The sequence below is a fragment of the Antennarius striatus genome, chromosome 5 (assembly GCF_040054535.1).
Source record: "Antennarius striatus isolate MH-2024 chromosome 5, ASM4005453v1, whole genome shotgun sequence".
Lineage (NCBI taxonomy): Eukaryota > Metazoa > Chordata > Actinopteri > Lophiiformes > Antennariidae > Antennarius > Antennarius striatus.
Genome location: NC_090780.1, coordinates 14305704 through 14442311, shown reverse-complemented (window position 1 = coordinate 14442311; position 136608 = coordinate 14305704). Strand labels below are relative to the sequence as shown.

At 39.6% G+C, this 136608-nt stretch overlaps 15 protein-coding genes, 1 long non-coding RNA gene and 2 other non-coding genes across 33 annotated transcripts; 11 read left to right on the top strand and 7 right to left on the bottom strand.

The window, feature by feature from the left end:
* Nucleotides 1–7317: 7317 nt before the first annotated feature.
* LOC137594877 (activin receptor type-1B-like) lies at nucleotides 7318–16269 on the top strand. The gene is made up of 9 exons (XM_068314469.1): nucleotides 7318–7499; nucleotides 9490–9735; nucleotides 10857–11123; nucleotides 11231–11461; nucleotides 11601–11768; nucleotides 12339–12495; nucleotides 12614–12738; nucleotides 12832–12962; nucleotides 13880–16269. The coding sequence occupies exons 1-9, from the start codon at nucleotides 7433–7435 to the stop codon at nucleotides 14003–14005; spliced, it is 1518 nt and encodes a 505-aa protein (XP_068170570.1). The 5' UTR covers nucleotides 7318–7432; the 3' UTR covers nucleotides 14006–16269.
* Nucleotides 16270–16439: 170 nt separating this feature from the next.
* Nucleotides 16440–21919, bottom strand: prkag1 (protein kinase, AMP-activated, gamma 1 non-catalytic subunit). 2 transcript variants are annotated; one of them, XM_068314470.1, is made up of 13 exons: nucleotides 21809–21919; nucleotides 20800–20851; nucleotides 20597–20697; nucleotides 20429–20510; nucleotides 20281–20339; nucleotides 20094–20139; nucleotides 19946–20000; nucleotides 19518–19644; nucleotides 19134–19299; nucleotides 18993–19030; nucleotides 18560–18706; nucleotides 18276–18389; nucleotides 16440–18152 (listed from the first exon to the last, which is right to left on the bottom strand). In XM_068314470.1, exons 1-13 carry the CDS (start codon nucleotides 21815–21817, stop codon nucleotides 18138–18140), a joined length of 1011 nt encoding a protein of 336 aa, XP_068170571.1. In that variant the 5' UTR covers nucleotides 21818–21919; the 3' UTR covers nucleotides 16440–18137. The 2 variants fall into 2 exon arrangements, with proteins under 2 accessions (XP_068170571.1, XP_068170572.1); XM_068314471.1 differs by having other exon boundaries at nucleotides 18290–18389.
* Nucleotides 21920–24531: 2612 nt separating this feature from the next.
* Nucleotides 24532–30687, bottom strand: LOC137595210 (GTP-binding protein Rheb-like). Its single transcript, XM_068315136.1, has 8 exons — nucleotides 30376–30687; nucleotides 29045–29116; nucleotides 28858–28925; nucleotides 28564–28646; nucleotides 27729–27785; nucleotides 27584–27631; nucleotides 26184–26265; nucleotides 24532–26095 (listed from the first exon to the last, which is right to left on the bottom strand). The coding sequence occupies exons 1-8, from the start codon at nucleotides 30425–30427 to the stop codon at nucleotides 26003–26005; spliced, it is 555 nt and encodes a 184-aa protein (XP_068171237.1). The 5' UTR covers nucleotides 30428–30687; the 3' UTR covers nucleotides 24532–26002.
* Nucleotides 30688–31741: 1054 nt separating this feature from the next.
* On the top strand, nucleotides 31742–40846 carry LOC137595262 (zinc finger protein Eos-like). Of its 5 annotated transcripts, none has more exons than XM_068315231.1 (8): nucleotides 31742–31764; nucleotides 32888–32945; nucleotides 33034–33138; nucleotides 33873–34127; nucleotides 35876–36043; nucleotides 36130–36279; nucleotides 36530–36661; nucleotides 37008–40846. In XM_068315231.1, exons 2-8 carry the CDS (start codon nucleotides 32906–32908, stop codon nucleotides 37889–37891), a joined length of 1734 nt encoding a protein of 577 aa, XP_068171332.1. In that variant the 5' UTR covers nucleotides 31742–31764; nucleotides 32888–32905; the 3' UTR covers nucleotides 37892–40846. The 5 variants fall into 5 exon arrangements, with proteins under 5 accessions (XP_068171332.1, XP_068171331.1, XP_068171334.1 ...); XM_068315230.1 differs by lacking the exon at nucleotides 31742–31764 and adding an exon at nucleotides 31775–31891; XM_068315232.1 differs by lacking the exon at nucleotides 31742–31764 and adding an exon at nucleotides 31945–32375.
* Nucleotides 40847–41000: 154 nt separating this feature from the next.
* LOC137595263 (small ribosomal subunit protein eS26) lies at nucleotides 41001–42779 on the bottom strand. The gene is made up of 4 exons (XM_068315234.1): nucleotides 42714–42779; nucleotides 41546–41723; nucleotides 41306–41436; nucleotides 41001–41093 (listed from the first exon to the last, which is right to left on the bottom strand). Exons 1-4 carry the CDS (start codon nucleotides 42714–42716, stop codon nucleotides 41058–41060), a joined length of 348 nt encoding a protein of 115 aa, XP_068171335.1. The 5' UTR covers nucleotides 42717–42779; the 3' UTR covers nucleotides 41001–41057.
* Nucleotides 42780–44361: 1582 nt separating this feature from the next.
* Nucleotides 44362–48212, bottom strand: fkbp11 (FKBP prolyl isomerase 11). The gene is made up of 6 exons (XM_068315443.1): nucleotides 47822–48212; nucleotides 47661–47723; nucleotides 45676–45763; nucleotides 45559–45592; nucleotides 45322–45392; nucleotides 44362–44612 (listed from the first exon to the last, which is right to left on the bottom strand). The coding sequence occupies exons 1-6, from the start codon at nucleotides 47945–47947 to the stop codon at nucleotides 44404–44406; spliced, it is 591 nt and encodes a 196-aa protein (XP_068171544.1). The 5' UTR covers nucleotides 47948–48212; the 3' UTR covers nucleotides 44362–44403.
* A 313-nt stretch (nucleotides 48213–48525) lies between these two features.
* Nucleotides 48526–48597, bottom strand: trnaq-cug (transfer RNA glutamine (anticodon CUG)). The gene has a single exon. It is a non-coding gene; the product is annotated as a tRNA-Gln (tRNA).
* Nucleotides 48598–53378: 4781 nt separating this feature from the next.
* LOC137595379 (ADP-ribosylation factor 3) lies at nucleotides 53379–59950 on the top strand. Of its 10 annotated transcripts, none has more exons than XR_011035425.1 (8): nucleotides 53379–53442; nucleotides 55247–55499; nucleotides 55590–55700; nucleotides 55796–55920; nucleotides 57141–58377; nucleotides 59372–59497; nucleotides 59656–59735; nucleotides 59817–59950. XR_011035425.1 is itself a non-coding variant. In XM_068315445.1 (7 exons), the coding sequence occupies exons 2-5, from the start codon at nucleotides 55352–55354 to the stop codon at nucleotides 57300–57302; spliced, it is 546 nt and encodes a 181-aa protein (XP_068171546.1). In that variant the 5' UTR covers nucleotides 53379–53442; nucleotides 55247–55351; the 3' UTR covers nucleotides 57303–57310; nucleotides 59457–59497; nucleotides 59796–59950. The 10 variants fall into 10 exon arrangements, 2 of the variants coding, with proteins under 2 accessions (XP_068171546.1, XP_068171545.1); XR_011035424.1 differs by having other exon boundaries at nucleotides 59628–59735; XR_011035426.1 differs by lacking the exon at nucleotides 59656–59735 and having other exon boundaries at nucleotides 59796–59950.
* Nucleotides 59951–64563: 4613 nt separating this feature from the next.
* Nucleotides 64564–82150, top strand: erbb3a (erb-b2 receptor tyrosine kinase 3a). Its single transcript, XM_068315384.1, has 29 exons — nucleotides 64564–64921; nucleotides 71820–71977; nucleotides 72344–72530; nucleotides 72887–73012; nucleotides 73111–73176; nucleotides 73569–73687; nucleotides 73979–74120; nucleotides 74334–74447; nucleotides 74774–74891; nucleotides 75000–75073; nucleotides 75157–75247; nucleotides 75795–75812; nucleotides 76302–76519; nucleotides 76607–76739; nucleotides 76899–76992; nucleotides 77141–77295; nucleotides 77384–77437; nucleotides 77545–77686; nucleotides 77797–77916; nucleotides 78002–78100; nucleotides 78321–78506; nucleotides 78609–78764; nucleotides 78978–79053; nucleotides 79136–79282; nucleotides 79854–79951; nucleotides 80072–80263; nucleotides 80371–80433; nucleotides 80520–80781; nucleotides 81003–82150. Exons 1-29 carry the CDS (start codon nucleotides 64834–64836, stop codon nucleotides 81782–81784), a joined length of 4278 nt encoding a protein of 1425 aa, XP_068171485.1. The 5' UTR covers nucleotides 64564–64833; the 3' UTR covers nucleotides 81785–82150.
* Nucleotides 82151–82697: 547 nt separating this feature from the next.
* On the top strand, nucleotides 82698–89018 carry pa2g4a (proliferation-associated 2G4, a). Its single transcript, XM_068314891.1, has 13 exons — nucleotides 82698–82918; nucleotides 84568–84696; nucleotides 84950–85055; nucleotides 85431–85500; nucleotides 85591–85683; nucleotides 86025–86088; nucleotides 86313–86391; nucleotides 86696–86774; nucleotides 86891–87024; nucleotides 87116–87210; nucleotides 87304–87431; nucleotides 87539–87592; nucleotides 87720–89018. Exons 1-13 carry the CDS (start codon nucleotides 82837–82839, stop codon nucleotides 87780–87782), a joined length of 1176 nt encoding a protein of 391 aa, XP_068170992.1. The 5' UTR covers nucleotides 82698–82836; the 3' UTR covers nucleotides 87783–89018.
* Nucleotides 89019–90490: 1472 nt separating this feature from the next.
* LOC137595492 (uncharacterized) lies at nucleotides 90491–91910 on the top strand. Its single transcript, XR_011035444.1, has 4 exons — nucleotides 90491–90545; nucleotides 90649–90675; nucleotides 91019–91041; nucleotides 91629–91910. It is a non-coding gene; the product is annotated as an uncharacterized lncRNA (long non-coding RNA).
* Nucleotides 91911–92981: 1071 nt separating this feature from the next.
* Nucleotides 92982–104776, top strand: crbn (cereblon). 2 transcript variants are annotated; one of them, XM_068315590.1, is made up of 11 exons: nucleotides 92982–93092; nucleotides 93362–93474; nucleotides 93774–93976; nucleotides 95015–95164; nucleotides 96392–96554; nucleotides 97549–97611; nucleotides 97713–97797; nucleotides 97935–98050; nucleotides 99599–99663; nucleotides 100842–100960; nucleotides 101809–104776. In XM_068315590.1, the coding sequence occupies exons 1-11, from the start codon at nucleotides 93020–93022 to the stop codon at nucleotides 101910–101912; spliced, it is 1254 nt and encodes a 417-aa protein (XP_068171691.1). In that variant the 5' UTR covers nucleotides 92982–93019; the 3' UTR covers nucleotides 101913–104776. The 2 variants fall into 2 exon arrangements, with proteins under 2 accessions (XP_068171691.1, XP_068171690.1); XM_068315589.1 differs by having other exon boundaries at nucleotides 100842–100973.
* A 1229-nt stretch (nucleotides 104777–106005) lies between these two features.
* On the bottom strand, nucleotides 106006–107325 carry LOC137595459 (vasopressin V2 receptor-like). The gene is made up of 2 exons (XM_068315591.1): nucleotides 106485–107325; nucleotides 106006–106271 (listed from the first exon to the last, which is right to left on the bottom strand). The coding sequence occupies exons 1-2, from the start codon at nucleotides 107323–107325 to the stop codon at nucleotides 106069–106071; spliced, it is 1044 nt and encodes a 347-aa protein (XP_068171692.1). The 3' UTR covers nucleotides 106006–106068.
* Nucleotides 107326–109941: 2616 nt separating this feature from the next.
* On the top strand, nucleotides 109942–110013 carry trnaq-cug (transfer RNA glutamine (anticodon CUG)). Its single transcript has one exon. It is a non-coding gene; the product is annotated as a tRNA-Gln (tRNA).
* Nucleotides 110014–117047: 7034 nt separating this feature from the next.
* Nucleotides 117048–119068, top strand: vhl (von Hippel-Lindau tumor suppressor). Its single transcript, XM_068315694.1, has 3 exons — nucleotides 117048–117290; nucleotides 117889–118011; nucleotides 118295–119068. The coding sequence occupies exons 1-3, from the start codon at nucleotides 117104–117106 to the stop codon at nucleotides 118486–118488; spliced, it is 504 nt and encodes a 167-aa protein (XP_068171795.1). The 5' UTR covers nucleotides 117048–117103; the 3' UTR covers nucleotides 118489–119068.
* Nucleotides 119069–119644: 576 nt separating this feature from the next.
* Nucleotides 119645–126664, top strand: tatdn2 (TatD DNase domain containing 2). The gene is made up of 10 exons (XM_068314753.1): nucleotides 119645–119684; nucleotides 119796–119874; nucleotides 119995–120043; nucleotides 120656–120733; nucleotides 120818–120937; nucleotides 121165–121214; nucleotides 123253–124236; nucleotides 124941–125068; nucleotides 125471–125654; nucleotides 126457–126664. The coding sequence occupies exons 2-10, from the start codon at nucleotides 119827–119829 to the stop codon at nucleotides 126595–126597; spliced, it is 1782 nt and encodes a 593-aa protein (XP_068170854.1). The 5' UTR covers nucleotides 119645–119684; nucleotides 119796–119826; the 3' UTR covers nucleotides 126598–126664.
* A 916-nt stretch (nucleotides 126665–127580) lies between these two features.
* On the bottom strand, nucleotides 127581–129068 carry ghrl (ghrelin/obestatin prepropeptide). Its single transcript, XM_068315980.1, has 4 exons — nucleotides 128855–129068; nucleotides 128404–128463; nucleotides 128220–128331; nucleotides 127581–128114 (listed from the first exon to the last, which is right to left on the bottom strand). Exons 1-4 carry the CDS (start codon nucleotides 128966–128968, stop codon nucleotides 128095–128097), a joined length of 306 nt encoding a protein of 101 aa, XP_068172081.1. The 5' UTR covers nucleotides 128969–129068; the 3' UTR covers nucleotides 127581–128094.
* Nucleotides 129069–131255: 2187 nt separating this feature from the next.
* Nucleotides 131256–135610, top strand: ccdc174 (coiled-coil domain containing 174). Its single transcript, XM_068315761.1, has 11 exons — nucleotides 131256–131380; nucleotides 131531–131638; nucleotides 131715–131815; nucleotides 131898–131956; nucleotides 132044–132188; nucleotides 133290–133385; nucleotides 133500–133636; nucleotides 133744–133838; nucleotides 133974–134121; nucleotides 134226–134378; nucleotides 134706–135610. Exons 1-11 carry the CDS (start codon nucleotides 131339–131341, stop codon nucleotides 135500–135502), a joined length of 1881 nt encoding a protein of 626 aa, XP_068171862.1. The 5' UTR covers nucleotides 131256–131338; the 3' UTR covers nucleotides 135503–135610.
* The last annotated feature ends 998 nt before the right edge of the window (nucleotides 135611–136608 follow it).

Sequence of the window (136608 nt, the reverse complement as noted above, 5' to 3'; positions counted from 1 at the left end):
TCTAACTACAAACAGCAGCAGGCAACTGTTCTCTTATGAGCCAGATATTTTTCTCGTTTAAATGAAACCAGAGATGATAAAAGAAAGTGGATGTTTGGCCTCTACAATGAAGATGTGAATGAATGCTGACGGTCCTATGTCTTTACTCAGTGTGTGAATAGATAATGTTGGTTTTAGGGGTTCACCGCAAGACTTCAAGATACTTCTCAATACAGCTTCTTGGTCTATGACGGATGTTCACACTGACTTTCTGGCTCACTTAAAAAACTCAACATGTTTTCAATAGCACTGGCCATTCTAGCAAGTATAAGTTTCTGCTCAGTCCTCATATCTTTTTTGTAGAGGTGGGTTAGACTAACAAAGGAGTCGTCTTGGGATTAACTTGATAAAGTTATTGGACCTATTTATATAAGGTTTGTGTTTTCAGACTCAAGACCACTCAAAGAAAAATCAGCACTCTGACTAAATCTTGGGTGTTGAGAATAATCATGAAACCTGCCTTGCATATACAACCTAGTTCAGCTAAATTTTTATTTAAAAAAAGAGAGTTTTCTTCAACTGGGTGAACTGGGTGAATGAACGGTGCATTCTTAAATCCATCAAGTGATTTATCAATAAAATTGTCTATTTTCTCTTTTCTTGAGGTGAAAAGAGAAAAAAGCAAAAAAAAAAAAAATTACATTAGAATGTATTTTTCCAGTCTTATAAATTTGGAGATTACCTCAGAGCAAGACCCTGTTGACAAGAGGCCTCTTGTAACAAAACTTCTTTGTGATCATATACAGAAGTCTGTTTTAGACCTTTTGGTGGAAATCAAGCCCCACAAAATTGAGAATGGTAATGTTTATAATAAATAGCATATCATTAAAACACGACATGCTCTTTATTTGTTTCCACAATACAAGGTCCTTCTCAAAAAATTAGCATATTGTGATAAAGTTCATTATTTTCTGTAATGTACTGATAAACATTAGACATTCATATATTTTAGATTCATTACACACAACTGAAGTAGTTCAAGCCGTTTATTGTTTTAATATTGATGATTTCGGCAAAAAAATAAAGAAAACCCAAAATTCCTATCTCAAAAAATTTGCATATCTTGAAAAGGTACCTTAAATGAGCTATTAATGTACTCATATGAATCAACGAATCAACTCTAAACACCTGCAAAAGATTCTTGAGGCTTTTAAAAACTCCCAGCCTGGTTCATTGCTCAAAACTGCAATCATGGGTAAGACTGCCGACCTGACTGCTGTCCAGAAGGTCATCATTGACACCCTCAAGCAAGAGGGTAAGACACAAAGAAATTTCAGAGCGAATAGGCTGTTCCCAGGGTGCTGTATCAAGGCACCTCAGTGGGAAGTCTGTGGGAAGGAAGAAGTGTGTCAGAAAACACTGCACAACCAGAAGAGGTGACCGGACCCTGAGAAAGATTGTACAGGAGGGCCGAATCCAGACCTTGGGGGACCTGCGGAAGCAGTGGACTGAGTCTGGAGTAGAAACATCCACAGCCACTGTGCACAGGCGTGTGCAGGAAATGGGCTACAGGTGCCGCATGCCCCAGGTCAAACCACTTTTGAACCAGAAACAGCAGCAGAAGCACCTGACCTGGGCTACAGAGAAGCAGCACTGGACTGTTGCTCAGTGGTGCAAAGTACTTTTTTCGGATGAAAGCAAATTTTGCGTGTCATTCGTAATTTTTTGAGATAGGGATTTTCGTTTATTTATTTTTTTGCCAAAATCATCAGTATTAAAACCGTAAAAGGCTTGAACTACTTCAGTTGTGTGTCATGAATCTAAAATATATGAAAGTTGAATGTTTATCAGTACATTACAGAAAATAATGAACTTTATCACAATATACTAATTTTTTGAGAAGGACCTGTAGAAGAGGAGAGAGAAGAGTGTCTAGGAGATGATAGAGAGCAGACCAGTGTAGAAGATGAAGAGACAAAGATCAGCATTCAGGCCACCAAACCAGAGCTGCAGGATCTGAAGATGCTTCTTCTGAATGATAGAAGAAAGAAACCGGTCCTTACTAGTAGGGGTGTCTCAGTAGCCACAAGATCAACTTGGTTCACAGTAATGAGATTTCCAACCAAAACTGTTATTAGGGTAAAAAATCTCAGGAGGACTCTGAGAAAATGGTACTCAGTATGTTTTTTTGAAGATAGAAGCACTCGGATCCCGGCAGGAATGAAAATCAGGCTGTCAGAATATTATCCTAGAGAATTACTAAACAGACTGATGACTTCAAATTCATTTATTTATTTTTACATAATGAACTCAACTTATTAATATTGTATTGCATTAATTGATGCATGTATACCAGTCTGTTGTGGAACTACTTTGACTAACCCAGTCGAGCGTGAGGCAGGGTACACGCCAGTGTAAAATATAAATTTGAAATATGAATAGCATCAAATAGTAATAACACAGAGACCGTATATTTATTGTTTAATATTGCCGTGTCTATTTTAAAGCCATGTTGTGGTATTTAGTCTTCCAACCCACGGACACAAACATGTTGACTACTCATTCCTATTCACTCGTCAGTGGTTTTCGCCTCCTTTGATGAAATGGATCATGTTCTGGCTGATTTAAGCAGCTTTTGAAGACAGGGATCTAATATTCAGGAGACCACATTTTATTTTCTTATACTCTGGAGCTGTTGGAGTCTTGGTTTTGATTTTTATTAAGATTTGATGCCCATTTGCTTTCCTCTGGACATTAAATAAATTAAGCTTACATGAGTTAACTTTAAACAGTCGGGGGACGGACACAGTCTCTACAGTATGTACAGTAGGTTGGAGTTCTAGGAGTGCAGAGACATGTGTAAGATTGTGACTCCGTATACTGGCCTCAACTGTAGGTCAGGGTTTTGGGTTGAAAATAAATGTCAAGATTTTTGAACAGGAGAGCAGCGCCATTCCAAGTGGGATGTATGCCGTGTCTCCTAATGAGACCAGGCTTTCCCCAAAACTCTGCCAATTATCAACAACCTATGTCATGAACAGGAAACCAACTAGACAGCCAGTTCAGTCACGTGATCAGTCACGTGATCTCCCTCTGTGTTTACATCCCTCCATCGGCCAATGCAGCCACTGCATGTGAGAAGATCAGCAGTGTTGTTGCACGGCTGCCAACCAAACATCCTGAAGTCTTCATGATTATTTCTGGAGACTTTAATCATGTCACCCTGGACACTGGCCTGGCTGCTTTCCACCAGGTTGTTAACTGCCACACAAGGAAGAACAGAACGATTGACCTACTGTACACCAACGTTAAAGAGGCGTACAGAGTCACCGCCCTGCCTCCGCTGGGCAAGTCAGACCACAACCTGGTGTACGTCCAGACCCAGTACACCCCCCTGGTTCAAAGGCAGGCAGTCTCTACACGGGTCATTCTCATGAAATTAGTGAATCACCATGGCGGCCACAATTTCAGTTATAAAACATGCAATTTAGTCACTGAACAAAATATAATAATAAAGCTGATAATGACCTCTACCTGGAACAACAACTGATTTTATGATAAAAATTAATTATTAATTAATAAATTAATTATTTTGTTTTCTGCCAAAATTCTCATTACCGCAACGCGTCCAGGTCTGTTTGAATGTACTTTATGTTGTTATTTTCACAATTTAAAATACAAAGAAGCCAAAAAAAACTCATGGATGCTGTAGTAGATGATTTTAAGTGTCTGAAAAACAAATCATTAAATATTCATATTTATTAATGTTGAAGACATAGAGGGGAAATTAAGTGTCCGTGATCCACATTCTCATCCTCCACAACATTATTGAAGGACTGTTTACACATGTCAAGAGAACGTTAAATAAAGTTATATTTTGTATAAAGCAACACATAGAGCAGTGCTTTCAAGATGGCTACCAGGTGAAAAGAACGTTTTTACTCTCAATTTAAAAGTTAGATTTTCTCCTGCCAGACTGCTTACACGACAGTTGTGCTTATCATTACCGAAACAGCATTTTTTCTTTATTTAAAAAACAATTTTTACTAAAATTTTTTTAATGAAAATAGGTGATATTAATGCCCATTTCTGTGCATGAAGTAAGACTTTACTTAGTCATCATGGCTTCTCTGTTGCGAGCTAAAAATGCTAATTTTCCTCATCCTCCGCAACACATTTCTCTCCTACCTCAGCACTTGAAGGCCAGTTGCGGTGGAGAGAACTTCTGTTTCGGTAATGAGAAGTTTAGCTATTACAATGCATGTATCATCACAGCAACATGTGTGCATTTAGCATTATTTTAATGAATAAAAAAAAGTAGCTTGTTTTTAAACACTTGCACGATATACATATTAACTTCTTTAAATTTATCCAAATCATTTCGAAAATATGTCACTTGTCAATAAAATATGAAAACTATTAGGTTGTAGTCTGTAAAAGGTGTTGCGGTAATGAGAGAAAAAGGTCAAAATCATACAAAAATATAACTAAAATTTTTTTATCATAGCATAATTATCAAGTAGTTGTGCATGACTGTTAAAAATCAACTTTTAAAATTTTGAAAAATAATTGGCTTTATGGTATTGATGTTTTCAGTCCGTTGTGGTAATGAGATTTTTAAGGACATGCTTTAGAAAATATGTTCAAAAAGGTCTTAAATTGTTAAATATTTTTTAATTAACAATCATAAATACTTAAGACTTTGTTATTGATGCCTTGAAAAGAAATTTGTTGATGCAGATATTTTTAAAAATTCCACTCTTGAAATCGTTGAAACCCAGATTTCGTGAGAATGACCCACACACACCATCAGGAGAGGGACTCCTGAAGCAGAGGGGACTCTCAGAGACTGCTACAACACCACAGACTGGGACGTACTGCTGGGTGGACATGGCGAGGACATCGATGGGATGACCCACTGTCTCACGAACTACTGTATTTCAACTTCTGTGTAGATGTGGTCGCCCCCACCAAGACAGTTCAGTGCTATCCAAAGAACAAACCGTGGATAACACAGGACATCAAGGATGTCCTCAACTGGAAAAAGAAGGCTTTCAGGACGAAGGATGAGAAGGAGTTTAGAGAAGCACAGAGGGGGGGTCAGATGCTGCATAAGGCCAGAGACAGGAAGAAGGTGGAGCAGCAGCTAAGCACCAACAGCCTGAGGGCTGTTGGTGACACTGTCTCTAGACTGTGGTCTCACCACAGTTTTGTACACCTTTCCTTTCATTTTAGCTGAAACTCTTCTATCACATATCACACCTGACACTTTCCTCCACCCATTCCATCCTGCCTGTACACGCTTCTTCACCTCTTTTCCACACTCTCCATTGCTCTGGACTGTTGACCCTAAGTACTTAAAATCCTCCACCTTCTTGATCTCTTCTCCCTCTAACCTCACTCTTCCACTTGGGTCCCTCTCATTCACACACATGTATTCTGTCTTACTGCGGCTAATCTTCATTCCTCTCTTTTCCAGGACTCACCTCCACCTCTCTAGCTTCTCCTCCACCTGTTCACTGCTCTCACTACAGATCACAATGTCATCTGCAAACATCATAGTCCATGGGGATTCCTGTCTAACCTCGTCTGTCAGTCTGTCCATCACCATAGCGAACAAGAAGGGGCTCAGAGCTGATCCCTGATGCAGTCCCACCTCCACCTTGAACTCCTCTGTCACACCTACAGCACACCTCACCACTGTCTTACAGTCCTCATACATGTCCTGCACCGCTCTAACATACTTCTCTGCCACTCCAGACTTCCTCATACAATACCACAGTTCCTCTCTGGGCACCCTGTCATAAGCTTTCTCTAGATCTACAAAAACACAATGCAGCTCCCTCTGGCCTTCTCTGTACTTCTCTATCAACATCCTCAGAGCAAATACTGCATCTGTAGTACTATTTTTTGGCATGAAACCATACTGCTGCTCACAAATGCTCACTTCTGCCCTTAGTCTAGCTTCCACTACTCTTTCCCATAACTTCATTGTATGGCTCATCAGCTTTATTCCCCTGTAGTTGTCACAACTCTGCACATCTCCCTTGTTCTTAAAAATGGGCACCAGACACTTCTCCATTCCTCAGGCATCTTCTCACTATCTAAGATCCTGTTGAACAACCCACTTCCACTTCCAAACCTCTACAAATATATCATCAGGACCGACTGCCTTTCCACTCTTCATCCTCTTCAATTCCTTCCTCACTTCATCCTAACTAATCCAGAGCCACCCAGAGCCTGTTTTAACTCCTTCCTAAAAGTCATGCAACACTCTTCCTTTTTCAGCTTCCACCATTTTGTCCTCTGCTCTGCCTTTGCCCTCTTCATCTTCCTCACCATCATCCTACACACCACCATCCTATGCTGTTTGGCTACACTCTCACCTACCACTACCTTGCAGTCACTGATCTCCTTCAGATTACACCGTCTACACAAGATGTAGTCTACCTGTGTGCTCCTACCACCACTCTTGTAGGCCACACTATGTTCCTGCCTGTTCTGGAAGAAAGTATTCACTACAGCCATTTCCATCCTTTTTGCAAAGTCAACTACCATCTGTCCTTCTGCATTCCTCTTCTGGATACCAAACGTGCCCATCACCTCCTCATCACCTCTGTTTCCTGCACCAACATGTCCATTGAAGTCTGCACCAATGACAACTCTCTCACTTCTAGGTATGCTCTGCATCACTTCATCAAAGTCCTCCTTCTCCTCCAGCTCACATCCTACCTGTGGAGCATACCCACTAACAACGTTGAACATCACACCTTCGATTTGTAGCTTCAGACTCATCACTCTATCTGACACTCTTTTTACCTCCAGGACATTCCTAACAAACTCCTCCTTCAAGATAACTCCTACTCCATTTCTCTTCCTATCTACACCATGATAGAACAACTTGAACCCTGCTCCTAAACTTCTACCCTTGCTACCTTTCCACCTGGTCTCCTGGACACACAGTATGTCTACCTTCCTCCTCTGCATCATGTCAACCAACTCTCTACCTTTTCCTGTCATAGTTCCAACATTCAACGTCCCCACTCTCAGTCCTATACTCCTGGAGCTCCTCTTCTCTCTACACACAGCACAACACTCACTATGCTGTGTGCGACGGAGAAATTAATTCCCCTTATGGAACCTCCTTAAGGGATAAATAAAGCTATACTCCTTACTCTATGTTTTATGTGCTATAGTTCTTTTCTACCTCTTGCAACCATGGCAACAACAAACATCTTTGGGCTGAGCCCCCCTGCACTTCTGACCGTATCTCCGCCCCTGAAACACGGTCCATTTGACAGCCCGACACGCTTCGTGCTCTCCGGGATGACAGCCTCCACTCTCCTCCTGCCTGCCGGCCAGAGCTGCTGCTAAACCCCGACGGTCCGGTCCGCTTGTCTGCGCCTCCAGCTGACGAAACGCGTTGATGCGATGACCCGAGAATTTATCGATCATGGCTAACTTCCGGATCCCGGTAGCCGTGGCGGCCGTGGCGGGGGTTCTGTTCGGGACCAGTGGAGGTAAGTAACTCCGTGTTTCGGTCCATCGTGCTAACGCTAGCCGGGTGAGCTAGCCCCGCCGGACGGCAGACCGATGGGACCCACGGTTGGGTAACCAGGCTAGTCTGTTCGGTTTATCTCTACCAGGACTAGTTAACAACAGTTTGGTGTCACTGATCACTGTCAACCAGTCTGACCAGTAGAACCTGCGGCGGTAGGACTGGTGGATTAGCATGAGCTGTCTGCCCGGAGATCGGGCTCCCTGTAAACAAGAGCTGTGAAGACGCGCACTTCATTTCAGCGGTGGACGTGAAATGTAATGAGGTCTAGAAATGGGTCAGAAAATATATCATTTCCATTGGATTTGTCATCCATTCATATTCACCCATAGATTCACATTTGTAAATATCTCCACATTTACACACTGGAAAATGTTGATATGGTTTTGTAGATGTGTGCGTGTGTGTGTGTGTGTGTGTGTGTGTGTGTGTGTGTGTGTGTGTGTGTGTGTGTGTGTGTGTGTGTGTGTGTGTGTGTGTGTGTGTGTGTGTGAGAGAGAGAGAGAGGTTGTGATGATCTAGAGCGCAGTAATGTCCTATGTTCCGTTATTATGGTGCAAGATTATTTATCCTTTCTGTAGTTAATAGTACATGGGACGGTGTAGGAGTGAATGATTGGTAGAACAGTCGTATTTATCATTTATTATATTCCTGGATTTCAATTTCAACATATTTCCAAGTAAAATAAGCTTTAGAGAACATCAACAAATAGTCTATCATACTGCTGCATAAATATAGTAAATCCAGATCTGCCAGTATTCAGTGAATTCAGGGCTGCAATTATCATTTGTATTTAAATCACCAGTTGCATTCTTGATTCATTTATTCATTGTATTTCTTCTTTAAATTTACAGAAAATTGCTGTTAAATTGTCAGTGTTCTTCCAAAATCCATATTTTTAGCAAAGCTTTGCGTTGATTGAAATATTAATTAAATGTTAACTTAATTTCATTGTGCAGACTGTGATTTCCCTTTATTTTTTCTGAAGTATAGCATGTTCAATTGTTGCGTGGAGAGCAACACGTCATAAAACACGGCATCTTCATCATGTTCTGGTTGAGAAGAACTGGAGAAAAAATATGACTCAGTGCTTCAACAGCTGATCAACAATACTTGCCTTCACTGTTGTGTGCTTTGCAGAGAGATGTGTTTTTAAATTGTGATATATTTTAACATGTGAGGTACTGATGTAAAAGAGTTAAAATATCAAAAATCCTTTTTTGCGTTTTAAACCCAGCCTAACTGTAAGGTTCAGTATAATGCCTGTATTTTTGAATAAGATAAATTTATTCTTCATTAATTTGTGATACTAAAGACAAACAGCCAATGAGAAATGGACTGTCAGAAATGTCAGTCTCATTTCCTGTTTACCCAGCTCCTTTCTTTAGTGTTTCTTGTTTGTTTTTGTTTTTTTAATTGATTATGAACATCTGCCAAATAGATTTTGACACTGTATGAGTCAGTTACACACAGATGTTTCATGCTGACTCTAAATTTCGCTGTAGGTGAGGATAACACTAACCTATCCAGCGTTAAGTATCTAATGGGATTTCACGATTACTTGATTCACACTATGTTTATATTTTAATGACATTATGCAGCATGACAGAGGAATCATGTCTTTTCTAAATCAAATAACAGCTGATCAGTTTAACTCTATTCCCACATGCTATCACATTCTCCACCAATTTTCCCAGAACACACCCAGTCAAAAAAAATTAAGCTCTGAAGCTCATGATGCTCCCTGTTGCCACTGACAATATCCTGGGAACTCCCTTTCTGCTTGCTCATATATTTCGTTAATTATTGATGTAGCAAACAAATAAAGTCAGACCCTGCACAAAATGTCTTTTTTCTTCTTTGCAGCTCTTGCAGATCAAGTCGGTGTTTTTAATTCCATAAACTTTACATTTTACAAATTGTTGCTTCTTCTGCTCCGTCTGTTTCTGCAGCACTAAGGTGTAACTGCACCACGGCCCCATGTGAAAGAACCGGCTCCCAGTGTGAGACCGATGGAGCCTGCATGGCCTCCACCTCCTTCATCAACGGTCAAGAGCAGCACATCCGAATCTGCATCTCACAGGACAAACTTGAACCCCCTGGACAACCATTTTACTGCCGCAGTGCAGAGGGCCTGCTCAACATCCATTGCTGTTATACCGACTACTGCAACAGCATTGACCTTCAAGTACCCTCAGGTGAGAACTGGCGTCTTCCACTGCTTATCAAGTACAATCCAATCAAGTGCTCGTCGCAAATATTTGCTAAAATTTTAAATGTTAAATTTCATCATGTAAACAAGGTGTTTATCTCTTGAATGACTTTGAGCAGTAGCATCATCCAGGAAAGTAAAATTTAGATAAGAATGTCCAACAGCTTGTGCAGTCGGTCAGTTGCTAGGGCCAGAAGAGCAGCTTCACCTGACTGACTTTCACTGGAAAATTAATGATGCCTTACTGCATCATCTATGATGTTATCTTCAGTGCCTCAGTGACTGCGATAACTTTCTTTCACACTTTAGTGACTCATGGTAGTTCAGAACTGTTTCCTCAGGTGTTTTTTTAGAACACGAGGAGAGAACAGCACCAGGAAATGGTGGACACGATCCACCCCCACCATGAACAAAGAGCAGTTCTTATGAAGTTTTAATCGAAAAGCAGCACTTTAGAAGCCTGGTCTGTACAGAGTGACTCATATTTTGACAGAGAATGGCTTTGCTTCGGTCTCTGACTCACACACTCGAGTTGAGCGAGTACAGATTTCCTCATCTGCACTTTGATCTGTTCAGCACTTTGAAAAAAAATGTGTGAAAGACTGTTTACCCTACATACTGTAAGTATGCTGGTTTGGAGATCTTGGAATGTAGTAGATAACTGATACAGCACTGTGCCAGTCATGATTTTCAAACTCAAAAATGTAAATGCCTCAAAAACTACAGTAATTAATTTCTCTGAATCAATGGTGGAGAAACTGAAAACCCAGAAAGAGTTGCAAAGATAAAGTAGTACTGCAAAGTCAGAGATTGTAGAGACAGAATAAGGAGACCTTTCACAGCTTTGATATGCTGTAAATGTAATTTCTACACTTCTGCATTTTGTCCTACAGTAAAAACCTTTCATATGAGACCATTGAGCATTTCTCTGCTTAACAACTGGAAAAAATCAATAGACGTTTTTGAAAGATTCAAACTTAGGCTCAGTTTTCTTAATTTTCTGCTCATTTGGCATCAGTGACACAAACCAGTTCATATCAGGAACACAGTCGATCCTTTGATCGTGCTGAATGCCACATGTTTTAATCCTTTATGCTTCTTTTTTAGTTACAACTCAGTCAGGACTTCAGGGAGGCTATGGTCCTGGTGGGACATGGGGACTGGTGGAACTTGCAGCTGTGATTGCAGGGCCTCTGGTGCTGCTGTGCACGCTGCTGCTGGTGGCTGTGTTCCTGTATCAGTTCCACCAGAGGGCTTACAGCCACAGGCAAAGGCTGGAAGTGGAGGACCCCTCCTGTGACAACCTCTGCCTCGCAAAAGACAAGAGCTTGCGTGACCTCATATATGATCTGTCCACATCTGGGTCAGGTTCTGGTCAGTGTCTAACATGATGCAGTTTACTCTGGTTTTGGTTTTTTTGATCAAAATGGTATTTTAAAAAATGCTGGTGATCCTTTTCTGTTCTCATCTCTTGTGAGCAGGTCTCCCTCTGTTTGTCCAGCGGACCGTGGCCCGAACAATCGTTCTCCAAGAAATCATTGGCAAGGGGCGCTTCGGGGAAGTATGGAGAGGTCGTTGGAGAGGTGGGGATGTGGCAGTAAAGATCTTCTCATCCAGAGAGGAGCGCTCCTGGTTCCGTGAGGCTGAAATATATCAGACCATCATGCTACGCCATGAAAACATCTTAGGATTTATAGCTGCTGACAATAAAGGTGCAAACTCATGATAACACAAAAATATCTCGAGGTTTTTGCTTTCATGATGGCCCGCCGCGATGCTGGAAATGGATGGATGATCTTATGATTTCAAGTAAACCCATCATTCTTTGGTGTCTCTGTATGTCTCCCTCAGACAATGGCACTTGGACCCAGCTGTGGTTGGTATCAGACTACCATGAGCACGGCTCTCTGTTCGATTACCTGAACCGCTACTCTGTCACCACTGAGGGAATGATTAAGCTAGCATTGTCAGCTGCCAGCGGACTTGCACATTTGCACATGGAGATTCTTGGAACGCAAGGTAGTTCATGTATAAATTTACCTTTACACATAAGCTTATATTTGATCATACTTATTCAAGGCTTCACCCCATTAATAAATATGATGTACAAATAATGAGGCTTCCACCTAGAGCAGTAAACACCCTGTACACTACATTTGTCAGTTTAATCAGTGGTTTCATTGTTCAGCCAGCCTCACAGTAATGTGTCCTCAAATACCTCCAGGCTTCTGTAAGTCATGTGATTCCAACATTACTCTCTCTCATCATTGCAATAAATAGTACTGAAATACTTTCCTAAAACACTGTGTGGAATTTTACTGTGTATTATCAACAAAATGCTTAATACAAATTTTTGAATGTATGATATGAAACATCGGAAGATAAATTTAATCTACCATCTGTAGTCTGTTTTTGACAGCAGTTGTCAGTTATTTGTTTAAAACCCAGTGAGGCCGAATAGAACTTTTTTTTCATTTTTATCAACCAAATCATTTACCCTGTAGGTTTTACATAAGAGAGTACAGATGCTGAAAACTAATTTATGGATAGTGATTCAGTGGCGTCTGTCTTGTGCATTCATTTTGGTAGGAAAGCCAGGCATCGCCCACAGAGACCTAAAGTCTAAGAACATCCTTGTGAAGAAGAACTGCACCTGTGCCATTGCTGACCTGGGCTTGGCTGTCCGTCATGATTCTGCCACAGACACTATTGACATTGCACCCAATCAAAGAGTTGGCACCAAGAGGTGGGTGTTATATCCCTGCAGCTGCCAGCCTGTTCTTGCACGTGTCTTTCACACCTCTTTCAGGATATCCTTCAATCCTTTGCATCAACATCAACTTGAATTGTTTTCACATTTACAGGTACATGGCTCCAGAGGTTCTGGATGAGACTATTAACATGAGACACTTTGATTCATTCAAATGTGCTGACATCTATGCTCTGGGGCTTGTCTACTGGGAGATTGCACGCCGCTGTAATAGTGGAGGTTAGACTCTGGTTGTCATGTTGTGTGCTTTTCTTTAACTGTAGGTGAGACTTGCAGTAGTGATTTGATCTTGTTGTTGCCCTGTGTTTTAAGGGATTCTTGAAGAGTACCAACTGCCCTACTATGAGTTAGTACCGTCTGATCCTTCAATAGAGGAGATGCGAAAGTTGGTGTGTGACCAGAAGCTACGTCCCAACATACCAAATTGGTGGCAGAGCTACGAGGTATAAAAATGACATTTCCACATATAGCCGGATCTTTTTGAAACCGCGACTTTTTTTGCCCATATAGAAAAAAATTTGCGTCCACACGACAGCGCTTTCGAGAAAATCTCCGTCCACACGTAACCGCATAAGTGCGTTGATCAACACGTTTATAAGCAGAACAATTCCAAGAACAATGGGAGAGAGGATCGGGACGTGTGGAAATTCACACCGTTCCTCCTGGAGGAAGACCTCCATCAGAGTTCTCCCACCAGCAGACAGTGCATCCCGGTCTGACCCAGAACTGGTGTTGGTGTCTTTGGCGAGGAACATGAATGAATGAATGAATAAATAAATATGTAAACTTTATGACTCATAAAGAAAAAAACAGATGAACAAATATTCAAGTATCAAGCACATTTATCAACGCGTCTTCGCGTGTGCATGTTCTGCGTGTATACTGTATGTAGACACAGATCACACACACTGACATCACAGCGGTTTTCGTCGCAGGGAGACGCCCCTCGGATAGGAAAAGTTTTGGTTACAGCGTCCACATGACAACGCAGACCCGGCGTTTTCAAAAAACTTCACTTTAGCCAGCATTTTCAAAAAGTTGTGTTTTCTTTCCAGATATCTGCGTTGTCGTGTGGACGGAAGGCATAACCGGAAGAAAAAAAGTTGCGTTTTCAAAAAGATCCGGCTGCGTGTGGACAGGGCCTAAATCTAAACTGTCATTACTTTGTATGTTCTGCCATGGTAGTTTATATTTGTTACTTAATGGATCTTACATTTGAAGCTTTTTCATCAAATGTATCAGAACCATAACTGAACCATAAGTGTCTTTCTGAACAAAAAATTGCAGGTATATCATTAACATGCTGATTCATACTCTTGTAAACAAATAACTCCTTATTTTTTCCCCACTTCTGTTCCAGGCTTTGCGGGTTATGGGCAAAATCATGAGGGAATGTTGGTACGCTAACGAAGCTGCCCGCTTGACAGCTCTGCGGATTAAAAAGACCCTGTCCCAGCTCAGCGTTCAAGAGGACATAAAAGTCTAAGTGGTGTCAGAAGAGCACTGACTGGTGTTGAGCAGAACCACACTAAAGACTAAAGGATGTGGAGAAGAAAGAGTTTGATTGTTCTGCAGAGAATACAGAGTAAAAGAAGATCACAAGTCACACTTTGTAAATTATTACTGCATAGACACTCCTGCCACCTTTGAAGCCACTTGATTTCTTAACAAACCCTACCTCGCTCAGCCAGCCAAACTACCGGGAAGAATTTCCTCCTGTACTCAGCAACTGCTGCCCGACACAAACCTTTCTGTTCCTTTTTCCAGTCCCAACTAACAAGGGTCCTGGATTTCCTCTGTTAATTGTATGCAGTTCAAAATAGAACATGCAATTAACTAAATAACAAATTGAATTTCAGTTTCTGATATTTCTGAAGTGTTTTTGATCATACTTTACTATTTGAAAAGCAACTTTCACATCTTTTGTCCCTAAAAGTGGGCACGCTGGCAGGGTTAGGAGTTTCTTATTTTCATTTAAATTACTTGGTCTTGTTGTCAACATATTAGTGATGGTGAAGCTATTTCTTGGTGCCACATACAGCACACAGGTACATCACAACCTGCTCTGAAATCATAAGAGATAAATCCACTTGCATCTTTTACAACTGTGTGCTTTAGGTGTCTGCTGTTTACCATTTAAGAATGCACAAAACTGTTGAGACACATTGCGTAAATTCAGCCGTTGTTGTTCAGCAAGTTGTTTTGAGACTTTCGTGTCACTACATCGTTAGGATGACTTACCAAACATGATTAAGGCTTTGGACCACAAAACCACGTAGCTGTTACAAACCTCAGGTTTTCCTTAAGCTTGTCAGTCACTGGAATGTTTTGTCAAATGTAGTTGTAGAGCAATAGATACCAGAGACACTTGCTGGCTTCACACATTAATACTCCAGACTTCAATCTGTAAGCAGCTGCTGTTTGCTGATGATCCCACCACCCGGGAGGGGACACATTGCTCCAGTCCCTCAGATAAACCGGTTTCAATCCAAATAAAACATTTTCTTTTGCAGCAGCTAGTGCTGTTTAGCTGTACCACAAATAATTCTCATTTTTAATTCCTTTAAGAAACATCAGGAATATTTGTTTTCATGTTCTGTTTTTGTAATGTCGACGCAGTGTTTGTTTCCCCTCAGGGCACTTTCTGCCTAGTCTACTACGGCACATAAATTAGCTTGTAAGATGAAGCTTGTGTGTGTTTACGGCCCGTGAATTATAATTTATGTTGATATTTTGATGTTTTAGGTATTTTTAATCTTTTTGTTAGCTGTAAGAAAATCTATGACTTCTGTACGAATCTACTTTTGAGCTCTGATCTAACCCCAATCATTATGTGTCACACGTGCTGCTTATGTTATCTTCCTCATATTGTCCTATAATCTGTCCCCTCATTGTTCCATTCTTGACCATACAACACCGACTCAGTGGGCAAATTGTAAAAGGTTTGTTCCCTTTTCTAAATTATTGTCACAATTCACTGTATGCATTTTTCTTGTCTGGAAATGGGTGCACTATTTTGCTACAGGTACTATTTGTGTGGAATCTTTCCTGTCTTATTTATACGCCGTGAGTTCATATGAACGCCTGAAAGGCCACATGTGCACTACTACTGACCTCACAGCATGAAAACCAAATGTTCTCAGAATTATCTCTGGTCACAGCTAGAAATGTATATTTAAGATCCCACCACTGGAAATGAGAATTAATGAAATGAAATGTGTTTATTGAAACTGTCAGGCAGGTGTTGTACACACTGGAAGAGAAGCTGATTATCTTTAGGGTAAAGAAGTGTTGAAACAAAATACTACTGAAGTGTCTCAATGCTGTCTCACTGTGTGTAACCAATACTTTTGTACAATCATTTCACTCACTGCACTGTATTGTTTTAGTCTCCAACTTCACATTATGCTGTTGTTTTTGGCTGGGAAAATTGTGGCGATCTACTGTTCGATAGTGTCAAAAAGGATTTATACATGTCAGGGTTGTTTCTTAGATTTCAAGATTTTAAATTGAGTCCAAAATGAAAATTCCATCTATCAGGCAAGATTGTCAAATTTATCTGCCTCTGCAACACATAATAAATGTATTAAAGGTTATACACCTTGCTCCAGGTTTTCCTTTGGATGGGTCTGTTACCTAGAAGTACTGTCCAGTCATGACAAAGGAAGAACTGTATCCATGTAAAGGCCCCTTCAGGCATTCAGTCATGTACCTACATAAAGTAATAAATGCAGTTGTTTTGCTATGTGGTGTCTATTTATTGTACAATACCTCATTTAAAAAACTGGGATGCTACAAAATGTCAAATACCTGTATCTGAAAACTGTTACCTCCAGTTAAACCTCAAAGCTCTCCTGAGCCCACATAGTGATGTTATACGATGTTCATTCCATCTGTACATGAGGAAAGGTGAGCCTGTCATGGCTTCCTGTCTCCCACCTCCATTCTTGTGACCTCTGAACCCACCTTATGAGATGCAAGATAAAGAATAAGCTTATTGAAGTCATATACGCCAGGCAAAAATGTTGTGTATCTCCCCATTTATCTGAAGATTGACAATCACGTTTGTCCTTCTATTCATAAGGCAACCTGAAAAGCTGCTACATATAGAGGTTAAATTTCTAAGGTTTATCCTGCAGAAGAAAAACAAAGGGCCTTTATTGCTCATCCTTTAAATTATAACCACAAAGCAGATTACTATGAAATTGTGAATTTACATACAAGTGTACACATTCATTTACATATATACCAACCAAAACTAAGTGTTGTGTGTTCCTGACCTATCATAAACATGGGTGGAAGTTTTGTGTGATTTTAATAGACTTGAAACACACTGAACAAAACTCTTTAAGACATGATGCTCTCAACTGTCATCACTCACTGTAAAAGACAACTCAATAAAACATCAAGACAGCCTTCAAAACATGAGTATACAGAAATATTGAAGTTGGAATTGTTAATTTTACCATTCAGACCACCTTTATTAAAAATATATTTAGTATTTTGTGCAATAAGCACATCCCTTTAATGTTAAGATGCAAAATGTGGAAGACATAAGTAGACAAAGGTGTCTTGCAAATAAAGTTAACAATCCATTAAATATTTTTGTTAAACATAACAGATAAATGGCAAACAAACTATACATTTCCAGACCAAGTGCATTCAGGAAAAAAACAAACTCATTCATCAATGCTGTTCTTCACCAGTGAGGCTGCCATGGGTCCCAATGTGCTCTTCCTGGTCTGTTTCACTTTGCTGAATGGCTGCATCACAAATTAAAACTTGAAGCCTATAGTGACCTCACTATAGGAACTTGGTTTTAATTGTTGGTAAACTTAGCTCCGAAAAGTTCTTACTTCAAAATATGCTGATGTTATTTCAAAGTATAAGTGACCAGTACACATTGATGACCATCTATATGGTCTAATGTATGAATGATAAATTAAAGTCAATAATTATTCATCTTCAAAGCCATCATATGACAACTTCTTATATCCTGTATGTATGATACATACATACAGTAATATACTTCGTAACCATTTGCCTATCACCTTTGCAAATAAGAACTTTGTTAATCAAGGTCAAAATCAAAACAAAAAAGATTCAAAGAATTCAACCCTCCACCTCCAATGAAATTATCAAGCTAGCTGAATGGTGAATATGTTTAAGCTGTTTTTTTGTCGTTCTAATTACAAACTCAAACATGGCTCAGTCAAAGGTAATGGGCAGAACAACAACACACGCGCACAAAAGGCTTGATTAATAATAATGGAAATGCATGTGTAATTCACGCCATGTTTAAAAGTCCTCATCAACATAGAAACAGCCAGAGAGGTGAGAATGGTGTCTAATTATCCCCAGAAGGCTTTCTATTCAGAGGACTCTTGTGCTTTTGACTTACTCTGCAGCTTGGAATTTGGCTCAATTTACATCAGTTTGTCTTGTGACAATTTCAGATTTCTGGGTTGTGAAATGACCACATTAAAAACAAGAAAAAGAAGTTGGTTAAATCTTCATGCATGAGTATTGCGAAACTGGTAAGAAAGATGCTGATGGTAAAGTCATTCCCTGTATGCTCTTCTTTGACGTCCTCCTTACATTGTCCTTATTTTAATTAGTTACTCATGCAGTGCCTGCAAACAGAAAAAAATCACTTAAAGTCTCAGTAAAATGTAAGTTGGGCAAATATGTTGACAATTACTCTACTTGATCTACAGTATAATAAAGTGTTTCAGTGAATTCCACAGAATACGCACCTCACTGTACTTACCCTCTTCTCTATCAGTAAGCACTAACGCCTGGAGGATATCTGAAAGGGAGACAATTCCCTTCACTACATCCTGTTCATCCACCACGACCAGCCTGTGCACCTACAAAAAAAAATAACACCCAAACACCAACGTTACTGTTATTACGGTCAAACAAAGCTTTTATCGTGGTCACAGATGACAAGACAGTGACGAAGCAGAGTAGTTATCCAATGTGATGACACACAAAAGTTGTTTTTTCATTCTGTGACACATGAAGAGGTGACTCTCACCTCTGCCTCCACCAGTCTGTTGATGATGGCCTCCAGGGTCTCGTGTCTGTTGCAGGTCAGCACTCCTTCAAAGTACTGAGAGCGGTGCTGCAAAGCTTTGGTCACCGTCACATCCAGGTTATTGTACGTCTTCTCTGCTGCCAGATTCTGTGTCAACACAGACCTTTGACTTATATTATGTCAAAAACATGTAAATTTGGTAATATTATCTACCAAATTACACATCTCACAATTAAATCTGAGTATAAAAAAAATTAAGGAATAATGTTGTCATGCTGTGCCATTTGAGTACATCAACTTACATTAAGTTATACCATCTACAGTTTATGGACTTGATAAAAAGAAACTCAAAAAAGCAAGTATTTCAGTCATAATTTTCTAATTACATAATTTGCTAGAAAAAGTGTGGTATAAACTGATGACAACGACTTACTATAACATCGAATTTGGAGTATATATCCACCACTCGACCTGCAAGATAGAGGTAGCATGTATCAACATGCAAACAAACAAAATACAAGTGTGGTCATGAATGAAGAGTCAATTAAGACAAAATTTTAACCAGTTATTATACCTTTTTCATCCACAACAGGGAGTGCCGACACTCTCTGCTCAACAAAGATTCCCAGTGCTGTGTACAGCGGTGTGTCTGCATGGACAACTGCTATGTTTTGGAATGTTCCAATGCCCAGTTCCTCTAAAGTTTGATTCAAGAAGGAAGGTTTTGGCATTTCTGATATCTGTAAACAGTAACATGAGACTAAATGAGATAGTTTTACAGATTTTGTTTTTTTAGTTTAGTTATTCTTTACTAGACATCAGCCATGTTGTTCCAAGATTCAAACACGAAAAGCAATTGTTAACAGAGTATTGCGCTTTGACATGTCTGCTGATGTGATTAAGCGCTATACAAATAAATGTTGATTGATTCTTGTGGATAGAAGGTAAAGGAACTCACAAAAAGCTTCAGGAATTTGAGAATTCTCTTGTGCGTGAGAATGTACAGTGTGTTCCCAGTCAGGGGGTCGATCACAGGCAGTCTGTGGATCTTATTCTTCAGCAGAGATGATACTGCATCATACAAACTGTGATAATAGGAGAAGTTGGGGTTAACCAAGCACATGAAGTTATTTTGAAAGTAGTTTCTTGTGAGAAATGACAAGTGGATAAGGAATAAAAATTTAGAGATGCTTTTAGTTTGTCAGCTGTTGGTATATTGGAAAGAAACATGGTAAGTTTAGCATTTATAACATACATATGGGTAAACGCAACTGGAAATGCTGCTGGTCACCATGCTAATGCTCGGGTGATTGTGTGAATTTTGCTGACAAAAACAGAGATAATTTGAATTACCGCTGCAAATCCAGCATCAATGTAAAAACTCACCTTGCACTGGGAGATATGCTAACCAATGGCTTGAAAGAGTCCTGAAGGTAATTCTCTAATATAAACAAGACAAGAAAATATTTTTCAAGCCTCTTAAGACTACAGAGTAAAGAACAAGCAATAAAGAAGGTTTAATGAACATTCTCACCTCTCCACGTTTCAATTTTGTGCTCTTCCAACTCATATATCTGAACCTGAAAGATTACAGGGGGCAAATGGATTGACATCTTTAGGACGAAAAAAAGGTAAAAGATACCATCTCAACTTTAAGATTTGAATGTCACATCTCATCTTACAAATGAAGGAATAAAGCTCTTTGGTGTCCACCAACTTACCAATGGAGATTTGTAGTAGCGATGAAGAATGTTAATAAAGTCTGTAATGGTTAGCATACCTGTGGAGAAGAATAAGTAGCACAAACTCAGTGTGTTACTTAACTGTCTGTGGCAGAGTGGAAATGAGTGAGCTGAAATTTACCCTTACCAACAAAGCACTGCTTGTTACTGTCCCACAGCGGTGCTGCTCTCACCCCATTTGAAACAAGAGCAAAGAATGCTTTCTTGACCTGTTAAATTAATCACACCATGCTTTTACGTCTACATTATTCAATGAGAAATAAACTGCATTTTGGGATTTCAACCTTTGCCTTACCTGAAGTGATGTATCAAATACAACCAATTTGGAGCTGGTGGGTACAAGATCATAACACCGGTGAGACTTCATAAATCTGGTGTAGACATTGTTCTCCGAGTCTGGTGGAATGAGAGAAAGGTGCTTTTTAGGAAAATGATCAGCTTTTTATAAATGTAATTGTTTATTGTTCTGGTCACATTTGATTCATTAAAGTTCTTTACCCTCTTGGATTGGGTCCTTTTTGGCCTCAAAATCGTCAATAGTTACTGGTATCTGAAATCAAAAAATCAACGAGATTAATTTAGTCCAAATGATTTTCCTGAATAATGAGTTTGAGTATTACTGTAAATATTAATATTGTAGAATATTGTACATGGATGTGCACTGGTTTATTCACAAGTCTTGATTTTCACATTTGCTGGTCCTGGTTTGTTTCAGCTGTGCTGCAGCAGCAGGCAGAAAAGGTCCAGCAAAGATATTTTATTTTACACATTTTATTAATGCAGCAGGTTTTCAGGGAAACTTCAGACTCCACTGAAGGGGGTTTGTACCCCAAGAGGTTTTTAGTCTAGCTATGGCCTTGATACTAATAAAAAGTTATCTGCAACATTAAGGTAAATATAATGTTTGAATTTATCCTCTATTTGCCAGGATGTCCCTGTGAGATATGTCTTCTTCCAGACAGTACTAGTCAGGATTAGTTTATATGAAAATTTAGCGAACACAGGTTGAGAGGTTTCTTCTTCTAAATTCGCAAAAGAATGCATAGATGACATACACATGTTTTTTTGTCTCGTTGATCATCACTTCAGAACGAACTATCGCGCAGCTTGTTCTTGTTCCTTCAGTCAAGCAGGTAAATAAACTTAAATCAACAAGCCTGGTAAAGCGTTAGCAAAGAGTTAGCATTAAGCTAATGCGGACATTAAAGTCAGTATGGGCCATTGTTACTTCAGCTTTTACCCCATTTAAAGTGCAAAAACGTAGTCCATTTTATCCATTCAAACAATAAGCCACAGTTAGAGGTAAAGACGTGTCCTTCATTACTCTCGTTACAGTAACTAACGTTGGTCAGTCACCTTTGCTGCTCTTCTGAGAGTTAACCTAGCCTGTTGTCCGCTAGCTGCTACAGTTAACACGCTTCGGAAAGTCACGTTTGTTCACTTACACGTGGAGTGTTTGTTCGAAAACGAACCAGTTACATAAGTTAAAGTCAGCTGGGTAACTTACACACTCCATATTGCTCTCGCTGTGTCGGCTTCGCTTTGCCAGATCCGTTCACAACTGGCAGGATATTAGAAAACTAGTCTTCCGCCGTGAATTACAGGAGCGACTAGCCGCTACCGTAGTACATGTAGTGCAGCGCACCACAATCCGGTTCGAAGGAGCGCTCAGGACCAATCGGATTTCACCGCAGTAATCTGATACTGCAAGGGAGGCGACATTGTAACACACTGATTCTTTAGAGTTAGGACAAAACATTCTGAAAAACTTTTTTTTTTTAACTTAACACAATATATTAATTAGAGTCATTTATTCATTTAGAAAAGGATTTGTGTTATTTAACCATGTAGAGGTGCAGGCTGGAGGTTAAGGAACATGTTGAACATATTCACGTATTACTTAAAAACTAGATTTGTGTAAACTCCGTCGGGCACACTAAAAGCATAGATTATATACACTAATTACAATAGCCCAACAAGAATCTTAAGTTTTGATGTATGTTGTATTGTTTTTAGTTACTCTTATATGGAATAAAATATGTTTAAACTAAAGGCTTAATTTTACACCATTATGAGCACACATACAATTTCTAAAAAAAAAATGCATTTTCAAATTTATCTTTTATTTTGCAAATAAAGCAAAGATAACCCTTACGTGAACAACACACAAGATGATTTATTGCTGATAATCCTTTATTGGTTTAACAACAAGACTGAAAATTGTTTGGTTTTTTTGTTAAAAAAAATCACAAAAACATGCATCTGACAGGGCTGATGAAGATCTGACGGTGTTGACAAAATTGTATTTGCATGTCTGATTAAGGAACAAATGCTTTTTGAAATATGACTGCAGTCACAGAAGGCACTTGCAGTACGCCTTGAGCAGCAGGTTTCGGACATGCACACACTCTATGATGTCTATAACATCAGGAGCAATACTGCATACTGTAGTATCTTGAGATACTAGTCAAGTTCCTGAGAAGAAAATCAATATAGGGATTGATCATGGAGTCTGTCAGTGTCATTCTTGAGCTTGGTTCTGGTGATTGAGTCAGTCTTACCAGTTGTCAATCGTTCAAAGTTCAGGAAGAAACTCAGAACAGTCTGCATGATACCCTGTGGGGATGTTGGCTTTTTGGGTGGCTGTTCCTTTCCTCTCATTAGCTTGTAGGTTAGCCCAAACTGCTGGATTTGGTTCTTTTTTAGGGTCTTGTCTGATGACACACTTTGTGCTGGTTTCTGGCACCATGGCCCAAGAGATTGTTTGTTTTTCTTCAGCTTTCTTCTGATGTTGTTGAGGAATAGAAGACCTTTTTTGATACTGTATTTGGATTTCTTATGTTGCTTCCTGATAGCATGTTTTTTTGTTTCTGTGCCTGGAGAATCCAGTGATGTTTTATTTGTAGCTTTTTTTCTTGGGTTTTATTTTTCTCAGTTTGTTCCATTGCTTTTTTTTTTACATTCAATTTTTTTTTCTCTTGAATGTCTTTTTCATGTTACTTCTTTCTCTTTCCCGTCTTCAAGACTCTCTGGCATTGTATTGTACAATATCTTGCTCTTGTGGACTATCTGGGGGGTGGTTGATCTACCTCCTGCACTGCACCTTCACCAAACGTGTTCAGTCTGAACCTTTTCTGCACCTATATCCAATACTCTCTCTTAGTCCTCTGTGCCCTTCTCCCATCTTGTCTCTCTGTAATACTTTTTTGTCGTCAACTCTCCTCTTCCACTTCAGTCTTTCCTCCGCTTGAATGGCATATTTCTCCTCTGGGTCACTGATATGACATTTCTCTGCTCTTTTGTTGGTACTCCCAATTTCTTTTTCTTTGCTCCTCAGCTGACAGCTTTCTCTCTTGCCCTAGGTTCCTTTAATGAAAAGGTCATGAAAAATGTATTTGAATATTACAATGGAATCAGATGTCCATTTACTTAGCATGATTGATTGATTGATTGATCGTTTGATTGTAAAATCTTAAAAGAGCAGTGTGTGTTCCTACTTTTTTTGATTAATGTTAGCTGTCTCCATCATCTCAATAATTACTTTCATTTGATCCACTGTGGTTCAACAGATTGTATCATAATGGGAGAGTTGGTGTTGACATGCCCCAGCCGTGACCATCAGAAAATTTATGTTGTTCATCTTAAATATCAAAAAATGTCAAACATACCAGACCATACATTGACAGCCAGGACAGTGAAAAGGGTCCTCAGGAATATAGGTGGCCATGCTATTGCCTGATATGAGGCTTATTAAAATGTCTGATGAAAACAGAGGACAAATATTTGATAGAGAAATTTCAATAGAAAACATGTTTAGATGTTCATTAACACATCCATTGTTTTAAACCTTTATAACTATTGTAGAGGGTTGGGTTTTTTAAAAAGTTTTTTGGGGCTGGTGAATATTGTGACCTCTTGCTGAGGACTAGAAAAATAACATGGGCCGTCTAACCAGTGGCCATACATTTAAACAAATATCCTCAAAAAAGAGTTTATCTACGATCAAATACTGTATAACGTCAGTATTCACAATCCCTTTCAACTGTGTAGGTCAATTATTATTAATTTCTTCATTTTTTGATATAAGTATATAAGTAGGACTTGTCTATGTGAGACGTTTTGTCCCGACTCAGAATAAATTACCATCGGATATCATCCTGCATATGCACTACAACGCCAGTATGCACTGCAGTGTACTTATTTTCCCCGAAAAACCACAAAAAGCAGCAGTTAAAACAGCACAACACCTGACATGAGTAACAGATTTATTTATATACAAAACTGTTTACAGCAAGATTTCTGAATTAACATTGACCCACAGGGGAAGATGTTGTTTAGGTGCACAACACCACCTCCATTATCATAATCAACTTTGTATCAATTTAAAAAAAAAAAAACTTTTAAGAGCATCTTGAATCTTGAAAGTAAGCAGATGAGGGGGGTCCTGGGGAACTGTAAGGCACAAGACACAGTATCAGCAGCTTCACTTGGACCACCATTTATCACCCATCAATCAACTACTTCCTCATCAAAGAACTTGATAAGAAGTTACTCACTCCCCGGGACATCAGGGTTAAGGGAAAAAAAATCTTATTGTGATGCCATTGTAAGGCTAATTGATCAAAGGAAAACAAGTCTCACAATCTCAAGCATGTGACAGTGATCAAGCAAGTCAACAATATGAATTAAAAGGACTGTATTCATTCCTGGCTTGTTTTTATGCAGCCTGCATGACTTATCAAAGCCATCAGCTCCCAAATATTAATTCTATGACCCCAGCATTTTAAATTCTCTCAGTTTCAAAACAATGTAATTATAATTCAATTGTACTAATGTATTCTAGGATTATGCAGGGAGAGCACACACAATATAGAACCAAAAGTATCAAACCAATTCCTAAGATTCTATTTACATTATATAAAAATGCCATAAATGGTAAATACCAAAGATATATTCATTACTAAATTTCTCTGAGAGTTGTCCCTAGGAATATCTTTGTTACAGTAAATAAGGAAAAATAGAGTTATAGAAACAATGGAAGAGGACTAATATGCTTTACAGAAGATCTTATAAATCTAAGCTGTTAAATATACATGTACATTCCTCCATCATGATGACACAGTTTTAATGGGTACCTGAAAAAGAGTTGATAAAAAATTACAGCAAGAACTGGAACCACAGTGGTATTTATAATGTGAATCAAGGAGCTACAATATTTGTGGGAGAATACTGACATTTTACCACACATTTAAAGCAATGTGTAAAGACAGTCCAGCATTGTAAAAAAAAGTTGAATACCAGTCCTTATAAAATTACTAACAAGCTCTCACTGTGCATTTGCACAACTACACAAACAACTGAGACAGAAGACAATGTCTGCCACATCAGCTTTACAAGTAGCTATTACAGCAATACTTCATGAAAAAAATTCATTGGGACCAATATCTCTGGAAATATTTTGTATCAGAGTGTATTGTTGTTGAACTTCAATGTTACAAACTTCTCCTTGTGGGTACAATTTGTGGAATAGTTTGTGAACTGCCATGGCAGTTACATTGCTATGTAAATCAATCCAATACCACAATGGAGCAGAGCAGTCCCATTGTAGTGTTTTGGTGTTGGTGAGGTCAGGATTGGCATGCTGGTGAAGTTGAGCCTCCAGCCTTCAGCAAATAAATGTACTGATGTCCTGGATACATTTTTACATCACGGCACACTTTTTCTCCTCTGGGGGTGCGTTTCCATCAGCTTTCTCCATCTCCAAAATCATCCGATTGAAAACTTCCACAGCAGTCTACAATATTATCATTAAAATATGATTGTGGGTCAGAACTGATCTTGTGGACTGAAATGATGAACTGGTACTCAAAAGTCCTCATTACCTCGTTCTCTTTGGCTGAGGACTCCATAAATGCAGCACCCCAAGAATCAGCAAGTTTCTTTCCATCTTCTGGTTTAATAACCCTGGGAAAAAAATTGAAAGTTCAATGAATGAAAACAGAAAATTTATCCTTTAATGCATGGAAACACTCTTTCTCAGGATGTGTTTCCAGGATGGTGACAAAACATAGAAACAACAACAACTTTATGGTACTTTTTTAAAAGTGTCCATCCATCCATTTTCTTCCGCTTTATCCGCCGCAGTGGGTCACAGGGAGCTGGAGCCTGTCCCAGCTGGCATAGGGCGTGAGGCGGGGGACTCTCCGGGCACAACGTCTGTGCGCCGCGGAGCCACACACAAAGACAGACAACCACGCACACACACACTCATTCCTAAGGGCATTTTGGGACTGGCCAGTTAACCTGAAGCGCTTGTTTTTGGAGGTGGGAGGAAGCCGGAGAACCCAGACAGAAATCACACAGATACGGGGAGAACATGCAAACTGCGCACAGAGCAGGACTCGAACCCGGATCTGCCGTGTTGTGTAAGACTGGTAATTTTCAAGGTTTCTGCCATTAACAAACTCATCAAGACAATCAAAACCAACATGTGTTAGTCCCATGAATCCTTCAGCGCACTACTCCGTATGTATGGCCGTGCAGCACCGCAAACAGGATATAAATGCAGTCCAGTGCTCTTGTCCAACATGTGACTTTTGTGAATAAATCTGTTTCTAATTAAAACTTTTGAAGAACAATGGTAGTCGAAATCACATCTTCAGCAACACAGTTTAATGATTGTTAGGTGGAAAATTTCACAAGGGTTTTCTGGTTTTCACAGGATTTTCCGACTTTAACAGTTAGTCATCTGGAGATGACACATATCTACATGACATTCCCAAAAGTCCTCATCAGTATGACATGTGTGCTCTCTACTTAGGGCACCTGTTGTAGAATATTTTGTATTAGATTCAATGGTTTGGCTTCAGAATCACCTACAAAATACGTTTTAATAAAAAAAATTCAAAGGAACAGTTGGAAAAATAAATAAATAAATACAAAGACACAATTGCTTTTGATGGTCAAATCGTGTAAAGTGCAATGTTAAGTCTTCAAGATATGAAAAAAGGCCACACTTCACCAAAAACAAATATTTCTATGAAAACCACTGAATATCAAAATATTGATAAAGATATTATTACAGAAAAATCATCTGCCCCTTCCTCATCTCGGGATACAAACAGTTATCACCAGTCTTCTTCCCAAACTAACAAAAGAGCAAACATTCACCTCAAAAACATTAGGAGTTAGATTGTGTGTTTACAGATCATAATAACAGCAGTTTTTCGTTGTTATATTTCATTTATCTTTATATATCTTATAAAGATGTAGTCTTGATTACCTTTCCATGCGGAGATCCTTTTTGTTACCGACAAGAACAGTGGGGACCCTAAAAAAAACATATCCATGTTACAAAAACGAAATCACATGAAGAAACAAAAAAGTCATTTGTGAAAAACTCATTTCAGAGGTTCAATAAAACTTACTGAATCTTGCCAACCATGTCTAGCAGCTTGTCATGTAGAGCCTGCACAACTTCAAAACTGAATACAGAAAAACATGAAAGAACATTCACACACATACAGTGTATGAGACCATATCTAACCTCTACCATCGGTTATTATCAACTTATTACACTGCCAGTCTAGCGAACTCTATCCTACAGGTTGTGATTAACTATTTAATACAAAGTGAAAAAAAAAAAAAAGCTGTGTCCTGAAGTCTTGATGTACCAAAGGCCTCCAAGACCTTGCTAGGGACACTTTTAACTCTTGTATATACCGCAGTATTCAGTGAAAGTAGCATTTTATTTTTATTTTATAAATTGTTATGATGCCCGAAGGAAAATTGGTAGCACACACTAGTAGTCAATTGCATTCATATATATTAGTGCGCACAGGCCCTGAACACACACATACAAGGGGCCTGTAGGCATGCAGTGGCAGGTAGAGTGCCGGGCAGCTCCTTCTTGGTGTGCCTTAATGAGCAACTTGTAAAGGGGGATGGTGCCTTCCTCAAGGGCGCCTCGCTCAAGGGTGCCTTGACAGTGCTCGGGAGGTGAGCTGACACCTCCCACATTCAGCTCACACTCCGGGTGTCTGGGCGGGAACGGGAATCGAACCGCCGATCATGTGATCATTGGACGACCCGCTCCACCACCGCTCCACTGCCGCCCCTTCTTTGAGAATACTTTGTCTATTTACACTGTTCTCATAATTGGTGTGAATATTTTTTTTCTTACAATATTCAAATACATAGAAATTAATTGTGAGAAACTTTGCTATTGAATATAGCAGACTTGCTGTGTATGAATATACTCACCTTTTCAGCGAAGTCACTGAATAGACAAGAACATAACCATGGATGTCCATCGAGTGGGACTGGTGAAAAATTGAGTACTCATCCTGAAAACAGAAGGGGGTATTATAAATATAATGGGGATGAATATTAATGAACAGACTACATTGTCAAATTAGAACAGACATAGAGTACTGGACTAGAGTTTTTAGAAAAAAATTTGTGCCAAGTGCCAGGACTTCACACAACAGAAGTATTGAATTAAATTGACAGTTCCATGGTTGTGGTTTCAGATATAGAAGTTGATGAAAGACTTACTTGACCAGCTGTATCAACCAGCTGCAGATTGTAGTCTTGACAATTCAAACAGACCATTTTGTTAAAAGCTGAGAAATGGGAAAGAGAAACCTGTTTGATAAAATATTTCCTGAAACTAAAAAAACCCAAAACTATTCTGACCATTTTTGCTGAAATACTCAAAAAACATTTTAATACTAAGACTTACTGTTTTCAATGGTGGGGTCATAGGAGTCAACAAACTGTCCTTCCACAAACTGTATTGTAAGAGATGACTTTCCTGCAAAGAAAAAAGAATTCTAACATTTAATTTCAATATATTTTCTTTATAAAATTGGTCTAAATGTTCATCCACTTTGAGTCATAAAATGTTTATTCCATTGTATTTAGATTAGGTCAGAAACTGGAGACCTGTCTGTCTCTCCAGAGACATAGTTGTCCTATCAAAGTTGCCCTAATTTGTGACCTCCATGTGTATATGTTTTTTCTTTAAAGCTGTTATTTTATTAACATTTATTTAACCAGGAAATATCCAATTGAAATTTAAAATGTCTTTTACAAGGCCTAAATTGACAGCAGCAAATACAACACACAGTTACAAGATAACACAGTCAAGATACATAGAACAGACAACAAACAATTGGAAAAATAAATTAAATTTTACAATGATATTAAGAAAAGTGAGTGCAGGTTATGAAGTCAGCCTCAAGAACTCAGGTTGGACTGAAAAAAACCTCAAATTAACGTTGTTAGCTTCCAGTCTTTCAGTAGCTGATTCCACATATGAGGTGCAAAGCAAACAAAAGCCCTTTGACTCATTTCTGTTTTGGGAAAATGGAAAAGAAAGCAATAATAGATCATTTGTATGGAGAGAGTAAGTATCGGAAATTCTCATCTCAAATAATGTACAAATACAAACAGGCTGAGCCCAAGCTTCGCCTGTTCATAATTTAACCATTTTTAATGCTTCAAAGGCATTAGTTTTGCATCGGCTGCTGGCGGAATAAATGATACGAGAGTAGTATAATGTATGCCAAATTACCATATATCTACATGTTTGTTTTTGATGGAGCTGAACAAAAATTCGGTCATAGAATTTGTTGCAACATCGGCTACAGCAGGTTATTTTATTTTAATATAATCGACAAGTATTAACTCGGTAGACATTCAAATAGTTACATCCTGGTTTATTTTGACTATTTACGTCAAGGCTGTATTTTTGACATGTTTGAGCTACTAGAGAAAAAGTTTTGACAACCTAAACTTGGCACTAAACAAGAATGTGGCCGGATGCGGTAATTTCATTGTTGGTGAGCACATTAACTTCTAATAACAGATGGCTTTAGCTATGAGCATTACGGCGCTGAGTTTTGTACGTTTTGAAAGGTAAACAGATAGGAAAACGCATGTAATACACAATACACGGACGACGGTAATTTAGCGTTACTCGTGGAAGTCGGGTACAACCAAGAGGAAAACAAAGCCAGGACGTTAGCATGCTAGCATGTTAGCTCCGGACAGCCCGTGTGCTTCACTCACCTACAGACCTGTAGCCTATGACAGCAATCTTTCGATGTTTTGGTCTAGGCATTGTGGTGAAAATGGCGTTCAATATATTTTGACAGTGTAGTACGACACCTGGATCCACTATCTGAGCAAACTTTTTATCGCCACATTCGTCTCACGTCACGTGACAACAACAAACTTTTCGGAACTGAAGCTCGAGCCGTTTCCTAGGCCTAGAGTTGAAAGTTCAGAGTTGAAGAACAAGTACAGCATGTACTTATCGAAACAGCAGTCCTTTTTATGTTTCCGGTATACTAATCTGTATCGATGTAGGGTTTGAAGCGATGGAACTGTTGCGTCAAAAGAAATTGCTAATTAAGAAAACACTTCTTTGACGATATTACGATTCGAAAATCAGATAGACGGAAACGGTCCTTATATGGGCAAAGCGTCGTAAACTCAGTGAACACGTCACGGCCAACATGGACGGGCTTTCTGGTTAATGTGCACAGCAGAGGTCACTCTTTGTTGTCCCAGCATGTTTCTGACCGCCATCCTTTTTGGACTTTTCCAGATTCGCCTTCAGGACACAATCACCTTACACTTTTTCAAAGGGGTGTTTCCATTGTCTCAACATAGAATAGTATTGACAGATGTTTTCAAATCTATGACTGTTAAGTGTTAATTGTAAACATTGTAATGGTCACGACCTTAAATGAACTGATTTTTAAAAAAAATCCCGGACAGTGTACCTGGAAAATTGTTTGTGTATACTGAGCATCTGATGTTGGTCATGGTAATAGAACAACTTCAATAAAAATTAATAAAGCATAACATTACTTGCAGAATTAGAATGAACCATATGCTCATGCATGATGTACATTGCAATACATAATATCCACATGTCTAATGAAGTTCAAATTTAGGCAGTCTGAGGTCTGTTGTGTATCCTAATGGTTACTGAAATAAAAAAAACTGGCTATGTAAGTGGCTATAAAGTTTATAAGTGGCTAAATGTTCATTGCGTCCTCTCCATATATTCCTTTCCCTCTGCCCTTCTTTATTTCAACACTGATCATTCTAACTCCACCATTAAATATTAATGATGGTTGGAAGTGAATGGGTCTATGATTTAATGTTTGATTGATGGTTCCTTATCACAGCGTGTCACTCGAATGATGATTTGGAGCATGTGGTTCTCTAAAATTGATTTAAAGATACTTTAAAAGTTATTGTTCCCTTTTTTTCCTTCATGTAAGCAGACTTGCATTCTCATCATATGTCATGTAAATATGTTTCAATCTAAACGGTAATAAATGGGTAAATCGATTGGGATCTGACAGTGTGTCCTGGTTCATGTGCGCTTACTTGCAGCAGGTCGGTGGAGAGCCGGATGCGACCGGAAGCTGTTTGGGGCAGGAGGTAAACGCTACCGGGAGATGTTTACCGTTGTAAACAGTCAGATGAAAATATTAAATAACTTCACTGGAGCGGCCCTGACACGGACAGCTAATGCCAGTGTTATGCAGAGCATCGGACAGCTTTAAAAGTACTTTTATAGATGAGTGTCTCCGCTGCATTGTTTTGTAAAAGTCAGCTTCAATGAAAGCTAGTTAGCTATCTAGCCGCTAGGTGGCTAGCTAGCTAGCATTTGGGAGGCGGTGGGTGCCTAGCAACCGTTTATGAAACATTGACCGTGGAGGCTAACAGGCTAACATAGTTTAAGCTAAGGTTTTGTTTTGCTAGCGCTAAAGAAGACGCCGTCGCGACTTAAACGTTCAAATTAGCATTAGTCAGCAAAATGTCACAAGTTAAGGTTGTCGACCGCGCTTCATCGCCCTTACAACTTAACTTGATAATGTTCCATGTTGTTTTGTACGCTGTCGAAGATGAAAAAGTGTAATGTTGCAGTGTTGATTTAAGCTAACCTGGCTAACTGATTTCCTATATGTACCGAAAGCTAACGCTAGCGACCGAGGCCGATCCGGAAACTTCACACGGTTAACCCAACGCTACCGTTATGTCGATCTACGGTGAACTGAACACATTCGTTCGTTATCACAGTTTTTGTCCGACTAGCTTTTTCTCGGACAGGGCCTGATACTAGACATTTTAACATCGATAGCTTTAACGCTAACATTAAATTATTCATTTCTAATGGGTCCGCTTAATGTTAACGTTTAAAGTCAATCAGCTGATCAGTGACAGCTAGTGCTAATGTTGATGTTGGGGCTAAACTAGCTGCATGTTAACTACTGTCAGGTACGTTTAATTAACCTGTATTATTCAGTTAATGTAAAGATATCACCACCAATCCTAATGTTATTGATCAGCGGTAAGACTAAATGGGCTAACATAACTCGCTCATGCGAGTAAATTAACGAAATGCACGTTTGCCCTTTCCCGATATAGAATGGTGTCATAGCTCGTAAGTGCGGACTTCTGCTTGAATTGTGTTGATTTTCAGGTGAACTAGTGCTTGAATGATGATTGACAGATAGATAATTTACTGCCATCCTAACCATTGGCATAACTGTCATTTTAGCCTTCAGCTTGAGCTAGAATGGATGTTGATGACTGCAATGGCAGATCTTACATATCAGGTAGGAGTCTTATTTACTCTCGTTATTGCCTTCAAAGGTTGGCATGGTGCTTAAATCTGAAGGGTTGCTTTTAATTTTTTGGTTGCAGCCAGTGGAGACTCCTCCATGGAAAGAGAGTTTTCTGTGGCTCTGGGAGGTCCAACAGTGAGCACCCCAAACAGCAAGGACACCTCTCCTAGTCGGTCACTCAGTGGTCAGTAAGAAATTCTCATGAAAATAAAGGCTAATAAAATCTAAATACAGTATCTTAAGTATCCCACAGTTCATCTCTGCCTAAAATCCCACTTTTATGGAAAATACTGTATTTCAAATGTTATTACATCCCGCTTCAAAGCAGTGATGTATTCCGATTGTCTGTGTTCGTTCGTTCGTTCATTAGTTCGTTTATTTGTTCGTTCGCTCGCTCATCTGTTCACCTAATATCTTCTCAACCATTGCAGATAGAAAGATGAAACAAAAAGTGTATTACTCAGGCGGCAAAGGGGATGAAAATGAGATGATGACCTTGACCTTGTGACTAGGTCACAGTCAAATTTCAACTTTTGTATATTCAGGAACCGGATAGGATTGAAAGACAAGGGAGAAGGTCAGTGTGAGTAAAACCATGGATCAAAGCCAGTGCTTTGATCTACGTATGTACTAGATTTGATCTATGGTCTTACACTGGCCTTCTCTGTATGCACTAGTCTATGCACTGGTTGAACCCTGGGTCTTTTAATAAATGACCCTGACCTATGAAAGTAGGTCAGGGTAAAAATTTAAATTCAGGGATGTTGTGGTCTGTGACTGCCTATTTCCTAGTTTAAGCCTTGCAAGCAGTTGATAATTCAGATTCGATATAAAATTATAACGTTATGGAGGAAGCTCGGTTATCATCACGTAAGGGATGACATTCAACCTATCATCATTCTATTTTTCTTTCTTTAGCCAACTCCATTAAAGTGGAGCTGTACAGTGATGAAGACCCAGGTCGCAGCACTGAAGATGAAAGAGGGGAGCGGGTAGAGGAAGGAAGTCTAGAGCAGGGATCCGAAACTGTCAGAGGCTACAGGGAACCCGCAAACCCTGACGTTATACCAAGTGAAACGACGAGAATGCCAAATGGAAAGCTCAAGTGTGACATCTGCGGAATGATCTGCATTGGCCCTAATGTCCTCATGGTGCACAAACGCAGTCATACAGGTGACTAAACATTTCAGTTAATTTAAATGTTTCCCTGTGAGAAAACGTGCAATTAGGTTCAAATAAATCATGTCTATGTAACAAACTTTAAAAAATTGGGATTATTTTCATGCTCGTCCTCTCCGCACATAAGTATTGTAGACAGTGGGCAGCATTTTGAATGAAAAAAAGCAGCTGAGCATTATCTGGTCGTCAAGCCATAGTGAATTTGACAAAAAAATTATTGTAAGTGTTTGGGGTTTTTTATCCCCTTTGGATAAAGTTGGGCTTTCTGTGTGTGATATTTGAAGATATTTGAACAAGTGGGAGCAGATGAAGTCATCATGCAACAATAAGAGTCATTGAAACCCAGTTTTACAGACTTCACCTATGAGTTGTAATCCCAACCTTCAGGAGGTCAGCGTCATCTGATAGTTGTTGGGGTTGGTTTTTTCTTTAGCTCTCTGCGGACATGCAAATAAGATTAGAGCTTCTCGGGGAGAGAACCCAGAACTGCATTGTACATGGCGGACGACTGATTGAGAAGGCATCATCATCTATTGAGGTGTAGTCATTTAGGCTTGACATAATGGTTTCTTTAATCCCTCTCTCCAGCCATCTGTCCTCCATAGCAACGATGTATACATTGTTATCTTTGAACGAATGGCCCTTGTCCTTCAGGTACAGATGGATTGCTGAGTCTTTCCCTGACACATGTAATCTCCTGCATCCTGTCATCCGCTTGTGGAGTGGTTGTTTTGTCTCTGCAAAGTACATATCAGGGCAGACCTCACTGCACTGAACTGCATGAACTACATTACTCAGCTTATGCCTCAGTATCTTGTCCTTAGTTTGAAACAAGCCTGGTGTTGATCCGGTTCAGTTTCTGATGCACCCAAAACATATGGGACGATGTCAACTTTCCCTTTGCTTTCCCGCTCTTTGTGGTCCATTTTAAGTTTTCTGGTTGCTTAAAGAAAGGGTCAGTTTGGGTAATCAAAAGTTTGGAGTGTGGCCTATATGTGTTTGTTCTCCTTCTTTGTCCCTTCTGCAACTGAGGCTACATTGTAGGCCCAATGGTGTAGGGTCTTTATGACTCCTAGTTTGTGTTGCAGACTGTGATTAGAGTTGAATTGTATAAATTGGTCCGTATGGGTGGGTTTCCTCTTCCCTGAGAGTCTCATTCTTACAAGTCTGCAATGCGGATTCCTTGAAAGCGAAGCTGTTGTCCCTGATGTGTTCCCTAGTGAAGTGGATGTTGCTGTCCACTGTGTAGACGTGCTCTGTGAATGCTTCTACTTTCTAGATTTAGATTTTTTCTGAATGACATAGTGTCATCTATGTACCTTCAGTTCCACTGTACAAGGTTAGGGCTTCATTCTACAACTTCCATGTGGAGGTCGGCCACTGTTGCTGACACTGAAGATTCCAGGGCACAGCCATGTTTCTGCTTGTAGAAATTCTGTTTTTACTATAAACAGGCCGTACCCAGACAGAGGTCCAACAGGGGGTGCAGATGTGGTTCTGATGGACGGGTGTGTCTTCCATGAGCAGTTTTCAAGCAGTCCTTATTGCAATGGCAATGTTGGCAGTAGATACATGGTGTGACCTGAATGATCATTTTTTTGTGAGTGACTGCTGCAACGTGTCTGGACCACTTGTCAATTTAATTTGTACCTCACAAAAACTTGCTGATTTTTCTTTTTTTAGTAAGATTGAGTCAAGTGTGAACTAAAGAATTTAGCTTGACAAGTTTGATCTCTCCTCAGGTGAGCGGCCATTCCAGTGTAATCAGTGTGGTGCCTCATTCACTCAAAAGGGTAACCTGCTCCGCCACATCAAGCTGCACTCTGGGGAGAAGCCTTTTAAATGTCCCTTTTGTTGCTACGCCTGTCGAAGACGAGATGCACTCACTGGCCACCTTCGCACTCATGCAGGTCGGAAAGACTCAAGTCTGCCAAATTATTTTTCCTCATATTGATGTACAATGACTAATACCGCTTTCTTCTCACTCTGTCCACAGTGTCGTCTCCAACTGTTGGGAAGCCTTATAAGTGCAGCTACTGTGGAAGAAGTTACAAGCAGCAGAGCACCTTGGAGGAACACAGAGAACGCTGCCATAACTACTTACAAAGTCTGGAGTCACAGCAGCCGTCCAGTGCACAGAATGCAGGTATTATTTCATGATAATAATGGAAAGGATATTTGAGAAATAAACAACATTTTCTTAGACACAAGAGTCCTCTAAATTAAAATATGGAATTATAGTAGCATTTGATGTTCAACAGTGGTCCACTTTTTTTGACAAGGTAATGGACACAATAGTCAATTTCTTTTTTTTAATATTAATGTTTGTTTATGCATACCTATAGGTAATAAGAAACCCCAAAAAATATAATTACAATTCTTTGTACTCTCTGCAGGAGAGGAGATGAGAGAGCTAGAGTTCATACCAGAATCTGTACTGCCACCCTCCTCTGACAAGATGGCATTTATCGATCGTCTCGCTAACAGCATCACCAAACGCAAGAGATTCACACCACAAAAATTTGTAGGTGAGCATTTCGTCTCAATGTGGACAAAATAGGGAAACTGAAAACAGCATTAATTGTTTCAGTTGGACATCACATACAACAGGACTGATATTGTATGTGTCAGTTGTATGACCACTGACTTACTTTTTGCATAGGCAAGCTGTCACAGAATGAATTACTTCCTTCTCCATTTCGACATTGACTTTTGATGAAGTTGGTGCAGGAGAGTTTTGGTCTATGCAACAATGAATAATGCAGGTTCAGGGCTGACAATTTTATTAATCCCATAACCAGTGAACAGTGATTCAGAACCTAGATTATGGGAAACACCACAATCACACCAATGGCCTTTGTTTCTCTATTGCAGGACAAAAGCACATGCGCCTCAACCTTGAAGAAGCACCTTATGAGCTCAGCACTGGTTTGGACAAAGACAGGGAGATGCATCTAGGGGATCTTGAAGCTCCACACTTTCCTGGTATGGGAGGAGAATATGCTGGTATGACAGGTAATGGAGGAGGAGGGCTGTCAGACACACGGAGGCCTACGCACCTTCCCACAAGTCACCCATCTTGTTTATCAGAACTTAGGGCCATTCATGGTTCCATTCACAACCCTGTGGCCCTTGGCCCAAGGATGGATTGTACAGGGACTGGCACTGGGTTGGGAGCTGTTGGTGTAGGTGGGAGGGAGGCTGGAGAAGGTCACGAAGACCTCCCTTTGGGTCGAAGTCATGCCCCCTCACCTAACGGTTGCCAGGACTCTACAGACACAGAAAGCATGCCAGATGAGCCATGCAATAGTACTGCTCAAACCCTGACCTTGCACAGCAACAATGGTCATCATCTTCTCCACTCCAACAGCCATCACTCAGCACCTCCATCCACTGCTCACCACAGGAGTCGAGACAGACACAGTCCCAGCCACGCCAAAGACAGGGAGGTGGAGCGAGAGGACGGAGGCCAGTTAGCCCTTCAGCCTCCTGCCCACGCACCAACGCCCAGCTCACCCACAGCACCGGCCTCCACCTCTTCGGAAGCTTTTCGGGTTGTCGACAGGGAGGGGCGTCCTGTGCGCTCTTTCCGTTGCGAGCACTGCCGTGTGCTTTTCCTGGACCATGTCATGTTCACCATTCACATGGGCTGCCATGGTTTTCGCCAGCCTTTCGAGTGTAACATCTGTGGCCACCGCAGCCAGGACCGATATGAATTTTCTTCTCACATTGTTCGTGGGGAGCACATCATTGACTGAGTATAAAGGGTGGAACTGAGACATTGAGATTTGGACAGGGACCTGTCTGGGTTTGGTCTGCACACAAGTTAGGAGACACTGATAACCTGAAACTATGAATATTTTAAATAGGCATTGGTACAATTTATATGTACCAGCATAAATGGTAACCTAGGTTTTGTTATTAAAATTCTAATTATGGTTGTGTTTATCTTCAATGCACTTTGAATAATGAATCAATTTAAAAAGCACTTTTAATTAAATGTATTCTCAAGTAGATAAAATGCACTTTTTCATCCACAGATGTGCCTTGACCTAAAAATCAGGATTCAAACCTGATGCACAAATTGTGGCTGACAAATCTTTTTTCCATTACCTGAAATTTTTTTTCCTACTTGTGCACTTTAAGAAAGACTATTCAAAAAGGTTTAATGTGAAATTTGTCAGCTCATCCATTACAGAATCTCCAGAAGTTATGATGCCTTGTTCTAAAAGCATTCGTTCAATGAAACAATTCCTTAATGTTAATGTTCTGCCAAGAATTCTTTAACGTGGGCTTTGATCCAGTCAGTTAATAGCTTTAAAAGATGAGTTGTGAAGTGCAAACCAAACTCAAATCAGGTCCAATTCAAATACAGTAGATGTGTTTTTTGCGGGGATGGGGGGGGTGTCCTTAGTTCGAACTGCACTTTTGTGTGTGTGTGTGTGTGTGTGTGTGTGTGTGTGTGTGTGTGTGTGTGTGTGTGTGTGTGTGTGTGTGTGTGTGTGTGTGTGTGTGTGTGTGTGTGTGTGTGTGAGAGAGATTGAGAGATATCATGAGAGACTCATTTTCTTCTTAATTTTTTTTTTTTTTTTTAGAATTGATCAAGTAAAGTTTTTCTTCCCTTTGACTGCTTTTGTTGCACTGATTCCTGCCAGAATGGCTGTATTAAACTATCATGGAATACATTAATGACCTGCACCTCTGTTAAAATGTGAACCGATGGAAAGAAGTACAAGTATCACTGCTACAACCATGAGGATTAAAGAAGAGGATGGGGTGATGAATATTTCCCTTTCATAACAATATCAAATTATACTTTTGCTTTATTTAAAAATTTGGGTATTTATCTCAATGGTAATGTGCCTTTCTTCACCCTGTTCACACCTTGTTGATGGGGTTGAAGGACATAAACAATCGTTTTGCATATCTTGAAAATGTGATTGTAGAGATGAGTTATAAAATCACTTACTGAAGTTGCTTATCTTACCGTAATACGTATGTCAGTTAAATTTTTGCACAATGTTTATTTTCCCCTACTCTACAAAAATATGGTTGTTTGCAAAGAACCAGTTCTGAAAATGTATGAGTGGGATTAGGTACATTGTGCTATGACAGGAGTGCACCAGTAGCAGTTTAATCCAAACATGGTAAAAACATCTTTTGACTTTTCTTGGGATGGATTTCAATCTACATCACCTCTGTTGTGACACGACTGAAACTGGTCTCATTTCAAAATCAGTTGTGTCAGTTGTGTTCTGTAATAAATTCTCCTATCCCCATCGTGTGATGCAGAAATTAACTACATCAAGTAGCATCAGTTCAACCCTCAATCTTGTCTGTTTGAAACAACAAATAAATGTTGTGTCCATGACTTGATTTTACACAATTAAGCACATTGTACCGTCTGGCAAAGTCCAGATTACATAATTAGAAACAAATGTAATATTGTGTGGTAACAATATTACATTTGTAGATTACAGTAGATGTGTCACTATGTACTTAAGGTCACAAAATCAAGTGTGAGACTGGATTGGCATTCCCTTTTATCCAAAAAGCCTTTAAAAAATATTGACAAGTAGTAAGTTAATTTTAGAAATGTTTTTGAAAGTGAAAACATTTTCCTTAAAAACTAAGATTTGTTTACCCTATTTAACAAAAAATTCACATTTCAGCATCATGTGATTTTCAGATGTGCAAATTTTTTTTTTCAGAACAGAAGCCGTGAAATTCATTAACTTCTGCTTGAAATTGTTTATTCTCTAGTAAGGTGGCAATATAAGGATTTGTTTTAGTAAAAAATTCAGTTTGTATTGTTCTCTAGTACGGTCAGTAAAAGCTTTTCATTAGTTCCTTTTACTGTTTTACAGGAGATATTTAGAAAATATCAGTGGGCCATTACAAATATGTTTCCAACAGTTTTAATTCTTTACACAAACCATTTGGATTGAAATGTTCAGATTGCTGAGGTCAAAAAAGCTGTGGAAATCTCAAAGTAACAGACAAAGCTTTGTATGGCATTTCCCACAACTATACAAATTATTGCCTAGTTGGTGCTTCTGCGAATCACTGAAGTCGTCACCACTCTGGTCAAAGCTTTTTTTCCCTTGTAACCAGTTGTCTTAATTCCGTTTATATTGATTTAGTAAACACAGGGCCAGTTAGTCATTCATCTCCATCTTGTGACATTTGTTGGATACCTTACCATAACTAGGTTTGATTAGTTTTCTCCAAGTCATTGCCTCATTTTAAGCCTTAAGCTTAGTTAGCAAGGGGCAAGCGAGGTTGAAATGCCACCCAATCCTGTACTCATGTTAATTGTTGAAAAAGTATACTTAAACCAGAAGGTAAAATGACTTGTAATGCAGACGTTAAGGCACTGTAGAACTTTAATGTGAAGCCCTATAAAGGCCCAAATCCTTTACTATTTAGCTGATCAGGAGTTACTAATATTGTTGAAAAAAGAAACTAATTTGGGGTTTGTGACTTCAAAATTCTACAGCAGATCACAGTAAAACCACCATCTGAAACGATCAGCAAGCTTCTTATAAGTTGTTTGGGTGCAGATTTTTCTTTAACATGTGAAAAAGACAGTATCACACTTCAAAATACATCATTGCTGTTCAGCTTCTTTAAATTCTATTCAATAAATTCATATTACATAAACTTCATATTTTGTTTCCTTCAGTTTTATAATTTTAACCTGTAATTTGTCTAATACAAATAAATTCAGAGAATTTTTAAATGTCACGTAATTGCATATTTTATACAATGGGTTTTTACCGTGAACAGGTCTCAATACAGTACTTGATGACAGTCCTCATTAAAACAGACATACAGTGTTACAGGTAAATAAACAACACAATCAAGTTTTTGTAAAGACTCTTGACTTTATTCTTCAGGTGTACAGCATCTTCAATTTCTGCTTTACATCGACTTTGGAGGAGCTCTTGGTGCACCGGCCTGTCAAAAAAAAACAAAAAAACATGTGATTTTAACTTTGTTTAAGCACATTGTCATTGGTCACAGACAAAAAAACTGCCTTGTAATCAGGTCCTAAAGGTATAGAAGTTTAAAATGGTGAAGTTTAAGGCTGACATTCCCACTATTAAACTTTGACACACAAGACTCACACTTAACAGTTCTACCAGTGCAGTGGTGTAATAACGACTTACTGCAGGCCTGAATCTGGGTGGTGGGGTGCGGTCTTTCCTGGCCTCGCAGGAGCGGTTCCTCACCACTTTACTGTGGATGGCACAGCTGACACAGTAGTGCAGCTTCACATACAGCTTGGGCAGAACATACGCTGCAGCAATAAATTAGCACAGAAAAGCAATGAAGATGAGCTGCATGGATAAAATACAGAAGATCCTCTTGTGGTGCATGAATGAAAAGGAATAAATAATTTCACTTACAGTCAAAGACACTGGCCTCTGAAATGTCTCTAACTGCTGCCGCCTCCACTATGTTCCTGATGACAAACTTCTTGATTGCCTTGTCCTTGGGGACACAACGGGCACAGTTGGTGCAGCGGATGGGCTGCACATGCCCACGACCCTTCTTGGCGCGACCGTTATTCCTCCTTTTCTTAGTCTATTCAAACATTTAAAAAATCCAATGATTACTAATCAATTGTCACTGTAAGACAATCACATCAGCACTTGTCAAAAATTCTACACTACCAATAAAGGCCTTTCATCATTGGAAAAATGTGAAAAATTCAATTACAGCCATTTAAACCCTGATGTGTGTGTCGCTTTCACTTTAAAATTTCATAACACTGAGTCCCTTTGCGCTGTAATTAGTTTATAATTCATAATTCATCAAACAGTTGTAATTTTGACCAATTAATAATTTACTGTCAACCCCAGTATTTATCATTTACATCCACCTATGGCAGATTTACAGAATCTAAAACGGACTAGTGAATAAATTACTAAACTGTACTTGCCTTAGCTTTATATTACACACGGACAAAAATTTATCAGCACTAGAATCTTAGTCATTGATTCTGGAATTCCTTACTTGCACACACCGCCAACTGAATGCATTTAATTACAGAAGCAATATTCACCAATTTAAGGATGTCAATTGGCAATCAATAAGTTTCATTCGTACAAGAAGTCACATTATTAACAGTTTTAAAAAATTGCCTTTCATCTATAAGTGCGTCTTTCAAAGCGAATGATCAAATTCAGGAGCGCGTCCGCCGCGTCTAGAATGAGCTGCTCCATTACCTGACTACCTACTCTAATGTATTTAACTTACATATCCTTCTTTCGGCATTGAAAATGCAGCTATTACCAAGTATTAAATCAAATCTAGGTCGGTGTTTCTCCGCACATTAGCAATAGCATTATCATCGTCAGCTAAACACATGCACACAACTGTTAGCCGGCTAAGAGCTAGCATTGGGCCCAGACTGATTTTTAAAAATAATGATAGATATCTACCGATAGATTATCTCACTGTGGATTGATTTAGTGGTTAAGGTACCAGAGGATGGACAACCAATTTTTATTTTTTTGCGAAAAATGTAATTATTCTGTTTTTGCCGTAAGGCCGCCATCGAAGCACACTCACCATGATGCAAGGGAAGCTGGAAAGAGGACCGGAAGAGGTTGTAACGTGACAAATAACGCTATCCGTTCCGCCCTCCAAATTGTTGTATGACAAAAAATATTTTAAATATGTTGTTTTATTTACTTTATCTCCCAAATCATCCATTCTATTTCAAGATAAGAAAAAATTAAATACAAAAAAATTCGTGATAACATTTTTATTTTTGCGGAGAGATATTAAGGTCCTCAAGGTTCTAAGAAGCGTCACTAGAATGAGCAGAGGTCGTAATTGCTCAAACTATCCGCATAAGAAAAACAGCAGAACAGCAAAACTGATAATATTTCATTGAAATATAAAAACTAGTAAGGAAAGGAAAAAGTTGTCCACATGTTCAATCGTAATGGAAAAATGACACATTTTTCGATTTTCACTCTTGGACTGGAGTTGTAAACCATTTTCAATTATGAAAATGTTTTTTTCAACGATACAGTGCAGTTCTGCAAATATTTGATATTTGGTAATTCAACTCTGCAGTAATTTAGGATGAGCTTAAATTGTAAACAAACACATCTTCACCGTTCATAAAATAATTCCACACAAGAATCACTTTTCCATTTAGACACAAGAATCACTCTTTACTACGATGGCTAGCCTAACTCATTGATTCAGATTTCAATACATATGTTTTGGGAATCATCAATCTTCTGGAAGAATTCAATGGAATGTCTTCAAAAATAAGCGATGTATTTAATTAGCTGTTCATTGGATGACATAATAAAATGATATAAACCTCTAAATACATTTAGCATTTTATATCTCTGGAACAATAAATACAATGGCTTACTGTAGTTCCAAACACTAGCAGGTCAGCAGCACTGTTTTAGCACGTCTATGTACTATTTCATGTTTATTGGTTACGTCATCCAAGAGCTGAACTGTCGATTCCAGTGGAAGGTCAAACTTAAGCACCGAAGGATGTCTAGTTTAATGGAATTTTAGCAAAACCACAAAAGATTAAGTGACAATGTAGATCTCAAAAGGAACATATAGCAAGAGGACAAGATGTAGTTGGTGCCAATATGCAGGTGTAATGTTCTAAAATATTACAGCTTCTTTATTTAGGCAGGTTGTCAGTGTACTGCTGGTCATCCAAAAAAGGAATTCACTAAATCTCTGTTCCCTGTTTGACAAGCGCCTTCGATATGTAAATTATTAAATGGTGGCACAGTGGGTAGCACTGTTGCCTTACAGCAAGAAGGTTCTGGGTTTGATCTCTTTGAGTGCAGAGTTCATATGTTCTCTCCAGGTTCTGCAGGTTCCTCTCACCACCAAAAACATGCAGTTTAGGTGAATTGGTTAAAATAGTCCCCTAGGTGTGAGTCGGAGCAAGTGTTTTTGTTTTTTGTGTGGCCCCATGATGAGCTGGCATCTCATCCGGGGTGTCCTCCGCCCATAGTGTCTGGGACAGGCTCCAGCAGATCCATGACCTGGAAGGCGGACAAGCAGCAGTAGACTACAGACTACAGATGGATGGATGGACGGACTGTAGCACAAACACCAACTCTTAACCTTTTTTTAATGAATCGCTGCTGTGGTCTTACAACAGCATACATTTCAGGCATTATTAAACATTCAGTACTACTTATTAAAAAAATACAATGAGCAAAAATTAGAATAAAAATTTTATTTAAATAGTTCTTCTATTTTGTTCTCATTTCTTCTTGTTCTTCTTGTCCTTTGCCTTCTTTTTGCTGGGCTTCTCAGCATTAGACTTCTTGTAGAGATAAAGCCCTACTAAGCCGAGGAGAGTGGGCACGAGAGCCAGACACACAAGGGGAAACACGTCGTTGACCATTTTCTGCCACGGGGTCTGCTGCACCAGAGAAACAACCTCCACCTCAAACTCGAGGGCAGCGTCACCTACAGCAGATTGAGTTCATGTTTAGTATTTTGCGACAGCAGGCGCTAATCTTTGTTTTTCACATATCTATGTGTTGTGCTTGGGTAAACACATGAGCACATGAAAAATAAGATTGCATAACAGTCACAAACATACACCAGAGGAGCTGCTGACACTCTTAATTTGCTTGATGTACATAGATTAAGTAAAAGCAATCCAAAACCAAAAGTGAAACCAGTAAATTAAATATGCAAATTTAAAACAAATGAATGAATCACACCTTTGTACTGAAAAACATGATCCATCATACTGAAAAGCATCGGCAATAAACACAGTAGTTTACGTTGAATCATCCCACATCGCCCCTCCTGATATTATACTCAGTGGTGTGTATTAATTCACAAATTAAGCCTCAATAAGTATGATATTTACTCTATTTAAGATGCATTCACTGAAAGTAAAAAGTAGCACTGTTTTAGGAAATCATTTCATATTTTGTTTTATTTGGGACCAGTTCTTGAAGAGTTTCATCTTCAGCAAGACTCAACTGGATGAGTGTGATAAAGTAATAAAAAAATTAGAGACATATTAACGAATAACGGATTTTTGATTGACTAACAAGAAGAAAACAGAATGACACACATTATAGTTCAACAGGTGCTCAGTGTGATTACGCTCGTTCTACAGTATAGTCAGTGCTGTGAAACTACACAGATATTAGTTTAATACCTGGAATTGTAGGAGGGTAACCTTTTTTTCCATATGCAAGGTGAGATGGAATAGTGGCTTTGATTTTTTGCCTGAAGGAGAGGAGAAGAAAAACAACTCAGGATTTTTCAGATTTAATTAAAAAGTTTTAACAGTGTATTTCTTTTACAAACGTAAAAAAAAATATGGCCTTATTCAGCTCCTCAATGACAAATCTATGTTGAGGCATAGTTCTCATGGACTTTACTTTTCACTTACCCTTCACATAGGCCAACCAGGCTTTGTTCAAGACCTGATAAGAAAATCACATAAAAAATATCAGCTAAGTTGATGCACACAAACACGTATCTCTTAAATGATTCACAGTTAATTTACCCGCAATGACTGTCCTCTTCCCCAGCTCGACAAGAAGAGGGTCCATGGATAGCGATGAGTCGATCACCTTTCCGTCCATTAGTTTACCCTGGACAGTCGAGCATAAAATGAAATCCATGACATAATGAAGGACTCTTAGAGAAATTCCGCAGGTTAATTTGAAATTGTTTGTATTGGAGTTTTTTGCACACTTAGCCTCCAGCTTATAGAGGTGGGTTCGATTTCTTTTGTTTTGTGGTTTTAAGGTATTTTTACAGCCTTGAATGTACAAGATACTTTCTTATTGACAAACTGTAATTACAATTTCAATTTGTGAACATTTCCTTCCTTGTCAAGAGATACCTGGCAATATACAGCTGACATCTGCAGCTATTTAGCACAGCTAACACTTCACAGATTGATTAGCATATGACTGCTATGACTGTTTTTTGCAGTTATCATGTTTTAGACAAATAAGGCAGTGGAAAAGATTAAGTAATTCCTCCTTGACAAAAATCTAGCATAATCATATTTCCAAAATTGTCAGCTTATTTTAGCTATTTTTTGCAAAGTCAGTTGCTCAGCTGTGAGACAACAATACAATGATGACATTACATTAACCTGTCTTGACAGTCATAATAACACGTAGGTGAAATTACATAGATTATATTGTATAAAATTATAGATGTGTGTATAAGTGATGGATTTTTGAACTGGAGAAAAGTGATACACCAAATACGAATTTCCTATAACTCTGGACTGGAGTAAATAATAATAAATCTAGGAACCAATTTTTATTGACAACACAGTCATATTTGGAATTCAGTCAGGAATGAAGTGCTAAAATATTTCTAGCCATCCATTTTTTATAACCAGGGCTGTTGCCTATCCCAGATGACATTGCTGCAACCTATATGCGTTGGGAGGTCATCCCACTCATATTCACACCTATGGATAATTCAGTCACCAGTTGACTTATACTGAATAATTCTGGACTGTGAGAGGAAGCTGAAACACCAAAGAAACCCTCACAAACAACCCCAGGCTGGGATTTGAAGCATCAGTGTAAATATTACTAAGTGCTTGTATTAGAATTTAAATGTAGCTTTATAGTTAATAATACATTTTCATTATCATTATGATAGCTTTGCTAATCTTTTAGTTCTGTTTTCACCTGGATTGGATTTTCAGCAGGACTGGGAAAAAATCTATTGGTATACTGTATTTCCATGAATCTTGGTAGGAGAACAGAACAGAACCAATCCACTCTGAGTTAGCAGCAGATGATGGGGTGGAGCCAGGATCTCATATTTATTCATTTAAATTTCCCCTCACATTTTCTTGGATGATGATTTTTTTTAATGGTGACTATTATTTATTTCTGAGCTAGTTGGTTAGATACACATAAATCAGACTAGCGAATGTTTTCATAGGAGGTAGTCTGCCCTATAAATTATGGCTCCAGGGCTCTTATTTTGGATAAAATTTCAATGAATTCAAGGGGACTGTTGGCTTTTAATTTGAAGGTACTGTATGTTTTCTTTTGGGCGACTTTCTAAATGTGATATTTTTCTGCAAAACCTTTTTGTAGGTTGGAAAAGTGGTGGAAAAGTCTATGAAGGATCTACAGTAGATGTTGGAAATTTTCTTGACGCGAAAATGTGAGTCCTGAAAACCAGGGACCCAGTGGAGACTGGATGATCTGTTCCAGAGCTGTTACTGCTGACGTGTTGAAACATCTCTCCACGCTGAAAGCAAAATCCATCTTAACACATGGGCTAAAATCAACCCGATAGACTTCAAGAAAAAGAAAAAAAAATCTTATCCAGTGTTTTTAATTCCTGCTCGCTGTCAGCGCGGGGCTCCGTGCGTGGGGCTCACGCAGAGGTGCCACATAGACACGACCGACCCGTCAGCAGCCGAGCTGCTGCTGCTCATTCCAACTATTTTAAAACGAATGCACAGGACTGATTCACGCCGGGTGAGATTGTGTTCCTCTGTCTTACCGTGTAGTGAATCCGCAGCGTGTCTCCCATTGAGGAAACTGCGGAGCAAGTTTCGGGTTTCACCTTTGGGTCAGAGGAGTTCAACGTCAACATGGTTGCATTCATTTATTTATTGCGTTAGATGTGCGGTAATTACTGCGGTAAGGCCGTGGATCACTCACCAGGGTCTCCACCTGCAGCTCGTCTACCGCATTTTCTTCTCCACGGGAGAGTTCACACGTGAAAGCTGCGAGCAGGACCAGAAAACCGACGTATTTCATCGTGAATCCCTGGAAAACAGCGGCCATCCTATAACTTCCGTGAAGCTTCTTCTTCTACTTCTTCTTCTTTGCAGCGAGGAGAGAGAGCTGAGCTCACAGTCCGCTGATCGACCACAGGGACCAAAATGGCTCAGCGCGTAGAAATGCTGATGTGTTCTAGTGCTGTGGAGATAAGAACTAGGCCGTGAACGTTGTTCCAGCACCTGGGTCCCCCAGAAGAGCACGCCTCAAACATTCCGCCAGCATCCCACCATGATGACACGGCCAACAAGCGGAAGCGGCGCTCCCTGACGTCACTAGGGGGCGCTACCGCACAGCCTCTGCACTGATAAACAACGGAGGAGTCCTGCTCACCGCACTGACAGCGGGAATACTATACTATATACAGCAGGGTGGAAAGACGCTCGTTCTATGTGATATTCATTGTCAAAATACACTATTGATCAGCTGATAACTATAATCAAGGGAAAGCACGTTAAATAGGTATTAAACATTCATTCATTCATTCATCTTATTGCTCCTTCCGCTTTTGTGAGTCACAGGGGTTGATTACGTGATTTATCCGTAACTGGGTAATTTAAAAGTAATTAGGATTTGGAATAACCAGGTTCCACCGAGATTTGAACTCGGATCGCTGGATTCAGAGTCCAGAGTGCTAACCATTACACCATGGAACCACTGTTAAAAAGGGTATTTATCGGCGAGAGGAGGGGGACACTCCAGGCGCAACGCCAGTGTACTACAAGGCTATCAAAGTTTCCCAAATCTAACACAAAAAGTTACTTTTACTGCTGCTAAAATAAAATAAGATAAAATAAATATAGTTAAAAAGAGATCAAAATTTTTAACAGACGGTGTCTTTTATAATTTAAGAAAGAACTTATACTTTATTTATCCCCAGGGGGAAATTACCTTATCACTCAGGTGTGTCCGTTTTTTACAGTCAGTGTGTGCAGGCCCCTGAAACAACCACAGCACACAAGGGGGCCTGTAACCATGCAGTTAGTACACAACATCAAAGTGTATATGGAGAGGCAGAGTGACGGGCAGCGACTTTCGGAGTTGAGCAACTTGTAGGAGGAATGGCACCTTGCTCAAGAGCGCCTCGGCAGTGGCTGGGAGGCAAGCTGACGCCTCCCACTGTCAGCTGACACTCTGGAGATGTCCTGGCAGGAGCGGGAATTGATCCACCGATGGCTGGGCAATCTGTCTTCAAGACATCTTCTCTACCGCAGACTGATCTATACAGGTTGCCAAGACAGAGACAGAGATGGAAAGGATGTGCAGCAAGTTAGGGTGATTAAGGATAGGGATGGAAGTCTATTGACAGGTGCCAGTAGTGTGATGGGAAGATGGAAAGAGTACTTTGAAGAGTTGATGAACATGGAAAATTAGAGAGAACAAAGACCAGAAGAGGTGACTGTTGTCGACCAGGATGTAGCAAAGATTGGTCAGGATGAAGTGAGGAGGGCAATGAAGAGGATGAAGAGGGGAAAAGCCGTCGGTCCTGATGATATACCTGTAGAGGTTTGGAAGTGTCTAGGAGAGGTGGCAGTAGAGTTTCTGACTGGGTTGTTCAACAGGATCTTAGATATCGAGAAGATGCGTGAGGAATGGAGGAGAAGTGTGCTGGTGCGCATTTTTAAGAACAAGGGAGATGTGCAGAGTTGTGGCAATTACAGAGGAATAAAGCTGATGAGCCATACAATGAAGTTATGGGAAAGAGTAGTGGAAGCTAGACTAAGGGCAGAAGTGAGCATTTGTGAGCAGCAGTATGGTTTCATGCCAAAAAAGAGTACTACAGATGCAGTATTTGCTTTGAGGATGTTGATAAAGAAGTACAGAGAAGGCCAGACAGAGCAGCATTGTGTTTTTATAGATCTGGAGAAAGCTTATGACAGGGTGCCCAGAGAGGAACTGTGGTATTGTATGAGGAAGTCTGGTGCGGCAGAGAAGTATGTTAGAGCAGTGCAGGACATGTATGAGGACTGTAAGACAGTGGTGAGGTGTGCTGTAGGTGTGACAGAAGAGTTCAAGGTGGAGGTGGGACTGCATCAGGGATCAGCTCTGAGCCCCTTCTTGTTCGCTATGGTGATGGACAGGCTGACAGACAAGGTTAGACAGGAATCTCCATGGACTATGATGTTTGCAGATGACATTGTGATCTGCAGTGAGAGCAGGGAACAGGTGGATGAGAAGCTAGAGAGGTAGAGGTTTGTCCTGGAAAGGAGAGGAATGAAGGTTAGCCGCAGTAAGACAGAATACATGTGTGCAAATGAGAGGGACCCAAGTGGAAGAGTGAGGTTACAGGGAGAAGAGATCAAGAAGGTGGAGGATTTTAAGTACTTAGGGTCAGCAGTCCAGAGCAATGGAGAGTGTGGAAAAGAGGTGAAAAAGCGTGTACAGGCAGGATGGAATGGGTGGAGGAAAGTGTCAGGTGTGATATGTGATAGAAGAGTTTCAGCTAAAATGAAAGGAAATGTGTACAAAACTGTGGTGAGACCAGCGATGTTGTTTGGTCTAGAGACAGTGTCACTGAGGAAAAGACAGGAGACAGAGCTGGAGGTAGCAGAGATGAAGATCCTGAGGTTCTCTCTGGGAGTGACCAGGAAGGATAGGATCAGGAATGAGTACATCAGAAGGACAGCACTTGTTAGAGGTTTTGGAGATGAAGTCAGAAAGGCCAGACTGAGATGATTTGGACATGTCCAGAGGAGAGATGGTGAATCTATTGGTAGAAGGATGCTGAGTTTTGAACTGCCAGGCAGGAGGTGTAGAGGAAGACCAAAGAGGAGGTTTATGGATGTAAACATTAAGACATGTGACATGAAGGTAGTTGGTGTGAGAGAAGAGGATGCAAAGGACAGGGTTAGATGGAGGCAATTGATTCACTGTGGCGACCCCTGAAAGGAAAAGCCGAAAGGAAAAGAAGAAGAAGATTGTATGGTTTACTATTGAATCTCATTCTTCTAATGATGGTTGACCCAATGTCTCATACTCTTTGTAGCTTAGTAGGGTTAGTGATGTTGGAGAGCTATAATGTTGATAACATATAAAATAGAGCAGAAACATTTTCTCAGTAAGAGCATTCTTCAGTTACTCATCAGGAGCATTCTTGGATCCCAGAAACAATAATGTACAGATAATGGATAAGATTTTGAATCAGATCACTTCTGAAACAACAGATACTAGTAAAAAATGCAGCGTCCTTCAAACCAATAATACAAAACAACAGATTTTTGCATATTCATTTAGAAAACATTTTATTCTTGTAAAATTGCTATATTTTAACTATGACATCAAAATGCAATCATGTAATCCTTGAAAATTTAAATATAATGTATTCCAAATAAATTTGTCTTATCAAAGCTTATAAGTAAATATTCATTACTACTGGACTGTCAACCAGTTTACCCTATAGCAATACATTATATTTGATTTATTATGACACATTATTTAATCAGAGAAGTTGTTCTCAATAGAAAATTGACATATGACTTACTTTTATTTCCCTCTCAGTCTCAGTATGACTTGTGATCGCTGTCACAGACACTGTTGGACAGAAAAGTTGCTGATGGGGTCATGAGATGTCAGTGAACCAGGCAAAAGTTGTGATCCTTGGTGGACTTATGTCCGGTCCTGGATTCCCCTTGATAAGGACCATGAAGAACAGTAGAAAAAAGCCATCAAATAAAGAATACATGATGCATGACCGTCCTGGCTGTCCTCCGAGGGGAGAAAAGGTGGAGCAGTGCCACACCAGCTGTCTGTTGTTGATATGCTTGCACTTCTAATTGATTAGTTGTTGTTCTTATTTTTCTTTTTACAGCAGTATACTCATTTTTCTTTAAATGTTGATAATTCAATAAAAAGAATTTGCAATATTTTCTGTATGATATGCCCACAATGAAAAGGTCTACCAGGATAATCTGAAAGTCTTCAAATATAAATAGAATGTTAAAATGAGGAATGAATTACTTTATTTAGCATTTGTTATTTTTATATTTACAAGGAGGTTTTCTCCCACGTGTTTTTTGGTTTGGCTTTTTTGTTTCATAAACATACGTTTGCATATGTACAGCACACACACACACACACACACACACACACACACACACACACACACACACACACACACACACACACACACACACACACACACACACACACACACACACACACACACACACACACACACACACAAGGGGCCTGTAAGCATGCATCTTCCCACCTATATATTTGAATAAGCTCACTTGAAAACTTCACGCTGTCATGATTTCAACTCCACCCACTACCTGTCAATCAAGCGCCCAACCTATCACTGCACTTCTTCCAGAAGCAATCACGTGAACAAGAGCTCCTGAGAGCATTGTGGAATTAAATAAACAGCTGTCACCCCAAAAAATATTCTGTTTTCTGTATTTTCTGTTTAATGTCCATTGACATATAATGCAAACACACTGTACACAAGAAAACAAACGTTTTTGCCGGCGTCTACCCAGAAGTTCGGACCACTAGCCGAGTTAGCTCCGGTCTTCATATTTGTCCATGTCTCTCACTCACAAAGCCATTTTGGCTTTGTCAAACATAGCGTTTATATTCTTTGATTGTGATGGACCTCACATTGTCGTGGTGGGAACCCCGATGCTTTATTCACCAGGACCGATCTCACGAAGCCAGCATCCACCCAGATGGCTGGACCGTAACTCGGAAGCGGCTTTCGTCTTTGCATTCATCCTCCCACACACACCGAGACGTTACGGCTTTGTCGGATACAGCGGTTTGTTTTCTTGTGACTGCGAAAAACAAAAAGAAAACAAAGTCTGATATTATTGTTTTATCGTGGAATTTCCACAGGTTTCTGCTATACATAAATATAAATAGTGTATATACAGTATATAATGAGAGGTAGAGCGGCGGGCTGCTTGTAATGGGATGGTAACTTGTTCAAGGGCACCTCGGTAGTGATCAGAAGGTGAACTTGGCACCTCTCACTACCAATTCACACTCTGAACTCTTCAGTCCACATGAGCCTTGAACCAGCCAGACCTCCGGTCCCCAGCCCACGGCCTAGTGCACTGAGCTATTGCCACCTTATTAAAAAAAACAAAAATTTTGTGGTGCAGAAATAATAATGATGATAATAATAATAATAATAATAATAATAATAATAATGATAATGATAATGATAATGATAATAATAATAATAATAATAATAATAATAATAATAATAATAATAATAATAATAATAATAATAATAATAATAATAATAATAATAATAATAATAATAATAATTCAGAGCTATTCCTGTTTCCTATGTTGACAACAGCACAGTTATTCTATGATGATTTAGGGGGTCAGCCGACCCACTTCTACTGTTGAGCTCCTACACTAACGGGCTGAGACGTCTGTGCTTCTCGTCTGCTCGAACTCGCCCCGCAGTTCTCGCGAGATTTCCTTTATTGCTGCGTTTTTCTCCGGAAAATACGGTGAGGCGTTTAGTAGAGGACCGGTCAGTGGAGGTAAGTGGGGCCGCGGTAATCCACCTGATAATTACTGGTGGTTTACACGAGTCGGTGGCTTAACGGAGTGTTCGTGTCTGCCCTGCGGTCGTTGTCCGGTGGAAGCGGCGGCTTGGTTTCGTTCGGATGCCCGCTGAGGTGATGAGAGGATGAATGAGTAGGGTGGATCGCAAAGGCACATCCGCTAGCTACCGCTGGGTCTCAACGCTTCAGCGACTGAACGCTAAATCACTGCTGAAAGAGTTTCTATCAGGTTTGGCGTGAATGCTGGAGTTTTGTAACATGAGTTGAAATGAATCTTTAATATAGATCCAGAGTGGAGAGATGAGCTGGATTAACGACGGAAGAGCTGGATTAACGACAGAAGAGCTGTATCGTTAAGTCACCGACGTTAGCATCCCCGGCTAACGTAATCTGAGTCAGCCGGACCTGAGTTAACATTATTAGGCTGGTTTATCACTTCACTAAAGCACAGCTGTAGGAGTTGTTTCCCAGACGTGTGAAGAAACCTCCGGAGGATGGGACAGTGACAGCGTGTGGTCGTCTTCAGCACCATGGACAGAGCTTCACAGCTAAAGACGACTCCATTTCTGGGTGTCTTATCTTGTCAGTGTGAATGTTATGACCCCCCCCCCCCACACTGGGAATGTAGAATGATTAATTCAGCACGGTCAGCTGACAATATGTGTAAAATCTAAATTCAACTGCTTTGTACCCTCTTCACATTGAAAGGCAACAAATAAGACTTGATAATTAGTCTGTATGGTGTGTGACATGGCGCATAGCCCACCGCACAATGTCCAGATACGCGTTTGGAACATGGTCGGTTTACGGTCAGACCCTTTGGCAGACAGATGTTTGTGCGGGTGCATTACTCATTTCACCATTTCATCATTTCATCACACTCGACATGTGAGTGGAGTGTGAGTTAGAGTGTGGGTGGGTGCTAATGTCAGTTTCGGATGGGCATCAGGCCCCCAAAAGGGTCCAAAAGCGCTTGTGATTTACAGGAACCCGCAACACATGAGCTTGTGCTGTGGGCATTTTTGGTTTATCACATGATATTCAAAGATGTTATCCTGGCCTTTGAGTGGGCTTAAACCTTTTTTCAATCACTTTAATCGAAAAAACTAAATAGATAAATAAATATAGGTAAATTACAAGGATATCCGAACCAATCATAAGGATAGTAAGGTGCACTGGAATGCCCAGAAAGCCACAAAGTGGTTGTTTTACCCAAGATATTTTCTTACGTGTGCATCATCACTTTAAAAAAGTATTTTGGGTAATGTAAATGTATTTTACTCATTTATTGACAGATATATCTGCAGCTGTCTTTGGTTCTTAGAACATTTAGTATAAATATGTATGTATTCAATACTGCTAGTCTGAGATACGAGTGAGGCGCTCCTCTTCCCGTGTTTTCCATCTGTCTGTGTGATCAGTTCCATCTGATAGTGACAAAGGCAGGCCAGGTACAGTATGTAATGTAGGACAATTTGCGTGTGTTCTGAGGGCTTGCCATTTTTGCAAACTAACATTGAAGGGGAAAAAAAGCAAGATGGCTCTGAACAGATTGCGTTTCAGCCTGAAGTCATGGCACTGACATGCACTGCCTTGATTTTCTGGCAACATGATGACATAATTAAAAGCAGAAGATTAAATTTACCAAATGCCTTACTGGATGTATGTCATTAATTATCTTGTTATTTCAACATACCAAATTCAAACATTTTTTTAAAAATTCAGTGATCTACCTCATATATCAATGCATGCGCAAATGTTATTTGTTCTGTCTTTTCAGCTCTCTTTCATTATCTATCCCTGCTGGACAAGTAAAACTTTGCAGAAAGGCTTCTAAAAACAGGATTGTTGCCACACTCTGAAGTTTAACGACTTCATCTGAATCATGGGGAATATTTTTGGTAATTTGCTGAAGAGCCTTATAGGGAAGAAGGAGATGAGGATCTTAATGGTTGGGCTTGATGCTGCTGGAAAAACAACAATCCTCTACAAGCTCAAACTGGGAGAAATAGTCACCACAATCCCGACCATTGGTATGTGTTGATTCAAAGGAACAGGAAGTAAAATAATTCCATGTCATCTATCTTTGACTTACATACTGTTTATCCCGATGACACTTTCAGGGTTTAACGTGGAGACAGTGGAGTACAAGAACATTAGCTTCACTGTGTGGGACGTGGGCGGACAGGACAAGATCCGCCCACTCTGGAGACACTACTTTCAAAACACACAAGGTGAGCAAAGATAGTCCGATGGGTCTAATGGGAACGCACCCTATTCTTTTGTTCATAGAGCTAATGCTAGTTGTTTGTTCCTCTCATTGTTTTAGGTCTAATCTTTGTGGTGGACAGCAATGACAGAGAGCGTGTGAACGAAGCACGAGAGGAGCTGATGAGGATGCTGGCTGAGGATGAACTGAGAGATGCAGTACTCCTTGTGTTTGCCAATAAACAGGCAAGAATCTACTAATGCTTTGCATATAAGCACACAGACTGTGTAGAGATCACATAGAAACAACACAACAGAGACTCAGTGGAGGATCAGGCCACATAAACCCATCCCTATAGGGATTTGACTTTTCTTAATGTAAGTTTGTTTTTATTTATAAAAAGACACATGAGACATTGAAGAAAGCCTCGCTCGTCGACATTAGAATTGTTCTGACAAAAACAATGATCATCCCTCTGTATTCATGGTTAGGAAAAGATATAACAGAAAAAAAGGAGAAAAACATGAAAAGGAGAAAGACAAAAGTCAGGGTGACACGTTATTAATTTTGACAGACTAAATATATTTACTGTTTATAGAAGAATAGTTGAACAATATGCAAATAGGCTATGAAAATCCTGTCAATCAAATGATTTATATTACAGTTCTTATTCTTTAGTTTAAAAGATAACGTAAGACTTAAATGCTGACATTTATCATGTCAAATAAAATTTCAAAATAGAGCCACAATGTAGAATTTAAACTTGACTTACAACCCTTCTAATAATTAATTATTACCTGAGCCATTTTTCACTGGGGATGAATTAGAGTCCCTTAAACAAGAAGTTGAGGGCTGAAGCTTAGGTCAGCATAAAGACTTTATTACACCCTGCCAAGAAACAGTTTGTCTTGCACACTCTGCATAACCTTTTTAGATATTAAACATTTAATAAAAGGAAGATGTTGATTAATGAGATTTCCAATTTTTTTTTAAAAATAGTTTTTTTTTTGGAACAACACCAGGCACTCGGTTTCAATCTGTTTCCAGTCTCTTATGTTCAGCTATGTCCTGCAGGCCCTACATATTTCTATCAATTTTATAAACTGTAGGTAAATAATAGAAACAATAATAATAACAACATTATTATAATATTATTATAACATTCTCAAATCTAAAACTGTCCTTTTAATAAATCAAATAAATAATACTGCAGTTGTTTTGATCATTATTGATTAATCTGCTGATTATTTTGAAAATAAAGTGTTCATAATAATAATAATCCTTTATTGTCCCACAGTGGGGAAATTTGTGAAAGGTGTTGGTCAGTAAAACTCAAACTGCTTATTTGGTCTAAACAAAAAGATGTTGAAGTTTACTTCACTGTTATATATGAAAGATATTAGCTTTTCTGTTTTCATCTGTACCGCTAATATTTTGTTGACCCTTTCTTGTCTTTATTTGTCAGGACTTACCGAACGCCATGAATGCTGCTGAGATCACAGACAAGCTGGGCTTACATTCCCTGCGTCACCGCAACTGGTACATCCAGGCCACCTGCGCCACCAGCGGCGATGGCCTCTATGAGGGTCTTGATTGGCTGGCCAATCAACTCAAGAACAAGAAATAAGAAGACAGGTGGAGAAATCAGACGGCTGCCACACACAATAAAATTTTTATTTGCTTTTGAATATGTGTATGCAAGTTAGAAGCAGGGTTTTGATTGGCTGACAAAAACCTAGGTGTTTACATTTCTTCAGTTTTTGTCTCTCTCTTACACGTGCGCACGCACACACACACACACACAAACACAAACACACACACACACACACACACACACACACACACACACACACACACACACAAATGCACATAATCTATAAACTGTCACAACAGACTTATCTGTGTCCACCTCTTGTCCTTAGGTGCAGTGTGCTGTATGTTTGTCTCAAGGTGCTGTACAAAGTCATGTGGGACACAAGCGAATCAACAATGAGCCAAATTTGACTCTTTGTTGAGGCATGTCAGTCATCCATGCAAAGAAATCTTCTGTGTTAGTTATGCTTCCTGTTTCGTTTTTCTTTTTTTCTTTCCTGCAGGGATGACAGAACCATATTTGAGAACAATCACAAGGTTAATAATTCACTTGAATGGTTTGTTCTCACTTTTTTAATTTGGGAGCAATGCTGAGGCATTTTGATACTCAGATAACGAGTGTGCGAGTGTGCACATGTACTGTATGTGTTTGTGCAAGCAGCTTAGTGATTTTCAGTCATGAACAACTATGAAGACAAAAAGGAGTCAAGTTTTCTTTTATCTTGTCCTCTTACTGCCTCATTTTGGAAATCTTGATATCTGTGCCATGTTTCTATTCCCTGTATGGTAACCTGAAGCGTCGAGGCTGCTCTTTTTAAATGTTTTGAAATGCCCAACACGTCCTTGACTGCCTGAACTGCATGCACGCTGATAGACCTTGCTGAAATTGTTGCATACTTTTCCATCCATGCAGATGCATGGATGTTGATGTTGTTTTTCTCTATCTACCCTTTTTGTGTTCTGTTGTTTACAGTAGGATGCAAAACTAATCAAACCACCAGTTTCTGCATGGAATCAGCTCGATGGTCTTTTGACGAGTATATCGGTATACAGGTTAACCTATGTGGAAACACATGACCTGCACAGCTGCTGCTTCTCTGCCTTCATGTGTGAGTGCTCAAATTGCATCAGGTTGCTCTCGCGTTGTGTGTTCTTGTCTCAGATTGCATACTAGGGGACAGTTTTGTTGCTGATAAGTTTGTGCTACTGAATGTGAATATTGTTGATGAATCTATGGCTGTAATGATATTTATTTGCCATGCATAATATTTTTTAATCATGCATAATCAGTGAAGTGTTGGCATAATTACATGAAAGAAAATCTGGTAAACAGCAAAATTAATTTTTGTGAATACCAGATAAAATACTGCAACACCGCTGATACCAGCAGAATCCACAGACGTCTGTCAATGAAATAATTTCTTTGTGCCATAAATGGGTAATACTACTCATACACAAATGACAGTACAGTAAACTGTAATCTACTCCACCGAGTCAATAGTGCATCGTTCATATTCAGACTGTACAGCATGTTTTAATTTGATCATTTGGGTTTTGTGGCCTTATATTTCGTAACATCTTCTTTCTCCTCAGCTTGTTTTGTTTCACAAATATTTATCTCTAAAAATTATTTACAGATTTATGACTCAATGCCCTCAAGAGGCAGCTTTTGCACCACGGTTCAGGATGATTAGGCAAAGCTTTTGTCCTTTTTGTTTTGCCAGTATACTTGATTCATATTAGTTGGTAGATTTCTTTGGTTTTCTTTGGGGTGTAAAGAACTTTGATGTAGACTGTGTCTGTGAAAAAATGATAATCTGTGCAAAATTAAAATACTTTGGAGGATTCATTCTGTACCGTTATGGTTACACAAATAGATTTTAAAAAAAAGGTGAAGATGTGATGTTTCAATGCTCAGTGCAAGGAGACATCTGTGTGATTTAAGACAACTAACAAAATCTTGCTGTATTACAAATAAACTCATTTTCTGTATGACCTGCCTTATCAGCTGTCAGTGGGTGCTGCTGGTGAACTTCATATTTCTTCATATTAAAAAATTGACAAGTGATGACTGACTGAAATCGAAGGTCTTGCTGTGACCAGGTTCCTCCAGAAGAGGGCAGTCGTCTCTTTGAAGAATGAAAATCAACCTTGAAACTTTTACCCCAATTTTTCTATTTCCCCGAAGATAAACCCGACAGAATCGGGAGGAGTTCCGCAGGATTGCAGGTGAATAATGTAGAAATCTGATAAATGAATGGCAAATGATATTGTCTTAATGACATTGTGCTCCAACCTCAAAATTGGATTATTAACTTCAAGGTACTTGTAGACTGAACATTGTTTCAACATGTTCAAGACTGCATTATAGATAAACATCTGTCCAGATCATGTGATGCTGCAAACTACATTTCTGATGCGGAGCTCTTGGATATATGGTCTTACCCGAGCAGCAGACTGTATTGTGGTCAGTAACCTAAAGATTTGCACAATAATTTGCTTGTCTTCATTGTGCAATCCACTCTAGTGAATCCAGTATACATTACAGGAGAGAGCCTGGGACACCTCAGGATGATTCCTGCTATCCAGGACGGCAGAGCAGTGACAGACACCATCTGCCAGAATCATTTCAGAGTCACCATCACCACCATCACAGCGGGCAATAAAAACATATAATACACATTTCCTGTGGGCATATTTATTTCTGAAAAATACAAAGTAATTTTTGTATCGTTACAATACTTAACATTCTAATAGTTATCATGATTCACCTGTGACCATCACCCACCTCTAACTTGTGCTCCAGTATTTCTATGTCCAGATCTGTCCTCCTAATCTGGAGGTCCTAGTAAACCATTTCTATTTTCTGTACTGTACTTTCTGTACTGTAAACTTCTTCAGCAGATTGATGGGAATACATGAGTAGGACATTAAAACATAGTTGCATATGCATTCCACAGAATGAACCGCTGGTGGTCACTGAGTGTCTATTTCACTGTGATAATCTGTGCAGTTGGGACCCTTCTGCTACAGCCCATTCATGATCTGTTAAAAAAGGATGAGAATTTGTTAATACTTCAGAGAGGATAAATGTCACACTCTGTATTCCACCAGAATGTGAACCAATGGGAAGAGAACAATCAGTAACATAAAATATTAGACCACCTATGTTTTCCTCTATTTCTTGTTAATTTATTTTTGTTTTTAATTGATTATTAACTCCTGTGTGTATCATTTGACTAAAACAGACATAAAATAAAACTTGGAATACCTCAAAGTGGTTATAAGCAGTACAATGCCACAGCCACTGATGTAAGAACTAAAGCAGTTTTGGCTATGACTGTATCAAACGAGCTACATGTCAGCTCTTGATTTCAGTTCTTAGATAATATAGGTGTACGCAATGGTGTGAATATCCTTATCAACTGGTTTTGTAATGTGAATATGTCCATTTACTGTTTTATTTACACAACAATAAAATGTTTAAATATATTTCCTAATTGAACAGAACCTGATATACAGTAGATGAGAGCGCATTTATGTGCGTGAAACGACCATTATGTTGGCGATAAAACAATTGAATAGTCAGACGTCCACTTAATATTTACTGTACTATACACGCTGCGGAGCGCATCTCGTCCGTAGTCATGGTGAATCAGCGACTAGGGGCTCCATTGATGATGGCTTTTTTTCAAGTTGTGTCTGTTAAACTGCGGGTCAACTTACTCTGGGTTAGAAAAACTAACCCTGAAACCCGTTTGTGAAACCGAAACCCTGGTTTTTCCAAGTTCAGGGTAAAGCAACCCAGAACCACTGGTTTACCTCAGGGCAGGTTAACTCTGCCTTCGTGAAACAGGCCCATTCATCTGTACTTCATGGGACCTGGAGTGGAGATAATCATGCAAACCAACATGTAAACATACTAGGGGACTGCTGAACAGAAACAGTCTCTTAAAATCCTAAAATGAATTGATGGTGAGGGTTGTGTGGACTAATTAACTGCTAGAGGCCCTGTGACATTCTGTTTTTCTTAATTATAATGTTCACATGAACTAATACACACTCAGTACGATCTAATGATTGATCTACAAGCTCCCTTTATCCAACACCAGTTCTGTTGCTGAGACTTAAAAACTACAGTACTGGTAAAAGGTATGAATGTGTAGATCATGATCTTCATGGAAACAAAAGAAAACATCACTAAAATAACCACTTGTTGAAGACAGATTTTTTACATTGAAGGTGGTGACCTTTTTTATCAAGTAAACACTTGAAATTTAAATGCAGCTCCCTCCCTAATTTTGTTCTTTGCCATTAGCGTTTGTTGTCTTTAGGGTAACAATTATACTAAATAATACTTAGTTCTGAAATGTGATAATGATAGTTGATGTTAAATGTCAGCAAGGTGACATTTATATTTGACAATAGTTTACCTCTTACAAAGTTAGCGTTGTCACAAGGCATCAATTACATTTGATAATTAATAGCCTGGAGCATTATCATTGGATGGATGAATGGATGGATGGATGGATACACTAATGAACAAAATCATTCTAATGAAGACACATCCACATGAATGTCGGTTCACACGGTTTCCAAGCAGAAGATTGTATTGTGTTTAATGAATGTACCTGTTGGACGTTTCAATATATTGATTGATCAGTGTTTGTTTCCTGATGACTGGTAGCTCCAGAGGATCTGAGGGGCCTTCATGTTCTTCCATATCCTGTTACATAGTATGTGTGTGTGTGTGCGTGCGTGCGTGCATGTGTGTGTGTGTGTGTGTGTGTGTGTCCTGTACTATTGTTTTATGGGAAATAAAAGTGAAGACAAGAATCTGGTGCTGTTCTTCTGTTACAACTGTGACGTTAAAATATTTTTGCGTTTCCTTGAGTGTCTTCTGTATGCCTCACAGATTGTTTACTGACAAGACAAAAAGCAAAGAAATACTTTTAAGGATCACTTCCTGATAGAGGTGAAATATTAACCGCTCGTTTTCTTTCCTATTGCATGTCAAGTGACTGACTGGAAAAGAAGAAAATGACTCTTTCCGGTCACATTTTTCCGGTGTGTGATGTGTAAGTGATGTGTAATTCTATATAATTAACCTGTGCATGTAGAGAAACAACAGTTTTCCATAAATGAATGTATTTATGTGTGACACACAGAAGGACTGGAGGTGCAGGTAGAGCCTGTTTGGTCCAGAGTTGCTCAGCTGGCTTGCTCACTCTTACCAGCAGACTATGTTTGCATGATGCCAAAAGGGACAAAAAAAATTATTTCTAAACAAAACAGAAATTAATTTATGGAATACTTCCTTTTGTGCAGGGTGACTTCAGCATTGGAAAGAATGTTTAATCGCAGTCATCGTCGCACAATTCATGTTGGATGCACAATTTTCACATAAATTACGGTCGATAACAACTGCAGTAAAATCACGCAACAGCAGAATGATGCTGTGATTTCCATGTCACCACTTTAAAGGAGTGGAGGGGTCAAAGCCCAGTTGTTAAGACAGCAGATATGTTAAATTTACTACAGGTTAAGACAGGCCGTCATTGTTTTAATATGGTGTCATAACATGTTGCTTTAACATACCCCACAATGGGTGTTAAGTGAGACGGAGTGACCCATACCTGGAGCAGTCTGAGAACAGCCTTTTCAGGTTATTTGTTTGTTTTTGTTTTCCAATGTGATAGGTGTTTGTAAAGCACCTGTTCTGGCTCCACGGTAGTATTAGTAATAAATATCAAGGATCCACAAAAGAGAAAAAACTAATGACCAAGGAATCCTGAAAACTTTAGAGTCTTTAGACAAAATGCCCACAAGAACTTCACAGGATTGCTTAATGGGACCTAAAGTGCATCCAGTTTCACAAATAAACTTGAAGAAATGTGGTGTTTTTGAGAAGAACGGTTTTGTGGTTCTGTGGACTTGATGGAAAAAAATCAGACATGAGTGGAAATACCTTTTTCAGATCATTCTTCTGTTTCTGGAGTCTAGATTGCTGCGTAATGAAGGTGTCGGATGTCGGATTCGTGACAGAGACCTTCTTTGCATTATCATTTACTTACTCACACTGTGTAATTAACTGTCTTTGGTCTTGTGAAGTACATTTTATGAATATTGCTTCAGTGACTGGCTGTTTAAGGAATTGTTGCCTTCAGCATAGCTTTAAGGACTACATGCACACAACCTGTACAGCAAGTCAACTTGTTTGAGATGTTTGGGGGTGGGGTCTTTTACCTGCAAATATTAAGTTATCTAGACAACCTTTACTTAAATTTAGACGTAAAGAAGTGGCTCCAAGAGATTACAATATTTTACAGTAAATATTACAACAGTTTTAAATTCAAGTGCCGAGTAATAAAGATCCCAGAGGAAATTGCATTTTAGACGTTCCTCTGCTCAGATCTAAAACCGTAGCGATCTCATGTTCAACCATCACACTCCATTATTGTCTCTTGGAGAGTGGAAAACACTGATATTTTTTAAACAACTAAAATTAAAATATATTTATGCATGCATAGAAGTTTATAGTTTTAGCACTGACACTGAGTACAATTTTCTGTGGCCACTACTGCTTATTTCATTTTCTTATTCTGATTTTATTAAAAAAATTACCCATTACTGTTTGTTTTTTTATTACGCATCTTTACACCCATCTTTGATCATTTTTACTTTAGTCTCCACGTGCATTAGTCTTTAAATCTATTTTGACTTATTTTTTCAACATTTGGCAGCAAAGAACTTTGAATGACAAATGATTTGATTGAATTATGCTATGTATGTAAAATTTGACTGACTGACTACAGTAATTGGTCATTTTAAATAATCTCACACAACTGAATTCAGTTTGTGCACACGTTGGTTCTGTTCTCAAAATTCTATACTGATTGAACTGCTTATCAGTTTTGTCCAATCTGCATGATATTCTTTATTTTGAAGCACATTTAAGGTAACAGTTCTGTTTTGAATAATTCACTTCCCTCTGGTCAAACATCCAAAGGCTGCTACATGTGTTCAGATTAAACGACCGTCAGAGTCTAGAGGACACTGTGGAGACGTCTTTCCCGGTTTGCATCCATCCATGTTTAATATGAGGAAATGTGTTTTGTGTGTTCATGTGTCTGTTAAATTGATGTTTGTCTGTAGCCTGTAGTCGTGCGCTCTGATCCAGCGCCCTCCCAGATAAATCAGCGTGGGTGACACAGACGCTCCAGTCGCTGATTGGCTCTACGCTTCACTCAAATCTCTGAACTGTCGTGATTGCTCTCAGACCGGAATGGGCGGCTTGTAAGTTGTGGCTCAGTTAAGTGTCAAGCAGATGAAGAAACAGGTTTTCACTACGGACGAATCTTGTTCTTAATTTGATTGCTGAAAAAAAAACAAGACAAGGAATAAAACAAAACCCTGGGAATACATATATAACCTGGATTTATTCAACACGGTTCCTGTTTCTAAATGGACTCGGACGACAGAAAACTACTTTTGAGACAAGAAACAGATTGCTGCTTATGAATATGATCATTTTGTTTTTGTAAACGTCACCAGCTTTGGAAAGGATGGCCGCTTTCACGAGGAAGATGAAGCAGGTGCTGTGCGTCTTGCTGCCGTGCGTTCTACAGCTGTGCGGCGCGCAGACACAAGGAGGTGCGCTCACACACGCACGCAAACACATACACATACACATACACACACACGCACACATGCACGCGCACGCAAACACATACACATACACATACACACACACACACACACACACATTCTTTTATTACCTAGTCGAGTAAACAATTTTTTTGTGGTTTTCTTTTGACAATTCTCCCGCACACGTGGATTAGAGCCTCTTACTACACTATGTACTCAGATGCAGGAAAACACCTGTCCTCCCTCACAGACCGCAGAGACCAAAACCTGTTTAACACATGTAAAACATGTTTGCTATGAGTCACCTGAACCTCTCCCACAGCTCTGCGTGGGCTTTATCGTGCTTTTCTCAATTGTTTTAAAGGTTTACGATAAAAGATCCCTGTTGATGACCCTCCTGTTGAAAATCTGTGTAAATGCTATAATCTGAAGACTGTTTAGATACTGCTTTTCTCAGTATATTAGGTGGTTGGAAAATACAATATTCAGAAGTAAAGGCAGCAATACCGTGAAACGTAACTGCTTAAATACAAGATGTAATCAGAACACGCAAATATTTTAGGAAAATTCACAAAAACATTGAGAGAATGTCCTCTTTCAATGCTAGACATTGTCAGTTTGTGATGAGTTAATATGTAGGCAGTTCTATCTAGAAAAATGTGTCACATTTAGGGAACTAACAGTTTGCTATATATAATAATTAGTTTATGTAGATCGCAATTTACCAAAATTTGTTCATTTAATTGGTTTATGGTTTGACTTATTATTAAGAAGAAGCAACAAATCCCCAAATTTGGCTTGAATGATTTCAGTTTTTACTGACTTTAGAAGATCATTAAAACAAGTACAAACTAATTTTCTATTTTGAAAGCATGACATGGAAATCAAGTACATCAGTATTGTGCTGAGTTATTTTCCATGACTGACAGTGAGGACATTGCCAGGTGTTGTGATCTGAATCACAGGGACAATGAACTTTGACTTCATGAGCTTGTTGTTGTCAGATATGCATCAGATGAATGTGGTGTTGCTCTGGGTATGAGAAAAACAACGTGAACATGAGATCATCAATCTTTCGCCAGCTGGTACTCAGGTGACACACCAGACAATAGTGATGTGTACCTAAGACATTCTTCTTCATTGTGAAGAGATCTTTATTTGTTATTTTCTATTTCCTAAAAATATTCAAATTAATGAATATTTTCAGGGTTTTCAGCCATTTACACCCTGACTGCTGTTTTCATATGAATGTTTTGTCAAATATTTGTGTCACAGATTCGTATTTATATTCAATCTCAGCGGGACAGTCATTACCAAAACATGGCAACGTTATAAAACAATATAGAAAAAAGTATTTCCAAAGAAAGGTTCAGTTACACAAGTCATCGTGACAAACAAACTCCTATCAGTTTAACCCTTAATGCCTCCGATGTTGATTATGTGATGTGTTAACGGGATACTTTAAGTTTATTCTTTGATTGCATAGCTTTCATGAAAACAACAGATGGTGACTTTTTGCGACAGTACTTTTACAGGTGTGACACCCAAATGACTGATGCGTCAAAAACCAAATATGTTGTCGTTCCTGTTGCTAAAGCATGATGTTATGAAACTTTCCGCAATGATCTGTTCACGGAAACTTTTGAGTCAAAATCCTGTATATTTGAAGAAATAATATCAAGCAGTTCATTTGCACATAAATCCTGGATGTGAACCAGTGAAAACAACTTTAAATTAAAATTTTTATGCACACAGGTGTCATTGTGTTTGCATGATCACTTGCTCGGTATGCAGTAATCTCTGGGAGTCCTGTGCCAAGTTTCTGTTTACCTTGGTGGCTACCACTTTATTGAACTTGTTTATCTCCTCCTACTACCTTCTTTCTTTTCTTTTTCTCTCTCTATGTGTTGAAACCAAGGTAACAAACAAATCAAAGTAAGAGGTGAACCTGATCCCTACTGTTTTCATCATGTGTTAGGTTACAGTTTACTACGAAATACAATGGAATAATTTTTCTTCAACTTTACATGAGTACCTCTTTATACTCGTGACCCTTGTTTTCCCCTTTTTCAAAATAGGGCCATTGTGTGCATGTGTGTGTTGACTCTAAACCCTCCTCCCCATTACTTTTGTGTCCATTATCTATCTGCCAACACTAAAAATCCTGGTTTGACAGAGACAACCCACTCAGCCTGTTGAGACTTTCAGCGACTCCAGTTGTAGCCTGTGCATTGTCAATAGGACTGACATGTCATTTTGTCATTCACTGTATTTCTTATACTCAACCCAGTTTGACCCTCTCTGGATTGCATTGTACTTGAATTATATGTATGCAGTACAGTTTATAATGTGTGGAAGCATCAAGAATGTACATGCACATAGGCTTCACAACTATTTCCCAACTGTTCAAATGTTGCTAAGTCAACAGCTCAAGGCATCCGCTGACAGCCATGACCTGCTGTCTTGGGTTTAAGGTGGGATAGATAAAGTATTTCACCACCAAGAAGATCAAAAACTAGCATTTCAACCAAATGGCTTTTAATGAGCAAAAATATCTGAAAATAAACTGCATGAAACTGACAACCAAATAACCCTGAAGCAATAAAGAAACGCAGATAGTAACTATTCATTAAGAGAGAATGTGCAATTGCTGAAGAGCTATTTTATAAATGTCTTTGCTGTAAAATTGATTGATATAAAAGAGGCTGAAAAACAATACATATTGTCAAACTTTATAAATTCGAGACTGATGCCCAAATAAAAATAATAATAATTACACTTATTGGTATATTATTGGTATATGATTAAAATCTTTAGAAATGCCATAAACTAAAGCGTTTGCTCTGAGCAGCAACAAGATAAGTCCCTCATTGGAGTCCTGACACTGTTGGAGGTGATGACTGATGACATTGTTGAGCTGTTGCTGTTGGTGAATTGACAAGGATGTACATAAGAGCAGTATGAAAGACTCAGAGGCACTGAGATTGAAACACAGCAGTAAGTTGACAGGCTATCACTGAAGAATGTGCTAAATAGATGTGATCAGTTAATTAGAGCTCTTATCTCAACTTACCGCTCAGATAAGTTAAACAGGCAATCAAATAAAACATTATGGTAATGAGAATGGCAGCCTTCAGTTCATTGAAATAGTTTAATATAATAATTTAATAATAAAATATTTGACCAGAAGTGGAAGAGATACAGAAGAAATTTAGCATCATAGACTGGTCCTGGTCTTATTCATGTGGAATATGACCCCTTTGGTGCAGAAAGAACTTGAAGAGTTACTTAAACATCACTGGTTCTGGAACCTACAGTAACCCCTGGAGTGATCTGGCGATCAATTGTCAATAAACTATAAGTTAACTGCCTTTTGTTGAATGTAAGACCTATTGTATGTGCTGACTCATCAAACACCAATTAGATTTTTTTGGGGTTCTTGGAGTTTGAGTGAAGATGGAGAAACTTCTTGGTTTTGAGGATACTGATCTCAACATGAGAGGTGCATTATTAGCGAACGGGTGTTCTAGTCATTGATTAGACATAACAAACACCATGTCTGAGCATAACTTCATTAATTATTATGCTTGGGTCTTCAACTCCTGCCACTGATAGAATTTTTCATTCACTTCAGGGGTAGTTGGGGGCAAGGAATCCGAGTAGAAGGTGTTTGAAGTCTGTATTAAAAAGGTCGATGTTGTGGTCATTTCTGTCTTAGCACCAACAGATACTTCTAGTAAAGAAAGCGGCTAACACGAAGCAGTCTTTGTGACCTTAGTTGGATGTGAACTCTCTTGAAGATGTTGAGAGGTACTGAGAATTAAGTCATCAAACTATATGAAATGTCAGAAAGGGAAGGCGGAGCTTGGCACAGGTTGTGTTCACCTGAAGAGAAGAGTTGCTTCATCACGTGATGGATACTGTCAGGTAGTTGAAAGAACACAATGAAGAGCTCTTACACCCGACTAACATGGAAAGACATCCATATCCTTGACAGAGGTCATTGAGGTTGTTTTTGCTGTTGTTGTGGATCTTCAGTATGAGGTTTCAGGTGTGGATGAAATTTGCCTTGAGATACTGAAGGCTTGACGGTTGTGTAACTGAATTGTTTTGGATGATACTCTTCTATAATATTGGATAGAAGTCAGGGACAGTATTTGTGGAGTAGCCGACCAGAGAACTTTATTCCTGTGTGCTGGAAAGGAGGCTTGGAGTAACTGTGGAATCTCAGAGTACAGTATCTGTTTTGTGGGTGGTTCATGAGAGACTACTCAAACAGTCTCCACATATTTTGTGGATTTGAAGAATATGTTAAACAATGTCTCCTGTGTGGACAGTATTGTAGAAGCACAGGGTAACGTGGTTACTGATACAAACACAAAGCAAGAGTTATGTATTCTAGGTATGCCTCAATTGAATTCTGAAAGCAGACAGTCAGTGTGAGCGTCAGCACCTCCAGTTTGTCACCTCTGGATTGTGAAATATGAACTCAAGGTTCGCAGAAACACAATAAAGTGACACTTACCTGGATTTTCTCTAGCGCAACACACACACACACACACACACACACACACACACACACACACACACACACACACACACACACACACACACACACACACACACGCAAACACACTGTGGCTTTAATAATCATTAGCCTTTTTATACCCTTGTTTTACTCACCTTTTCTTACCCTTGTTGATCCTATTGTCCCTCTGAGCTCTGGTTTGTCTCTGGAATGTTGTAACCGGAATGTGCTTGTGTGTCTCTTATCATTTTTATGCACAGTTAATTTAAAACACTAAATTTTTCAGAAATATTCATTTAATCTACATGTTTTACCTAATACTTAACCTTGCCAGAAATGTTGTCATAATTACCAACAAAAAGTAGTTCTTGCAGGAAAACTGTATGTATAAATATATTGCTGGGGCATATATTTCTGCTGCTGGGGATGTCTTTTATTTTCCTTATAATTCTTTAGTAATGAAATAATTCATCTTAACTTTAGAAAGAGAAGTCTTACATGCAATTATTAAAATGTCAACTAAAAATGTAAATTAGCAATACAGCTTAGTACTGTAAGAAATAATTGTAAAAAATAATTTAAGGTTGACTCTGAAGCAGTTGAACTTGTGTTTTTATCTCTATCGAAGAGGTATCTTCAGGTCTAACAAGAGAACAGATGTTTAAACTTTTCTGAGGTCGCTAACACAATAACAGTCTGAGCTCATACCTTAATAGTTGAATCAAAAGTACTTCGTGTCCTTAAAGACAGAAGTACTATAGGATTTATGAGATCACAATCACAATAACAACCCAACTGTTGAGGTGTGGCATTCGTGACTTTTGTTTTATTATTGACCTCAGAAGAGTTTAAATATCTGTTCTGTAGTTAAACTGAAGAAACCTCTCATACGAGAGGTGAAACGTCTTCAGACCCTAATTAGAAGGTCAGGTTAAGGTTCAGGTCTTCAAGGATTCAGTGTTCTAGGATTTCCATAGATGTGATGAATGAGAATCTAACCAACAGCTGATTATCTTTCATGTCTCTATTTGAGTTTTTCAGCAGGTATAAAATTGTGCATATTAAATTTCATGGTCAAAAGTATGTGAATGCTTAAATGTATACAAAATCAATGATCTGCTATGACAGCCTCCAGTTTTCTGGGAATCCCTGTTAAATAAATAAATGTGGTGGAAAAAAAAAAAAATTCCACCACAACCAAATTCAGAGCAATACAGTACTTGTTTTTTTCCCAGGTTTTATTTGGCCTTATATAACTTCAAGACAGTGGGGAAGACTCCTGTGAACATGAGTGAAAGTAATCTCATCTTTGAATATTTTAGCGTCAGTCACGTCTTTCTTCTTTTTTACCCTCCCTCTCTTGTCTACAAGCTGACATTTGAATAGCAAAGCAGCCTCCAAGTGACGCTGAATGGCTGAACTCCCACACACCATCAACAAGGCCTTATATGTTGGCCTCAGAGAAGAACATGCTCTGTACACAATCCTCAGCTTGTTTCACACTGTTACAGTACATTCATTGTATTTGTGTGTGTAAAACACAGACTTGTAGTAAGTGACACAATAAAACTCTTTGTAAGTGCTTTTCCCACAAAAATCATCAATAGCGTATGCATGGATTTATTTTGTATTGTATTTAGTGAATATTTTTACTTTTCTCCATTGTCACAGCTAAAAACATTATGTGTTTCCTCACCATGTCAGACAAATCACTGACAGCAGTAGCTACAAGAAATAAAACTTTTGCAGTCACTTAGAAAGTGAATTACTTTCTCAGTAGAGAAAAAAATCTTCCATGCAATCCTTGAAGGTTGATCCTGAATCTCTCTGGACTTTTTCTTCAAACCTTAAACAGACGTCCATGTGCCCCAGATTCAATTTAGTGACATTCTGGATGACTGTGAATCTGTATCAACATACAGTTACTTTGAAAAGTAGTATCACAGCCCCGGTCCATGAATTCTTATAATGTTTTATCCGAGCGTATAAAACATTTTCAGTTAGGGATTCAAAGTGTTCTGCCTCAAAGCTTCCTCAGTCCTCTCTGTTTTGGCATTATTATAAATACATGTGAACTAAAACATACATGTCGACTCCGTCATGTCATGTTAGCGGTTACAAAGGTCTGTTGGGTTTTGAATAACTTTTTTTTTTACTCCTGGAATGACTTTCAGAAATTCTCTGTATGTTTTCCATTTTAGCAGGTCTTAAGATTGCTGGCTATTGTGGTTTCACTAAACATTACAAGAAGTACATTTTTTGTCTATCATGATCTTTTGTCTGCAGTTGACTGATATACTGTATATATATATTTGGTGTGTTTGTAAGCATTTAATTAACACACTAATTGACAAGAGTTCTTTCCTTTCATTCCAGTGGTCGTTTGTTCTGGCACGCAGAATGTTCTGAGCACGACAGGAAATTCAGAGATCCAGTACAACCTGATGAAAGAGATGTACACTGGTTGTGAGATTGTGATGGGCAACCTTGAGATTACCATGATGGAGCACACCAGAGATTTCTCCTTCCTGCAGGTGAGATTTTGGCCACAAATGATTTAAAAACAATCAAACTACTGGTCGTCCTACTGAACCACAACGTGTGTCAGTGAGATGAATTGAATATGAACTAGTTCCGACAAGGATATAAATCAACCTGATGTCAGAAACAAAACATGTTCTTAATCACTGTCTGAGGGGATGATGCATTTGTCTCCACTGCACAATAAGCTCTTTCACAGTCCTTTACTAGATCAATAAGAGAACTTCATTTGCAGGGAGTGAGAACACAAGCAAACATAGCTGCTGCCAGGTCATGATTCTGATCAATCACTGTTAACAGCAAGAGGAGAAGCTACTTATTTGTTTAAATTGTGCTCTTTATATTCTTTTACTCTGCAGTCTATCCGTGAGGTGACAGGCTACATTTTATTTGCCGTCAATGAGTTCAGCCGCCTTCCTCTAGACCACCTGCGCGTCATCAGAGGCACCACACTGTATGAAGATCAGTACGCTTTGGCGGTGATGGTCAACTACCAGAAGGATGGACAGCATGGTCTCCAAGAATTGGGGTTGACACACCTTACAGGTACAGGAAGTCACTCAGTGTGTTTAAGTGTGGGAGGCTCGGGGGGGATCAGATAAGGTTCAGGTTGTATGTAACACTTGGCTACTATCAGAGCTCCCACACCCACACAGTGCAGCCGCACCTTCAGAGTTGCGGTTGTCAGACAGCGGCGGTGTGTTTAGTCAGTGATGTGAGGTCCTTGGAATGTCTCAACCGCTCAACTGCCAGTGAAACATGAGCTGCAGCACATTACAATGAGCTCGTACGTACTGTAGTAAACAAGGAATAGCAGAGTTTGATAGGATGAGTCATGGGTTTGCTCAGACATGCTTTGCTATCTCTCTTTCCCAATTTAAATGTTTGTGTACTCCTCACAGAGATACTTGAGGGAGGAGTCAAGATTATCCAGAATAAATACCTGAGCTACGCCTCGCAGGTGAACTGGCTGGACATAGTGAAGGATGGAACAGCAGATATTATGATTGAAAGCAACGGGCCTGATAGTGAGTGGAAAAGATGAGGATTTCACATGAGAATTACCTGCGACTTTAATGTCTTTCATATGCTATAAAAATGTATTGATTATGAAATTCTATATTAGAGGCTTGTAATGAAGCATGTGGAGACGTTCCATGCTGGGGTCCAGGAAATGACACGTGCCAGATCTGTGAGTTACATTAGGATCATTTTTTTCTTCCTGTTAATCATTTTCGTAATGCAGTAATGACCAACAGTTTTTGATTCCAATTTAACTGCATACTGATAAAAATAAAAACGTGCTAAATATTCAGTTAGCTGTTAGCTCACCCTCAATGCGGTGCGCAGCCAACGCTGTTTACGGTAGAGGCGGAGAACTGCTGACCTCGACTGAGGATATGTACGGGCGGTGGAAAGAATACTTCGAGGATCCCCTCAATCCCACTACCATGTCAATAGGGAATGTATCACAAACAAATAAGTGTTTATATTCATTAGTTAGTTTTTTAAATAGTTTTTGTTATATGTTTTAGAACTTTTTATATCTCTAGTGAAAACTTAACACACTCAACTTTCCCTCAGTGACAAAGACTGTATGCGCGCCCCAGTGTAATGGCCGATGCTTTGGTCAAAGCCCAAGCGAGTGCTGCCACATTGAGTGTGCTGGAGGCTGCACCGGACCCCTGGATACTGACTGCTTTGTGAGTCCGCAGCTTCTGTGTGCTTTTATAACACGTGCCGTGTCAAACTAGGAAAATCTCACATATTGATAAATTTAAATGAATAAATTCTATTCAGCTGGTTAAATTTCAGGGTTGTCCTGTCCTTTGCCTCACCCAGTCATCTTTGGTGTAGTTTCAGTAAAACAGAAACATTGTTAGTGGTTTTGTAACATCTATGCTTTTCCTACAGTAAAGACAAGCTCTATAAAACACAAATGGACAAAATTGATCTATTACCTATCTGACTCTGACATGCATGGTGATTTTCAGGCTTGCAAGAACTTCAACAACTCGGGTGCTTGTGTGCCCCTGTGTCCTCAGACCCTCATCTACAACAAGCACACATTCAAACTGGAGCCCAACCCCAATGCCAAGTACCAGTATGGCTCCATCTGTGTGGCCCAGTGCCCTAGTGAGTACACGTGCTGCTTTATGCCCACATGTCCACACAGACATGTGGTATTTATATACCCCCCCATTTCATCAATGGATCTATTATGTTTGAACATCATCTGTATTAAACACCTGTTCCTAAACTGTCGTAGAATGCTCCTTGTATCTTAACCCATTCTTTCCTTTAGCGTGTTGACATCACTTATTTATGCTATTTGGCTTCTTTTTTCAGCAAACTTTGTGGTGGATGGCAGCTCATGTGTGAGTAGTTGCCCGTCAGATAAAATGGAGGTAGAGAAAAATGGAATGAAAAGATGTGAACCCTGTGGAGGCCTCTGTCCAAAAGGTAAAAACATTCTACATCTACTTCTTATGTCATTCAGTACTTATTTATACTTCTGAGATAGAGTTAACCTTCCTCTGTGATCAGCAGTGATTCAAGGATTATAGTAACTTCTGAAGTAGCATAAGTAAAGTAGCATAAGTGTACTACTGTAGTTCACTGAACTGTACTGAGAATTTAATTGTGGATTGCGAGCTTTGTTTTACAAATTTTAAGTCTAAAAAAATTAGAGCTGTAAGATTTATCATTCACTTTTTACCTCTACTCATTTTAGCTGACTTTATGTCTATGTTTCTTTTTCTTCCTCTTATTCTTCATGGTCTTTTCAGCTTGCCACGGCACAGGAAGTCCAACCAGACAAACTGTTGATGCTCTTAACATAGATAGTTTCATAAACTGTACCAAGATCCAAGGCAGTCTGCACTTCTTGGTGACTGGGATCCAAGGGTAAACTCCTAATAGCTGACATTTATATGATACAGCCACTTATTCAAGCCATTCACTTTGGTTTTATTTATTATGCTTTTCTCCTTTCTCTTTTCTCTCTGTTCACAGTGATGATTACAATGATGTGCCAGCTCTTGATCCGGAGAAACTGAAAATCTTCAACACTGTGAGAGAGATTACAGGTGAGTTGTGTGTGAGCGTGCGTGCGTGTGTGCGTGTGTGTCCATCTCTATGTTTGCAGCATCATCAGTGTCTTCCATTTCAGACATCCTCAGTATCCAGTCATGGCCTACAAACATGTCTGACCTGTCAGTCTTCTCCAACCTCCAAACAATTCAGGGCAGAACACTTTACAAGTGAGTATATGGGGTTTTTTTTTTTTTTCCTGTGATAAAACATAGTTTGATTTTCCCTTAATGGACTGCACGGTGGCGCAGTGGTTAGCGCTGCCGCCTCACAACACGCCGGACCCAGGTTCGAGTCCCGCTCTGTGCCCACCGCATGCTCTCCTTGTGTCTGCGTGGGTTCTCTCCGGGTTCCCCAGCTTCCTCCCACCTCCATGCGCTTCAGGTTGATTGGCAGTTCCGAATTGCGCGTAGGAATGAGTGTGTGTGTGTGTGCATGGTTGTATGTCTTTGTGTGTGGCTCCGCGGTGCATTGGCGTCGTGCCCGGAGTGTCCCCTGCCTCACGCCCTATGCCGCCGAGATAGGCTCCGGCTCACCGTGACCCGCTGCGGCGGATACAGCGGTGGTAATCTGAAGATGACTGACATGACTGACTGTGATCAGGTTGCTATCATGTTTTTATCTTTCATTGCACTGCAAACGAACCTTGAATAACTTGTGTCTGATTGTCTTTTTGGATCTTTTATCTCCTTCTTCCCACATGTTTACACCATTTAGAGGAGTGAGCTCTAGAAGGTAAATATTTCATATGCCCCCTTTATCTTCCTCTTCATGCACATTTCATTTTGAAATATTTTTTCTAATAATAATTCTAATCTTTGGTTTGTCTGATTGAACTGGTGGTGGGAACACATCTTTGTTAAGATACATTTCTTCGTGCCATTGGTCTTTTGAATAAAGATAGGATTTGGCTGCTAAACTGTGGAGTTACTTGTTTTAATCATATTTATTGAGGCTGGAAAAGTTCATATTAATAAAGGCAATTTATGTCAAAATAATAGCATGGGCTTGGTCGTTTTGTATTCCTTTTTAAATTTCACATGGGCAATAAGAATTGGGGCTTTCAGATATTTTATTTTTAATGTTTGTAAATTGAGACAAGAAATAAAGGTCAAGAAGAAATTAAAGAGTGATTTTCTTAAATTTATTTGTATTTTAAACCACACTGCTTCATATATTTGTCCTACCATTAATTCCACATTGATGTAATGCCTGTTATTCCAGGGGTTACTCTCTCCTGGTGATGAAGATCCCCTCTTTGACCTCCCTCGGATTGCACTCACTCCAGACAATAAATGATGGCGGTGTCTACATAACAGGAAACAAGAAGCTCTGCTACCACGACACCGTCAACTGGACGCGTCTCTTCAGTAGCAGCTCCCGGCCACAGCGACGCCAGAAACACATTGATATCAAGGAGAACAGACCAAGAAATCAGTGTGGTGAGAGACAATGAATCATTTGCAACCAGTCAGTGTAGTCAGTGTCTATTATGATGTGGTATTTCACAATTATTTTTACTCTTACAGTTAATGAAGGCCATGTGTGTGACCCTCTATGCTCCTCTGATGGCTGCTGGGGTCCGGGTCCAAATCAGTGCCTGTCCTGTAAGAAATATAGTAGAGGAGGAACCTGTGTGCCAGACTGCATGTTCCTGACTGGGTCAGTTTTTATAAAACAATTAATAACATGTAAAGTGCTCAAATATTTGCCTTAATGTGAATAATGATGACGTGGTGAAGTTGTTTCAATTATCTAGGCCTTATCGGAAACCTTTTGCAATAGTCATAAAAAGTTAATAACTTTTCACCCTGAATACAGGGAGAGGCGGGAGTTTGCTACCCAATCAGGGGAGTGTATGCCATGCCACCCTGAGTGTAAGGTTCAGGAAGGGAAGGAGACCTGCACAGGACCGGTAGGACTTTTTGTTTTCTGTGGGTGTGTTGCTGCCCTCTTAAGGCACGACAGCAGATAGAGTTGTGCTCCATCTTGCCACCGACATTGTGCTATTTCTTTTTCTGTTGCTTTGCTTTTATCAATCAAACCATCATTCTTCTTTTAAGGGAGCAGATCAGTGTGTTGCATGTGCCAGTCTGCAGGATGGTCCACACTGTGTTTCATCCTGTCCAGAGGGCGTGATGGGAGGAGAGGAAGTCATCTTTAAATACCCCAACAAGCAAGGCCACTGTGAACCCTGTCACATCAACTGCACTCAAGGGTAAGGAATGAGGAGAGTTCTTTCTGTGTTTTCATGCATATCTTTATGTCTATTTGAAATTCAACTCAGCTCTGTCTTTTATGTTTAGGTGCTATGGTCCAGGTAATGGAGACTGTGTTGGGACATCTCGATACATTTCTGGGTAAACTGCTCCTCTCAATGCTCCAATCGTTAAACAATTGAGATTTTTTTATTCTGTATCAGCTGCTGACAATATGATGCTTCTTCTTCTTTTTCATTGGTTATTAGACAAGCCACGACAGCCATTGTGCTGGGAGTTATTGCCCTCCTTTTTACCTCATTCTCTGTGTTCATTCTGGCTGTTCTGTACCGCCGAAGTCTTGCCATTCGTCGCAAACGAGCTATGAGGAGATACATGGAAAGCGGAGAGGTCAGTTGGAGTGTGATATCTTCATGTTGCCTTTACATTACCACTAGTTAGATAGATAGATAGATAGATAGATAGATAGTTATTAACATATACTCTATGTGCCCATACAGAGCTTTGAGCCTCTCGATCCTGGAGAGAAAGGAAATAAAGTCCACGCTCGAATCCTAAAGCCCACCGAGCTGCGTAAGATCAAGCTGCTGGGTAGGGGAGTGTTTGGATCGGTCCATAAGGTAGGGATAATTGTCAGTGCAATCTTGTTCTTACACAATAGCTACATATTTAAAAAATTATAAATGTCTCTTTCTTATCTCACAGGGTATTTGGATTCCTGAGGGTGATACAGTGAAGCTTCCTGTGGCCATAAAGGTGATTCACGATCGTACTGGCCGACAGACCTTCAATGAACTTACAGATGTAAGAAAACATCCTTAAATATACTTACCTAGACTTGATATCTTTAGATGTTTATTTTCCTTTTACCATGGTATTGTGATTGGAATCTATTTTGACTGCTTCAACTCTTAGATCGCAACAGTTGAATTTAATGAATATAAGTGAACATTGGACTGTTAAATGTGTGTATTTTATCTCTAAAAATGCTCAAATAATAATTCAATCTAATGTTTCTCAACAGCACATGATGACACTAGGAAGCTTGGACCACATGAACATTGTCAGAATCCTGGGGATCTGTCCTGGAGACAGCTTGCAGCTTGTCACACAACTCAGCAGTCAGGGATCCTTGTTGGAACATGTCAAGAACCGCAAGAACAAACTCAGCCCACAGAGGCTGCTCAACTGGTGTGTCCAAATAGCAAAGGTAAAAGACCAAACTTTTTTTTTGCTTATATGAATATTCACAAAGGATCTGGATATTCAAGTGAGAGACGAGGCATTTGAAAGCATTTCATTCTCTCTTCAGGGTATGTACTACTTGGAGGAGAACAGGGTGGTCCATAGGAACCTTGCAGCCAGAAATGTGCTCTTAAAGAATAACTACACTGCACAGATATCAGACTATGGCATTGCAGATCTGCTTTACCCTGATGACAAGAAGTATTTCTACAATGAGTTCAAGGTCCGTAGCCTAGCAGAAAAAACACAATTATAATGCCTGGCAGTACATGAAATCTAAATATTAAACCCCACAGCAATGAATCATTAGACTTTTGGGTGGAAGGAGGGGTGTGGGGGGTGGAGGGCGACAGTAAATGTATCTTTGGCAATTATCTTGCATTCTTAGTTATTGTGAAAGTCACTCTTTCTGTTATACATTTCTGTTTACATTCAGGCACCAATCAAATGGATGGCCTTAGAGAGCATCCTGTTTCGTAGATACACACATCAGAGTGATGTCTGGAGTTATGGTCAGTTTTAAGTTAACAATTCATTAAATACTGAGTGTTTGAAGGTGTCCTGAACTGAAGGTGTGACTCACCGCAATTTTAGGTGTGACAGTATGGGAGATGATGTCAAATGGTGCAGAGCCATACAGCACAATGCGCCCACTGGAAGTTCCTGATCTATTGGAAAAAGGCGAGCGTCTGTCCCAGCCTCAGATTTGCACCATCGACGTCTACATGGTCATGGTTAAGTGTGAGTGCCATACTTCTGTCCTTGTTTCAATATATGCTATACAGCCATGTTAACGTTTGTCTGTTGATCAGTCATTGTTAACTTTTCTCAGACTTTAATGCCAAATACCTTTAGGGGGTCCCAGACCTTTGATGTTATGTAAATGATCTCAGCAATTATTCCATGCACTGTCATAACATTTTGTAAAACACATTTATCACTAGAGGATTAATGCCACAGACTGGTGATCTCTTATATTTGTACCACTATAACATCCATTTGAGGGGTCAGAATAAAACATAAAAATGTGTTGATCTACGTTCTCTTACACCGTATATATATATATATATATATATACATATATATATATGTCTGTATGTGTGTATTTCAAGTACAACATTGAAGGAAGTGCTACATATCATTCATACTTAGCATTGTTAAGTGTTAGCATTGTCTTTGTTGTGGTCATGGCCGTTACACTTTGTATAGTTGTACATCAGAAATGTTAGCATATTCCGAGACTCTTTATGTGCATCAGTCAAAACCACATAGAACTGAACAGCATCCATTCACTCTTGTTTTTTATTTCCAGGCTGGATGATTGATGAGAATGTTCGTCCAACATTCAAAGAGCTGGCAAATGAATTTACCAGAATGGCCAGAGACCCTCCTCGCTACCTGGTGATCAAAGTAAGGAAGTCTGTCAGTTTGTACAGCACTGATGACCTCCTGTGGTCGGAACGGTCTACTTACTGTGGAGTACAAGAATACAAGCCACACAATTAACAATGTCTTACCTCTTTCTATCAGGAGGACTGCAGCCAACAGGACACAGCCCCAGACGAACTTGCTCAGCGAAGTGCAGACCTAGATGACCTAGACGATCTAGACATGGCAATGGCAAATGAGGATGAGGAGGTGGAAGATGGCACAACTCAAGCCTCACATTACATATCTCCATCCAGGAGCCTCAGTCGCATCCCTCAATTAGACTGCAACAGAGTAAGAGTCACCACCTTAATGTCAATGCCATTATCATGTGATAAAATCCTTCTCTGTTACTTCTTGGATCCAAATATCGTTTCTGTTTGTTTGTTTGTTTTGTAAAGTTGGCTCCACCATGCACAGCAGGATATTTGCCTATGAACTCAGGTGTTGACAACCCAGGACAGGTGGCTAAAACATCAACATTATCCTAATGCACATTTCCCACATTTGTTATTTTAACTACAGTAAATGGGTCTGGTTGTGTTTTCAGGCCTCGTGGCAGTCTCGCTCTCGACTTGACTCAGCACTCACTATGTCTGAGAGCTCAGAAGGCTGTGGTACAGCAGTGGAGCTAGAGATGGGTGAGGAATATTCTCTGCCAGAGAGTCTGAAAGAACAACATCATCGGGAGGACAGCGCGTACGTGTCACAAAGAGATAGCCTCTCTGCTGGGCCGCCAGAGACTCCATCACCAGAGATGGAGGAAGAAGATCAGAATGGTTATGTTCTTCCAGGAGACAGCCCAGAGCGAGGTGATTTTGTTTGTTTTGAAGAAATAATAACAATTTACTTGAGTCTAACATTGTAGGAAATAACATAATATGATATAATGCACTTACGTAATTAATATCAAGTGTTACAAAGAGGCGCCCTTGTGCTAAACAGATACAACTAAAAAAATTTTGGAGAATACTTCCATCATGTCCAACTAACTACATTTTGTAAACTTTCTTTTACAAACTGTCTTTTCCAGAAACCCTTCTTCCAACATCTCGAGTCATTCATGGCAGAATGGGAAAGTCCCGTTCAACCAGCCTGCTGGATGACCCAGAAGATGAAGAATATGAATATATGAACAAGCAGGCATCTGTAGCACCTGTCTTGCCTCGACACAACAACTATCGGCCGAAGAACAAGCGCCGCACCTCCTCCATGTCATCGCAGGCGACAGCATGTTCAGGTGACGCCTTGCTGTCGGTGGAGGTCAGAGGGAGTCACACGAGAAGCGATCACAATTCTGATTCAGACCAGCAGGGATCTGATGAAGTCAAATATGAATACATGGACATCAGGGGGAGTGAAAAAGATGAAAGTCCACCAGCACATGATCCTCCTCTGACACCAGTAAAGATGTGCAAAGAGGTGAAGGCTAACAATGCGGATGAGGAGGAAGAGGAGGATGAATATGTAGGGGAGAGTGTCTATCATTATACGAACAGACAGCCAAAGCTGCGAAAAGCTCTTCAAGACATGAAGGAGCCAAAGATACAGGTAAGGGATGAGGGTGAGGCTTATGAGTATGAAGACATGGACTGCTTTTCGACCATACAGCCTGGAGATGCAGTGGTGTATCAGAACGTGCAGATGAAAGTAGATCGAAGCGGCGGGGACAGATATCAGTCAGGGTTTGAACCTTACATCAAAGTACGAGCTGGAGTCGGGGTTGGAGATTCTGCAGCTGCTGACAGATCTTTTGACAATCCAGACTACTGGCACAGCAGAATGTTCCTGAAGACCAAAGCAGTACCTACATGAACAATATTTTTAATCTCATGAACTTCCCTCTGAGATGAAGGACATGAAGGACCCAAAATGCAATCAAAACCCACGTTTGTAATGTAGCCTACAACACAAATTTAAAAAACACAACAAGTGTGACTTTTTTCACAGCTTCGTTGACTGTTACCGGTTTACATTATATTTTGTATTTAGGCCTGTAGTTTGAGGCATTATCAGAAATAACAGCACTGAGTGTTGAAAACATTTAAGGAAAATGGACACATTCCAAACTACATATTTTTCTGTTTACATTTTGCAATGAATAAAGGTTTTTTTTTTTTTAGATTTTGATGCTCTTTTGTTGATTGTATATGAAATACATTTTCTACTCAATAAATATATTTCAAATAACTATTTTGTGGTGCCAACCTATTATTTTACCACTGGTAAAGGTTATGTCAAGCCTTGCCCTGACCTTTGACTCATTTTATTTTGCTACTAAGTGAGTGTGGTGTGGGTGGTTTGTTGTCTGATGCATTGCTTGCAAGTTTGACACAGAAAAACAATGTTGGCCGAAGACAAAAGAATGCATGAATAGACAATGTAATGCAAAACCTCTTTTGACAGAACCCCTGAGTTAAGATAGCAGGACAATAAATGTTGACCTGCCGGTGTGTGGTTTCTGGGTGCTAGAGCTCTACCAGGTACCCGAGCCCCAGCAGTGACTGGTTGAACTCATCCTGGGGACTCGCCATGTTTGAAAAACAAAAACAAATGAAATACAATACGGGGGAAAATCTGATAAATCACGCAACCTGGCATACATACAGATGCATAATGGATTTAAGGTAGGGATCTCCGCTGACGTTTGATAAAGATGCTGCATCTTTAAATCCTCTGATCGCCTTGGAGCTTTGAGGTTCCGGTGACGTCATAGGCGTCACGCTGAGGAAGGAGTGATTTCGAGAGCAGCAGCAGCAGCAGCGGGACGGCGGTAGCGGAGGAAGCCTCGGCGAGAGGCGAGCTGATTTGCGGGGGGAACTGTTTGCTGTGTCGGGCCGAGTGGCGACTGAAACTTCACTGCCAAGATGTCAGACGAAGAACAAGAGCAGACGATAGCCGAGGACCTGGTTGTCACCAAGTACAAGATGGGTGGTGACATCGCCAACCGTAAGCTAACAAGAACGAGCAGTCATTCATTAAAGTGTGACATTAGCGAAGAGGTTTCGGCCTGTCGTGAAGCCAGCTAGCGGTAGAAACCTCACACAGTAGCAGCCATGTGGTTAGCATGCGAGCTACACATATGCTGTCTGAGCAGACCAGCAGACTAGCTAGCAGGTGCACCTTCTTCACACGTAGCGACTGTTAGCTCCCAGGCTAGCGGCGCCTGAGCTCCACATTTGGTTTAAGCACAGGAAAACGTCTGTCTTGTGGGTTAGCATGGAATGCTAACATACCAGCTAACACCCCGCAGTACGATCAGCTAGCTGAGAAGGTGCGCTGAAGTTAAGGCGCTGACAGATAAGCAGGCAGCCATATCTATGGATCCACATTTTTACACGTCCACGAATGTTTCTTCCAGCTCCAGTGTGAAATGTTGGTGAAATGTATTCTGTAGTTACCTGTTTAGCTCATCTATGTCTGCCACCCAGCTAAAACTGCTCCAGGAATAAATGGAGGACAAAAGCTTGGTGTGCCTTGAACGTCATGTAGTTTGACATTGTCGTTGTTTTCTTTTGTTCATTTATAAACTCAGTTCTGTGTCCTATTATAAGAATTAATCATTCATGAACGAGGATAATGTCTGCTGTAACCAGCCTCCTCTACTCTGGATGAGATGGGTTGCATATACATAATCACTTTGGCAATATGGAGTTTCTTTCTCCCCGACGATGTTAAATGGATTCGGTCAAGAGGATCTTACAAAAGTGCAGAGGCCTTATTTAAGACAATTTATGCTAGTGCAGACACACCACCTCCAACGAATGCATGCAGAAACAAGGAGATGGTGGTGGACCTTGGGAGATAAGCACCAACACAACTCCCAGTCACCATCAAGGGTGGGGAGGTGAACCACCCTCACAGGTGTCTGTGAGTACAGGTACACCTGGATGATAAACTGGACTGGATTGTAAACACGGACATGCTGAATAAATGAGGCCAGAGCTGACTGTTCTTTAAACACAAGCTGAGGTCGTGTAACAACCACAGCGAGTGGCTATGTTGGTTTTATCAGTTTATATTCTCAATTGTACTTTTCTACGCTGTGTGGTGCCGGGGTGAACAGACTAGACACGATGGTCAAAAAGGCCGACAAAGTTTGGGAGGGACAAAGACTCTGATGACTGTGGCTGAACAATGTTTGATGTCCAGGCTGCTATGTATCATGCTACTGAAGTTGGTAACTACTTTTTACACGTCTGGTTTTTGTAGATGTTTCCACCGTTTACCTACAAGGTTGGAAATGTCTCTCACTTTCACTTAATTGCATAGAATTCTCAATTAGTACTTCCTTGATATCAATTAGGCAATCTTTATTTGTGTAGCCCATAATTATATTATCTGTGTATTTTTATTACACAATTGTACCACTTTGCTACTGGATACCACAACTTCCTTGGGGTCCTTAAGACATCCTTGATTTGATTAATCTAATAAATAATATGAGTATCCATTGTTACTTGTGCTCTTATCAGTCAAAGTAATGCATCCTTAAGTTTAAAATTAAAGATATTTTCTCATGTCCACTTTCAACATTACAATAACGCGTTAACCCATCTGCCTGTATCTCCCCCTTTATCATTTATTGTCTGTTACAGAGGCTGTTCGTCTAGTTTTGGAAGCAGCTAAGCCCGGAGTGTCAGTGCTGAGCCTCTGTGAGAAGGGGGACGCCTACATTATGTCTGAGACTGGAAAGGTTTTCAAGAAGGAAAAGGAAATAAAGAAAGGTGAGACAAAAAGATGACAGTGGTGTGATTGTTCATGTAGATGCAGACATGTTGTCAGTGAGCTAGGTCAAATCAACTTTGATTAGCTTTATTAACAGCAGGGATTTTAACACCGCTATAATGGTGGCATGGTGATTGTTCAAGCTTTTCCAGGCACTCATTTGACACTCCTTCCATCCATGTAAAGGAGTTGTTGCTAAACATGTGGATGACATACAGATGAAGACTTGATGGTTCTCTCTCCTTCTTCTAGGCATTGCCTTTCCAACCAGCGTCTCAGTAAATAACACTGTTTGCCACTTCTCTCCCCTGAAGAGTGACCCTGACTACATCCTTAAAGATGGGGATCTGGTCAAAATGTAGGCACCGCACACTGTAATGTAACACCCTTTTCCACAATGTGTGTCCTGATCCTTCCACTGTGTGCCCTCTTTTCTTATGTGTGATATCCTAGCTGCTATATGAAAGTTTCTGTCTGCTTCTCATGAGTCAGGTGTTGTCCTTCTATGTGGCAAAAGACCAATTTCCATTTAGTGTAGCTTATCTCAGTTGTTCTGTTGACTCTTACATATTTGTATTCAAAAATAATTACTCTTTTGGCTACTCACATAAGATTGCTGTGTTTCTCACTTTTTTTTAACTCTCAAAGCTGAATCATCTGAGTGTTTCCTGTTAATTCATTCATTTGCATTGTTGTTTCATACTTTTTTCTTCTTGTTTCCTATGTTGTGTAGTGATCTAGGGGTTCATGTTGATGGATTCATTGCCAATGTTGCTCATAGCTTTGTTGTGGGAGCCAGTAAGGTGAGAAATACAGATTTAGTCTTAATATTTTTTGTCTCCCAGTTAAAGAGTACCCTTAAAGCCTCTTCTTACTCTGTTCTGATTATGTAGGAGAACCCTGTCACAGGTCGCAAAGCTGATGTAATCAAAGCAGCTCATCTCTGTGCAGAAGCAGCTCTTCGCCTTGTTAAAGCTGGTAACCAGGTACTGCTTTCATTACATTCTTCTCCCAAGTTAACCCAGATGATCTTTCTACTGGAATAGTGTAGTATATTTAAACATAGCCTTATTCTGAAGAATCAAAACCTTTGCTACATCTGTCAGTGTGCCAGATTAAACTTAGGCAGTCCTCTCATAGTCTTGGTCGACTGCTTGTTTTTATTCTGCTTCCACCAAAATTAAAACACATTTCAGTACTGACCATAATTTGAATACAAACCAAATCAGATCAGAATCAGGTCTTCAGACAAATTTTCAGCATGTCATGGAGTGCATAATTGAATTTTACATGCAAAAATACTGTTCCACCCCCCCCTATGTTTCAGAATACTCAAGTGACAGAAGCATGGAACAAGATCGCTCAATCATTCAAATGCACACCAATTGAAGGTGAGTGATTAATGAAGTTTTTAGTGAAACTTGTAAATGTGTGTACTCATTTAGGGAAAAGACATTCGGATTCCATTTATCCTTGAAATTCTGTTTGAAACTCTTGAGTTTTGGACTATAAAAATACTACAATATTTATGAGTACATAAAATGGAACTGAATTTTTTTAGGGAACCTTTTATTAACTTTTTCTGGCTTTTAATCCTTGACTCTGTGTTTCAAAGGTATGCTGTCTCATCAGCTAAAGCAGCATGTTATAGATGGAGAGAAGACCATTATACAAAACCCAACAGATCAGCAAAGGTAAATTTAGGGAGCAAGAGTAATAGGAAATCATCCTCTGCATGGTTTCACTGGGAATAAAAATTAAAGCCAGGGTTTAATGTCACACTTTGTATCTAGCTGCACACAGAATATAGATGGACAGTATTTGGTTTTGTTTATTAAAATGATTCAGGCATGTGGGATATAAAATGTAGCTAAAATCTGTTCAGTCAGATCTGTGGATTTTGCAAATATCTGTTGTGCTGTAATTTTCTTGAGTGATTATTTATGGGATGTAAAATATGTTCACCTGTATGATGTCATTTTGTGGACTGATTTTCAGGAAGGACCAGGAGAAGGCAGAGTTTGAGGTACATGAAGTCTATGCTGTGGACATCTTGATTAGCACTGGAGAAGGGAAGGTCTGTGTAATCTCTTATCTTCAATCATTACCCATTCTCCCATTGTGTCTGATAGACACTTGTGTTTATTTAGTGTAAACAACAATAATTTAATATCTTCACTCTTGTCACTTCAGGCCAGAGATGGAGGTCAGAGGACGACCATTTACAAGAGGGACCCCAGTAAGCAGTACGGCTTGAAGATGAAAACCTCTCGTATGTTCTTCAGTGAAGTTGAACGACGCTTTGATGCCATGCCCTTTACTCTTAGGTATGAACAATACACTTTTATCTGTGCTTACTAATATATATGTGTGTGTGTGTGTGTGTGATAAACACCATTCAATGTTTTTTTCATTTAGAGCATTTGAGGATGAAGCAAAAGCACGTTTGGGTGTGATGGAGTGTGCCAAACATGAATTGGTACAGCCCTTCACTGTGTTTCAGGAGAAAGAGGGTGAGTATTTTCCACCCCATTTGTTTTTCTCTTTTTCTTGTTCTGGGTTTCACACTTTTATTTGGCTGTTTACATTTTTCAATGTTTTTGCAGGAGAGTATGTAGCTCAAATTAAATTCACGGTGTTGCTCATGACCAATGGTCCTGACAGAATCACCAATGGACCTTTTGATCCAGAGCGCTACAAGTCGGAGTATGAAGTTCAAGATCCAGAACTGAAGGTACAGATTGTGAAGTTGTTTAACTTACACAGAGCTCCTTTGTCATGGAGAAAGTAGTGAAAATCAGCAAATTATTCACTTTGTACTGAAACTCTTGTTGTCTCCAGGCTTTACTACAGAGTTCTGCAAGCCGTAAAACACAGAAGAAAAAGAAAAAGAAGGTAATACGCCATTTTTACAACATCAACTAAACCAAAATTTGGACCCATCACACCAGCTCACCTTTAACCTCCAGATCTTGTGTTTCAAAGATCAAATTTGGTTTAATTTCACCCCTGTTTCACACAGGCTTCAAAGACAGCAGAAAATGCCAGTGGACAACCAACTGAAGACAAAGAAGCTGCAGAATAAATACACTGCCTTTCCACACATGCAACATCCCAAAGAGAAGCAAAACAAAACATAACCAAACCCTCTGTTCATTCTACACCAAAAGTTGTTTTCACACATCCAGCTAATTAAGGATGTGGGAAGGAATTGAATTCATATCTACTAATCCAACATGGCTCCTTAGGTTATTACTGCATTTACTGAAGGCGAGATACAAAAAGAAAAGTTTTTCGTCCGTAATTTGAGTAGGAAATAAAAAATTTCAAATAAATATGCTTTTCCAAAAGACTTGTTGCCAATAATGGAAATTTAGCAGCATGTTATGTGAATGGTGCCTTTTAAAAAAAAGAAAATTATTTAGAAAATCTAATGGTCCTTAATATCAGCAGCTCAAACTTTAACTTGAATTAAAGTTTACAGCGGGCATTAATACAAGTACAGTAGATAAATCAACAAGGGTTTTATTTCTGTATTTTACATCCAGCAATTGATAAAATACTTTCTGGGATCTGCTTCCTATCTGTAGACAGTTGTTTCTTTGTGGCTTTATGGATTCGAAGGTTGCTCACTTTGTCAGGTTTCCCTTTGGCAACAAAGTTCAAACAAGTTTTCTGGATTTGATTATCTAAAAAGACACATTCAGTCTATTTTTTTGGAAGGCTTATTGCTATGTTTAGGCATCCAGTGCATTATCAAACACCACTGACATTTAAAAACATTTCACTAACATTTTTTAATTAATGTAGAAAAGACTAAAAGTCTCATTGACATAACTCGCAAATGACAGAATGTAATGTATGGCACTTACAATAGACAATGCAAAGGTTTACAGTTCTACTCCTGTGGTCAAGGACCATATTTTTGGCCACAATGTCATGACCAAACTAGTTTTTTTTTTAAGGCAAAACCTTGAGCAGAACAATTGTTTTAAATATAAAAACAGACCATAGTTCCAATCAGAATGACTCTAGGGAACAAACTGCCAGATTAACTGCCATTCCCTTCAAATTTTATTAAATCTAGACAATTGTAATCCTTACGTTCAAATTTTCAAAACCAATTTTTGTATTACCGACACCTGTTACTTCAACTTAAACACTGAGACAGATATCACTTTTGAAAAGGTTTGATGGGTGTCTTAAGACCAGTAACATCGTTTCAGGTGTGGGGTAGTGTTGGAAAAGTGAAGTCTGATTTGTAGCCCCATCAGTGGGCAATGTAACTTTACATCAGATGAAATAAAAACATTTTCATACATTTGTCTTCTCCGTTTGTTTTTTAAAGTTCAGCATCGAAAATGTCTGCCATGAATTGTCAAGTTATTTAGGGCACAATTTTGAAGATGAATAGGTATCTGAATGGGATATACAATATAAATCATAGTTTTTGCCACTAATAGGGATCTTATAGTTGTTGGAAATCAATGAAGAGAACTTAGTTGACATGATTTCAACTTTAATATGTGAGCTCTTAACTGATTTGTATTCCATTAACTTGGCCACATACTGGTCATTGATAATATTAAATTAGATGTGCAAAAGAAGAATTTCTCCATTTTGCCCTCTTTCATGCATCAACAGTTAAATGTGTTGTTCCTCATGTGTCTTTTGGACTTCTATTTTTTGTTAAAATACCAAAATTAAATTTGATTTTATAAATCTGAAGAAAAAGTGGGATATTCTGCAAAAAGAAACATCTAAATAGAAATTGATGTCATTCTGTTTCAATGATATGCGTGGTTACAACATGAAATGACATTTGACAGTGATTAATGTTTTTATAACAAACCAAAACTTACATATTTACTAAAGTGCTTTACTAAATCCTGACTGCCTAGGATTGAACATGCAACATTGTGGAACTACTATGACATTTACAGTAAGCAAAGTTTAGTTACCGGTAGTTTTGTTGGTTTTTTGCTAAGTGGCTAGCTGTGGAAGTTTATTAAATTCAGTTGAGGAAAGAAATCACAAATGCCTTATGCATTCAGGAAAAATTATTTTTAAGAATAATTCAGACAATTGAGGGGCTATTTTTCAGATGACATTATGCTCTCAGTTGTGTGGATATGTAAATGTATGTGAAAAATGATTTTAAGAGCTGAAAAAGGTCTGTTTAAACCTATAATAACAAAAAGGCTAATAGAGATTTTGTTTCCAAAAGTTTGCTTTACATGACATTCATAATACAGTACAGTTTTTTCTATTAAATTTAAGCGTAAAGTTCATATTTCTGCAAGACATTGTTCCAGACCATTTTTCGGTTGATCAAAACAAGTCCTCCACCTGACAGGTGTTGAGTTTCCACATGCAGATGGAACAACAATATTCATGTACAAATACTCCACAACACGATCGACTTGACGAGTGTGTTTGATTATTGCTCGTGCTTTGGGCTGCTCACAACAACAGGCTATTTTTTTCAGACTGTCACAGTCTAAAGACTGCCATGCACACGCGCGCACGCACACGCACACGCACACACACACTCACACACACACACACACACACACACACCAAACAAAAACCAAAGCAGACTTCAACATCTTGCGACTTAGTAGGTCAGCGTACCCTGAAAGTAGTACCTGAGTAGTGCATAGACTAGTGCATATGGAGAAGGCCAGTAGATCAAAGCACTACCACGTACCGATGGCTTCACTATATAAACTACATCTCCCATACGGTAAGAGAAGGCAGTCGTCGCTTAAATATGACGTCACGTGAGTTATAAATGTCGCTCTCTTTGTTCGTCACATCCTCTTTCCGTTGATCTTCTCACTTGGAGGTAAGAAATCAGAGTACTGTAATTCTCAGAGAATCCAAATGAATCCACGAGATTAACAAATCATCCACAGTCACTCATCATTTTATATGTTTCCTTTTCGCAGAAACTTCTTCTCACGATGAGAGCCAAGGTAAGCGGAACAGCCAGTCGCAGCCATCACACGCTTCTTGTACGCAACCATTGCTAGCTAGTCATGCTACATTGCAACTGAGAAAAGCTCTTATATCTACCTTGTCTGTTAGCTGATGTGTTCTGAGTGTTGTTGCCATTGACTGAGTGGAAAAGTCTCAATTTAATTTGTCAACCACACTGTATGTGGTAATGTGTTTTTAATTTAACATTGCTGAATGACAAATTAACTTGGTATACAAAATACACAGTAAGACTACATAGCAAAGTTTTTATATTTTAACACATGCATGCTGTATGTTTAATAAAGACATGCTTTACCTAATCCTATTTCTTTTTTTTAGTGGAGAAAGAAGCGTATGCGCAGGTGAGCTGCAGTCTTTGTATTCTTTTGACTGTTTTGACTGCATGAGCAACAAAAAAAGTCTCAATCTGAAGATTTTTTTCAACATCACAAATGTTCAGATTATAATGCACTTAGAATTTATTCCATTGAATTCATCATTGACCACTGCCACTATTGGCAGGATTAAGAATTTTTGAGTTGAGATGCTACTTGGAAAGTAAGATCCATTGGAGTCAGTGCTGTAGCTTATTTTTTTGAGTCTTTTGACCAGTTATGCTTATAAGCATAACAGGTCAAAATGCTTATTGACCAGTTATGCTTATAAGCATAACTGGTCAAATCTGATAATTGCGATTTCAAATATTTTTATGCAGATTTCATTTACAAACTTTTTAGTGAAATATGCCTGGGCTTAACCTGCTACTTTGAAATCGTGTAGTTTAGTCAATTGTTTTTCAAAGTGTCAGTAATTTAAGGATTTACATTTAAAATGCTTTAGTACAAAAATGTTCAAATGAAGAAATACACCAGTCTTTCCAACAAGTGAAACAATCCATGAAGTATTGAGCGTTACTTATTGGTGTTGATGTCTCCTCTTTTCCCAACAGGCTGAAGCGTAAAAGGCGAAAGATGAGGCAGAGGTCAAAGTAAGCCCTCATCCATGGCAGCTGGGATCCCATCAGAGCTTGTCCAGATGACTGACCTGTGGCTGGAATGGGAGCTTCGATCTTTGGGATCAAGTCCTCAAACCTAAGCTCAAACGGAGATGTGACTGGAAGGTGGCAAACATGCTTGTCAACATCAGAGCAACGGCTGCTTTGTTCATGGACCATAATATGTTAACCAACAACTGTCATGTGGTTTATTGAATAAATTAACATAAAACTTTTCCTGTAAGTTTCAGTCAATTTAATCCACACTGCAGGATGTCGTCTGGGATGTGTTTTGGTCTGGTACATCATCTTTATGTGTAGTACACATCTAGTGAGGGGAATCAGTTTGTACCTATCACTTTGGTATTAGCTGGTAATGAACATTTATTTTTAAGATGAGGTCCAAGATACAGGTTTAAATTGGTTGCAACAAAGTGCTGTATTTTGAAATATTTAAAATCTAAAACACCATCTTCTAAAAGTTGGGAAATGCATGTCAAGACTGAAAGCAAAATGCTTCCATTTTTAAGATGTTGGAACCGAATGGTTTCACTAAAAATGTTTGCTTCATTTTAAGATAGAAAACTGAAGTACTGTATATCAAATGTGTTAATGCTGTCAGGCAGAACTCGGCCAGTATTCCAGACTGATGTTTTACTGCAGGGGGTGTGAATCCCACTGAAATCAGATTAACTTGGGCATTCATGACGGGCAGTTTTATAATTCAAAGCAGTACTTTGTACTTGACTGGATGGATTTCTTGCAAGATTTAAACATTTTTTCAAATTATCCTTCGAAATGTAATACAACTAGGAGAAGGAATAGTAAGCACGGACTGTGAAACACGTTTGGCCACAGAATCCCATAACATTTACTGCAGGTGATTTGGAAGACGTAATCGTGCTGAGACGATTCTCCTGCTTCAATTTGCAACTGCATACGACTGTTAAAGCCATCCTAAATGGAAGCATCTCTGCTGCTATTTTAACACCCATCACAGTTTCCAGTGCTGTGTTCCCCACCTTAGAGGTGAGATGTCATGTTTTTACTTGTATTCTGTTGGCCTTTCTGTCTGGCTTCAGGATAATACATAAATTGGGGATGTGGATCCACATCTGGATGCAGAATGTTTGTAAATTCTCCAAGATGTTGGGGTAAATACAAGATTATTCTATACAGTATTTCCATAATTCAGTGCTGTCCATAGGGCAGGTTTTGGTTTTCTCGTTTGTCTGGTTGCGACACGGTGTGAGTCCATCCCGTCGCTAGGGGGCGCCCACGACCCGTGTTGGTGTTGCACACAGGAGACGCCATTGAAGAAGAGATAGTATTGTAAACACAAGGCTATGGCTGACGAGGAAGGAGGAGGTGAAGACAACATTAACGACAATATGGGGAATCAGTTGCAGCTTTTGCCAGGTAACAGTGCGGCTAATCGTGTAGTCGGTGCCCACAGCAAAGAAGCATCTGTCTCATCTCGCAGGAAACAGCGAGCTAACTATACGTCACTTCAAAACAGGCCACTGTCCGCTCACACCCTGATGGCTAGTCCTCCACTTTCAGTTCCTTTGTGCCAATTTAGTGACTGACAACGATAAAGTTCTCAGTTTACTCTGGTTAGCTGCTGCTCCAAAAGCTAACTCCGCTTACTGATAGCTCTTGACATTATGCTGGTTGTGTCATGACAGACAATGAGGAAGAGGAGGAGGAAGATGACATGGAGACAGAAGACCGAGACAGTGAGGAGGCAGAGATATCCAACACCATCACATTTGATCCCAGTCTCCCCACATCACACGCTGTAAGTGGGGCCACACCTTCACAAGTGATATGATTCTTCAGGAACTTTGCCAGAAATTGGTGGCGGCATTCAGCTAAAGAAGCATTTTGTTTTGAATGTGGAAATAAAAATTTAAGTTGGTTGCATTGAGGTATTTTAACCGATTTTTTTATGCTATTCATGCAAACAGCTGATAAGTAGTACAGTTTGCCAGTTTGTCAACTTGATATGGAGATGAAATAATTTTGCTTCCAGCTCTATGGTTTTACCTTCAGAAAATTATTTTATTGTTGTGTTGACTCTGTCCCCTGTGGCGACAGTACCTGGGCTCAGACATGGAGGAGTTTCATGGCCGTACGGTCCATGATGATGACAGCTGTCAGACCATCCCTGTGCTGCCGCACACAGCTGTGATGCTGGTCCCAGGTCAAACACTGCCTCTGCAGCTCTTTAGACCTCAGGAGGTCAGCATGATGCGGAGCGTCATCCAGAGAGACCGAACCTTTGCTGTGCTCGCACACAGGTACAAAGTGATTGTCAATTTGTAACCCCTCCCCACAGCCAGTAGTCATCGGGGGTAAGGAGGTGGAGGTAGTGGGGACTTATAAGTACCTGGGGCTGCAGCTGGACAGTAGACTGGACTGGTCGCACAACCTGGACTGTGTATATAAGAAGGGTCAGAGTAGGATGTACTTCCTGAGGAGGCTGGCCTCCTTCAACATTAGCTCTGATCTGTTCAGACTGTTTTACCAGTCCATTGTGTCCAGTGTGCTGTCCTACGCCATTGTGTGTTGGGGTGGTGGTGCCAGGAAACGGGACACTGAGCGACTTGACAGGCTCATCCAGAGAGCTGGTTCTGTGATCGGTCAGGATCTGGACTCTGTACAGACTGTCCTAGAGAGGAGGACTATGTCAGGGTTTAGAATCTCTCCTCCACTGAGAGATTCAGGACCTCCTTTGTGCCTCGTGCCATCAGAGGGCACAACCACTCTCTCAGAAGGAGGGGGGCCGAAGCCGCAGGGTCATCAAGGTCGGCTGAGAAGGGATAGACGAGGGGGACCTGGGATGCACTGTGGATGCACTGTGGGATACTTTGTGGGGGTCCTTAGTGTCAGTTCACAGCTCGGTTCATCCACGTGTTTCTGATCATACATCATCTATACCCAATGCTTCTTTCTTCTTTCATGTCCCTATGCTTTCCTTTTATTTTAGGTTATTCTGTTTTTCTGTTGTTATAATTATGTCAGTATGTAAATTATGTAATTTATACAACGTCTTTTGGCTGTGCCATTTTTCTCTGTCACTGTTATGTGTATTTATTGTAACTCTTGTGAGCAGATGTCACCTGAATTTCCTTTGGGATCATTAAAGTATAGATCTATCTATCTAAGGGTCACAGAATGCACAGGTGTGATACATGGCGAGAATCTGGGTTTAAAGTTGGCCCAAATGAGACTTAAAAACAGTCTGCATATCTCAACCTCTGCTGCTTTGAATCTTTTACTTTCTTTTTATGTATCTTTTAAATTTTAATGCTTTCATTTGGTATTTGTCTCTACAGTGATGCAGGTGAGCTGCAGGCTGAATTTGGGACAACAGCTGAAATCTATGCATATAGAGAGGAGCAAGAGTATGGTATTGAGACTGTCAAAGTGAAAGCTGTTGGAAGGCAGAGATTCAAGGTGCATGAGATAAGAACTCAAGCAGATGGGTGAGTTGTATTGCCCCATAAACTGTTAAACCGAAGTACGACAAGTGTGTTTGTCTGAATTAGAGCTGCACTCTTTAGATCAACACGTAAACAGTTGTCCCATGTTTCTCACATCTATCCAGAGTGACAGTCTGCAAGAAACAGTCTTGCAGGTTTCCTTGATCACCAGCTCGCAACAGGATTTTGTTATTAATTTAGCTATTTATTATTGCCTACCCGACTGCTTTGTTTATTTGTATTTACAATAATTTTTGCTTTAAGCGTGGCATTGTTAGTGATTTATCAGTATCATTTGAATAAGAAATTAATCAGACATAAATTTTATTCTTAACCTCTTCACATACACCCTACATGATTCATATTTAATCAAGTGTCCATACATCACACCACACATCAGTTTCAGGATGGACATTTGTATCAGCCAATCATTCTGTAAGATTAGGGTGTTTTTTTTCCCTCCATGACTCAAGTTGTGCTCTTATATCTCACCAGTAGAGAGCAGACTAACTCTTCTGACCTTCTGTGACTTTATTGGTTTCTGAGATGCAAGTTTCTTTAAATAAAGGGGTTAATAGTGTCTCTTCTGTGGTTTTTCTTACAGGAAGTCATTGGTATTAAATTGAGACTGCCAGTGTTCTGTATTTACTGTAATTGAGAAACTTCTATTTGTTAGATTGATAACAAAAATTGTAAGTTGCTGCTCTAGTCATCACAAAATCATTTAAAGATCAGTCTTTCATCCTCATCTACATGGAAGTTACAGTAAACAGTAGAAGTTTCTATGGAGAAAATCTCTATTGCACTATCTGTCTGCTGTCGTCATAATTTAGTTACATCCTCCAACTCTCAGGAAATTCCTGAGTTTAATAGAAATAAAATTAAACTGTCATTCAGACTTATTTCCATGCTGGTCTAGATGCTTTTGTTTAATTCATAGTAATTGGTTGCTGCAATCCTGTTGACTTTTTCTTGTCCAATTGAGCCTAGAAAGCATAAAATTTAGGTTATTATTCACCTAAATGGCAGTTGCTGTTGTGTTTTGAAGAGATCTTCATCATTATACACATACATACGTATCATATGCATATCATACACTTCATGACATTCAGCACACTTAGTTTAGACTTTTTCAGACTTTTTCCTGTGCTTGGTTTCAGCTGACTAGTTTTGCTCTCTTTCTGGTTTCCATCGTTGTCATATCTTTTTCCTATCCTCCTTCTTTGTCAGGATCAGACAAGCCAAAGTACAGATTCTTCCAGAACGAATTCTTCCAGATCCCCTCTCAGCTGTGCAGTTAACATCTCTCTCCAGACTCCACATGCACCCATCCTCCAAACCCGTGAATCAGAGCTGTAAAGAGGCCCAGTGCTGTTGGAATGTCTATCAGCAGGTCAGGAACACACTGTCAATCAAATTAAAAAAAGAAAAGTATACACACATATTTACATACATACACATATCTAATTTACATACACATATTTAAGTATTAGTCGGGCTTCTGAAGGTTTTAAATTTTACACAAATGCTCACTTTTGTTTTCCGTCCTTGGAAACCTAATTTTTAGTCTCAGTCTAAAGGATGGTCTTCTGGCTGAAATTTTTACATTCTTAAGCACATTTCAACTTTATAGATTTTCACATTAGTTTGCTTACATGCGCCTTTCGTACTGATTGTGGGTCATCTTGATATGTAAAATTTTCTACAAATGTTGGATTTGTGTGTTTCCATCTGAGGGTCATCATTTTGGCTGGAGCATATCTGGCAAACTTTACATTTTTGTTTGAATTAATGAAGTGTTTTGAATGACAGAAACTTTTTTTTATAAGGGTTTAAAAACACAAAATGTCAGTAGTTCTCTGATTTCATCCCCATAGCTGTTTTTATTAATTCTGTAAGGGAGTATGTTAAAAACCATTGTTCCTTTTTACACAAGCAGTGCATTAGCAAAAAATAAAATATTGAAGACCCCTTTTCCATCCAAAATAATTTTTTATGCCAAACAAATAGGTAATTTTCCAAATAATTGTCATTTGCATCTGTGCTGCATTTTATAATCAATTTAATTTTCTCGACAAAAGCATTTTGGACAGTAATTATATGTAATTATATCTTGCACATTGTTACTTATGAGCTTCTTATTACATTTAAATGAAATCTTAACTCTTCTGTAATATTTCAGACAAAATCAAGGCTCCAACTTTTTTGCAATGTGACAAATTCCTTTTCACAACATGTAACTTGGTGCATTGACGTTTTTGGGTGTAGCCCTTGGCCGTGTAAGAGTTGGTAATAGTAGTAGAGAAGAGAAACTGTGTGTTTAGGTACTAAAGCAATTGTAATAAGTAGATTAAATTAATTAACGGTGTATCGTCTGTTTATCTCAGAGGAAGTTTCACTGTGCTAGTCTGACGCCATGGCCACCCTGGGTCTATGCACTCTATGACTCTGTGAGTATTGCAGCCCATTGTTTGTAATCTTTCCACACATAAACATGCTTGAGTATTGAATCCAGTCCAATCAATCTGCCTCACTGTGTTTCACCTCTCAGGAGTCACTCATGAACAGAGTGAAGAAACAGCTCCATGAATGGGATGAGAATTTGAATGATGACTCTCTCCCGACGAACGCAGTAGGTCAGCCTCTGTTCAGTGTATTACAAGTGGACCCCAGACACGTACACAAAAAACGCCTATACGTCTTTGTGTTCTTTGTGCTTTCATCCCTTCTGTATTTTCATCCTTCTCCTTCCTGCCTATCTGGTTTCTATCAGACTTCTCCTACAGGGTCGCTGCCTGTCTGCCGATAGATGATGGCCTGAGGCTCCAGCTGCTGAAAATCGGCAGCGCCATCCAGAGACTCCGCTGTGAGCTAGACATCATGGACCGGGTAAAGCTGAGTCACCTATAATTGCTTTTTCATTTCCAAGCACTGAGTTGCTTCTTCCTGTCCTTTTACCTCATGGTGTGATAAGATCTGATGTTCCTGCCTCCTGCTGTGAAGACTGCACCTGTTTTTTCTCTCCTTTTCCTGTTCTTTTATTTTTAACCACAGTTGTCAGATGCCTGTAGGTTTTATCTGCAAAGATTCAGTCCAAAGAAATCCCTATCAGAAAGATATTTGAAGTCCAGTGCGAAGATTCACCATCACCATCACTAATCAATTTTTCAGCTCATTTGAGCATATATGGCTATCATCATCAATTGTACATTCTTGGCTACCATTGGAAAAATATTGCACAAAAGTCCACACACACTCGCACACACAAGCCATTTTTGTAAAAACTTAATAAATTAATCGATTTAGTTATCGACCACTACTGTGACCTCCTCTGGTGCCTCACAATAGCTCAGACTCCACATCGAAATGTTTGTACACTTTTTTTTTAATGATTATTGGTATTTAAATATCACTGCTGTTTCCAAATTAAAGGATTTTTCAGAGCAGCTAGACAATCCATACACAATCTTCTCCAATCTTGCTGTGACGCTGTAGACCTGAACTGTTCTTTGGCCAGTTCCAATAACCCTGGAACTAATTTTAAGAAGATAACAAGTCTCCACAAGATAATCATTAAAGAGTGCCTAGAAACATCCAAGTACCAGATTCTTCTTGGTGTGCATGGAAGCTGGGTGCATGTTCATGTCCACAAATCTCACATCTGAATTGGGTTGTTTTCATATTAATTCCGGTTTTTTATTTTCTTTTGGCCTCTTTGAACCTTTGTGGGTTATTCACATTTTGAGTCTTCTTCCTCACCATCAGGTGTGCTACAGACACACAGAATGGAAGCTACCATATTTTCTAGAACCAGATTTAAGACCCCGATTGGTCAAATCTTAGGTTATTGATGGCTGGTAACTTATTATAATAAATATGTATTATTATTATTATTATTATTATTATTATTATTATTATTACATCCTGCTTCAAAGTGGTGATGTATTGTAATTGTCAGTGTTCGTGTGTTCGTCCGTTCGTCCCTTCCTTCGTATGTCCACCAAATATCTTTACAACCGCTGCAGATAGAAAGATGAAACAAAAAGCACATTATTCAGGCAGCAAAGGGGATGAAAATGAGATGACCTTGACCTTGGGAAAACTAGTTCAAGGTCAAATTTCAACTTCTGTACACTCAGGAACCGGACAAGATAGAAAAACGAGGGAGAAGGCCAGTATGAGTAAGACCATAGATCGAAGATAGAGCTTTGATCTACCTATGCACTAGCTGTGATCTATGGCTAAAGCTAGTGCATGGCTTTGACCTACCCTGAAAGGTCAAAGCTATTTGGGGTACCCTGACCTAAACTTCACGGGATGCTGCAGTCTCTGACTGCCTTGTTATTATTATTATTATTTTTCCAACACCTCTTATTTATCTGTGTAATCTTATGTGCTGATGTGTACAACCTTTTGATTCTTGCCTCTATTTTTCAGTGCACATCACTGTGCTGTAAACAGTGTCAGGACACAGAAATCACCACAAAAAATGAGATCTTCAGGTGAGAACTTATTAAAGTATTTCTGATGTTTTCTTGAACAGTGCAAATTGTCATGAAGTTGTACACAGTCAAATACACAGTGAAATATCTCTAATGCAGTAAATAATCAAATAATTCAGACATCTGAACACACAGGTGACTGGTTTTTAAACGCTGATAGACTCCATGTTTGTTGAGGGACAATTTTATTTTGTCTGCATTTTTCCTTTTTGTGGGCCAGAAAAGGAAAATATCGCTGGAGCAGTGGGAGACAATGTAAAAATATCTCACATTCAAACAGTCTGATAGTCGTACTCCAGCAGGAATAGCTTGTTCACTTTTTCTTCTTTGTCTTCGCATTGATCTCAGTAATCCCTGTAATTCTTCACACAGCAAAGGCAACACTGAATTTACTGCATGTCTGGAACTTTAGTGGTACATTATGTAAATAAGTGGTTCTGGTCTGTGTCCACACACACACACACACGCACGCACGCACGCACACACACACACACACACACACGCAGAGTTATTTAACAAATTGCTACCATTGGTATATTAACACTCATTTTGAGCTACATTTCTGAACAGCTGATGACCATAAACCTAACATTCATCCTGTTCCTGATCTTTTTATCTCCACCAACTCCATAAAGAATTATCTGACTCTATAACTACCCCAGTAAAGGCTTGACCTTTTCACCAGAGGGTCACTCTTCTTCGTCAACTGTTTGGTGCTAAGATGGTAGCTTACATTCTGTTATGTCACAGCCTTTCGTCTGAAACCGTCTGCAGCTGTGATTGGAAATACGTAAGGGTGAACTAAACTATCGGCCTATCAAAAGATGCTAAATATTACTATGGATTACATAATATTATAAAACACTATTATCTGTTTGCATTTAACACATTTTATGTATAAAAATAAAAATATTTTAGAAGCACTGTCCAAAAACAAACAGGTTTGTGAATTTTGATTTGATTGTAGCATCTGTTTATTGTAAAAATCACATCCCTGTTAAAAAATATTTAGTTTAGGTGGTTTTTGATGAAAATGTTCTTTCTTTGTACTTTTTCCTCTTCTCAAACTCATTTTACTGTTCCCTCCAGAGGAGAATTCTGTTTTTTCAGTGTCTGACGTAAAAATTTCTGGAAGGCATCCTGCTGACGTATCCCACCTACCTCTTCTCTCCCTGCAGCCTGTCTCTGTACGGCCCCATGGCGGCATATGTCAACCCCCACGGCTACGTACACGAAACTCTGACTGTCTACAAAGCCAACAACCTTAACTTGGTTGGCAGGCCGTCTACATTGCACAGTTGGTTTCCAGGGTAACTGAAGTATAGATGGCATTTAGCTGACACTCCTCTTTGTGGCTGTTGAATAACACAACACATAATGCTCATTAAGACTGAGTCACAGTCCTTCCTGTGCCTTTTGGTGCTGCCAAAAATCCATTTATTTAAATACATGTGAACCATACCTCGGAGCAGTGGCACCAGAGTTCAACACATTTTTAAAACTAGTCAGTGTTTGGTTTAACAGTAAGCGGTTGTAATAGTGTCATACACATCAAATTAAAAGCCGCTGTCTTTTGAGGCAACTCTGTTGAGTCTTGGTTGAAAAATTAAATTTAAAAAAAATGACCAGGCTCTGGCAGCAGTTCATGCATCATTATATACAACAAGGCTTCTGTGAGACATCCTGAAGGTTCTGTGTCATGTCAAACTGCTCTAACAATAACATGAGGTTTAGCCTCATGTAGTGTTATGTAACACATTTGTTCCAGAAGTTTGTTATTCTCTGAGATATATTTAGTTAGTGAAGTAAATGATATATAAAGCTGAAACTACTTTTAAGTGTAATGCTTCCATAAACAGTCACACTGTTCTTGACTAGTAGGTAAATAATGTGGCTCATGAATGACATCTACAATGTTAATTACCCCAGGGGGTGGTTTTACACCACTGCTAGCTTAAAAAAAATAAAGAACTGAACCTTTGAGCACTTCCTGTTTCCAGTAGGTCAAATTGTGAATTCAACCTTATTTGAATTTTCATACTGTTTTCAATGATGGATGGGTTTTTTGTGGAAAAACTATTCCCAGCTGATTATTTCTCTTCATCTTAAAAAAACATCGAGTCACATTTCTTCTTTCGCTCTTAGGTACGCTTGGACTATTGCTCAGTGCCGAAACTGTGGGTCTCACATGGGGTGGAAGTTCACAGCCACCAAGAAGGACTTGTCTCCACCTCGTTTTTGGGGTCTAACCCGATCAGCAATGCTACCCCGTATCCCCCACAGCGATGGGGAAGAGGGGAGAGAGGGCTCTCGTGTCTTCTGCCTGTGATGACGGCCAAGCGTTTCCCACAACCTCCTCAAGCCTGGATCTTAAGGCTTAGATTACTTTTTTGTAATCAATGTATCACACGCCACTTGTCACCCCTGGCAGCAAATCCATCATATCAGTTGAAAGGTCATTCGGCCTTTCTCACTCGAAGAGATAATGAATATAGAGATGGAGGACATGACTGTTTGTGAAGGTTTCTGAAATATGGAGGCAGCAGACAGAAAACATTCTGTTAGAGTAAGATGGAAAATATTTGAGAATAATAAATCGACAAAACTAACTTCATACCACAAGGTAACATCCAAAGCATGCAGCTCCCTGATCTGTACCGCTGTCCTTCAGTTTCTTGGCCACAGTAGAACACTTAAGCTTAAAGCATAACTATACTATATATGATGGTGTGCACGGCTGCAGAGGAAATGGAGACATAGTTGATAAGCAGTTAATCTGTTTTATACAAGCAGTTGATGTAAAGTTCCTCTAAATTCAGATCCTTGGTGGGCTGATCAATATGTTTTGTGATGTTAGTTCAGAGACTATTTGAGTGAAGGCACTCGTCTTTACGTAGATCTGTTGCCAGAGGCGATATTTTGAAACTTAGAAATAAGTTGGATGTATTTTTGTATGCAAGAATCTTTGGAAAGTGATGTAACATATTCATCCATGTGTGGAGACCTTGTGATATTTATTATCATACCAGTTTTTGTCATGTAATAAAACATTGAGGAGACAATGAGGATAAAGTGTAACATAATCTATATATTCAGGTTCTATTTTTTATTCAAGATCGGCTCATTGCCCTGTCTGATAATTTGCATCAGGAAACAGTCATGGTGGTTCAACAAATCCATGTAACATGGGAGAGAGAAGGGAAGCTTTAAATTCCAGAGTTTAGTCTGTTTATTTTCTGTGGTATGTTAAAATGATGTGCCTACATTTCACAGATGTGAAAAAAAGATTGCAAAGAGAAAAGTGTTGATGAAGTTTAGATTTAAGTTTTCTTTGGACTCTGTAGTCTTTCGGTTTTGGGATGTCGATTCTTGCTGTTTTGTTGCAAGGTGCTGGATCATGTTTCTGTAAGTAAAAGTGTAAATAAGCAGTTGCAGTATTTGTTGTTTAATATTCATGGTGAATCTTTGGACATTGTTGTGTCAGAACTGTTAAGTAATCTTTTCATCAGTTGGAGAAGATTGATCATAATAAAAAATGGTCAGACTGTAAAGATGATAAGTCACATTTTAAGTTTTTGCACACCTTGTTAAAGGAATCGTTTAAGAATTTGAGAAATGCACTTCATTTTTTCCCTGAGAAAGCAAATGGCATCACTCTCCTGTCTGTAGTGTAAATATTGAGGTGCTGCCAGCAGCTTCCTAGTTTACCTGTAAGACAGGAAAAGGGCCTGTTAAATACAGACGTAATTAGTGATTTCAAGTAGACTTATTTTCCCCCTTAGGCAGAACCAGGCTGTGTAGCAGCGGTTGTTTGTCGTCAAACTGCTGCATCTGGCTTGATATTTACTTGACAGATGTGATCTCACTGATACTTTACCTTAAAACCTTACATGTGATTCTTATGACCTAATCAAGTTTCATGTGGGTACAAAGGCTTGAGTGAGGAAAAACAGTTTTGAATTAATGAGTTCATCCGAAATTTGAGTGACTATTTTTTTAATCTTTTAATTTTTATCTTTGTTTTTTTATTGTCTTCCCTGAAAAGACTTCTCTACTGATTTAGCAATACACATCCGCTGCACTGCTGGGTTCACGAGGGACAGTTATAAAAGTGTAAATATCGGTGCAAAAGAATCAGAAAGATAGTCTCTTTTATGTCAATATTCCAGGTGCCTACATTACCCAGAAGGCAAATCAACTGCTGCGAAAACATTGATAATTCAGATGTGTAATACTTGAGCAGAGAGGAGGAGCACAAAGAAGGTCTGATAGCGTCAGTGCTTTCTCAATCCCGTCCCAAATAAGTCATTTAAAACTCATTCATTTCAAACTTGTAGAGTTAGTTAAATATAAATTGATGCTGACTCAAATTAGATCACAGAGGTAATGGATACTTGTAGTTCTCTCAATGAATGAGCAAAGTCTGTTGGCTTAATCTTGTTGAAACAAACTGAGGTTTTTTTCTACGGAACAAAACAAAGTTGTAATAATTTTTGATGATATAAGTGCTGCTGTCACACTTTGATTCACTTCAACCACTAAAATAGCTGCTTCACAGAATAAATTTTCTGGTTTGATTCCTCAGAAGGTCTTTGTTGGTTTTTCCATGAGATTTAGTGAACCACAGTAAAATAAACACGCAGGGATCCTGTGACTTTTTTTCAGCATTCAGGCATCAGTCTCACACTTCTGACAACGTGACTGTGAACCTAGAGACGTGAGATGATGAAGTGAGCTTTAATAAACAGGTATAATTTATTTGATGCGTTCCATGAATTTCTATTTTGTACGGACAAATTCTCTATGACTCATTGTGTTTATTTCAGTTCATGTATCTGCATATGAGGTTGCTGTTTATTCATCTTTCATGCAGATGCACATAAACCAATGATCATTTGCATTGTAACACACTGTCTAATGAATATTTTTTTGCGTGACAGAAAACATGTTGACCCTTTGTGGTAATCCCTCAGAAAGGAGGACGTGTAATGATGCTGACAGGGTTTTGGAGATTAAAGACTTATTTCACTTCCTCTGTATAGCTAAAATACTGCAGACCTGTTTTGTGCGTTTAACGATGATTGTGCCTCCACTTGTGTCCAATAAAATTTCTGCTTCATCTCCTGCTCTGTGTATTTGTTGTTGTGCATGTTCAATTGTTGCACACTGGAAAGTGTTTATGAGTGCATTATTACATATTGCTGTCATTTTGGAGTAATATTGAATATTAACAGTACAGGTGGGTAATGGCAAGACAATGTTAATGCATTCATTTATATACACACTCAAGTGGGTATGTGTGGGTTTTAGGATTCATATGTGATTTCAGCTTAAGTGCTCAATTTTTATAATAATCTTGGATTATGTAATCACAACTAACCATTTCCAAAATCAATACAGTGCATTCTTCTCAAATAAAGTGAGTTATTGATATGCAGATACTGGAACCTGCATTTTTTATTTATTTTTAATGTTACCTCTCGGAGACCTATAGGATCTGAATCCTAATGGTTCTTTGTGTTCTTATGAGTGTGCGAGAAATAATTCAAGCGACTGACCCTTTTTCTCCTTGCTTTAATTTTTTTTACTCTCAGTTTCTGTCATTTTTTGAATTCATTAAAATTTGTGCATCAGGAGAGGAATCTGGGGAAATCATATTACTCCGGCAACAAATATTAAGAAGATGGTACAAGCTGTTTCAAGTGTGCATCTTGTAACTGGTTTCAATAGTTTGCTTTTTCACATTCACCTGAGAAGGAAGCTATAATCAGTCCACAAATCAGCAGTACGATTTTAATTATGATTATAACATTCAATGATGATAAAATGTAACAATGATACAACTGAACATTATAATTTTAATTATAAATAATAATATCCATAAAAATAATACATAATGTACAACTCATCATTAACAGGTTTTCAGAAATGTCCATTGTATATCTACAGTTTTGAGAATATTCATTTAATTCAAACCAATCACCAAAGAGTGGCAAATATGTTACACAATCTTTAGACACGGTAATGTTACAGCAGCTTTTGGGAAGACAGGCATTTATTGCAGTGTGCTTGTATTCACACTGCACCTATTGACTCATATAGTTACATGATGTAACGATGTGAGTCAATAGTTTCATCATGTTAACATCAATGAGTGAATCTGTCTGACAGGATAAAAGTGTTTCAGCGGCAGTTTTACAATCTACAGTAGATCTTTACATATTTTAAACTGATCCAGTGTCTCTAGAGTCCAGCAAGTCATTCCCATCAATCCTCGCTGGGATGCATGAAGGGTTCTTGGCTCAGCATCTTCGTTTCAAAGGATACAGTCGTTCAGACAGTGCACCAATGTGCGCTTTGTCTCCCTTGCTGACTTTCCTGTTCCCAGATTGCAAAGTGTTGCTGTCATTTAGACTCAGGTACATTTTTGAAACTCATATACAAGGTACTGACTAGCGCTGCCTCCTCATGCATTGAATCCTTTGGCGGCCGGTGACACATGACATCCACCAGCCTCTTGGAAGAGTCACCACTGAACAGGAGGTAGATGCAGGGATTCACGCAGCTGTTCAGACTTGCCAGCAGCATCAGGACAGTAAACGTCGCAGCTGGAATGACAGGAGAAGTGAAAAGTGTCACGTGTGTTGGCCAAAGGTGCTTTACGCGCGTAGTGCGTAAAAACGCACCGATCAATTCAAGGCTCGCTTTGAGTAATTCTGTTTATTTTAGAAAGAAATCAAAAGTAAAACATACTTTGAATCAAAAATAGAAATATTAACCACATAATACCGACCACCAACGAGAAATAGCTGCTGACTTACTTTCTTTTGGCGCATGTGTGTCCCATGCAGACCAGAGCTGGACGGTAAAGAAGGGAGCCCAGCATGCGATGTAAGCCAGCACGATGACCACCGTCATCTTCAGCGTCTTCACCCTGGCCTTAGACATCCCGGCGATGCCGCTGGCTCTGGATGGAAAAGGGGGAACCCCCTCGTCCTGCCGTCGAATCTTTTGGTACAGGTTGTTCTGGATGGCTCGGTAGATTCTCACTTGACAAAAAACGACTGTAATAACTGGTAAAATAAATATGACCACCGTGGTCCAAGTGACATAAGTCTGCAAGCCCCATGGCTGAACAAATGTAGCCCAGCAGTCAAACACACCGGGTGCGACCTCGACTTTGGAGAAAATAAAAACTTGTGGCAAACTACCCAGCAGAGAAATCCCCCACGCCACGCACACGGGGAGGTTCAGTCTGCGGGTCCGCTGGAACTTCACCATCGGGTTGCAGACAGCTTGGTATCTGTCAACTGTCATCACCACGATCATGTAAGTAGATGAAAACATGCCGAGAACCTGTAGGTACTTCACCAGGCGACACACTAGGTCCGGTCCCACGAATCTGTCCGTGATGTCCCACAGGAGTTGCGGACACACCTGGAAGAAAGCGACGACCAGATCCGCTTGGCACAGGTGAAAGACGAAGACGCGCATTCTGGACGCGTGTTTGCGCTGTTTCCACAGGATGACCAGCAGCGCCGTGTTGAGGGTGGCGGCGCTGAAGAAGATGACACTGAGCAGGACGATCTCCACCTTGGCCAGAATCTCATCCCTCGCTACGTCCTCTTCATCCACCAACACACTGTCGTTCAGAGAATGCATTGTGTTCAAGGCGTGAGGAGCTCACAGCCAAAGCAAGACTATTTTTGTCTGGTTGTATTGACAGCCAAAATAAAAGTAACGAGAACTTAGAAAACACTGCTACATTATCATTAAGGGATTTAAAGCTAAATTTGTGCTTGATTTCACTCCAATTTTCCTTTCAAATGAACTAAACGTATTCTTTTGTTGCCCAGTTCAGGTTGGCTATGATCCCAAGACAGTCTAGGTAGAGATTGCCTTTATAGCTGTGCCCTCTTTGTTTATATGAGGATGGAGCTGGGTGGAGCTTGGATTCATTCAGTATCCCTGAAAAAGATTTTTTCTTTCTTTCAGTGATAACCTGGCAATATATTCTGCATTAGCCATGGTACTAGATCTAAGCTGCAGGGAAGAAGTCAGGCTCAGCAAAATTTTGTAATTATCTGATTCACATAGTGCACCAACAAGTATAAAATACATTCAGTCATTTGCAGCGCAAAACTCATGACAAAGCACTAATTGTATTTTGGATTATGTGGAGAGGATCTGAAATCAAATCTATGTGGACGCGTGGTTCATAATTAAATCAAATCAAATTTATTTATCTACCACATTTCATACAGCAAGTGTAAACTCGATGTGATTAGAATAAGTAAAGGTCATAGTATTGAATATTGTATACAGATGTTTGTCTTGCTCACCATGTGGGCCCTCAGTCTATAGTTCTGTTCATCCACTTTTTCTAATTTTTTTTAATGCTACTTCATTATGTGAGTTGATTGTCATTGTAATGTCCTTTTGTCAGTGTTATCGCTACTGTTACATGTATTTATGTTTTGTATTTATGTTATGTGTATTTATGTAATTATGTAATGTCTTTTTGTCTGTGTCATGCTACTGTTATGTGTATTTATGTATTTATTGTGAGTAGATGATATGCTGAATTTCCCATCTATCTATCTGTCTGTCTGTCTGTCTGTCTGTCTGTCTGTCTGTCTGTCTGTCTGTCTGTCTGTCTGTCTGTCTGTCTGTCTGTCTGTCTGTCTGTCTGTCTGTCTGTCTGTCTGTCTGTCTGTCTATCTAACATTTCATATATAAAACAAGTGTGAAAAATTGCTAAAAGAAATATAACAACAACAATAACAAAAATAATAATGGTAATGATAATAATAATAATATCCAATCCAAACTTTATTTGTTGAGAACTTTACCACAACCGCAGTCGACCAAAGTGCTGTACAGGCGAATGAATAAAAATGAACAAACATTATAGATAAAAGACAAAATGGCTCAAATATTATAAGTAAAATTAATCAATTAAAAACATAAAACATAAAATATGGATAAAAACAAAAGCATATAATCAGAGCAATAAAAAGTAAGATAATCCAGGGTGTATCTGTAACCAGCTGGGATATACTCCAGCATAACCACAACTTTGGATAAGCAGCTGAAGTTGACATGATTACTGTTGACTTGTCTTTAAAAAGATGAATGACTGTTCCGTGGAGCAGTCATTTTTAAGTTGTAGTCACGGTCAAGTATTTTGAATTCCATAGAAAATCTATTATGGAATTTGAAGAAGATGATTACAGTACGTATAGCTGGTAAATTACTATTCATAGGAAAGTTTAAGCTTGAACATCATTGGAAATTACAAGAGTGGAGCAATGTGCACACATTCCACAGTAATGTAAGCGCAAGACATGAGTAGATAAATAAACAGATAAACAAACAAACAAACAAATAAATAGATGACAAGTCTGCACAACGTAAAACTCTTCAAATACTCTCCTTTCGATCTGACAGATATTCTTCAGGCTTTTTTACCCCTCATTGAATATTCTAAAATGAAAACAATCCTGAGCAGATCTCTCAGTTCATAAACATTCTAGTCACCAGAGCCTCATGACCTGAATCTCATACAAAATTTTTGATGGATTTGAAGAGAGGTTGCAGCATGTAAATCCAGGACTATTACAGAAATGGAGGTCTTCTCCTACACATGACTTAAATTGTTTAGGAACACTGCCACATTAGAAACAACTCATATCAGTGAATGATGTTCTTGGGGTGGCAGTGGCTCAGTGGTAGAGCAGATGTCTTGAAGACAGATCGCCCAGCCATCGGTGGATCAATTCCTACTCCCACCAGGACATCTCCAGAGTGTTTGCCTCCCAGTCACTGCCAAGGCAACCTTGAGCAAGGCGCCATCCCCCCTACAAGTTGCTCAATTGGGGTGCACTACAAAAGTCACTGCCTGTCACTCTGCTTCCCCATATACAGTTTGATGTTGTGTACTAACTGCATGCTTACAGGCCCCCTTGTGTGCTGTGGTTGTTTCAGGGGCCTGTACACACTGATTGTAAAAAAAACACACCTGAGGGATAATGTAATTTCGCCCTGGGGATAAATAAGTATTCTTTCTTTCTTAAATTATAAAATATACCTGCCGTTAAAAGTTTTGATCTCTTTTTAACTATATTTATTTTATCTTATTTTATTTTAGTAGGAGAAAAAGTAATTTTTTGTGTTAGATTTGGGAAACTTTGATAGCTCTGTAGTGCACTGCCGTTGCGCCTGGAGTATCCCCCTCCTCTCGCCGGTAAATCCGCTGGGAGAGGCTTCTGAAGCAGTGGTTCCATGGTGTAACGGTTAGCACTCTGGACTCTGAATCCAGCGATCCGAGTTCAAGTCTCGGTGGAACCTGGTTATTCTAAATCCTACTTGTCCTTTCGGCTTTTCCCTTCAGGGGTCACCACAGCGAATCAATTGCCTCCATCTGACCCTGTCCTTTGCATCCTCTTCTCTCACACCAACTACTTTCATGTCCTCTTTCACTACATCCATGAACCTCCTCTTTGGTCTTCCTCTAGGCCTCCTGCCTGGCAGTTCAAAACTCAGCATCCTTCGACCAATTTATTCACTATCTCTCCTCTGGACAGGTCCAAACCATCTCAGTCTGGCCTCTCTGACTTTATCTCCAAAACCTCTAACATGTGCTGTCCCTCTGATGTACTCATTCCTGATCCTATCCATCCTGGTCACGCCCAAAGAGAACCTCAGCATCTTCATCTCTGCTACCTCCAGCTCTGTCTCCTGTCTTTTAATCAGTGACACTGTCTCTAGACCAAACAACATTGCTGGTCTCACCACAGTTTTGTAAACCTTTCCTTCCATTTTAGCTGAAACTCTTCTATCACACCTGACACTTTTCTCCACCCATTCCATCCTGCCTGTATACGCTTCTTCACCTCTTTTCCACACTCTCCATTGCTCTGGACTGTTGACCCTAAGTACTTAAAATCCTCCACCTTCTTGATCTCTTCTCCCTATAAGCTCACTCGTCTACTTGGATCCCTCTCATTCACACACATGTACTCTGTCTTAGTGCGGCTAACCTTCATTCCTCTCCTTTCTAGGACAAATCTCCACCTCTCTAGTTTCTCTTCCACCTGTTCCCTGCTCCCACTACAGATCACAATGTCATCTGCAAATGTCATAGTCCATGGAGATTCCTGTCTAACCTCGTCTGTCAGCCTGTCCATCACCATAGCGAACAAGAAGGGGCTCAGAGCTGATCCTAGATGCAGTCCCACCTCCACCTTGAACTCCTCTGTCACACCTCGCCACTATCTTACAGTCCTCATACTGTACATGTCCTGCACCGCTCTAACATACTTCTCCGCCACTCCAGACTTGCTCATACAATACCACAGTTCCTCTCTGGGCACTGTTGGAGGAAATTGAGACTTCTTTCTCCACATGAGTTGTCAGGACCTTTTCCTCTGGAATGAGTTGAGAAGAGTCGAGTGGAGTCCAGCTGGGCTATGTCAGCTTTCTTCAGGACCTTAGGGTTAGACTACCTGGTCCCAGGTTGATTCACGGGAGTATTCTGCCCAAAAAAGTGAATTAACCTCTGTTGGTTGATGTCATCAGCAAGTGGTTGCCTGCTTGGTCCTTCAAGTGAGGAACTTTCTTTGGCTGAGTAGTTCTCAGCGATCTCATCCAGACCGATGTCCGGAGCTCATCCTTCACCAGTCGGTGGAGGAATGGCCGGACCCGTTGGAGATTGGAGACCCGTTGCAGTTCATGTTCGCTAAGTCACCTGGAAGGGACCTGTCCACCTAGGTTCAGACCATTTTTGTTTTGTTACTTTCAACCACATCTGCCTGTCTCTCTGTGAGGTGGGAGAAAGTAATGGTTAGTTGTTGCAAGCCTAGGGGGCCTGAAGTGTCTGTAGAAGCCAATGGAGCTGTAGGGGATTCGAAAAGGTCTGTTAGTGTGTCATTCGAATGGTGTCCAGCCTGTGGAAGAGTTCAGTGACATTCGTACATTCATCAGAGCCAAAGGAAGGGCCTGCAACCAATTCAAGGATGAGGCCGCCAGACATTTTGCAATTTTGTCTTTGACTGTTCTGTTCATTCGTTCAACTTTACCCTGTGACTGGGGATGATACACAGAGCCAAAATGATGCTTCAAACCCAACATTTGTTCAACATGCTGGAGATGTTTATTTTTGAAATGGGACCCGTTATCTGATCGAATCTTCCTAGGAAACCCATGAGTTGGAATATAGTGGTTCACCAGATGTTTGACGACTACACTAGCTGTCCCTGTCTTACAAGGGTAGGATTCAGGCCAGCCCGAGAAGGAATCTACGAGAACTAGCAAATACCTGTATCCTTACACTGGTTTAATCATGTCAGTAAAATCCATTGAAATCACCTGAACAGGAGCGTTCACATCCGGATCGTGAACTCCCTGTGGTGGTTTTCATCATAGGCATACTGTTATACCTACAGCAAACACTGCAGGCCTGCAGTTCACTTTTCACAATCTGTCTCATGAAAGGATGCCACCAGGATTGGAGTCATCTCAGTGTTTCATCCAATCCTACATGGCATGTTCCATGGGCCTCAAGGATCAATTTTTTCAAATTCTTTTGTGGCGGGATGGTTTACCTTCTTTTCTCCACATCCCCTCTTCATCTCTAACACCCCCTTTCGATTTCCAGATAGTCCTTTCTTCTGGACTTGCCTGTCTCTGCCACTCTCGTACTGCATCGGCTGTTACCTGTACCTGTACCATCGGCAGCTCATTTACTGCTGAGATAAAATCATTCAATTGTGAATCTCCTTTACATTTGATGATTGCTACTGCTTTTGGTAACATCAACGTTTCTCTTAGATTCATGATGTCTTCATGATGTTTGATTGGACCTCTGGCCGCTGTCTGGAAGTCGTTACGCTGCCACTCACTCAATGCCACATGTACCGTTACTTGTGCGTAGGCCGAATCAGTGTAAATGTTCACCTTTTTATCTTCCGCGAATATGAGTGCTGCGGTAACTGCCTTTCTTTCTGCTCATTATGCTGACTGTGGACCTTTGATTCGTTCAGCACAAACCTTTTCAGATCCTGTTTCTGTTTGATGAACCACTGAGAATCCAGACTGCAGTCCATCAGTTCCTTTGAAACAGCATCCATCAGTGAACAGGATCAAGTCTGGATCAAGTCTGCAAGAGCGTTTCTTACAATTCAGCTCTGAGGGAATTTTCGTCCAGAACCTTCTGGAGACAACAATGTGGTTCACCTTCCAGAAATCCTTTTGCCATGTTGCCTCCCTCGTGAGTGAAAATAATGTGTGGTTGTGTTAATGCCGCTTCGATTTTTCTTTGTCTTCCTCCGGTCATTGTTAACATTTGGCTGGAGACGTATTGGACCACACTATGTGATGTTCGTACGATCAAAGGATGATGTAGAACAATATGTGCAGTTTTCTGTATCAATCTGGCTAGTGCTGATGCAAAAGAAGCACAAAGTGGGTGTCGTTTTTCATAGTTCTCAAGTGGATTTGACGCATACAAGCAAATTTGTCTTTTGCCTCCTTCCCCCTTCTGATAAAGTACAGCAGAAACACTGCTGGACTTTTCAGACACATCAAGATAGAACATGGAGGTATAGTCAGGAACAGTAAGAGAAGTTGCTGTAGAGAGTTGTTGTTTCAAGGAGATAAAGGCGTCTTCAGCCTCAGTAGTTCAAAGAAGGGTATTGGACAGATTCTCATGCCTTGGTCATTCACCATGTCACGCAAGAGACAGGTGAATTCAGCGAAGTCCGGGACGTGGTGTCGAGAGTAGTTGCAACTTCCAAGAAATGCAAGCATTTGCTTCACATTGGTAGGTCTGGGATGGTGAAGGATGTCATCTTTGTGAGAGGGGGACATTCCTGTGCCATGTTGAGAGATCAGGCAGCCAAGGAAAGAGACTTGGGTTCTGGCAATTTGAAATTCGGACTTAGAGCATTTCAATCTAACCTTGGCCAAATGGAGCAGGAGAGCATGTGTGGCATCAAGACAGGATAATTCAGATGGTGCGGCCAGCAGGAGATCATCTACATACTGCACCAAAAGGACACCAGGTGGCAACTCTAAAGTCGACAAGAGTCGTTTCAAGTAGGCATTGAACAATCCAGGTGAAAGAACAAAGCCTTGAGGGAGACGAGTGTAGGAATAACATTTGTCGTTCCAGATAAAGGCAAAGAATTGTTGCATGGAAGGATCAAGTGGAATGCAGAAAAAGGCCAGATCAATGCAGGTGAAGTAGAGGTGAGAGGAGGTTATTTGGGACAGTGCAGAATGCAGATTCGGGACCGGAAGAATTGATGTTCGGACAGCTGCATTAATCGCTCACAAATCATGGACCAACCTAAATTTGCCTGTACCTTTCTTTTCGACCGGAAGGATAAGAGTATTAAACTCCGATCTGGGAATTTCAGTTAGGACTCCTGCTTTCAGGAGGCCATCAATTGTTTCAGAGACACCAAGCGCCTCAACCTCTTTCACGGGGTACTGGGGAACATAGATCGCACCAGGTTTCATTTGAAAGGTAACCGGTGGGATATCACATCGTCCAACATCCACAGGATCAACAGTCCACAAGGACGTGGGAGGGGAATCAATCAGTTTGGAAGCATGTTCACTGTCGGTGGTCTCACGTCCATGATGTCTGTCAAGTAACTGGTGTTCGAGAGTGGACAATAGAACAAATGGTTGAGATTGAATCCGGTAGGCCTCCAAAGAAGGCGAGAAAAGTGATTCAGGGTGAAATGTAGTTTGCCAATCAGTAGTGTCAATGCAAGTCTTTACAAAAGGACCAAGATCTTTCTGCGTGTGCTGAGGGGAGACCATCAGTGAGACACGAGGATGAGACGAAGGCATGGTGGGATTAGGGGGGTCCTTCATCATGTACCATTTGGATTGGTCTGAATGCAGCTCCACAGGGAATGCAACACCACACACAGTGAGACCTGCCCACCTGTATGACTCCCTCGGGGAGATTCAGAGACTCCTTTTACCGTTAGAGCCTCTCTGCCTAGTCACAAATACTCTTATAGTCGGCAAATATGTCGGTCTGACCCCCGAACGTACGAACTCAACAAATGTATATGCTCAAACTCCACGTACACGAACTGCAAACATAATGGCACAACCTCCGATTACACGAACTTTCAAATACATCGGTACTGCTTCCGAATGTACGAACTTTTCTATTTCAACACAAAGTTTTTAAACGAGGAATTCTAGTTTCTAAGATTCCACAAAAGAACGAGACAAGCCTAATTTCTCCAAATGCGCCTGCACAACCTCCGAACGCACAAACTCTTTTTACTTCTTGCAGCTGCGTCAGCACAACTTCTGAACACAGGAACTCTATGTTTCTCAAATGCGCTGGTACAAACCCCAAATGCACGAACCTCATTCAGCTGTATTTCTGGTACCACACTTATTCATGACACATAACACTGTTCAACGAGCCACAGACTATGCTTTTAGATTAATCAAATTCACACATGAGAACGGACCTTAACGCCAGTCAACAGACAGAAGATCAATTTGGAGGATAAATGTCCTCTTATCTTTGTCAATTGTTGGCCGGCCTATGTTCTGTCTGTCAACCAACACCTCAGTCTGAAATCACGTCGGGGTCACCAATTGATGGGGGAAATTGCGACTTCTTCCTCCGAGTGTTCTTTTGATTTCGGGTAGTGAGAATGGAGGAGGTCAGAATAAAGACTGGAGACGATGAACAGTCCTTCAAAGCTTTATTACAAAATATTCTGGGCACAAGAGACTTACAGACAAGAGCTGCAGCGGTGCAAACGAGTGCAAAGATAAGAGGGGATCACACATCATTTATACCCCAAAAGGCAGGATTGTGGGTGGTGAATCTATTGTTTAACCTCGAAATATCTGCTCTAAACCAGTTTCAGTTGGTACATCATGATCTCTAGGTGTTAACACAAAATGTCAAGTCGACAGTTTCACAAAATCAAAGTCAAAGTCAGCTTTATTGTCAAATGTACCATATATGCACGACATACAGCACAGATGAAATTGCAGTCCTCTCTGACCCACGGTAGACAGTACAACAGGCAGTACAATATAGGTAGTGCAACACAGGCAGGACAACACAGGCAGGACAACACAGGCAGTACAACACAGGTAGTACTGCCAGTACAACACAGGCCTGTTTTACTGCCAGTACAACACAGGCAGTACAACAGGCAGTACAACACAGGCAGTACAACACAGGCAGGACAACACAGGCAGTACAACAGGTATTACAACATAGACAGTACATCAGACAGTACAGCACGAAGTATAAGACGAAACACAAGGGATGGTTATACTCTAATCTCATAGGGGAAGTGACGTGTGCGCAGTCCCTGAGTTGACGGGGGGAGGGAGAGATAGGTAGTCAGGTGCTGGGGAGGGGGCAGAGCAGGGTGAGGGTGGAGTTCAGAGCTGTTGCAAGGGGCCGAGCAGGGAGGGAGTTGAGCCTCCTGACCGCCTGGTGAAAGAAACTGTCCTTGAGCCTGCTGGTTCTGGCCTGCAGACTCTGCAGTCTCCTACCTGATGGCAGCAGGCTGAAAAGGCTGTGAGAGGGGTGGGTGGGATCACCTACAATGCTGATGGCTTTGCGGGTGAGGCGAGTGTTATAAATGTCTGTGAGGGAAGGGAGAGAGACACCAGTGATCTTTTCAGCTGCTCTCACGAGCATGAGAATGCATCTGAGAATACAGCATTATTAATCACGCTGACCCAGTGAGGACATACTGTATCTGTTGCAAACAAAATAATCTAAGGATACTGGCAGTCATACAAGCATTTCCAAATATGGTCAAACAGTAGATTATTTCTATACAGAACCTTCATGACCTCAGACAGCCTGGTGCCATCCTCAGGAGCGCTGAATAATTTAAGACACACGCACACAGACAGAGCCTTCAGCACCTTGTCATAAGCTTAACAGAACTTAATGGAAATAGGATCCCAAGAACATTACATAAAAGGTCATATTTAGTCATGCGTGACACAAAGTTTAAGGGAAATATTGAACATAATTTAGGTGGTTTTCAGAAAGCTCAGAAATTAGAAAATCTAACGCGCTAGACTGTTCCAATATTCACCACAGGGTGGCAGTAAAACAATTTAATGCTATTTGACAACTGCAAAAACAAGAAGCAGAAACCAACGAAGAAGAGTACAAACAGGAAGCCTGACAGTAAATAAGATAGCGGAGACGAACTTGGTTTTCTCAGTGTAGTTGTACTGAAATAGTTGCTCGAAGTCTTTAAAAAGTAATATCTTTTCAAAAATTATGTAATACAGTTATTGTATATCTATGTGTTGACGGCAATCGGCTTTTATGGATAGCTTGTCAGTTTGCTGTTAGTTAGCTTTAGCTATAATCTCATTGCTCAACAGAATAAGCGACAGTTCACCAGTGAAACCAATGCCTCAAGAGGGGGAACAGGTTCTTCCCTTGGTTCGATCCCTGAACAGTCGAATCCCCATCAGTGCAGTGTTTTGTAACCGCAGTCCACGAGTTATTCGACCGCTATGGATAGATTTCCTGGGGGAACCTCGGGCGTTCGACGACCTGCAGCCGGGGACGGGGCGAAAAATGACTACCTTCGTGGGTAAGTTATTTTCTCTCATCCCAAGGCGCAGCGCGGATACGATAGAAATTTTATTATTTTCTCAGATTTTTTTTGTATTTACAAAGAGATAATTCAGGTTAAAGGCAACTTCCGTATCTGAACAGAAGTTGTACTGCATGTACTGTATATCCAAAACATTTTACAGCTCTTTTCCCCCCCGGATATTTCATTAGACTAACACAGGAGATGCTGTTCAGACTTTAACTCCAGCAGTTTTCATGCTGTCAGCCGTGAACCCCAAATTTGAACAAAACTTTGAATTTAGGATATCAGACAAAAATGTTCTAAAACATAATGCTGGTCATCAATTTGTGTCAGTGACCCAACCATAAAAAAATGTTGTTTCTCTTGGTCTTGGATATTTATACAAATACTTTTCATTCAACCATTGATCTTCTTGAAAACAAGACTATTGTAATCGTGCCATCTTCAGCCGCTTACCCGAAATATGGGTTGCGAGTGACGCTGGAGCCTATCTCAGCTAGTTATCGGCTAGAGGTGGGGTACACTCTGGATGAGTTACCAGCTCATCACACGGCATATACACTCATACATGTCTAATATGTGGTTTTCAAAGGTCACCCATGGATGTTCAGAGATGCAGTTACCGATGAGCCTCTAAAGGTGAACGGCAAAGAATTGTTTCTTCCAAAACCAGCAGAGGGTGGAACTGCTACATTTGCTAATATTACTTTACCAGGTAAGATTAACCAAATGACTGACAGTGTTGTCTTTTTTCATCGTTTTTAATTAATTACTCCTTTCTATCCTTGAATACAAAGTGTAACAAGGCAGTTGTGGACTGCATATGAGTACATTTATGCTCATAAAAAATTGCAGATTTTTTAAAAAAGAAGTACTTTGTTACAATCACAAATTTACATTAAAGAAATTTTAAAAATATTTTAGAGACTAGACTTTAGTGAGAACACTTTTTCTGGTTATTATCTCCACATTTACAAAATCTTGCTTGGTTTGTGCAGTTTACAGTCTCAAAGAACGTGCTCTTCAGGTCATTCGGCAGCTGGTACAACCTGAAAACTACAGAAGGCTAGAAATAGCACGATGTCTCCAGGAGGACCTGGAAGATCGGCCCAGTCTGTGGAAAGATCTCCACTGTATGAACCGACGAGTGGAGCAGCATCTGCTGGAGAGAATCCAAGGCCAGGAAGAATGAGGCATGGAAATGGATGGAAAAACAGCAACATATGAACAGCAATATAGTTCAAATGTTTAGAAGCAAATAATACAGTTGCTACATTATTCTAAATATATTTCCAAATATGAGTAATATAAGTCAGCTGTACTAAACATCACAATTATCACTTTATAAAGCAGAATATATGCACACCAGATTGCAGAATTTCAGAGAGCCATTTTTTTGTTGTTGTTTTTTAACCTGGAATGCCTAAAATGAGGTAAGATCCAGTTTACTTCAATGTTGCTTTGTTATGCACACTGTTATCCTCAGCAGTTAAAACCACTACTGAATTATTGAGCAGTTGTCAGGAAGCTTTGCTTTGGCGCTAAGTACAAATTTTGTTAACTTTTTCAGTTCATATGTACCACCTTAAATGACACAATCTTTTGTAAAATATTATAATGAAATTCATTTGTTACAGCGAAAACACTGATTGGGGAGTTTTTACGCTTTTAATTTTCTTCAGTTCTTTATCTTTTATTCTTCCTTTATATCGAATTCTGCCGTTTCTGTTTTGGCTCAAAGACTTTATTTTTGTGTAATAAATGAATAAGAGATATCTCTTATTGAAAGTTGCTATGAATTGTATTATTATTTTGGTAATTTCCTCAGTATCTGAAAACAGTGTTTGAGTTCTTGAGAAATGTAAATGTGATCAAGCACTGAGATGCTACTGTATTGATGAATATTTGCAACATAAGTTAATTGTTAGAAATTTTAGTAATGAAACCTGTCAAAATGAAGAAGAAATGGTACATCCCCAAGATTTACTATGGCCACATACTGTAGATACTATTTGAACTTCATCAGTTGTGTGTTGAATTAATTATTCATAATTATTATTCAGTTCTGTCATGTCAAGTCAAGAATGAGGAGGTGTCTCAGCATTATTTTTTAATTTTTTAAGCACGGCAAGATTAATTTTATTTGAACATTTTACACAATTTCAAAGTACTTAGTGGAGTACTCTGAAGTTTCATAAAGCTCATCTATAACATTCAGACTTTATCCAGTTTGTCACTGCAGGAGGGCTTTTGGCAAGCATGTTGCTAAGCAACAGTAACACTATCTTAGCATGTGCAAGTCGAGGTGAGCCAGGTTTAGTGCTATTGGAACATGGACAGAGGGGAAAAGAAAAACACACTGAACGCAAATTCTTTGAGGCGAGAGCCGTGAGTACTGTTATGAGCTTGTTTTGTGTCCCTCATTAACAGTTTTGTGTGTGATGTGTTCTTGGGGAGAAGAAATACACAGAAACAGATTTTTTTGGTTTTCTTCACCAGCATTACATTTTGGTCGAGGAGTCACCCGGTCATGTATCCACATCTCTACACAGATCACTGGAGTAAAATGAAAACCAAGGTGAGATTAGAAGAGGGAGAACTCTCAGTACTAACAGTGGTATAAACATTAAGGACAATCCTCATCAAGTTCAAATGTAAGCTATGAAATGTAATATAATGCACAGTTGTTCCCTCCCAGGTGCCAGTTTACCTCACATCATTTCCAGCTGCTTTGTTGGAGGACAAAGGTTAGGAAATTTTTGTGGTGAAGCAATGCTGATTGACATGTGACAGGAAAGTCTCTCTACACACACACACACACACACACACACACACACACACACACACACACACACACACACACACACACACACACACACACACAAAACACATAGGGAGGGATAGATGGATACAGACACATGTACTGTACATATATATATATACACACCACATTATATAGACATACACACACACACACACACACACACACACACACACACACACACACAAAACAGATAGGGAGGGATAGATGGATACAGACACATGTACATATATATACACACCACATCATATAGACACACACACGCGCGCACACACACACACACACACACACACACACAAAACACATAGGGAGGGATACATGGATATAGACACATGTACATGTATATACAGTATACACACCACATCATATAGACGTACACACACATACACACACACACACACACACACACACACACACACACACACACACACACACACACACACACACACACACACACACACACACACACACAATGAAAACTCTTTCCCTTATGTTAATTTGACTTTCTTCTACATTCTACTGCTTGGATAACATGAAGATGGTCTAAACTGCCCCCCTACCAGCAGCCTACTACCTCCTCTGAATCAGGATTTGCCATCCAGGGCGCAAGGATGCAGTAGGTCCCATATTAGCTGGACTGCTTTGCATATTTCTCTCCATTTGTTTCCCGTCTGATTAACTATGATATGTTGTTTTTTAGGTTTGCATAAAAGCACGGCAAAACCCCTGTGTCAGAACATGCTCCAGTACAGGACTGTGTTCAATGACCATGCAAGGAGGGGCTTCTGCTACTGGCTTGTTGATAAAAAGGGCTCAACTTGTAAGTATTGATATGCATTGTCACTTAAGTTCAATAAATATTTACTGGATATGACACTCATGTAATTGATGTAATCAGAATCTACTGTAGACTGTTTCTTAAAATGAATGTAAGCAAATTTATCACAATGAATTAGAGACAATCATTTGTTTTTTAAAATAACTTTATAATATGATGAATTTACACAATGACCAGAAGACTGACACAATTTAATCTTTTTCTGACAGATAAAGGAAAAAGCTTTGGCTCCTATAAGACCTTTCTGGGATTATCGAAAGTCTGAAAAGAGTGTTGTGATTTACACTCAGTTCAAGTTAGCTTGAATCGCATTACTGTAAATCATTAAATCATAATAATTTCACTGAGAGAATGAATAATGAATGATTTAATTGTGATGGGTAGCATTGTTGCATGCAAACAAGGAACTGGATTTAAATTCATGCTTGTGCTCCGAGTGTGTTGTTGCCCTTGGTTTCTTCTTGTCTCATGTTTATTGTTTGCATTTTTCTATTCTGTATTTGGGGTTCATGTCCTCTGTTCTCTTTACATGTCTTGCCCCATTAACATTTTCCCTTGAGTGTGTGGATGAGGCTTTTTTTTCTGTCACAGTACTGTAATGGAGAGAAGTGGAAAGGTTGTGTTGTCCCAAAGTGAAACTATTTTGATGAAACGACAGATCCAGATCTACCATAAACACATGATATCTCTTGTTCGGAAGTTTCCAGCATCAAAGAAGTGTAAGTTCATACTGTACTTTAATCAACAGGGGGCAGATTTTTGTAGCACGACGCCATGATTCATTCATTCATTTTTCCACCCGCTGTCGCGGGTTGCGGGGAGCTAGACCGTATCCCAGCTGGTTTCGGGCGTGAAGCGAGGGTAACTCCGGACGGGACTCCAGGGCACCGCGGAGCCACACAGACGCAAACACACACGCATACACTCACTCCTACGGCCAATTAACCTGAAGCCCATGTTTATAGAGGTGGGAGGAAGCCGGAGCGAACCCACGTGGACACGGGGAGGACAGACAAACTGCACAGCGGCGACAGCGCTACCCACTGCGCCACCGTGCGGTGGTCTCACAACAGACAACCAAATACTGATTTGTGACGATGAGTTGGGAACAAAAGAAATCTATTCTCTTGGTGCTTTTAAATTTTCAAAGTGTGTTCGGTTTCTACAAACCTTGATTTTTGATCTAGAAATGCTACTCCCTGTCATGTACATGTATGCTACAGAACAAGGCTAAATAACAGCATCTCGGGCTTTGAACGTGACTGACGTGATCTCGCGATAACAACCCTGAACGGAACTCTCGTTGTGTGGATAGCCGGGATTCACTGCCATCTAGCGGTGACTTGATTCACACATTCTTTCGTTTGATTAGGTTCAAAAACATCATCACAAAAACATCTTCTTCTTCTTCTTCAGATACGTTGCTAACGAGGTTATTGATGGTTGTGGGCAGCCGATGACTGAATGACTCAACTCGCATAAACATGCTAATTCCTCCACCGAATCTAAGAAGGTACGTCAGCTAACTATGTGACGTCAGATATCTAATTGTAAAATCGTAAAATAAACCATCAGTGGTTGTTAATCTCATGTTTTATATCAGAACATTTTGGCTTCGCCATCTGCTGAGTCCGCAAGTGACTTATCGTGACGTGAGCGAACATGTAACAATTGCTAATGAGATTAAGTGGAGGTGCTAACCAATTTGTGTCATTTACAGAATTACCCACACGTCACAAATCCACGTGGTTATAGGATAACTTTTCTAACGAGGCCAACTTTACTTAGTGTTAACACAAACATTTTTATAGACGGCCTAAAAAGGATTAGTTTGTAGGTTGGAAACAAATGATTCATACTGTATTAGAGGCTAGGTTTTTGGTGAATTAAATGTAACTAAAACAAATAGGCGAACAACAGCATTGATGAGAAAGATCCGTCTGCCTCCTACTGGAGGAGCTGAGAACACACACTTCAAAATCAGTCAGCTGAATCAGGTGAAATGGTGAGTGAGCCCACATCTCTGGGTGTTTTAATGTGGCTGTGTTTACTTGTGATTTCAGACGTATTAATTAACGCGTGCAAATTAAATAATACGTATTGTGTTCATTCAGCTATTTTTATTTGGTCTAAATAAAAAAAAAAGATCATATTTGCAGAGAAGCTAGAAACTGTGACCACATATAATTAGCTTTTTTATTTATTTCTATTTATTTACTTTTTAATCACTTAGGACTAAAGGTGAAAGAAAGATGTTTTTTAGAAAAAAAATAATTTTAAGTATTTATGTTTTTCAGAGTGTTGATTCACCAAGGAGGTTTGCTGCTGAGGACTCTGTGTTTGTGGAGACGTCCTCTCCAGACCAGCTGTATCCTGGAGGACAGACACCAGACATAGAGGACTGTGACTCGTCCCTCTCTTTAGAACAAATCCCTGATTCTTGTTTCATGACAACTCAGAAAGGCAGCAGACAAGTTCAAAGTTCTTCAGTGAAGATCAACAGAGCAACGAGTTTGTCTGTCACATCTATATTCACTGATGAAAACTTGGGAGTCGTCCAGGAATCCGTGGAGGATCTGGACATTCCTTTGTCACCATCGCAGAGGAATGTATCTGTCTCATTCACCCAGTCCCATCCACCAAATGTGAGCCCTTCAAAAGCATCCAGAATGAGTGAGAATTTTCAGTCCTTTAAAAATACGAGCCGTAATGACCTGGTATTTGACCCCTTTGCCCTGCCCCTTTACTCAGACAGATATGTAGTGAACACTCGCTCGAACTTGACAACCACACGCAGATGGTCAGATGTTAGCTCCTACATGCGGGACCCTCATGCAGAAATACGTCATGGTGGAACTTCTAAAAGGTTATCCATGGGGGTAGAACCTACATGGACCAGTTATCCCTACCCTGCTAATCCAGTTGGTTTCATAGACACCCACTGCCATCTAGACATGCTCTATGGAAAACTTGGCTTTCGAGGAACATTTAGCTCCTTTAAGCAGCTCTACAAAAGTAGCTTCCCTCCAGAGTTTAGAGGCTGTATTACCAACTTCTGCCACCCGCAGCTCATGTTGAAGGAAGGCCTGTGGGAAGGTCTGCTGGCTGAAGACACGGTGTGGGGTGCATTTGGTTGCCACCCCCACTTTGCCAATGATTACTCAACTTTCAGTGAACAAAACATACTGACTGCCATGCGGCATCCAAAAGCTGTGGCCTTTGGTGAGATGGGCTTGGACTACTCACACAAAAACTCCATTGTTGCATCTCGGCAAAAAGAGGTGAGGTCCAGTTTGGTATGGATTGGTGTTAAAATCATTTTGTGCCCTATAAAGTGTTTGCCTCAGACTAGATGGCCTTTACCATTTTTAATTGTTTTTAAAGATGCGTCCTTCAGTTTAGTCAAATTTTAAGACACATTTCTCACTTGCCCATTCCAATTTAAAAAAAAGAAGCTTTTATGCAAATACACCCATGACCGCTTTAATTGTTTGCTTTCAAAGCTCTTAATGGACTGGCCCCATCTTGATTATCTAATTTGTTTAAAGTTCATCTCTGTGGGAAGCCCATGAGGTTCCACGGTCATCTTACTAACACTGGGGGGACCAGGCTGTCTCAGTTGCAGCAACCAGATTCTGGAACCAGATCCTTCTGGATTAATGTTCCATTACTTATTTGGGCAATATAATTCCAGTCTTTAATGGTATTTATTAAGGCAGTCTTTTCATACTTAATAACACTTTGGTATTTGATATTTGTTCTTTTTATGCTTTCTGTTCCTGTTTCTTTTTCTTGTCTTTTTTTCCTGTTTAATTGTGAAGCACTTTGTTCACCTTCCTTGGTTGACTCAAGGGGCTGTATAAACAGTGATTTAAAGAGAGATAGATAGATATAGATAGATATAGATACAGAGATGAAATAATTAAATTATAAAGTAATAATGATTGATTTGGTCTAAGTTTTGTTTCTTTTCTTGTCTGTGAAGGTGTTGGAGCGTCAGCTGCATTTAGCTGTGGCTATGCAGAAACCTCTGGTGATCCACTGTCGGGATGCAGATGATGATTTACTAGCAATCCTCAGGAAGTGTGTCCCTAGGGATTACAAAATCCACAGGTGAGTTTTGAGAAAAAAGATCTTATTGTCATTTTACCTAAAATTTTAAAATATACTAATTTCTTTATCAAGTTGGCATTTTAATGAAGTTAGCAGTTAGAGAATGTGAACTGTTTAAGGTTAGAATCATGTTAGCTCTAAGTAAATTCCGTTTAAATAATTAATGATTGGCGTGTTTTGTTCAATATCTATTTAATGTATTTATATTACTATAATTTTCAACATCACCACGATGCTATCTGCAGAAAAAAATCTAACCACAATCAAATTATTGATAGCATATTACATTTTTTAAGTTATTTAAATTACATCTTGAAGATCATAACTTTAAGGGTCATTTAATTGTGAACTACCAAGTATTTAATCTATGAATTCTTTCTTCATTACCTTGATGTTTTCCAGGCACTGTTTCACCAACGGTTATCCAGTAATTGAGCCTTTCCTGACAGAGTTCCCCAACATGTATGTGGGCTTTACTGCCCTCATAACATACTTTAGAGCCAAGGAGGCCCGAAATGCTCTCTGTCAGATCCCTCTGAACCGCATTGTGCTGGAGACAGACGCACCGTATTTCCTGCCCAGACAGGTGGAGTATGTTAAGCTCTAGCTGGTACCAGAAAAACCAAAAGACCTCCAATGTTATAATGAGTGAAGGGCTTCTGTCCAGCCGTTAGTATTAGTAATGATTGCAGGGATGTAACATTTTCCAACCTGAATGTGGCTACTGCCTCGTGTTCTCTTACTGAGGCCTTTTTAGCTGTTTTATATATATATATATATATATATATATATATATATATATATATATATATATATATATATATAAAACATATAATACAGTATATGTCATATACTGTATTATGATATATAAAACCAAAACAGATTAAGACAAATTGATTTGAATATTCATTCATTCATCTTCAGTACAGTGCCTGCTTCCTCCGCTGTCGTGCGGTTGCTTGAGGCTATTCCAGCAGACTTGGGACATGAGACAGGGTACACTCTGAACGTGACGCCAGTGCGCTGTGGAAATGCTTGATTCTAATAAAATAAGCAATATTTTTGTATTATGGGAAGAATGAAGGTTAAAATTAATGTAATGAAAATTGGAAAAATTATACATTTCAGTAATTTATTAATTTTTCTTTTTGCCTATTTTATTACAGTACTCCATATCCATTGATCTTAATATTATACTTTATCCATCTGGTCTCTCTTCCACACAAAAACCAATTAGGATCTAAAGTCACTAGGATCTAAAATTGCTGGCAGGGATTTCTTTTGAATCTTTGGAGGAGCTCCTGTTGAATCTGGTATTGTCAACACACACTTGAACATGAGAAAAGCTGGCCTCTACACACTTGATAAGTGCGTCCAAATCCTAACAGGTGAAAAGAGACGTCTGCCAGTTTTCACATCCTGGAATGGGCATCCATACGCTGCAGGAGCTGAGTCTGTTAAAGGGGGAAGACATGAACACCGTCCTCAGCACCATCCGAAACAACACCTCTCAGCTCTACGGCATATAGACCTAAGATATAATTAATTTAGTGAGAAAAAGAGCACAACCCTTTGGGGTTGTCTTTTGGCGTAAACATGTTGTGTGGCTTTTCTTTGGTTTTAATTTATTTTTACTGTTTTCTTATGTTGTCTGCTGCTCTGTAGTCGCTTGAAGTGAGACAAATAAAAAGAGTTTTAATCCTAATGGTTGATGGTTAGGATATACAAATGCACATAAAGGCTGTTTGAAGAACATTTAAAGATAAAAAATTAATGACAAAAATGTAGTATGTCATGCAGTGACTCAATGTACAGTGTTTTTCATGAACAGGTTTTATTTTTTACTGCAGAAGTGAAGTGTCTACAACTAGTTCATTAACTTGCTTTGAAACAAGTATTTTTAGCACACAGTGAGCATAAGTGCTTTTCATTTTGAAGATCAGCTTGGTCTTGTGCCATTCTAAGATTGTTCGAGATTGCCATGAGTGGATTTGTTTGATGGTAAATGTGTCTCCACTTAATTAGATTTGACAAGATGGGATAAAAATACAAAGGCTCTTCCTAGGATCCAATAGTTTCAGAGCACATCGTGTTCACGGTTGTTTACCAATGCTTAAGGCCTATAACGGTGAGCTCAGGACTTCCCTAGTAAACAGAGCAGTGTGTGCTTTTCCATGTTTGACCTAGTTTCTTAAATTGAAGGAGGAAGTTGAGTACCCCTGTTCAGGGATTTGTTCTCTTGAAGTTTTCCTTGTGGATTAAAGAACAACATTCAACCCTGTGATTGTCATGAAGCTGATAACCACTAGATAATAACAAGCTGTAACTACAATTATGGCAGATCTCCTGCTTTTGCCTGCGCTTTGTTTTATTTTTCATAATATTCAATCTTAGTACAGAGGTATATCACACGAAAGCACAAATGAAATCCATAACATACCTAAAGGAGACAAAACATCTATTAACACCCAGGCAAAAATATAACACAGAATGTTTAAATGATGCTTTATTTTTTTTCAACAAGGAATGAGCGTCATTGAAGCCAAGAAAGGACTATCTCTCTGCTGGGTTTCTCTACACATACGAACCTACGTGACTCATCTACTGTCCCAGGAGAGCTTGTAAAATTAAAACAGATTCCACACTACACGAAGGAACGAGTTTTCAAAAAACAATTTCATGAACACATTATGGAGTGTTCAATTCCAGAACAGTGACTGTTAAGTTCCAGTAATATTTACTCCAGTTCAAACTTATAAAGACATATGATGGAGACACAGTGATGAGTTTGAATGCTTCAAAAAGTGACCTAAACCATAGTTTAATTTCATTGTGACTTGAACATCACTAAGCTATAATGGTATAGGATGATTCTGAGTAACCAGGGTTTAAGATCCCTGAAATAAAGAATATATTTAGAATTTAAAGAGACCAGCATGTGACTGCTTTCAGAATGTTCATGATTACTGTTTAATGAAGATGGAGTTTGAAGGCACTGAGACAGCATGTTTGCAGTTCCATCATCTTCAGAGTTGTGATGGGCTCTCTGAAATTCAGTCAAAAATGTTTTCGAAAAGTGAGATCATTGTTATTTCAAAACTTTGCCTGAAGATTGATTTTTAAATGTATGATAGAGAATGATTAGGCAAACCTTCTGTCTCAGTGTTTCCCAGGAGGCGCTGAAGGATCCCCTGAAATGCCACAATAAATTCCTCAAAGTCTTCATCCTTCATGGTCACACCAATTTCAAAGGGGACAGCTAACTAAGTGGAGGAGAGGAACAATGTTAGGGAGGATTGTAGTGCATTGTAATCGTGTGAGTGGTTTTCACTTACTGTGATGTCGTCGGCATCCTCCATCACTTGGCGTCCACCCCGGGGAGACTTAACTCTGCTCTGTAGTTGAGCCAGAAGAGAGACTGTTCATGATTTTACATTTAAAAGCTTCTCATATCTTCAATAAAGAAAATTATTAAGTGAAAAGTTGATATGACTGTCAACATCACAACTGTATTTTACATATAATTATATATGAATGGTTTGAGTTCGGATTGTTTTTGTAACTTGGTTTTCACAAAAGTCACAAAAATAAACAAGTCATTGTTAGCTTCATATAACTTAATCAGCCTTGTTTTGATAGAGATGCTTGTCTCTCATTTGGAACATAAACATGTAAATCAACCGCTTTATAATTATTATAATTTAGTGGCCAAATAGATTATCGCAGCATTCAAGAGTTTATTCCAGTGTTTTGAATTAAATGCCTCTCAGGCATACGGCACCTTACCTGAGGTTTTTGTGAAGGGCTGAGGAAGCTTGAGCCGGCATCGGTCGACTTGAACCACAAACTCAAAGAACACAGCAAAAGCACAAGTAAAAAAGTGTTTCTTTTCAAACACATGGTGTAACAAATATGTCTGCTTGATTTTTGTTGCTTGATTTTCTGAAGACAATACAATAAAGCGATCAACCTCACAAAGGGTTACAAATGCTAATCTGCTGATAACTGACACTAGTCTGAGGTCAGCTTTTTGACTTCATACTTTTATATACCTTTCATCCTTTTACATCTTGGTTGAAAGCATTTTTTTCAGTACAATACCAATAGACATTTGTTCTTTCATAGCTAGGTAACACTGGACTGAACAAATGTTTAAATTGTTAACAAAACAGGCATTTCTCTGTTGTGTAGCTGCTCCCCTGATTGTCTTATCTAATCAGTTGTAATGTTGCTGTCATCGAGATACAAAATGGATTCAGCCGGTTATGCCTGTACATAGCAACATATCAATATTGTGTCATTATTTCTCTGAATAATGTAATACAGATTAAACACCAACCACCTTTCAACACAAATATTGAGTTAATATGTACATCAATGATATGTTATTATTATCACTACAATTAGCAGTAGAGCTCTGTTTGAAGTATCAAGTTAGCATCAGTGTATGTTTGAGAACATTTTTTGTGAAACTTTTCACCAAGTCATGCACCCATTGTTGTTTGGTTTAACACATACTTAGTGATCCGAAATCCTACATGTCAACATTTATCTGCAGAACCACATAGACCATATTATTTCATAGGTATTATAACATGGGATCAACGCACAGCTAATAAAAACACAGTGAGTAATTATCCTGCATTTATCGTATCATGAATTTTAAGAAAGGTGTTTATTTATTGATAGAAAGTTTTAGATTCATGCAATATTTCAGTTAAAAATGGCAAATATCATATATAAACACAGAGAAGAATACTGAGATGTGGGGAGGTCACTAATTTAGTTCAAACATATTATCATGAATAAGAAATGATTTAGTATCACAAACTCCTTCAATACATTAATGTTCCAATTATTTCAAAAAATAAGTAAATGAGCTTTCTGTTTATTTTCCTGTTTTATTTCTTACATGTTCCTGAGTACAAATACTCAGGTCACATGATCATCACTTATTTTTTTTACAAAATATAATCATTTCTGATTCCCAGCTCACAGGACCTACTATAGCCAGGGATGAAAGAGAGGAAAAAGTTCTGAGTTACTACTGACAGATCATCAAGGTTAAGTCTATTTTCTACATTCACAGCCCTTATACAGTGAAGCACAGCAATGAATCTTATCCCAGCAGACATGAGTGAGTTACAGTTTGGAAACTGAATCAAACAAACATGTCAACACTGAAAAATGATTTTAACAGAAGACTCAACGTTTTTCGATAATGATGAAAAATCAGTTCTGTGACTTGTGAAAAAAAGTTGTATAAGAGACAGAAATTATCCATTGATGTCAATGTCATTAGTTGTCCAGACTATACATTATACTCACATGGATTCTTATTCATCCGGGTTATGCTAATCATCATTTGCTGAATAAAATGACCCTGGAATTGGGACAAGTCTTTAGAATCTATCCATTCCACTGAATTGCTGAAGATGAGAACCAAGAAAAAGAGTGTAAAACGTGAACGGTTTTGTGGGATCAATTTTTCATCCAGTTAAAATGTCTTTTTTAAAATTTATTAAATTCATTTCACCTACCGAATCTGCCTCATCTCATAAGCATACTGGTACTGTGCCATGCCAGCACATGTCTGTTAACATACTGACCCAGTTTGTATAGTCCCTCTACATACATACTGTATATATTATTCTAGATCCATAGTGTAAAAAGGAGGGGGGGGGATGAAGCTGCAGTGTCATCAAGGTCAGTTAAGACTGGATAGACAGGGGTGAAGGCAGGGATACACTGTGGGGATACTGTGTTGGGGTCCTTGGTGTCAGTCCATAGTTCTGTTCATCCGTTTTGTCTTATGCTTCCTCTATTTTCTTATGCTTCTTTTTATGTTATGTGTATTTATGTCATTATGTAACATCTTTTTTTCTGTGTCAGCTGCTGTTATGTGTATTTATGTATTTATTGTGAGCAGATGATATATTAAATTTCCTTCTGGATTAATAAAATAGCTATCCATCTATGTAAATGCCTGGGTATTTATATCTGGTTTTATTTATATTTATGGTATGAACAAAGGAAAAGATAAGAAAAGAAAAAAGAAAAACACAAAACAAAACAAAACAAAACAAAACAAAACAAAACAAAACAAAACAAAACAAAACAAAACAAAACAAAACAAAACAAAACTAACCTTCGCCGCTAGGTGGCGGTAAGCCTTTTTTGCTGCAGAATGAGGTCCTGCAGAAGAAGTTGTCCAGGCTGTTTCTCAACACGTTAGCGCCGAGGTGATTATGTACAAGACAGCTAGTAAATATGGATAAAAGGAAGAAACCCTTCGCCGTGACAGCCTCGTCGGTGAGTTCCAGTGATGGACAGATACGGTGACGATCAGCTGCGAGGATCTTGATAATAACACTAACGTTAGCTGTCAGGCTATGTTACTAGCATTGATGAACTAACGAGTTGTTGCTAACAGTTCAGTCTCTCATTCTGAATTTCTCACAGCTGGTGGACCTGAAGGCTGAGCTCTACAGAAAGCAGGAACAGTTCAAGCAGCAGAAACTCAGACAAGATAACGGTGGTGCTGGAGTATCTTCACAACCCAAAGTCAAGGTACATCGTGTTACACTGAGCAGCTCGTCGCTGGTTAAAGGTGGACTTCATCAGCTAACATGTCTGTTCTGTGTAGAAACCAAACATCTGGAGCAAACAGAATGCTGGCGTTTCAGCCAGAGCTGAGAAAGACGCAGAGCAGCTGGCCGAGGAGCAGAGCAGCCTGGATACGGCAAAGTGAGCTGAATATTCCAACATCTACTGTCAGTCCTCCGAAATGAACAAAACCTCTGACTCTTCATTTGTCTTCATTCCATAGACGCAAGCTGGAGGAGAAGGCCAAACTCTACGAGCAAATGATCAAAGGAGACTTTCCAGGTGGGTGCAGTGTGAAGATATATCTTTGCTATAGTCATAGGAAGACACTTCTTTGTTTCATAATCAATTTGTCTTGTAAATTTGTAGATGAAGAGACAGAAGGACTTTACCTGGTTGACTTCACCCAGAAGATCATTGACAAAAAGAATGAAACACTTGCTGAGATGGAAAGAGAGAACGAGGAAAGGGAACCATCTCCTGTCCCACCTCCTCAAAATCCCGATGAGGAATGGTAAAATCATTTATATTTGCCTTATAAAATATATATAACTACCGTTATAAGCGTGATGAAACACTGAATGATTTGAGTAAATTTTTTATTGAGTACAAAACCATCCATCCATCCATCTTCCACCACTTATCCGGGATCGGGTCGCGGGGGCAGCAGCTTCAACAGGGAGCCCCAAACTTCCCTTTTCCCGGCCACATCCACCAGCTCTGACTGGTGGATCCCTAGGCGTTCCCAGGCCAGTGTTGAGATATAATCCCTCCACCTGGTCCTGGGTCTGCCCCGAGGTCTCCTCCCAGCTGGACGTGCCAGAAACACCTCCCTAGGGAGGTGCCCTGGAGGCATCTGCACCAGATGCCCAAACCACTTTCCACGCGAAGGAACAGCAGCTCTACTCTGAGCCCCTCACGAACAGCAGTGTTTCTCACCTTATCTCTAAGGGAGACACCAGCTATCCGCCTGAGAAAGCCCATTTCAGCCGCTTGTATCCGCAATCTCGTTCTTTCGGTCATGGCCCATCGCTCATGACCATGGGTGAGGGTAGGAACGAAGATTGAAGGGTAGATGGAGAAATTTGCTTCTTAGCTTAGCTCCCTCTTTGTGACAACAGTGCGGTATAGCGACTGCAAAACCATCATTATCAATCTCGAGAATGCCAGGGAAAACGAAAATAGCATGTGTACATACAGTGCACCCTCGTTACTCTCGGTTAATGCATTCCAGGAACCACACGCGAATAACGAATTCCGCGATATAGCGACAAACTGTTTATCTTATTATTTACGGTACTTTAAACGTTTATGAAACCCCCCCATACTGATTAAACCACCTTCTATCTTATTACCTTTTCCCACACTTAGCGACTCTTTAAAATACTGTTGTGTCTCACTGACGTGCGTTGCATTCCGAGACTCACGGAACGTAGCGCACTTCCGGATGCCGTCAGTCAACAGAATGCGCGTACGGTATCATGTGACTACCTACTAAAAATCCGTGATGAGGTGAAGTTGTGCATGTTGATGCACAAATGGGCGAGGGATTACTGTATATGCTAAGTACTTAATCCATTTATGACTTTTCTTTTTGCCCATTGTTTCTCTGAAGGGTGGATTATGTGGACACTTTGGGACGATCTCGAAGATGTATGAAGAAAGACCTGCCAGATTTCAAAAGAATGGACCAAGACCTTCAAGGAAATCGGTAACAAAATAGCAAAAACTGAAAGTCACATTTCACAATGTCTTTAAATTGGAGACTGAAAGTTTGTGTCACATTGACAGCTGTAGCTCTTTTGGATATGATTCTTTCATTTAGAAAAGTTGTATCTGACAAGACCTTACTCTCAGAAGACATGCGTCGAGAGCTGCAGAGGCAGGAGTGGGAGAGGGAGGAAGAGGAGGCTCTGCAGAGGCCTGTTGGACCAATCCACTATGAAGATATCAGGGGACAAGGTCACTGTTAAAGCATTCTAAAATGTTTCCACATACATCCAAAATGAAGGGTTTCTTTGTGTTAAGTTTAAAGCCATTGAAGTCATGTTTTCTGTTTTTCACTTCAGAGGCTCGGGACCTTGGTGTGGGTTACTTTTCATTCTCTAAGGATGAAGAGCTTCGCAGGAAGCAGAGAGATACCCTGGATATGCTCAGAGATCAGGTGAGCTACTGATAACTGAACAGATACAAACACGGTTGAATTAATCTCAAGTATTTATATTTAAGATGCCACCACACTACATGTGCCCCTTCAGTTTTTGTCCAGTCTCGTTCTTACATCCGTCCTGTCTTTCAGACAACAGAGCAGCGCACTAAGAGAGAACAACTGAAAGATAAGAGGCAAGCCATCCTTCAGGCCCGGCTGGCCAAGGTGAAGCAGAGGAAGATGAAGAAGGCCAACCTAGATGTGTTGGAAGAAGAGCCAGGAGAGAAGGAGAATGAAGGTTAGAATCCAAACCTTCCTTCCTGTCTTGTATTAAATATATTTGGGTGCTGCAGCTCAGTGATCCAATGAGTGCTAATGAGGAATTGCTGTTAATTGTCCTAGGAGAGGTGGGGGAAAGTGAATTAATAGGACCCTCAGCTCCTCCAGAGGACCTACCGGTAGTTAACAAAGTGAAGAAGGTAGAGGTGGAGATCCAGGAGAGGAGGGACACCAAACCAGGAGTTCCTCATGTCAGAGAATGGGACAGAGGAAAAGGTGAGCGTTATTATTTAAAGGTTTATGTTCTATCCTGTTATGCATTTTCCTCACATTATGACAGTTGACGATTGAGGCTTTTATCTTATCTTTTATCTTTTATCTTTTATTTCTGCCAAAATTTTGAATATTGTTTCTTCAGCCATCCAATACATTTTGCTGATAGCTAGTAACACCATTGGCTCTATGGTTACAGGATTAGATCCTCACCTCTCTTTGTAATGAGCATGAATGATGTCTGCAGTAGCTTATTGTGCTTGTGGTCGATTGCTCAAATGTTTTCAAGGTGAGTGGCATTTCTAACACATTTTTACATTTTTCTTCCAGAATTTATGTTTAGTGAGTGGAAAACTCGGCTTCGTGAGGAGCGAGATTCAGAATTTGCTCCGCCCACTGCATATTTTGCTGAGGAGAAGAGACAAAAACTAGAAAAGAATAAATTTCAGGCGAGTAAATCTCAGACAACCGTCAAATGGCCCAAAGGCACAGGGGGATTGTCTGAGGCCAAGAAGGAACCGGAGACTATTCCCCAAACTTCTCCCTCACATACACAACCTGAACAACATCCTCCAACTACTACTACACCACTATCACAGACCTCTTTGCCATCAGACCCCCCAGCAGATTCAGCTCCAATGTCTGCTCCTTTTAATCCCCATTATTCACCACCTCAATGTTTCCCTCCGTTTCCTCCTCAGTTTGCTGGAACACCTCAACCGCGTCCTCCTTTTCCCCCTCAGTATTTGTACCAGTATCCACCCAGCTATCCACCTCAGTTCTCCCCCCAGTATCCCCCTCAGTATCCCCCTCAGTATCCCCCTCAGTATCCCCCTCAGTATCCCCCCCAGTATCCCCCTCAGTATCCCCCTCAGCAGCCTCCTCAGTATCCCCCTCAGCAGCCTCCTCAGTATCCCCCTCAGCAGCCTCCTCAGTATCCCCCTCAGCAGCCTCCTCAGTATCCCCCTCAGCAGCCTCCTCAGTATCCCCCTCAGCAGCCTCCTCAGTATCCTCCTCAGCAGCCTCCTCAGCCTCCTCCGCAGGCCCAACCTGCAGAGCAGCACCAGCCCCAGCAGCCTGCGGAGAGTTTAGATGACATGCTGTCCTTCTACAGGAACTCCTCCTGAGCTCTCAGATGTTGTGTTTGCTATGCAGTTATTTTTGACCAAAGCAGATAAACAAAGAACTCAGTGTCCCCAGCCCTTGTTGTTTTAGCAGGTAATAAATTTTACATATCAGGAATTGAGTTCCGACTTCTGTTCTTTTTTTACTTCTTTAATACAAGTTTAGTTCTAGTATGTGTAAAAACTTCACATTATGAATTACTGACATACACTAACACTGACACCAAAGTACAGTTTAAAATGTCCACTAGGTGATGCTCTACGCATTCATGGTGGAAGTTCTGAGTTGCTCTGACAGGACTACTGTAGTTGTATAGCGACGAAGGAAAATGCTCTACCACTACAGTTAATTTAAGTTTTAGTTAACATGGTCATTTTCTTTCTCTATTCAAAGATTCTATCTGTAAATTATCATGAAAAATTATTCCAAAATATAGTAACGTTATCAGGTCATTTACTGATCATTAAAAAACTCAATGTAGTTGAGTGTTTAATTTACAATATAAATGCTTATGAGATTTGCCAATTTGGGAAGGAATGTATCGTAATTTATCTACAACTTCTGAAGTAAATAATGAAATCTGGGAAAGGGCAACAGTTCCTCCTGAGATCATCCGTTATCCCTCATTGCTAAAATGTAAACCTTGAAAGATTGATTCTCTTCAGACATGATTGCAGACCTCCTGTTGTTTTACATCACTACATTTCCTTATCCTAAACAGGCCAGTACAAAATCCATGAGCCCCAAACTACACTTCAAAATAATCTCAGAAATGTCTGTCCTTTCCCTTGCAGTGTGATCACATTAATATCTAAGCACATAGCTTTAGAATGCTAAATATCAAAGCTTTGTGCTCTTGCTACTCCAACTCTCAATATGTCCACCTATGGATTACTGTGTACAGCATGGTTCAAATGTGACACACTCAGTTGTCTGACTGTGATCTCTAATCATGTCCTGGTCTAGAGTTTCTGCAGTTACGAAATACGTACATGCAGTTATTTGATTTAGCGAATATTTTGCTGGTGTTTCATTTACAAAATCTGGAACTGAAACAGAAATCTATCTATCCATTGCACATTCTGAAATATGTCATCTGTTATATGAA

Bases quoted from the DNA above. Each gene is read 5' to 3' on its own strand.
- LOC137594877 (XM_068314469.1), top strand. From the start codon at position 7,433: ATGGCTAACTTCCGGATCCCGGTAGCCGTGGCGGCCGTGGCGGGGGTT. The intron at 9,736-10,856 runs GTGAGAACTGGC...CTTCTTTTTTAG, and splicing joins TGACCTTCAAGTACCCTCAG to TTACAACTCAGTCAGGACTT. The intron at 11,769-12,338 runs GTAGTTCATGTA...TCATTTTGGTAG, and splicing joins GGAGATTCTTGGAACGCAAG to GAAAGCCAGGCATCGCCCAC.
- prkag1 (XM_068314470.1), bottom strand. The intron at 20,001-20,093 runs GTGAGAATGTTC...TGTTTATATTAG, and splicing joins CAAAATTGAAACGTGGAGAG to AGAATTACCTTCAGGACTCT. The intron at 19,300-19,517 runs GTGAGTTCCTTT...TACTGTTTACAG, and splicing joins TCAAATTCCTGAAGCTTTTT to ATATCAGAAATGCCAAAACC.
- LOC137595210 (XM_068315136.1), bottom strand. From the start codon at position 30,427: ATGCCTAGACCAAAACATCGAAAGATTGCTGTCATAGGCTACAGGTCT. The intron at 26,266-27,583 runs GTAATCAAGACT...TTTTTTTCCCAG, and splicing joins AAGGATCTCCGCATGGAAAG to GGTTATTAAACCAGAAGATG. The intron at 26,096-26,183 runs GTAATGAGGACT...ATAATATTGTAG, and splicing joins CCTCAGCCAAAGAGAACGAG to ACTGCTGTGGAAGTTTTCAA.
- LOC137595262 (XM_068315231.1), top strand. From the start codon at position 32,906: ATGGATGTTGATGACTGCAATGGCAGATCTTACATATCAG. The intron at 34,128-35,875 runs GTGACTAAACAT...ATCTCTCCTCAG, and splicing joins GCACAAACGCAGTCATACAG to GTGAGCGGCCATTCCAGTGT. The intron at 36,044-36,129 runs GTCGGAAAGACT...CTCTGTCCACAG, and splicing joins CCACCTTCGCACTCATGCAG to TGTCGTCTCCAACTGTTGGG.
- LOC137595263 (XM_068315234.1), bottom strand. The intron at 41,437-41,545 runs GTAAGTGAAATT...TTATTGCTGCAG, and splicing joins AGAGGCCAGTGTCTTTGACT to CGTATGTTCTGCCCAAGCTG. The intron at 41,094-41,305 runs GTAAGTCGTTAT...TTTTTTTGACAG, and splicing joins CACCCAGATTCAGGCCTGCA to GCCGGTGCACCAAGAGCTCC.
- fkbp11 (XM_068315443.1), bottom strand. From the start codon at position 47,947: ATGGCCGCTGTTTTCCAGGGATTCACGATGAAATACGTCGGTTTTCTG. The intron at 47,724-47,821 runs GTGAGTGATCCA...TCTGACCCAAAG, and splicing joins AGCTGCAGGTGGAGACCCTG to GTGAAACCCGAAACTTGCTC. The intron at 44,613-45,321 runs GTATTAAACTAA...AATCTGCTGTAG, and splicing joins TTACCCTCCTACAATTCCAG to GTGACGCTGCCCTCGAGTTT.
- LOC137595379 (XM_068315445.1), top strand. From the start codon at position 55,352: ATGGGGAATATTTTTGGTAATTTGCTGAAGAGCCTTATAGGGAAGAAG. The intron at 55,500-55,589 runs GTATGTGTTGAT...TGACACTTTCAG, and splicing joins CACCACAATCCCGACCATTG to GGTTTAACGTGGAGACAGTG. The intron at 55,701-55,795 runs GTGAGCAAAGAT...TCATTGTTTTAG, and splicing joins CTACTTTCAAAACACACAAG to GTCTAATCTTTGTGGTGGAC.
- erbb3a (XM_068315384.1), top strand. From the start codon at position 64,834: ATGGCCGCTTTCACGAGGAAGATGAAGCAGGTGCTGTGCGTCTTGCTG. The intron at 78,101-78,320 runs GTAAGAAAACAT...GTTTCTCAACAG, and splicing joins CCTTCAATGAACTTACAGAT to CACATGATGACACTAGGAAG. The intron at 78,507-78,608 runs GTAAAAGACCAA...TTCTCTCTTCAG, and splicing joins GGTGTGTCCAAATAGCAAAG to GGTATGTACTACTTGGAGGA.
- pa2g4a (XM_068314891.1), top strand. From the start codon at position 82,837: ATGTCAGACGAAGAACAAGAGCAGACGATAGCCGAGGACCTGGTTGTC. The intron at 85,501-85,590 runs GTGAGAAATACA...CTGATTATGTAG, and splicing joins TTGTTGTGGGAGCCAGTAAG to GAGAACCCTGTCACAGGTCG. The intron at 86,775-86,890 runs GTCTGTGTAATC...TTGTCACTTCAG, and splicing joins TTAGCACTGGAGAAGGGAAG to GCCAGAGATGGAGGTCAGAG.
- crbn (XM_068315589.1), top strand. From the start codon at position 93,020: ATGGCTGACGAGGAAGGAGGAGGTGAAGACAACATTAACGACAATATG. The intron at 93,093-93,361 runs GTAACAGTGCGG...GTGTCATGACAG, and splicing joins TCAGTTGCAGCTTTTGCCAG to ACAATGAGGAAGAGGAGGAG. The intron at 96,555-97,548 runs GTCAGGAACACA...TGTTTATCTCAG, and splicing joins GTTGGAATGTCTATCAGCAG to AGGAAGTTTCACTGTGCTAG.
- LOC137595459 (XM_068315591.1), bottom strand. From the start codon at position 107,325: ATGCATTCTCTGAACGACAGTGTGTTGGTGGATGAAGAGGACGTAGCG. The intron at 106,272-106,484 runs GTAAGTCAGCAG...CTGTCATTCCAG, and splicing joins CACACATGCGCCAAAAGAAA to CTGCGACGTTTACTGTCCTG.
- vhl (XM_068315694.1), top strand. From the start codon at position 117,104: ATGCCTCAAGAGGGGGAACAGGTTCTTCCCTTGGTTCGATCCCTGAAC. The intron at 117,291-117,888 runs GTAAGTTATTTT...TGGTTTTCAAAG, and splicing joins AAAAATGACTACCTTCGTGG to GTCACCCATGGATGTTCAGA. The intron at 118,012-118,294 runs GTAAGATTAACC...TGGTTTGTGCAG, and splicing joins TGCTAATATTACTTTACCAG to TTTACAGTCTCAAAGAACGT.
- tatdn2 (XM_068314753.1), top strand. From the start codon at position 119,827: ATGTATCCACATCTCTACACAGATCACTGGAGTAAAATGAAAACCAAG. The intron at 119,875-119,994 runs GTGAGATTAGAA...GTTCCCTCCCAG, and splicing joins GGAGTAAAATGAAAACCAAG to GTGCCAGTTTACCTCACATC. The intron at 124,237-124,940 runs GTGAGGTCCAGT...TTGTCTGTGAAG, and splicing joins TTGCATCTCGGCAAAAAGAG to GTGTTGGAGCGTCAGCTGCA.
- ghrl (XM_068315980.1), bottom strand. From the start codon at position 128,968: ATGTGTTTGAAAAGAAACACTTTTTTACTTGTGCTTTTGCTGTGTTCT. The intron at 128,464-128,854 runs GTAAGGTGCCGT...GCTCAACTACAG, and splicing joins GCCCTTCACAAAAACCTCAG to AGCAGAGTTAAGTCTCCCCG. The intron at 128,115-128,219 runs GTTTGCCTAATC...ACTGAATTTCAG, and splicing joins GGGAAACACTGAGACAGAAG to AGAGCCCATCACAACTCTGA.
- ccdc174 (XM_068315761.1), top strand. From the start codon at position 131,339: ATGGATAAAAGGAAGAAACCCTTCGCCGTGACAGCCTCGTCG. The intron at 131,816-131,897 runs GTGAGCTGAATA...TTCATTCCATAG, and splicing joins AGCAGCCTGGATACGGCAAA to ACGCAAGCTGGAGGAGAAGG. The intron at 134,379-134,705 runs GTGAGCGTTATT...TTTTTCTTCCAG, and splicing joins AGAATGGGACAGAGGAAAAG to AATTTATGTTTAGTGAGTGG.